The sequence below is a fragment of the Chelonoidis abingdonii genome, chromosome 3, assembly GCF_003597395.2.
Source record: "Chelonoidis abingdonii isolate Lonesome George chromosome 3, CheloAbing_2.0, whole genome shotgun sequence".
NCBI lineage: Eukaryota > Metazoa > Chordata > Testudines > Testudinidae > Chelonoidis > Chelonoidis abingdonii.
Genome location: NC_133771.1, coordinates 162,367,918 through 162,512,096, shown reverse-complemented (window position 1 = coordinate 162,512,096; position 144,179 = coordinate 162,367,918). Strand labels below are relative to the sequence as shown.

General features: G+C 44.7%; 3 protein-coding genes across 6 annotated transcripts; all 3 read right to left on the bottom strand.

The window, feature by feature from the left end:
* Nucleotides 1-3,756: 3,756 nt before the first annotated feature.
* LBH (LBH regulator of Wnt signaling pathway) lies at nt 3,757-20,333 on the bottom strand. Its single transcript, XM_032775611.2, has 3 exons — nt 20,115-20,333; nt 17,004-17,106; nt 3,757-6,431 (listed from the first exon to the last, which is right to left on the bottom strand). Exons 1-3 carry the CDS (start codon nt 20,138-20,140, stop codon nt 6,243-6,245), a joined length of 318 nt encoding a protein of 105 aa, XP_032631502.1. The 5' UTR covers nt 20,141-20,333; the 3' UTR covers nt 3,757-6,242.
* Nucleotides 20,334-55,019: 34,686 nt separating this feature from the next.
* Nucleotides 55,020-78,860, bottom strand: LOC116822041 (NACHT, LRR and PYD domains-containing protein 3-like). 2 transcript variants are annotated; one of them, XM_032775603.2, is made up of 13 exons: nt 78,706-78,860; nt 73,870-74,169; nt 73,163-73,204; nt 70,957-72,640; nt 69,668-69,820; nt 65,339-65,512; nt 64,951-65,109; nt 62,291-62,413; nt 60,509-60,679; nt 59,629-59,796; nt 58,776-58,946; nt 58,357-58,585; nt 55,020-55,082 (listed from the first exon to the last, which is right to left on the bottom strand). In XM_032775603.2, exons 2-12 carry the CDS (start codon nt 74,144-74,146, stop codon nt 58,405-58,407), a joined length of 3,303 nt encoding a protein of 1,100 aa, XP_032631494.1. In that variant the 5' UTR covers nt 74,147-74,169; nt 78,706-78,860; the 3' UTR covers nt 55,020-55,082; nt 58,357-58,404. The 2 variants fall into 2 exon arrangements, with proteins under 2 accessions (XP_032631494.1, XP_032631495.1); XM_032775604.2 differs by lacking the exon at nt 55,020-55,082 and having other exon boundaries at nt 57,793-58,585.
* A 10,776-nt stretch (nt 78,861-89,636) lies between these two features.
* On the bottom strand, nt 89,637-117,362 carry YPEL5 (yippee like 5). Of its 3 annotated transcripts, XM_075064284.1 has the most exons (5): nt 117,258-117,353; nt 107,303-107,360; nt 106,148-106,226; nt 93,603-93,774; nt 89,637-91,262 (listed from the first exon to the last, which is right to left on the bottom strand). In XM_075064284.1, the coding sequence occupies exons 4-5, from the start codon at nt 93,741-93,743 to the stop codon at nt 91,038-91,040; spliced, it is 366 nt and encodes a 121-aa protein (XP_074920385.1). In that variant the 5' UTR covers nt 93,744-93,774; nt 106,148-106,226; nt 107,303-107,360; nt 117,258-117,353; the 3' UTR covers nt 89,637-91,037. The 3 variants fall into 3 exon arrangements, with proteins under 3 accessions (XP_074920385.1, XP_032631498.1, XP_032631497.1); XM_032775607.2 differs by lacking the exon at nt 106,148-106,226; XM_032775606.2 differs by lacking the exons at nt 106,148-106,226; nt 107,303-107,360 and having other exon boundaries at nt 117,258-117,362.
* Between the last annotated feature and the right edge of the window lie 26,817 nt (nt 117,363-144,179).

Below are 144,179 nucleotides of genomic sequence, written 5' to 3'. Positions count from 1 at the left end.
CCCACACTGCAACGTTACAGCCCTGCAGCCCAAATCCCCTGAGCCTGAGTCAGCTGACGTGGATGTTTAAGTGCTAGGTAGACCCACCCATTGTTTCCCCTTCCCTCCAGTAGGAATTAAATCTTTAAACAAAAGGGAAGAGGGAGAAGTAATTACTGGACTAACTTTAGAACCTGCACTCTATTTGTAAGAAAACACCAGCATGACAAGAACTCAGGGCCACTCATTTGACAGCAGGCCGATTCCATTTGGTGGTGCTCGCATAAGGTGGACAATGACCACACTAGCTAAAACCAAGCACCATGTAACAGACTTCCTCCCCCACAACATAGTTCTACTAGGACCATTTTAGTTTTGACTTCAGCCAGGTCAGTTCTTCTACTCCAAATGATGTTCATCTGATCAGAGATTGAGAGGCTACCTTTTTGGTGCTGGCAAAGAACTACATGTACAAAACACAATCAGGGGTGTTCTAATCTGAGCCAGAGAACAATTTCAGCTCACATGTGCTGAGGTGGCAAGCAAGCACATTCATTTGCTCCCAGCTCCTTCCCCCCTCATTTCTAAGCCTTACCAGCTCTGTGCTTTGCCATAAGAGAACCAATATTCTGGTGCAGAAAACACAGTATCCCAAGTGATGTCACAGATTTGTATCCTAGCTTGACAGATTGTTGCAACATTGCTATAATGGAGAGAATTTGAAGGCTAAAGAGAGGTGAAAAACTAATTAAAGGGGCACTTTGGAAAGAGGCTTAAACCACAGTCTCATCAGGAAAGAGCAAACTTGACATTTTTCCACTAGAAGTACTAATGCAAATATCCACATCACAGGAGCAAGAAAGCATTAAGCATCTCTAAGCTGGGGCTTAGTGCTAGGTGTGTCCTTAATTCCCAAGCATTTAATTTTAGTGTCAGGTCCCAAGTTAGTATCGTTAAGCCAGTCTAGTGTAAAGTTAATGCTCCAGTAACAGGCCAATTAATCTGAGTAGATATGGTTGTAGTCCATTATATACCCAGCCATAAAACTACAAATTCCCTCCTTTTGGAGGAAGAATACAGACTTCAGAAGGGGTTTGGCCCTTAACACCTGGATTTCCTAGTGCAAAGTTTATCCCCATTAAGCATAGAGGACCTTCTCAGTTAATTGAGCCTGGCATTCTGGTTGTAACCTACCTGCAATTCAAACGTTCTGATACAAGAAAAGCTGTCCAAAAGAGAGATTCCATTTAAGGGTCCTAGCTACACAAGTCAGACAGCTAACATTTTTGGACACGACCAAGGCTTTAGTCTGGTCACAAAATGATTAAGATCAGGGCCGACTCTAGCCATTTCGCCGTCCCAAGCACGGTGGCACGCCGCGGGGGGCACTCTGCCGCTCGCTGGTCCCGCGGCTCTGGTGGATCTCTCGCAGGTGTCCCTGCGGAGGGTCCGCCGGTCCCGCGGCTCTGGTGGACTTCCCGCAGGCATGCCTGTGGATGCTCCACTGGAGCTGCGGGACCGGCTGACCCTCCGCAGGGATACCTGCAGGAGGTCCACCGGAGCCACCTGCCGCCCTCCCAGCAGAGCACCCCCACGGCATGCCACCCCAAGCACACGCTTGGCATGCTGGGGCCTGGAGTTGGCCCTGATTAAGATGCAGTCTGTGCTACACATTTTAACTGTGTTGCAGCTGGGTCACTAACAACCATATAGTAACATAGCAGGCCTGTTGAATTTGAAGGGCCAGCACAGTTGACAGCCCTAGTCTTCATCCAATACCTTCCTTGATTACTGTCTCTGTAGTCAATGTTTGTGTTCGGTAGCCTTAGTTCAGAGCACAGCAACTTACCCTAAGCCAGTGTTTCCCAAACTTGGGATACCACTTGTGTAGGTAAAGCCCCTGGTGGGCCAGGCCAGTTTGCTTCCCTGCCACATCTGCAGGTCTGGCCGATCGTAGGTCCCAGTGTCCGTGGTTTGCCACTCCAGGCCAATGGGAGCTGCTGGAAGCAGTGTGGGCCGAGGAATTTACTGTCCACCGCTTCCAGAAGCCAGGGCTGGCTTTAAGCTGATTCCCCTGATGCCAGGGAATTGGGACCCATGCCTTAGGCATCTTTTAAAAAAAAACAAAAAAAAAAAACTCACCTGGCAGCAGTGGGGGTCTACTCCAGGTCTTCAGCGGCATTTCAGCAGAGGTGGCAGGGGTTGTCTGCTCTGGGGATTTGGTGGCATTTTGGCAGCAGGGATCCTTCAGTGCAGCAGAAGACCTGGAGCAGACTCCCACCACCAAAGCCCCAGACCACCACCAGCTATTCAGATCAGGCCCTGCCCTTCATAAAGCCAGTCCTGTCAGCAGCCCCCCTTTGACCCAGAGCAGTGAACCACAGCCAGTGGGAGCCATGATCAGCCGGACCTGCAGATGCAGCAGGTAAACAAGCCAGCCTGGCCTGTCAGGGGCTTTCCCTATTATACAAGAGGCATCCCAAGTTCGGGAAACACACCTTCACCTCCGCTGCTTAGGCCAGTAACATACAGGTGTCAGGACAGACTTGGGTAAGGAGATGATTTGGGTTTTATACTTAAAAGCAATTTGTTAGTCAGTAAGATCTCTTCAGATTGTGCCCAGTTCTTGACTCGCACTACTTCAGGGTTGATGTCCAGAGAGTTTGGGGTTCAATTCAAGACCTTCAAGTGCAATTTGTGCCTCTGAAAAAGAAAATCTAGGCTAGAATCCACAAAACTACTTAGGCACCTAAGCCCCTAGCAGGTTTGACATGAGTTGTGGATTGCAGCGAAGGACTCAAGTTCCCGCAGGCCAGCACCCGTGTTTGACTCAGCACACATGCATTGCTGCCTCACTCTAAACACCCAGACACCCATCTCTCCACCTCCACAAGCCCAAGCATGATCCATAAACCCTGGGGAAGAGTGGGCAAGTTAAGGGGATGAACACCTAACAGCCCAATCCAGTAGGTACTCTGAGCATGCCTACCAGACTGGGTCCCATTCAAAAGCCAGGAGAAGGCTGGTGGTGCCCCCCCAGTAACTTTTAGCCCAGATGGGTGCCTTGATCAAGGACTGCAGTGTGTCTCCCATGTGCACACTTGTTTACCCACAGTGGAACAGTCATTGGGAGGTGTGGGGGGTGGGGGGGGACAGGACAGGACTGTAGTTGAGTGGTTAGGACACCACTATGCTAAAGTTAAGGTGGACCAGGATGACCACTACCACCTCCTCCTTGCTCCCACAAGAAACCACACCCCCATTCATGGATAGCTAGGCATCTCCCATTGGTTAACTTAGACAGGGAGATCCTAGCATGCTGGCTTCTAGACTGTGGATCATGTTCTTAAGCTGTCTCCCTTTTTGACAGCTTTTTTTGTTGGATTGGGAGCCTAGGTGCCCAATTTAGTTTTGTAGATTGCAGTGTTGTGCAAGCTAGGCACCTAGGAAACCCCAGGAACTTCAAGTCCCTTTGCAGATTCCCCCACCCATTAGTTCTTTGCAGAGGTGCAAGGTGATGAAGAGTCAGGCCCCTTGATTTCATCCTTTCAAGTGATTTACGTGCTAGCTCAGCAAGTCCCTTAAGAATTATAATTAAATCTAAACATATGCTTAAATTACATCAGCTTTACTGGGACACATGCCATGCCAAAGTGCTTTGCATAATATGGCCTTGCTTTTAAAGTGAAAGGTTGCTTCCAGTACAGATTAAAGCTCTGGGAAATGTGAAATCCCAACCTGCTTTTCTGTAAGCAGAGTTTAAAAAAAGCCACCAAGTTGGAAAGCATTTTCAAACTTTATTTACAACTGTCACAGTGACAAGAAAGTAGTTTGAGAAAAAAAAAGCTAGCTTCTCCCTGAGGCTCAAAAAGAATTACAGAAATAGAATGTACATCAGACGACAGGAGTTTTACTGGAGTGCTTTGTTCTTTATACATTTGACAAATAGAAATATACACAATACCTTAAAAAAAAAAAAAAGGATGCAGACAAGAATATACCAATCTTTACGGCAGACATTTCTCCTCAGATCTGGAGGAGAAAGATTTCCATCCTTTTGCTACCCACATCTCCTCTATTAACAAGCCTCAACATGGTGGCACAGATTGAAGACTAGTACCAGTTTAAAACATTGAGACTGGCTGGTATACAGGTGTACAAGCTCATTCCATTAGACAGCAAGACTAGAACAGATGCTCAGATACAAACAGCTGGATCCATAAGTTTAAAAATGATATCACTAGATCATGAGAGGTCAGTGATGACAAAATCCATCAAACCTGGGAGTGAGCACAAGACTGGTTCTTTGCTGCTAAAAAGAAAAGAGACAAGCTGCATTCTACATTGCTACTAGTCAGAACAATACAAAAGTCAGTCTCCAATCCCTCAGGTCTGTCTGAAATAGTAACAGAGCTGATAAGTTATTGCCATTATGTTTAAACCACAAGCAAGACAAAGACTAAAACAATTCTGCTGATATGTTAAAAGCAATCCCCCAACCCCTACCAGCGTTTAAACTACTCATGAGGTATTAGATACAAATATATATACACACACAAAGTCCAAAACAGATTTTTTTTTAATTGAACCAGTTATTAGCAGACAAGATGCACTGGATTTTATCATAAGGGCTGGTTAAGGCCTTAACATTTGTCTTTCTTCCTTTAGTGTCTACAGACTTGTTTTAATGTGGAAACTACCAGCATTTATTCTTAGACCTGTCAGCTCCAAAACAGATGCCTTGGGCCTCCCTGGGGCTTTTCCATAAAGTTGCTCGATTGCCACTTTCCATGAAAGTGGCAAGTCAACCTGCCTTGCAACCAGTTCCCCTTGTAGGCAAAAGTTAGGTAGGACAGAGACACTCAGCACTGAACAAGTTGCATGGGATACCTTAGACCTTACAAACCATCTTGCCTTTTATTAAACCCTACTACTGTGTTACAATCAGAAGCACATCTTCTTCCCCAGAACACTCAAAAGCCATGAAATACTGTCTGAAAAGAGGCATCATTTCCCTGCCCCCATCCTTATCCTTTCAAGTCAGCCATTTGATTTCAGACTGCCTCTGATTTCAGTTTTGGCAACATTCTTTGACTTTGTGGCATGTGGGAACTTTCAATTTCATCCATTCTTAAGCAGATGATTTCTGCAAGCATCTTGGTCTGCCAGCACTGCTAGGTCTTGGAGCTCTGTTAAGCAATACTACTAACAAAGAAAACCCAAATCTAACAGTTCCCTGCAGATTCTCCCCATGCCCCTCTACTAAGCCAGTTTTGATCAGACAGTCGACCCAGCATGTTTGAGATGGAAACCATGCAGCCCCAGAATCATCTAGAAGGCAGGTGGCCCCTTCACCTTGCAAGCTTTATGCACTGTAATGAGTTCTTACTACAGCAGTCTCAGCTAGCAGGAGAGAAACATCCTAACCACTTCTAGAACAAGATCTCAGGTAGATTTAGACATTACATGAAATTTCTTTGTTACCTCCAGATAAACGAGGACCTTGCAGAATAGATGGAGAGTAGCAGCAGAACACACTGACCCTACCAACTGAGCTGTTCAGCATTATAAGGTTTAAAAGCAGACAAAGAAGGCAAGAAAATGTCTTCCGGGCAAAGACTGGGAACAGGTTTGATAGTTAACGCAAGAAATCCATTACTTCTACACATGCTTGTGTAACTTCAGGAGATGTGCAATTGGGGAAAGACTACAAGCCCCTTTGCCTCTCTATGCCACCCAGCAATTATGTCAGCAGAGCATCCATTTGTGATATGTCACCACACATTTCCCCTCTACTCCAGATACATAAACAGAAGCTTATAAGAAAGGAAACAGATGAAGACTTTAGTCTCATGCTTTTGTAGCCAGAGGCAGTTCCTTGCTCAACACTGCTTATATTTCTTTATTCCCACCCTCCCCACAACTCATTAAACAGCTTTGCTTGTTCACCATCCACCAAGGGTCTTAGAATTTCTCTGCTGTCTCTGAGTCTTAAAAAAATAAAAAAAAAAATAGAAGTCAGATAGTGATCTTGAGAACAGCAAACATTTTTCTCTGCACGGACTTCCTTCTTTAGAAGGTCTGGAGAGTCGGTCACATCAAGGGCTTCAGTTCTCAATACAGAGAATACAAAAAAACCTAAGATCTTGCAGGTGCAAAATTGAACTTGTCTGTCTTTTTTCTTAAGAAAAAAAGACCTTCAGAAAAGGTGTGGCTCTTCCCTCAAGACAATACAATCCCTTGTATTTTCTTCAGTTGCCATTTTATTGCTCTTTGTTCTCTTTCTTTGCTTCTTCATGGTTTTCTTCCTCCTCCTCCTGGACGAGGAATTCCTCAGGTGGCCATCTCAGCTCCCCGCTCTCCACATCCCCCTCTGTTGGCTCCACCACAATGGAAGGCAGGCGGTCCTTCAGCTTACAGTAACGGTCAAAGTCTGAGGGGTCAGGAAAAATCTGAAACAAAAGAAAGAGTACCTCCATTAGAAAGAATATTTTAGTGTTTTGATATTGGCTAGCAGCTTACAGAGCATCACAACTATCAAGAGCCAAATCTCAAGAGGTCTGGTTCCAAGGGACAGAGTTAACCATAGATGAAATTCTGCAAGTTCAGGAGTTTTCAGGTTAGCTTCTCAGGAAAACTCATGAACCAGGCTGGGACCTGAAGCACCAGAATGCTGTCAAAAAAAATAAAACTAAAAAAAGTGGGTGGGGGCAGCTGTCTGAAGGATTCCAAAACTGACAGGCTGCTGGAATAAAGTTCAAGATGGACATCTCTATGCTTTCAGACACATCAACTAAGCCTCCCAGACATTCACTGCTTACCACCAATGCTCATGAATTTGCAGACAGAGTTAAAAATCTTGCTATGAGAATCTGATGTCTGCATTTCCTGCTTTTGGTCAGGCCAGAAATATTGTGAAAACAGGCTCACTATTTTAGCTCTCCAGCTTCTTGGTCTTTTTGCCTCAAGGGTTTGGACTGGCTATCTAAGACGGTTTTCTTGTTCTGAGTCAACATGGAGAAAGTGGCTCTTTACATGGTTACCTTTAAATTTCAGTCAGAACATTTCTAAAATTAGGGGACAGTATGCAGAAGTCATGAGGATGACATTTAAAGGCTAGAGTGCAGTGATATGCAAATGAGTAATAAACTATTTCTGAAAATAGTTATGGGTTTTTTTCAGATTATCCTATAAGGCCAGTATTTTCTATTGCACTGAAAGTTCCTGTGATGCATTTCCCAGTCCTAAAGTGGATTTGGACTGCCTGCCATCTTCCATCTGGATGCCACCCTTTGATAGCCCCAGCAGACCATTCAAGCCCAAACACTGGTGCCATTTTGGTAGGATAATGCTGAACATGGGAGAGCACCTGGACGGTTCTCTAGAGCGGACTACACTGTTAGTGCTAGATGTCAAGGCAGAAACTCAATCCAGGAAAAGCACCTTGCTTTTGTAGTAGTATATTGCAGGAGTACTTGTAGGTATGTGCCCTAGAATAAGACCAAATGCCACGTTTACTGAACCTTCGAAGCAGGAGAGGCAAGAAAGTACTATTGCTCGTGAGCAATGCAGTGCAATTATTGTGGGTTACCGATGGACAGTCTTTAATAAACCCATTCACACAGACAAGAATTTGTAGTAGGGGAAAAAAGGGACAACTGCCAACTCGGATTATCCAGTGATAATTAAGCAATCAACCATTTATCAAAAGTTCCTGTCCTGTTTACAAGACTAAGCATTTATCTGGGCATCATTAAATATAAAACAGTCTTCAAAATACGAGAAGGCAGTCACGACAGCTACTCCATTTTCCTGAAGCTAGCAGAGGAGACGAGTAGCGCCTCATTTAGACAGTAGTGTCTACATTTTCAGAAGCATCCACTAGTTTGGAATGCCTCATTTTTTTGAGAGGCAAGGCCTGTTTAAAAAAACAAATAGGCGCTGAGCACTTGCAGTTCCAGTTGTAGTAGCAGATGCTCAAGTCAGAAGCCTGAGGTGTTTCATGTGAGTTTGGGAACAGCCTTCCAGGAGGAGCAAACAACCTACCTAATTTTAAGATGGAGCTTGATATATTTATGAAAAGGATTATATGACGATGTTGCCTGCAATGGAAGGAGACTGGACAAAATGATCCAACAAGTCCTCTTCCAGTCCTATGCTGGGCACCCACACCCAGTAGACACTCTTGGAAAATTTGGCCTAACCTCAACGGAGCTACTAGAGATATGCTGTAATATGGTAGTCAATTAACTAGCTCTGCAGATCAGTTTTCAGTGAGGGTTCTGTGATTCACTGCCAGGACTCAATACCCAAAGGAAAGCATAGTTCAGACGTACCTATGAATACTCAGGGTTTCACAGGCTTTAGCAGTGTTGTTCTTTAGATAATGGAAGACTTTTTGGGACATAATCCCAAGTTCCTGCCAGTTTAGTAGCAGTTAAATGACTACTAAAGAAGAGAGGGAGAGGAGAGACTAAGTTGGGAGACGATACTGCAGTAACAGCCTCAGTATGGCCATTAGAGACTCTCAGTCAGGGATGGCTCAAAACAAAAAGCCACATTTCAGACAGGCAGCCTAGGCTAGTAGTAGGCAGCAAGGCAGGGAGATGTCTAATTCCAGCTCTCTCACACTGCTCCAGGGCACCTTAGCCAGGTCCTGCAGCTGGACTGCTAGGAAGCTAAGAGGAGGATGGTATGGACAAGGCCTATGAATGCTGTGACATTAACATGGGTGTTACTGTATGGCTTGTTCTGGGAATGAGTAATAGCAAGTACCACAAACTGTAACTGCGTCTCATACGATTTAGTGGCTTCAGCCAGACCAATCCCAGACACCCAGCCCATTGCTTAAGAGCTGCAGCCAGAACTGAACTTTCAGTATTAACTCCCCAGACTTGGGATACAGATAACCTTGACACTGTATTGTTTAGAGGGCTGCAATGGAAAGAAAGCATATTATAGTAGGTTATATATGCTGATAATGCCACTAAAATAGCCTACACTGTAGGAAAAAAGTTTAATTATTATACTGCTAACCTTTGGCTGCTACCATTTTAGCTGCATTAGGTCAAGTGGAGTAGTTTTGAAAATAGACTGACAGATTGGTTCTCTCAGAAACCAAGGACCTAGTCATTTCCTCACAAACAAATATCCCCAAATGTGGTGTTCAGCTTTATTTTTTACTAGCACAATCTTATCTTGAACAGCTGCACGAGAGGCTGAACCCAAGGAGGTCAAGCTTTTTTTCCACTAAGTCATGTTTTTTAATCATAGAGGCAGCATTAAAAAAAAAAAAAAAAAAAAAAAAAAAAAAAAGAGGAGGAGATGTTGCAATTACCCTTTCCAAGGGTGTGGACAGTCGATGGAAAAAAGTATATGAAGCCAGATTTCCTAGCATGTGACAGATAGCCTTGCTTGTTGCCCTTATTGTGGCAACCAAGGAAAAGTTTGTCATAATAAGACTGCCATTTACATTCAGGGAACAGATCAGGCAAATTATCCCATGCAATCTGACCGCTAGCCACTCCAAAACAAGAGGCAGATTCCCATTCACTATAGAGAAGAAACTAATCTCTCCTTTACCCACCCTCCTCAGACTGATTTCTCTGTATAATCTGAAATGCAGCATAGATGGAAATACCTTGAGGGACATCCCCCTCCAGAGCAGGAATTGGAAACAAAAAGGGAAATCTGCACCCACATAACCCACTGCAGGTTTTACATGGAGCTCATGGCACTCAAAATCCTGTCCTGGAATGCAGCATGAATACTCATACAATGTAGATATTAAAGCTTGTAGTTACATGCTTCACTAGAGTCTTGGAGTTAAAGAGCTAAGATCATCGTAGGACAGGAGCTTTTGGCACCTTCCAACAGCCAAGAACGCTACAGAAGAGCGTTTATGATGGGCTAACTTTCCCCTGCCATCTACATATGACTGCATACAACTTTGAATATGTAATCACAGCAACTGCGGTCACTGAATCACAGCTTTAGAAGCCAAGGCCTGTCTCTAAGCTTTATGCGAAGAGCTCTGTGACACATCTTTGCAGGCTGCAGAGGGCAAGGAATAGGTTTGCTGCCCTAACTATGACATGCAGCACACTTAGCCTGAATTTGAGAAGGCAGTGGTTGACAAGCTTTGTTCAGAGGTCTTCTGGCAATCCCATTCTGTTCCGCAGTAGATTCAGTTCCAGCTCAGGTATATGCAAACCTGAGTTCTCAACTTTCGCCTAGAAGGTGAACTGAAAGGTGATACCAGAAATTGAAGCCCCAAACTTAAGGTCATCCACATACATCTCCATGCCAGGTGACCCAAAAGTGACTTCTAGATTGAGAGCTTGGCACCGAGAATGGAAAATATTTAACACCCCTAGAAAGGCAGATGGTGCCAGAGCCCTTTCCCAGTACCCCAGAGCAGAGGAGCTTTGCCATAATTAAACTAACCTTTGGCTGCCAGCTTCATGCAGGAGGACTGCAAGAAGCTGAGAAATGCTAATAAGGAAACCAGATACTACTGGACAGTAAGATGCAGTGTACTTAACTGTACATGATGGGCTAATTATTGTCAATACAAAACGAGACAGCAGTAGCACGAACATCCTGCTTTCTGGAAGGGAGGAATGGGAGACTTGGAAGGATCACAACATTAGATACAGAGGACTGTATTCCAGTCAAAGTTACACTGGTGTAAATTCAGAGCAACATCCATTGACTTAAAGGAAGTTAACTTCAAATTGACACTGGCATAACAGATCTGATTCCAGCCCTGGGGTCTTTTCTTCCAGACACCCAGAAAATTGCTGTTAGTAGGAGCACACTGGTGGGAGAATACAGCTCCCTCCAGATACAAAAGATATTCCCAAATGAAGCCAGTTGCTGCCTTGGACAGAGCCCTACATTCCTAACCACTTAGGTCATTGTATCAGTATTGACAAGTTCTAGGAAACTTATGTTCTGACACTAGTACTTTAGACTGGGTTCTCTGCTCTGACAGTAATACAGGACAACCCCCTGGATGCAGACTGATGGAATTCAAGGGTGCTTTAGCCTCTTTAGTGCCCCAAACGTACCTGTATAGAGACAGCATACAGATACTACCATCCTTAGAGGTAGAACCATGATACTAGAAGCTAGATGTTCTTGAAAAAATCCGAGACCAACTACATCTCATTTCAGACCTGAATGGAGGGTTGTCAAGGGAAAAAAAGTTAACAACCCACTCCCACCCGCAGAAGCAGAACACAATACCCTTCCAAGAGGCAGGATGAAAGTTCACATTAAAGAGAAAGATAATCCAGAGGGGCATGTCAGTGGTAAGAAATGCTGGGGCACCAGTTACTACTATGACTACTCAGGATAGCATAGACAAGTGCTCATACTGATGAAAAGTGGTAAGGAAAGTTGTGTTTGTGTGCGACGTTTGCAATCAGGATAACGGATCTTCCCTTGCAAAAGCTGCATAGGGGAGGGCAAGAAATTCTACATGGAGGTCTTGTGATCAGATGGTCCCTTTATCATCCTGGGTTTCAGTTTAATGCTGTTCCTTGGTTTACAATAAAGACAGTTATCTGTAGCCCTAATAATTCCATCTCCATCCTTTTTAGGTCTGATCAGATTCATCAACATTTGAAGCACTATTGTGCTCCTAGGCTAAATGTTTAGCCTGATCTATGCACTAGACATGTGTTAGCACATGTCAGTGCAACTTCCTGAGCCACTGTCTGTACTGTGCACATCTGGATTTGAGTAACTGGTGAAGTTATTTCTTCCAGGCTCTCATTTTGTACAGTGGAATCATTTCAGAGGACAGTTTTACACAGTGCATAGATGTCAGTTCCAATGCAGGACTGCCTCAGTACAGATATGGCCTTCCTTACTTAAGTTAATATAAAGGCATCTTACAAGATACAAGAGGTGAATATGAAGGCATACTAAGTTCCCCATTAGCCATCAGGTTGGCAATACATGTGTCTTTGTCCATGGGTACAACCTCTCATGTCTGACTCCTTACACATCTGGTTTCAGCAACATCAGTTCAATTCCACTGAAGTCAGTGGACTTACTCTGGATTTACACTAGTGTTACAGATTGGCATGTGACTCCCTATATGGAATTAGTTAGCAACACCTAATATTGTCTTTTCCTATTGAAAATCAACTTTGCTCCAGCAGAACAAAAGAGGAGCTGGCTTCATGGGCAGACGATGCTGCAAAGAGTCCTAGTCTCAATGAGGGGAGGAAACCTCCAGGTTTCTGTCATGTGCATGAGGGTTACACGTCAGATAGATCAGATCCCTAGCCAGTGCTAGGATCCCAGCATGAAAATACCATGACTTAGAGTTTGAGCTTCCCAGGCCCACCAGAGCAGGGTGGATGTGACTAAGCCAGCTCAGTCATTGCATGCCTACCCCATTCAGAAATAAGTCAGTCACCTGTCTAGGGCAGTTAGTCCACCGGAAAGAACTCTTGGCTTAGAGTTTGGCATACACTGCTTGCTCAGTACAGCTGCCTCAGGCATCAAGATGTTTTCACTGTGCTCAACCCCAGCTACCATTCCAAGAACTTAAGAGCGATTCAGGTCAAGGGACTGTTTTGACAACACTGCAGCAAAAATGATTAATTTAGTCTTGAGAGCCTTGTTCTCACCCACAACATTTGTGCTGCTGTGGAATGACATTAGAAGAAGGTGAGCCAGCAGAGAAGTGGCTAGGCGTTTTCAGATAATGGGCCTCTCTCGGGGTGGGGGGAGAGAGAGAGAGAGAACTAAGGGGTCACCATATATTAGCTCCAACTGGCTATAAAGAGACAGGACTCGCACAAGGCTGACGGACTGGAAATGAATGGAACTTTTCATGTGCATATTTGTCTCTGTAGGAGGGGCATCTTGCTCCATCAGCTGCATTTGAACGAGTTACTGTATTAATGTTCCCATAGGAATTATGGGACAGCCATTAGATATCCAAAAATAGCTCTTCACTGCAGTCACAAGACCCAGTCTGACTTCATTTTTTTCAGATATATTTTGTCCAGGCTTCCCATAGGATACACTTGTATTGTGTCAGACTCCTGCTCTGCTTTCCACCATCTGCTTCTATTTTGGCCCTTCAAACCTGGCAGCTGAGTCATCCTCCTGGGAGCTAACAGAGCAGCCTTGGTTGTAGGTACTGTATTAATAAAAGCTTTGTCCAACAAGGAAAGAGTTAAGTGCATTAGCTTAAACTCTCCAAGACTGTCTATTGGTTGCATTTAAGTATAGTTCCATGCTAGCTATCATTAAAGCCAAATGAACAGAAAGTTGAGGGTTGAGATGTGCTTATGTACATAAAATTGCATACAAATTGAGAATTTAGGCCAAAGTAGGTACAGTATATAGACTTCTACAAAAAGAATATGCTTGCCTCAGCCTTCTGGAAGTCAAGCCTTCCTATTGCTACTTTAAGAGCAAACTTACTGTGATATGTTCATTCTCCTGACATGCACTGGACTCATGAGCTACATGAGTTCAGTTGTATATCTAGACAGAACTGATAGTCTGTTGCCAGGAGTAGGAAGACAGTGTTTTAAGTTTATGGAGCACAACAGCTGGTGGGGGGACAGAGGCAGGAATCTTACAATAAATTTAGAAATCACTGGTTAATCTTTCCTGCAAAGTTCTGCTGAACTCCATGTTTACATTCTCTTAGCACAGAGCCTTTTATAGCTGGATATCCAGTCTGTTTTCCTGTGATCATGAGAGAATTTCAAAACAGAGCTGAGTACCAAATCTATGCTCATTTCTTTAGGACAGAGGTTTTGATTTAAGGGCACTAAAATCTTGCAAGTTAGTTCATGAGCTTTCCACAATGAAGGGCCACCTTCTGAAGAACAGTCCCCTTCCAGGAGGAGGATCCAACTAGGGACCAGTTCGAATACTCAGGGATCTAGAGACCCATGGTTAGATTTAACATTTCATGTCAAGCTCATCACCACCACAATCCAAAATTAAGTTGAACATTGCTACAGAAGAGTCATGCTGAAATTAAGGGACTGCCTGTCCACTGTCCAAGGAAATACTAACAAAGCAACCAAGTTCCAATTCTGGTTTTACAAGTCCTTGCCTCTTATGTCCAAGTGCTGTGGTTCTTATAATTGGAATTCAACTCTGCAGGACAGGTAGACGATTTTGTAGCTTAGAACAATGTGGCTTATATTGCAGGAGCATTCATGCTTCATTAGCCCTGTCCACTTGTAAAATACTAAACTCGGACACTCAATAGACTAGTGTACAATTTCTCATATAGAAAATCTTTCACAATCAGCAGAAGGGATGGGTCAGCAGTGCCAGTCACAGAAAGCAGTGAGCTAGTGGTTTTGTTTGCATCCTGTTAGGTGGGTTTCCTCTTTCACTCTCAGTGTTTGGTTTTACCTTAAACTGTATAAGCCAGTTTAATTTTCTATTGCTGTTCATATTTAGTAACCCATACCACAATACGACAAACAGTTTCCATCCCAGTGCATTAGTGGGAGGACTACAGTCTAGACCGTCATTCCCCACTGTAGCCCAATTTACAGGCAATGTAAACGAGTGTCCTTTTTTGTACGTTGTTCATATAACAATTTGCTTGTGGAGATTGCCAGCATGTGGCATGGGCCCTACTAAAAGGTGACCACCCACTTTTCACTCCACCCAGCCATCCAAAGATTGTATGCTAACAGAGGGAGAAAGTAGCTTCTTACAGTCAACTAGGCTGTCAGTTAGGCGAAGCAAGTGTAGGCATCATAAGAAGCCTGCAGGTATTTGACTAGGACCAGACCACTACAGAGAAGCAAGAGCTCCGAGAGCCAACAACACTTTGCAGATACAGTAATTTGCAATACTTAGTACTAAATGCAACTTGCAAACATTAATGGAACTCCCAGCAACTTGAATGCTGCAACCAAGCAGTTTGCTCCCCAGTGTTAGGGTCTAAACAAACAAATTTACTGCAGGTCTACACTACAAACTTGCATTGGCCGATGCAGCGCTGCTGATGAAGGCGCTCGAAGTTGACAGGAGATTGCTCTCCAGTCAGCTTAATGCCAACTCCATGAGAGGCGGTAGCTATGTTGATGGGAGAAGCTCTCCTGCTGAGACAGTCCTGTCTACATGGAAGTTAGGTCAGTATAAAGGACATCTCTCAAGGGAGTGGGTTTTTTCACACTCTGGAGCCACAGTTGTATTGAAGTAAGTGTGGAGTGGAGACCTGGTCCTAGTATCGCGAATGCTGGAAAAACCTAGCTCACACAATATAGTTAGGACAAGCAGGGTGCCTAGATTCTGACTGGTTATCCCGAAATCTCCAGACCTGTCTGGACAGTTTAAGAGGAGCCTAGAGGAAGAGAGTTATTGGCCTGACTGGATGCGGTGACCTATTAACACCGTTACTGCAGTGGCTGTTTATGTGCTGTCATGATGAAGCAGGGTTTGAGGACTCTTGTTGAAGTATGCCCACTCTCTGGAAGCTCCAACTCACTCATGAGCCGTGAGCATCCTTACAATCCTTAGAGCCACTCAAACAGTTATTTCACATACAAACGTGTAACCAGAGCACAGCACGTGGAACCAGAGTTTTTTGGATCAAATACACCACATTTTCCCTATCCAGGTTGGATCTAACAGGTTGATGCACTCTTTACGCTAGTGCTTTTAAGGCCCTTTTAAAGAGCAAGGCGTGCAATGGTGCACCAATTTGCATGCATACTTAAAACCTACACATACAGTTGCTGTAATAGCATCTGCAAGTGGGAAGTAATTATATATACACAATAAAAATAAAAACTGCCCTGTTATGCACAGATCCGGCATACACATAAATCAGCCACTTGCATGCACAAGCTCTCATATCAAACTTTAATAGTAAGTCTCCACAAGGTAGTTAAAGAGTGGAAATCGCCATTTGAGAGAACTGGGAAGGTACAATTACTCAAATGCTCATTCTTTGCACATCTCAGGTTATGTAGAAAATAGACTGAGACAAGCATTGAAATGTTGGTCAATCAATAGGCTAATATCAAAAGACATACAACAGCTCTCCACACCTAGCAATAATGTATTAATAGCCCATATATCAGAGCTAGTCCCTAGAGCAGGTTGAAAGTTTTGTCAAAAAGTTTTGCATCTGAAGATGCTGCTTAAGCTGAACCAAAACATTTTTCAAAATTGTATCATTCTTGATGAAACTTTGTTATGAAAAAACATTGAAAAGTTTTCAGAAATGGTAAAACAGGATGTTGATCTTTTTGGAAAGAAAGTTCAAATTTTCCATAACGAAGTTTCATTTTTTAAATTTGCTTTATTTTCAAAAAAATTTAGAACCCTGTCATTTGGAGGGTGTTAACCTTCCCCCCCCCCACACACACAAATACTTTACTATTTTAAGTTTTGCAATTTTTGTGGGATGGAAAAAATATCCAGTTTCTAGCTAATTCCACTAATCAGTCATTTTATGCTATATCCTCCTACCAAAGGTTCTTCAGCTGCCAGGAGCTTATACCACTGAGTATTAAGATTAAGGTTTTGTGAGAAGAATGGGAAAATAGACTGTCTCATACAGCACATGGCAAACAGTTTAAAATAGCCTTATCTGCTCAGCATAAACAAAAGAATTATCTTAAAAGACTGAAGTGCCACAAACAACTCCTCCCATCTGCTCTAGGCAGACTGCTTGTAGACCAAGTTGCAGATCTGTCAAAGAAACTCCAGGGTCCACGAGGGCTAACTTCCCCCTGGCATAGCCCCTCCCCAAGAATACTACATGATCAGATTTATGTAAAAAGGTACTTGGTTAATACAATCCGATATTAAGATAGAAATTAAATTTAAACAAATTGCTCCTGCCAAGCAAACATTCTAGACCATTGACTTGTTCTCACTACAGCGAGATTTATTAGCTCAGATTATGGAAAGGTACATTAGGCTAGAAGTTTGCAACCTAGCTTGGACAGTTCCATAGTTGACTATTATGTAACCAGCCAATAATGCTATCCAGTCAACAGAAAGCTTACCTGATATGATAGGCCATCCTTGCGGGGGCTTAGCCCGATTTCATCCATAGATGTAGCACTCATCATCACCTCAGTCATTTCAGCTGATCTCAGATAATCAGGGCTGGAAACAAAGTTAAAGATACTTTTTCAGCTCTCATGAAGCCATTCAATCACTGTCGTCCTTGAACAAGATTATGTGGTATCTAAAAACTAAAGCTTTATACTGCTGCAGAATTAGTCACAGATAAGAACTGAAATGCTAAACCACTAAATCCTATTTCTGTTCTCCCCCGCCCTATCCCCTTCTTTGTAAGGGAATAAAAAATTATTCACCTAAAGAATCAGTACACAATATCATGCACCCAAAAAGTAGTTTGCAGGATCTCTCACTTCGAGCAATACAAGACTTCACCAAGACAGATTAAAGTTTAACTCCACTTCCTCCAACTTTGCTCTCAAGTGTAGGTTAAAAAACCCCACACCAAGCACTAGCACTTACCATTTTCCCCCCCTAGCTTTAAAAACTAATCAGTTTTAACTCCTACTGACTTATTTTACTTCCTCAGGGATTTCCACACCAGTTGAGTAGGAGATATGCCAATTGCAGCGTTGCTTTTGCAGTCATGATGAAGTTTCCAGCTCAACAATTTGAGAAAGTGAAGTTGATTTTCACAGCTTGTAGTTCCTCTATTTTACTATGCTATTACTTAAGCCTATTTATAACCGCAGTACTTTGCATTTGCACACACAGGTCAACTCACATTTGTCACCAAAATATTGGCCATCTGTTGCACCTTGCTCCCACAAAGTGACTTCAGACAAGTTTACATTGCCTTCCCAATGCCACTCCATCTTACTATGCATGAACCAGCACAAGGGCTTTCAAAAGCATCCCAAAGCACAAGATACACAGATAACACATATAAAACAAGCACAAAGGCTTTGTTTACAGTGGCAAAGTGAGACCATATGATGCACCAGCTCTTATGAGTAGCAGCAGCAGAAGTTGTAGCATTAAAGTTGACGCATGTTTCATTAAGTCAGATACCCCACTCAGGCATGACAACTTGTGGAGCCGCATCGTTGTCAGTGTCACCTATCAAGTAACTGGTAGAGAGCTAAGTGTGTTCTTTTCCAAGCTCTCACTAAGTGGTACATCAAGAATCTTGTGATAGGAGATCTCTGCAAACTCCCTAGCCTAAGCTAAATAGTAGCTTGTGTACTTCCTATCCTCTGCTGCAAAATACCAGTCCTGGGAGTGAGAGAAGTTGCACAGAGCCATTTGTTTGATGAGCTGGAGCTCTCTATTTTCCAACTCTAGATGGGTTAAAAGGATACTAGTAGGTCAGCACAGGATTAGTAGAACAAGGGTTTTTGCAAAAGCCAGTATCTACATGCATGTTTCTAGGACTGTCTTAAACTGAACTAAAAAAAATCTGCTTGCAACCATGCCCCCCCAAAGCATTTGCAGTCCAAACTACTGCATGAGCTACAGAGTCTATTTTCATCAAGGGAATCGAAAGAAAGGAAGTGAACAAGATTGTTGTTGAAATGCAGTCAGATGTTTAGATCGCTCAGCTCCAACAATACAAGGGGAGGAATGCTGCTTAATCCAGTGTCCTTTTACAACTCCCAGAAGCAACATTAAGGATATTAAACAGGGTCATTTTTAATTTGGAAAGAAAGGTTGGAGGTGCAGCGTAAGTTCCAGTGTTATAACCGGAGCAACTCCTCTATAATTCAGCCCACATGGAAGATTAGCAAGAAAGTCATAAGCAACTGAAAAAAAAAAAAAGAAAAAAAAAAGAGGTTTTAGGACCTCAGCTTTAGCGGCCCCGTGGCTACCTGGCAATAGTAAGATGAAGGTGACAAGCTCACCGAAGTTCCCAAGCAATCTGCTTTAGCAGGTAGCTCTAATCCAGGGCTATTAGGATTTCAGCCCTCAGATGGACTTGCACACTGATTGTTCAAAGGATGCACTTGAAAAGGCACGTACAGACAATAAGGGAGCTTGGCCCAGCCTGTGCCCACCCTTACATAGGTGTAAATCCAGAGGAACGGGCAGTGATGTCAATGGGCTAAATTCATCCCAGGAGTAACTGCTGATTTCAGTTGCTTACTCGGATATAACAGAGCACAGTCTGGCCTTCTGAATTTATTGGGGGGAAGAGTGGGGGGAGGATGCAGGGCAACGGGAAGGCGGCTACACCGTCTCCCTGGAGAAGGAAACTGGGGTTAGGATGAGCAGCTGCAGCGAGCTGTTTGCCTTGTCAGTTTCCCCAGCTGACCTGACCGCCTCTGCCTTCGTTGCTGGTCCCAGCCCCTGACGTTGCCCAGGCTCAGCGCAAGAAGGATGGTAACCGGGTGCGGGACTGCAAGCCGCCTAGCAAGTTCCAGCTGCTCGGCAAACACACACCCGGAAAGCATTTCCGCCTGCCTTCCCCGGCATGATCCTTGCACAGTCCTGCCCGCTCTCTTCTCCCAAGCCAGGGAGACGATAAAGAGGCGCTTGCGAGTCACCGCAAGGAGAAGGAGGGCAGAATAGGTGAAAGGATGGGAGACTGCAGCCACTACAGCATGCGATCAACGGCAGCCAGATCGCTTCTGAAACACCCCTTCCAACTCCCCAGCGGGGCTCAGGCCACTGCTGGCGCCTGTTACGGCTTCCCCTGGACAGCCTCACAGACTCCCAAGGTGAATAAAACCCCTCTCTCCGGCACAAGGCTTTGCAGCCCTGGCAGCAGCTCACGCATCCACTCTCAAGTGGGCTTCCGAATCAGCCCACCCGCCCCTCAAGCACAATCTCCAAGCCCCCCTAGATTTTCGCAACTGGGGCTAATAGGTGAAAGTCTGGGCACGTTTTCTAGCAAGCCTCCCACAGCCCTTCTGCACGCTTTACTACAGCCTCCACGCTCACTTCCTTTGTTTCCATTCCCTCACACCTCCCCCCTCTCCCGTCACAACCTTGACTGTGACTTCTGCCTGCAAACCCATTGCAGGACAAATATCCCCCTCTCTCAAAAGCATCACCCTCCCTCCCCTTCAAAAGTTACCCCGGGCACAGTCAAAGCTTTAGCCAGCTCCTAACCCACCAACCGCCCCCGGGGAACCCGCCAAGAACGTACTCACCAGTGAATGGGGAAAAATACAGACATGAAGTCCTACCACAAAGGCTGACAAGCGTCTTTGGGATGCGAAAACAGGGAGCGCGTAGCAAAGGAGCCTAGCGGCTTCCCTTGTTAGCACTGCGAGATGGCCAGGGGCACAGCAGCCCAGGAAGAGGCTACGCACTGATCGGCTTTTAACCCTAAAGACACTTTATCAGCTGCCACTACAGCGCTAAACCACGCCAGCGCCCCGGGAAGGCGCTTATATAGAGGAAGGGGCGTGGCTTTGCTCAGAGTGCCCGCCCCTCCCTTGGATGACGTCACCAAAATCATGAATGGTTTCGTGCTTCCAGCCCGCGGCGAGCAGCAGCTCTGGGAGTCGGGCTGGCGAGCGCTGATTGGCCGCAGCTGGGCTTCGCTGCCATGGCGTCAGCGGGGCTCGGGCTACTGCATGTTGTTACCCAGCCCAGCTCTCGCTCGGGGCGCGACCGAACCCCTCTCCCCTGGGCTGCGTTTCCAAGCGGGCAGTGGGTGTTTGGGTGTGAAACCGCGCCGCTCTCGCGGTGCACGCTTTGCGCAGAAATGAGAGATCGGGGTGGCTCCGCATTTGGTAAGTACTCTGGTAGTGAGTCCGCTTGAGACGTTTACACGCTCACTCCGTTTTTTTAAATCCCATTCATTGAAACTTTGACTAGCAGCACAGGCCCACGAGCTAGTCAAGCACAGCTCCCTTATCTCTATCATATCTATCCCCAGAATGAGCCGTTAGTACCAATCACAGCAGCCACTCCTCCCCCTTTCAGATTTCTGCCTTACTCCCCTGCTTTCTTTACCTTGCTGCCTCCAAGAGTACGCTCAAGAGAAGAGAGCACTATTGGTTTCTATTTTGGGCTGCCTAATCAGGATAGGAGCAAGGTTTACAATAATCCATGGGAAGGTGGGAGGAGGAAGAGCTGCATGATCACAAGTTGCCTTGCTGAGGTTTTGTTTTTTTCACCCTTGCTGTTTATGTTGATCTTATTTTTAATGCGTTATGCTTCTTTGTTGGAGGAAGGAATAGTTTCTGGTGCTGGGTTTTTTCCACTCAACATCAATGGCACTCCCTCTGTCATAAAGCATAAGTCCCAATTCTGAACCTTAGCGTCCAAAATGTGGGTGCCTGCATGAAACCTCCAAGCTTAATTACCAGCTTAGATTGATAGACTGCACAGCAGGAACTCTCAGTGCCTGGCTCACCTGGTCTCCCAAAACACTTCCCTGGGACCCAAGACTCCGATGCGTGAATCTTACAAACAAGGAAATAACCCTCCTGATACCTGAAATCACCTGCTTCAATTCCTTGAAACACAACAAGAGATCAGGTTCTCTTACCCTCACTCAGAGTCCCTGCAAATGCAAGCTTTGTAACTCTAACACAAAGAGATTCCTCTTCCCCTGCTCTTCTTCCCACCAATTTCCTGGTGAGCTGCAGACGTCAATCCCGTGAGCCCTAACTAAAAAAAATTCCAACAGGTTAAAAAGAAAGCTTTATAAAAAGAAAGAAAAAGACATCATGGTGCTCTGTTCAAGGGACGAAACAGGGTATTGGCTTAAAAGAAAAAAATGAATAAACAGCCTTATCCAAAAAGAAATACAATTTAAAATATTCCAGCAAACTACACACATGTAAATACAAAAAAAACAATATTGTCTTTCTACCTTTGTACTCACAACTTGGAAACAGAAGATTAGAAAGCCCGGAGATAGAGAGATCACTCTCAGAGCCGAGAGAGCAACAGACAGAGCACAAAAAACGCACACCCAAAAACTTCCCTCCCTTGAGATTTGAAAAATCTTGTTTCCTGATTGGTCCTCTGGTCAGATGTCAGTTCTCTGCTTGTAAGCCCTTTGCAGGTGAAAGAACATTAACCCTTAACTATCTGTTTATGACACCCTCACTCATACACATGCAAACACAAAGGTTGGGCCAGACTCAGCTCTCAGTTACCTGGGTATAAATCCACAGATGCTAATAGAGTTACTCTGCATTTACACCAGTGGGCTGAGAGTAGCATCTGCCCACTAGTTTCCAGTAACAACGACTGTTTTTAGGTAACAGAAGTAACAAAAGTCTAAGGTAGAGCTGGCACTCTGTCCTTAACACCTCATCTCACTTTAGGTGAAATTCACCCCCAAACAGAAGGCCATCGTATTGCCTGTGCAACACTTAATCTCCCTCGAACCATAAATGGGGGAATTAAATGGGATTGAAGTGGCTTTACACAGGGATGAATTTTACCCCGAGTGCCTAGACACCACTATTTACCTTATGTAAAACCACATATTGCTGGAGACATCTGGGATGCTTAGGCAAATTGGGAATACCGTGTGAGCCCTAACTTTGAATTTCCTTGCCGCTTTCAGGTTAAGTTAGAGAGATGCTACCATTGATCCATTGGGTTTCTCCCAGCTCCATTGACACTGCCTTCCCCACACCTCCCAAAAAGAGAGAGAGAGAGAGAGAGAGAAACGATCTCTAACTGATCTTTCAAATCCTGTTGGGGAGGATTCTCTTGTTGGTGGATTACCTACAAGATAGACAAGGTATGCATGAGTTTCTGCTGCAGGCAAAGATTGATTTGTGAAACTTTTAACAGGAGGACATTGAGCAGGAAACCGCACAATGTTCTCAAAACTCCCAAATGAGGCAAATAATGCCAAGCCATATTTAACAAACAAGAATACAACCATAGCAAAATACAGGAGGAGGGGGAAAATACATTGCCTGCCTGGGAAAATTATAGAACCATTAGAACAAGGTAACAGATAGTTTAGGCAAACAGGTAAATTTCCCCAACTTTTCTCTTAAAATTAAATCACTGAGGATGAAAATCATCCCTGGGCAGAGTGCCCCAAAAGGCCTGTGCATCTTAAAAATTTAATTTAAACCCTAAACTGTGTGCATAAACTAATCCCACACACTACGAATCTTTAGGAAATAGCTGAGCAAAAATAAATCACAAAGGATACAGAGTAGCAGCTACTATGTGGGTGAAATCAGACGTAGATGCCTGCAAAGTACTACCGTCAGTCATTGGTCAGGCTGGGCTGCTGAGACTACTGACTTATGCAACACGTTCTTACTGTTACCTTCCCTTCCTATCTTCCATCTCCCTGCCCATCTGCTTCAGGCTTTTTTATGTCTTCTTGTAATCCTGGAGCTCATAACCTAGGACAGGGACTGTCTTTATTTTACCTACTTGTACAACACCTCGGACTCGACTCTGATCCTCGAGTTGGTGCATTAGTTGCTACCATAATACAAATAAGAAAGAAAGACAAAAAGAAAGTTGGTTCCTAAACAGCACTCACAAATATCACCTGTGGAACTGTTTTACCTGCAACAGGCACACAGATACTGTGCTGACAACACCAGCGTGGTATAAATCCTCAGACAGGCAGCCAGCTTTGTGCCAGCAAAATGGGTAATTGTGCATATAAATATGAATGGTGCTTGTAGTAGTTACCGATATTGCTCCTTCAGATACATGTTATGCAGGAAAAACAGCTGCTTATACAAGAGCTGAAGTGGGTATGTGTTAGACTCTAATCTTTGAAAGCTAGGTTTAAAACCAAATGTTGCCCCACCCATTCAACCCCAAAACCATAGGTGTGTGTGTGTTGTCCACTGAGCCTGTTGGACAGCTGAATCACCTAGTTTAATATTATATAATGAGGAGGTGGTCTTTTTGCATCAGGAGCCATCAGTCTCTCCTTTGTGCCAGGTTAAAGTAAATGACAAGAAACTGATCAAACCATCCGAAACAGATTTAAGTTCCGGTGGGTGAAAAAAGGGTAGCACTAGGCTTAACTCGATTAAATGGGATTTAAGCAGTGCATAGGCCTCATGCTACCTGTCTCCACACAGGTTAATTTCACCCTGAAGTGAATATAATCAGTTTAACCTCCATCACCCCCCACAGAACACATAGGCACCGGTGAAGGCCAGCAATAGGACTCTGACTGATTTCATGAACAATGAATAAGACTTTGGGCCTTGTTTGTTTCTTAAATGTTGGAGCCGGTGAGTTGAGCAGATAAATAAAAAGGCAACCCAGTTCTCTCCAGCAGAGCTAAAACAATCAAAAGGTCTGATTATGCAATCCGTGCAGGTTAGCAATTCCCATTCAAATCAGTGGTGCTCAGGATCAGGCCCATGCTTCAGTTGCTCCTAACCAAGTAGTCTGATAGACAGATGCAATTCTATAGTCACTGACTTTGTTCACCCAGGACCCAATCCTGTGAGATTCTAAGGGCCCATTTTTAAAGGCAGTAAGTACTTAAAGGTTCAGGGAGGTGACCTAGTGGGATTTTCAAAAGTACTGAGGTGACTACAATAAGAGTTAGGTGCCTAGGTGCTTTAGAAAATCCCATTGGGTGCCTGACTTTTTAGGCATCTAAATACCTCCAAAAATCAGGCCCTAACTGCCCTGATCTCCCCTTGCCTCCAGCAGGAGTTGAGGACTCTCTATATCTCTTCAGATGGGGCCCTTTCTCAATTGCCTCTAATGGATTGTCAGAAATTTCTCCCTGCCCCTCTCATGGACACATGTAGAGTCTGGACTTGTCCATTTGTATGGAGTTGTCCATACATAACAAAAGAAGAAAGGAAAAAAAGAAGAAAAAGAAAGTGTCTCATTTAAACCAGACACACAATTTTCTGTATCAAAAATGCTTCTTTAGTTAGCAGCACTTCAATTCTATGGCTTCCCCCTAATCTTTTTGGGCCTCGCTCCCATGACAGCATCTGACTGAGGTCTTTTGTTCTTGATTTCTCAAGTACCAAACTGACTGAGGGCTGTTTTGTGATTAATTTGACTGATTGACTCTAGACAGAGGACAAGGCTGGAACAAACAATTCAATCCAGCCCTGACTTTTTAGAAAGCAGTTTCTCTTCTCACTGGCTGGGCTTTTTTTTTGTTTTTTTGTTTTTTTTAAAAAAAGCAGAGCAGAGAACCCCAGGGTTTAAATCAGGTTAGACTTGGCCTGTTCCACCCCATAGGTACAGGGATCTTTAGGTAGTATTTGGTTCTAAGGAGGTGGTCAGGGGCTGGATCTAAGAGAGCATACACCATTAAAAATATATTTGAGGTGCATGATGAAAACAGATACCTAAAACTTCATGTCAACACATGAAGTTATTCAGGAATAGCCATTGCACATTAAATTCACCCCCTACCTTAATCTGCGTAAATTTCCAACTGTAGATAAGCTCTTGCACTGATACCAACAGGAGTTTTGTCTGAGTAAAGAGTGAATAAATGCTGAGTACTGACTTCGGGATTTGGCCCCATATACTCAGTAGGTAGAAAAATCCTGCATAGATTTTAAAAGCCGTGTATGTCCTTAGGGTTCCTCTACATGGAACCTCTCAGGAAAATCCAAATTAACTAATGGGGTGAATTTAAAGCAAATTCATTAAACCTCTGTGTGAACACTCTCATGCTGCATTAAAGTGGCCTACCTTCAGTTTAGTTTTAATTCACTTGAATTAAACTAAACTATATTAAGGCCACTGTAATTCTGAATGAAAGTTAAAGTGAATTAAACTAATTCCACAATAACTCCCTGTGTAGACATGCCCTAACAGATCAATTAAAAAAAGAAAGGCCTTTAACCCTTCCATTGCTCAGTAATTTCCTCACTTTTTATTACATCCTTGAATGTGATTCTCCTCCCACTTACACTAGTGGGAAATAGGAGGCACTGCAGTGAATCCCATGCAATTGCACCAGAGTAAAATAGTATTCAGGGAGAGAAGAACCAGGCTCAAAGAATTTTAATTTAAATGAAAATGAGAACTAAACACATTCCGCCTCCCATGTCCCAGTGATGAACACAGGAGACACCTTAAAAGTTCCATGATTTGACTTTGGTACACAGGCAGTTCAAGTAAAGGGAGCCTGACATAGAAACTTTCAGTTCTTTATTCTTTGTCTAATGGGCTCCCCAGATTCCTTCATCTCATTGTTGCATTTCTTAAACTCACGGGGCCAGATCCTTATCCAGTGTAAATCAATGTGGCTCAAATCTGCAGTCACGTAAATTGATTGTTAATGTAACTCTGATTTATACTAGTTGAAGCTCTAGTCCCTATTGTTGCTGCTTTGATAATTTAATTTAATTTTATCAATCTTTACAATATTTTGTTTTTCAGGAGAATATAATGCAACAAGACACAAGCAAATACAAACAGGACTTCCCTGTGATGTTACAAATCAGTAACAATCAGCCAATAAAAGGATCACAAGAAACATGCCAGAAAACAAATGGCTAATGGTATTCCTGTGTAGAGCATTTGCAGGTAACTAGAGCGGAGAAATAAAAGGGGCATGGTCAGGTAGTTTATTCAGACTTCACATTTAGGGTTTGTTAAAATAAGATCCAAAACTTTATCATACCTTATATTAATCCAAATATTTTCATGACATTTACTGTTAAAATGTTAATGGAAACAGACTTTTTGGATTTAACCTTTCTCCTATTGCAGCAATATGCAAGTCCCTGGTAGCCAGAAAGTGCATTGACCAGGAAATGACAAATGATCGTAATGAATATATTACTGGGAAATCAAACATTAATGCTGAGCCTGCAAACGCTTTATGAAGGTACACTTTACAAGCTCCAATTTAGAGATGGGGTGAACAAGGCCCAGAGGCTCACCAGACTTGGGAATGGAACTTGGCATTCCTGTCTCCCAGTCAGGGTTCCAAATACTGCAGGAAAAATTTCTTAGTGAAAAAATAAACCCCTCAGTGGAGTTCAGAAACAAAATCATGGAAATATTGCTCTGGGTCTTTTGTTCAAAGTTATTTTAAAAAATTTAAATTTGAGGCCAGATTTGACTTGCCAATGTCCTTCTAAATAGTTCAATTGAGGCCACAGAAAGGGGGCACATCAGGCTGGGATTAGAACTCAAGAGGAGTTCCTAACTCCCACTCTTGTGTTCAGACTGTAAGATCTTTTCTGATCAGACCGTGGATCATCTGCTTCTCTTTTACTCATCTCCCTAGTATCATGGGAGAAGATAACCATAATCCTGTCATGCAAGTTGCAACTGGCACTTAATAATCATGCTATATTCTTTCTTCAGTCTCAGCACATCAGAATATTCATGGTTTGCTCTACCTGAGTTTGTCCCAAGGCAAATGTTCCTCTTCTTGTAAAGCTCCTCAACTGCACAGTGCATCAAGCTATATATTTCACTGGAAAAGGGGTCTTGTGGCTTGATTTCACAACGACTTCCAGATTTTGCTTGAGTTTCACTGCAGCCTGCAGAAACTTAAAACAAGATCAACATTTGGACATCCTTGTTGCATTTCAGCCGGTGATCATGCGGGAACAGAATAAAAAGGTGGCTAGGGAGAGTGTTATTTCATGGCCCGGGTGAGGAAGAAGGCAAGGAACGTAATTCCGGCAAACCAGAGTGCCTTGGTGCTATTTGATGGCAGCACCTATAGTACCTAGAGATGCTACCAAGGGGACAGAAATAAGAGCCACTTTTGTAACCAACACTTTTGCTTTGTTTTATACCAGTAAGTGAAGAATACAAGGCTGGAGGCTGATTCTGTAGCCCTTGCACATGTGATTAGTACCACTGGTTGTGCAGACCAATAAAGTCCCATACAACAAAACCCTGATTCAGCGAAGCACTTAATCAATGTAATGTTGAAAGTTAGACATGTGTAGAAGTGCTTTGCTGAACTGAGGCCATACATACCACAGCAATAGTTGCTATATAAAACCCAAGAGAGATGATGGATAGATATATGTGCAGGATCAGGCCCCTCATCTTGAAACCTAAAATAACCCCATGCTATTCAATTTTTTTAATTGATTTTTCTTTTGTTCCATCTTGATTGTCAAACAAGTTTAAACATGTTCGTTTTGCTCCCTGTGGGAAGCTCTATCCCCTCCAGTGTTTCAAAGAGAGCTGAAACCAAACACGGCTCTTTTGATTTGTTCCCTTGCAAGTACCAGACCGTTACCGAGAAAGTCAGCAGCACAGATCCCCAGCAAGGCTGTGTGTTACTTACCTGCTGCTTTCAGACCCAGTGGAGGAGGCATAAGAGAAACACATGGATTTATTTTCTACACTATAAAATAACTGTTGCTTGGGGGTTTATTGATTTCTTGGAGGCCAAGAAGTGGTGGATTGAAACACAAAGAGCCTGATTCCCGGTTGCCCGGAAAATACTGTGGTCATCTGCACCAGCACACTGGAAAGGCACAGGGCCACATCAGAATGACAGCATTTCACACCCACATTTCACTAGTGCAAATGATGACACATGGTGCGAGAATCAGGCCTGGAGCACAAGGAATATTACACACTCTTTGACTGGGACTTTATGTACTCATGCTTAGCGTTAACTCAATATATACTATCCGCCTACATTTGTGTGTGTGTATGTGTTACCAGGCTTGCTCAAGCATGCATCATCACATCACTTTTCCGTGTGTTTAAGTGTGTCTACGCAGGATACACTGCTGACATATCTATACTGTGTGGGATTGCATCACTCTCTAGTGGCTGCAGCATCCAGAAGGGTTAAGCCCCCAAAGTGCTGCAGCAGTGTGTCTCTCTAGTCATCTTATGTTTTACTTACTATAGCATTGTAAGTGTAAAAACTGCTTTATAATGGAGCCAACCCACTTCTCTGCTCCCTGCGCGCCTCTCAGCTGGTAGAAAGGGAGAAGAAACCACCTTCTCCCCAGCTGGAAATTGCCGGGCACAGAGGAGTCCCCAGCAGGGTTCAGAGCCTGCATAGCTGTCTGCTATGCCACTCCTTCTGTGCTGCACCAGGGAAGAGTGTGGGGCAGGGGAGTGAGTTGCACCTGGGCTACCCCCAGCGGCAGTCCTTTGGGAACATTGCCAGGCACCAAAGCAGCCTGGAAGCTGGTGCTGGAGCAGGACTGAGCAGAGAGCTCTTCATAGATCTATAGAGTCTCAGGCCAGAAGGGACCACGTGATCATCTACTCTGACCTCCTGTTTAGCACAGCCCAGAGAACTTCCCCAAAATAATTCCTAGAGCAGATCTATTAGAAAAACATCCTGTCTTGATTTAAAACCTGTCAGTGAGAGAGAATCCACCACGACCCTTGGTAAATTGTTCTAGTTGGTATAATTGGCTCCCTGAGGTCCCCCACTCCTCTGCTGCCCCAGACACTCTTGACCACAGCTGCATAATGGAGAATGAACCAAAGATCAGCATCTTTGTCCCTTAAAGTTTACAGTTTAAAGTCCCAGTCCGTATCCCACTGAAATAAATGGAAGTTTTGCTGTTGATTTCAGCGAGAGCAGAACTGGTTTTTAATGGTCCGCTGCTGAGATGTACAGAGCATCCACAGATACCACGAAAGTCAATGGGAGACACAAGTCCTCAACACAGATCAGGATTGGGCCCTAACCATGGAAGGAGATCTGATACAGAAGGGCACACTAAGAACAAACACAGTGTCTCTGTTAATATCTGTATTCTATTGCTGTAAGCGAAATGCATTTTGGCTGGCATCTATACATGGAAAATGTTTTCATTTACCAGATTGAATCCTTTATTGGATCATTGCGTTTCACCTTTTTACTGCAGTCGGATTTATTTATTAACCAGTTTGTTCCTTTCGCAGGGGGTTGATGTAAAAGGGTGTTGTAGGGCTTTTCATTTTCTTCTGGTTAGACAAGTGAGTCACTGAAAACAGACCTGTTAATCATAGAGGCAACATCAGTCTTTAACGCTTGATTGTAGGTCACATAATACTTAGCACTTGTACAGCACCAATAGTACAATGAAAGCTTGAGAGATAATAAGGAAAGGTTCCAATCCCTGAGCTAACAGGAGGTCAGTTCTAGCCAGATGGGGCCCTAAATGACACACAAAATATAAGGAGAGATGATAGTCAGTCATGGAGGAGGGCAAACCAGGGGAAAGGAGAAGTGGCTCTGGGGGGTTGCAGCACACAAAGAATTCAGACCATTGAATTCAAGAATTCAGACCACATTTCCTGGTCTCAATTTATTAATTAGGAGGAGGAAAGAGGAGAGAGCGAGCACCGGAGCTGAGAGCAGGGAGGGGAGAGTGCAGAAAGAAATGGTCCCAAGGAGGGACCTGAAGAAGGAGACAGAGATCACTGAGGAAACTGGAGGAAAGAAGCTTTTTCAGGACTAGGGAACAATGGAAATGAAGTGCCGAGTTGCCAGTAGCAGCAGAAGAAGCCAAAGGGCATGTTATACAGAGAGGAGAAGGCAGAGTGTAGAGTCCTTGAGGGAGGGTTGGAAGAAAACAAAAGCTGAGAAGCAGGCAAGGCGCATGTGGCAGCTCCAGTTACCTGTTTTCAATATGTATATTTTTCCTTTGTGACCCATTGGTTGGGATGATGTAGAATAAAACAGTCCCATCAGTGGACAAATTTTGTCGTCTGTGGATGAGCACATGACACAAACAATGTTTGCAGCAGCACGGCTCTGACGCTGGGGGTGATGTTAGTCAGCTGCTTCCACATAGCCAGAGAGTAGCAGAGATGATTCTAGGCTGGGAAATTTGGATCCAAATCTGGACTCAAATTCCTCCAGAGTTTTGGTGTCTTTAGATTTCGAGGGTTTTGTTCAGCCCGTTATAGGAATAGGGACCAGATGCGAAGACTGGATCCCAGAGTTTGGGATCCTGGGGTTCGGTGGGGTCCCACCTTGTGCATGTGTGTTCATGCATGCACTGGTAATGAGGCCAGTAGTGACAGAGGCTAAAATCCCCTCCACACTCAGTGAAAGGTTCTTGCTGGGGTCCATTAATGTGAACTATGATGCCCAAAAGTGACCTTCAACCTAATGAAGGGATCTCCCTTTATCAGGGAGGCAAGAAGTAATCCAGTAAAATCCTCAGCTTCCTGCTTAAAAGAATAGGCCAGTTAGCTGCATACCGAGCTGGGAGAAGTGTGCTCTGATACCATAGTGATGATGACTGTGACATAAATACCTATTCTGCCTGTCCAGAATAGATGAGAAAGGCATGTTCCATATGTAACATCTTTACCAAAGATAGAAGTGCACCAAAACCCTGGCTCTGGATCACCTTCCTCTTGCAGGTTTGGATTTGTATGTTGTGACTTGGGCCATTCTCTAACCTTGATTCAGTTGTACCAACCACAGCTAACTCAGGGCTTGTCTGCACTTGGAAGGCTACCATGGCACAGCTGGAGCGATTCAATATAGACCTTACCTACACAACAGAAATGATTCTCCTGTTGGCTTAGGTAATCCACCTGCCCAACAGATGGTAGCAAGGTTGACAGAAGTTAGGTCAGTTTAACTACATTGCTTAGGGCTGGGGATTTTTCACACCTCTAAGTGATATAGCTGGATCTACTTAACTTTTTAGTGTAGACCAGGCCTCACCCTTACTTCCATGCTCGGGTCAGCTCTTTCACACCCACAGTCTTCAAGTCCCAGAAACTAGGGAGCAGCTCATGAGTTTCATCAACATAATGGCTATCAGAACATCACCAGCCCCTCTGACTGTCTGGATAATGGAGCCCTGGAAATTCTACACCCCTCATTCTGGGGATTGCTGTTTTTCCTTCTCCCTCCCCCAGCAAATTGTCTCTCTTGGTGTGTAAAGTGCAATGATGAGTATCATAAAGTACTATAATATAAAGAGAACCAGTGCTGCTTCGGCTGACATGAGGGTTTGAACCTGGAATCACCAGTATTAAATACGTGCATGTCAACTACTTGAGCTAACAAATTATCTTCTCTAAGGAGGGAGTGGGGGCAGGAGGGCTATTCAGAACATGTAAAACCTCGTGTGTACACCAGCCACTATGCAATGCAACACCCACAGCAGTTGACCTGGGCTCATGGGGCTCAGGCTTCAGGACTATAAAATCACAGTGCGGATGTTTGGGCTCAGGCTGGAGCTCTAGCTCTGGGGCCCTCCCCCTTCGTGGGATCTCAGAGCCAAGGCTCTAGTTCGAGCTCAAACATCTGTACTGAAATTCTATAGCCACACAACCCAAGGCCTGCGAGGCCCAGTCAGCTAGCCTGGGGCAGCTGTGGGTGTTTTACTGCAGTGTAGACACAGGACTGGCTCTACTGTTTTTGCTGCCCCAAGCAGGGCGCCGAATTGCCACCGCTGACGGCGGAGGCAGTCTGTGTGCCATTAGGGTGGCTCATGCGTTTCCATGGTGGCAGCAATTCAGTGGCAGCTTCTGTCTTCAGCCAGAAGACAAAAGCTGCACCGCCATGGACAGATGAACGTAGAAACTGCTTCCAAATTGCCTCCTCTGCGGAAATGTGTGAGCCCCGCCGTCTGCGGCGGCAATTCGGTGCTCTGCTTGGGGCCAAAAACGCACGGACTGCCGCCCCTTGCAGATTGCTGCCCCACGCACCTGCTTGGGATGCTGGTGTCTGGAGCCAGCCCTGTGTTGACTTAACCTACGTGGATTATGTAAGTACAAAATCTCCCTCTAGTCATGAGAACATTTCATTATCTGTGCTGTTAGTTGTGGTGGTATATGTTTGAATCCTTATACCACCACAACACATGGTTCTTCCCTTGAAGTACAGCTTTGGGGGGCTGCCTCTTGTCCCATTTACACTAACTGGACAGAAAATTAACGTCACTGAAAGCAAACAAGTTTTCCCTTGATTAGTTTGGTGTAAGTAAGATCAGAATCAGGCCGTTAGATCTATAACTGCTGTTGAGAAATTCTGCTTAAGATAGACCAATCAAGCTTTCCCCTTTGTACATATAATGGGTCAAATTCTCTACTAACATAATTCCACTGACTCCAATGGAATTATGCCAGTATGAAATTTGGCCCTTTTATCAATTTATCTCCTCCCTGCATACATTGGTGCATTCTAACATTTTGCTGCTGCAGCCTTGGATGGCAAATGTGTGCCCCCTCCTGGGGAAAATGTGGCTTTGCAACAACTAGGATGGTTGGTTCAAACATTAAGAGTCTCTCTATACAATTAATATGCCAGGTCTCCTGCTTTGTTTTTTTCAATCTAGAGGCCAGACCAATTGCATTTTGGTGCTATAGTAGAAGTGCGCTAAGCACCTGACCAACAGAGCAGGTTGGCGATTTTGCAGCCATGGACAAGCTGAGAGTATCATTTTGTACAAAAGACACACATTTTTGACCAAATGGGGAACAGAAGGATTGTGGTTGCGGGAAGGTGTCTGCAGCTGTGGCTCAAGGTCCGTTTTCAGTGGTGTCTTAGAACTAAAGTAGATAAATTTTAGGCTAAAAAGAAAACCATCTGCATTCTTCTCCCCCTGAAAAGAGCATTTGGGGCTGGAAGTTGAAGAAGTGGGCTGTGGATGTAGTAATAACAATTAACATGGATATAAACGCCGTTCATCCCACAGGATGCATTGTAAAAGTGCTGTAGGGACTGGGTACATGCTCATTTCTCACCCACCAATGAAATGAAGCCACCTCTGAGAAGAAATTTTATAGGAGGGGGGCGTAGTTCTTCCAACTGAAACTGTTAAAGGAATTTAGGGAAGCTGAATAAATAGTAATGATCTACATTGACATTTGGAAAAGCCACCAGGCCCACCATCCCTACTCTTGTGAAAATTGTCATTGGATCTTTACAAGACCTTAGTTTTACATCTCACCTGAAAATTGGTCCCTTTGTCAGCATACTGACCCCTGACACCATGCTGAGACACTGGGTTCTGTACTGACTCAGAGGGGAGAGTGCCAGCATCACCACTATTTCTTGTAGAACCTGGTGTTCCCTGAGGGCATTTGATGCCGTGACCTGGCCTGACCATGCTCAGCTTGTGAGATTTGAGTAGATCACAGCACTATGTGACATGAAGACAAAGAGTGTGTCTAATACACGTAAGTGGAATTCCCATGTCAGTTGGGGGCAGGGGAGGAGGAAGGAGGCAGAGAGAAGAGGAAATGGGTGGCCATTCCTTATAAAGAAAACAGTATGGTATAGTAAGATGAGGCCCTGAAACATAAACTCTTGTATCAAAGGCCCAGTCTGAGGCCTGAAGCCTGAACCAAAGTACTTCCAGGCATTGCTAAGCAAAAGCTGGGCTGTGAGCCAGAGGCAGGTCTCACTCAGAGAAGTTGGCAAGAAGAGTGCTGCTAAAAGCAGGTGCATCCACATATAAGTGCTAATAAGAGGAACTTGTGCCAAGATGGTACCTGGACATCCCGATATGAGGACACTCCACAGAGATAATGAGGAACAGGCAGGTGCATCTTAAAGACAGGGTCAAAAGCACAGCATGATGGCTACATCTGTTTGTTTGAAATAACATGATCAAAGGGGGAGACAGCACCCTAATGAGTCAAGGGACTGTACCTCAATATGTCAGTACAGATGAGTAATCTGTCCTGTAACTGTATAAAAATAGGTCCTGGAGTGCACTTCTTTGTCTGGACTAGGGGGCAATGGAAAGTCCCACCACTGAGTGAGCCGGTCCATTGCCAGGGGGCACAAATTCATAGTATGTCTTGTAGAGTCTATGAGAAACTATTACTAGGCTTCATTCGACAATAAACCTGGCTCAGGTTCTTTCATACCTTATCAGAGTCTGTGGTCTTTGGGGGTTCCCTCAGGGTTTGCTGTGTCAGCGATCTGCGCAGGGCTGGGGGAGCACACAGAGGGAACACACACGCAGCCAACTTATCATCATCGAACAAGAGCAGAGCACCACACTGGTAGCTACTGACAACATATGTGAAAACCTCTCATCAAGGGCTGCAAAAATCTGGCTGCTGATCCTAGAGGGCCAACACAGGGAGACCTAAGATAAGCAACATCTGTGCATCCACAAATAGGAAGTTAAAAATCAGGATATGAGAGCTTTTCGTAGGTGGACCAGCTGTTTGGTGTGGTTCCTCCTTTGGGCCCACTTAGACATAGGGAATGGCACAAAATGATCTATTCTAAAGGCCTTTAAATGGTGCCCAGGTTTTCAGTGTGTCCTGATATGGGCTACCAAGGACGGATGGGAAAAGGAAGCCACAGTGTGCAGATGGCTATTGGGTAGGTCAACCATATGGCCTGTTTTGGGCAGGACAGTCCCTTTTTTAAGCCTTGTCCCGGCCATCCTGACTTTTTTTCCCAAAAGGAGGTATTTGTGCAGTTTGCTCTTGTTGACATGATCAGTTGGCAAGAGCCAGGGGCGGCTCTAGACATTTTGCCGCCCCAAGCACAGCGGCATGCCGCGGGGGGCGCTCTGCCAGTCGCCAGTCCCACAACTCCAGTGGACCTCCTGCAGGCGTGCCTGTGGAGGGTTCACTGGTCCCGCGGCTTCGGTGGAGCCGCAGGACCAGCGGACCCTCCGCAGGCATGCCTGCGGGAGGTCCACCGGAGCCGCAGGACCAGTAGATCCTCTGCAGGCGTGCCACTAAAGGCGGCCTGCCTGCCGCCATCCTGGCAACCGGCAGAGCACCCCCCGCGGCATGCCGTCTCAAGCACGTGCTTGGCGTGCTGAAGCCTGGAGCCACCTCTGGCAAGAGCAAACAGGACAAATGCCCACTCTTGTCAAAAAAGTGGGGGGGCGGTGTGGAGGAACGAGATGCCAGCCCCCTGCAGCACGGGAGGCAAAACTGGGGAGGGGAGGCAATGTTACAGTAACAGCCTCCAGAGGGCGTCCCCCACAGGGTTCTTGCCACAGGCAATGGGGGAAGCAGGGTTTCAGCCATGGGCAACAGCCTCACCTGGGGCGGGAGGCGGCCTTGGGCAAGCAACCGAGGGGTGTCCCATTTTGTCTTTGGGAAATAGGGTCAGCCTACTATTAGAGGGTCACCTGTGTTTAGTGTGCTCATAAAAAATGGAACAGGAAGCTTTGTCAGTTGCCACATGTTTAAAAGAGGAAACTGGATGTGATATTACCCCTCGCATCCCCTGCCCTCCTCTGAACCCAATGCATTGTTGTGGCTTCCTGTGGGGTAGAAATAAAAAGGTGCCACAGTCCATATAAAGATTTTAAAATGGACACAGAGAGTTGTCCCCTTTGTCTCTTTAATGGGTTTCTTATGGTGAGATGAATGAACACTATGTTTTCATCACAGCTGGGTGAAAGACTAGGCAGCTTTAGGCTTTCTGTCCCTCTTTCTCTCATGTAGATCTTTACACTGGAGATGGACCCAGTCATAGGGTGAACATCCGGAGCGGAACTTCTGTAAATTTCAAGGGTGTTTGACAGTAGAGATGGACCCAAACCAAAACACTCCTTCTCCAAACCCTCAATCCAGGACTCGATCCATGTCAAAATATATTAGCTGACTCCTGTCTATATAATGAGAAGAATCAAAACTTCTGATCTGAAACTCAAACTGAGCTTAATTTGTAGAAGTCATAGGCACAAGATGTTGTGTATGAATCCTGTTCAGATCTGCACTTCCATGTAATGTAAGAGTCTTAAGCACTATGAAAGTTGAGTTCCAATCTGCATCTACACATATCTTGTGGCAGAGAGTTCTGTAGATTAGCCTCAGTGCTATCCCACTTCAATGAGCACCATAGGTTAACCTCAGTAATATCCTGCATCAGTGAGTGCCACAAGTTAACCTGAGTAATATGTTGTTGCAATGAATTCCACAAGGTAACTTCAAAACATCCTGCAACAGTGAGTTCACCTGCACATCTACCAATGTGATATATGCCATCATGTGCCAGCAATGCCTCTTTGCCATGTACATTGGCCAAACTGGATAGTCTCTACGCAAAAGAATAAATGGACACAAATCTGACATCAGGAATTGTAACATTAAAAAAACAGTAGGAGAACACTTCAGCCTCGCCAGTCACTCAGTAACAGAACTAAAAGTGGCAATTCTTCAACCAAACAAACCTTCAAAAACAGACTCCAACGTGAAATTGCAGAACTGGAATTAATTTGCAAACTGGACACCATCAAATTAGGCCTGAATAAAGACTGGGAGTGGTTGGGTCATTACAATACCTAAACCTAATTTCCCCCATACTAATTTCCCCCTAACGTTACTCATACCTGCTTGTCAACTGCTTGAAATGGGCCACTCTCATTACCATTACAAAAGTGATTTTTCCTCCCTTGGTATCCTACTGTTAATTGAATTGTCTCATTAGATTGACCTCACACTTGGTAAGGCAACTCCCATCTTTTCATGTGCTGTGAATTTATACCTACTACTGTATTTTTCACTCCATGCATCTGATGAAGTGAGTTCTAGCCCATAAAAGCTTGTGCCCAAATAAATTTGTTAGTCTGTAAGGTGCCACAAGGACTCCTCATAGTTTTTGCTGATACAGACTAACACAGCTACCACTCTGAAACCTGAGTTCTATGGGTTAATCTCAGTAATATCCTTTACTATGAGCCCTCATGGTCTGTAACAGTGTGTTCCATGGGCGAATTTCATTAGTATCCTACAGCAGGGTATTCTATACGTTGACTCGGATAAATTCCTATGGCAGTGAGTTCCATGGGATAATTCAAGAACATTATATAAAATGTTTTTGTGATTGAAAAATAGGCTTAAAATGCTGCTATCTTCCCTCCAGTCACTCTGTGCTGATCAGAGTCATGTCACTGTGGGGCGAGTAGACAAGAAGTGGTGAATAGACAGCTGACCCTATGCAGGTAGCTGGGATTGAAGAGCCACTCTGGTCACTTCTGCTAACCAATTGTCTAACAGCAAATGGGGAGCCAAAAACTCCCCTCCTCCCCAACAGTGAGCTCAACTAACAAATGGTGGACACACCTGCTCAGTTAAAAGGGCAGATATAGTCTTCACCGCATCTTCCAGCTACTTTCCCCATCCTACAGTAGGGGCATCTTATCCAGAATGGGCTGCAGCCATGCTCCTCTTGCCTCACACTGTCCACTACCATTCCTCAACTGCTTGCTTGTTAGGTAAATAGCTGGGTTCACATACAAATTACAGAAGGCTGTCAGAGTGGGGGGCAGGGAAGGGGAAGGATGAGAGCAGATAGGAGGCTGATATGTGGAGAAATGTGACAAGCACCTGCTTCTTACTTCATACAAGGGCCTGCAAAAACCTAATGCCAGCCTTGCCACTGATGTCAAGCAAAGACCTTGTATGGTGGGTGGCAGTTTTGTCTAGTGGTTAAAGCCCATCACTGGAAGACAGTGCTTTTGGTTGTATTGCTAGCATTGTTCATTGTGCCACCTGCGCCAAACCCCTTGGACTCCTGAGCTCTAAAATGGAGGTGATAATACTTATGCACTGGTGTAAAATTATGTTGAGATCTTCAGCTGGAAAGGGCAAAGCTTCCTTATTACTACACAGGGAGAATAGGCCCATCTCTAAACATTCACTGCCACAGCATAGATGGCAAACTGTGCTATAGCAAGCAGGTTCAAACAGGTATTAGTTACACAACTCTCCCATCTCTATAGCTGAGAGTACAGTACCTTGGAGACTTGTGTGTGCTCAAACCTACCCAGTGCAGGAACCAGTGAGGAACAAAGTGGCTGGTCCTGTGGGGAGCTGAGAGTTAATAAGCAGTTTCAGTAGCACGCTCAGCTTTAGTGCACAGCTTTTTACTGACTCTAGTGCTAATTACTAAGTGGGGAGATGAAGTGTTTCCAAAGCAGCTGCTCATCTCTGCATGTATGCCAGGGAAACTTCATTAAAGTGACACTGGCCTGGTTTGCAGGCTACCATTTGACTTACCCTTGGAGATCATGTGGATGGCTTCTCCCCTTCTCCCTGGGGAAGCAGGGAGATCTCTGCTCTCATTCTTAGGGGATAGGGAGTTTTCTCTGGGAAGAAGCAGGATAATTCCTCTCCATATGAGGGGCAGCAAGGGAGGGCCAATCACATGAGCAGCTACCCGGCTCAGTATGCAGTGAGCTCAATTCATTCTATGATTGGAGCTGGCAGTCCTAGTCTAGCAGAAACTTGATTCCAGAATCAGGAAGAAGGAATCTGAGCTGGCCAGTTGTCTTGGATTTGGCAGACAAGAAATCAAAGCCACGAAGGCTTGGAACAGTGCTGGATTTGTGCCTGTCACCAGTTAGGACTAGCTAGGAGTGCAAATCAGGTGTCATGATCTGAAACCTCCCTGAAGCTTTGAAGAAATTTGACTCAGGATCCTAACTACACAGGATGGGCCCATCTCTATAATGGGCTTAACTGGAACCCTAAATCCAAACTCCTCCCCAGGCTGGAGAAGCATGGGCTTGGCTCTGGATCCTAGCTTCAATGCTTGGGTTCACCTCTATGAGGTACTGAACTTGCAACTTTGAGCTGAGCTACTAGGGGAGTTTGATTTGGAGTTGCTGCTAGCTTGAGTGAGTCTATGTGGCCTAGTGACTTGCACACTGGACTAACCAGTAGGAGGCCTGGTGCTATTCTTGGCTCTGTCAATGGGTGACCTTAGTTAAGTCACTTCACCTCCCTGTGCTTTGCTTTCCCAAGTCTGTAAACCGGAGATAATGATACTGATCCCCTTTGTAAAGGGGTTTGAGACCTACAGATATATAGATGCTGAGAATATTAATAATTATTATTGAAATTTCACAGCTCAACCTACTCTCCAGACCTACGGGAGTTACTATATTTCTGATGTGGCAGCTCCTCAGACATTTTGTGTTCTTTGCTTCTTTACATTTCTTTTCTTGTTCACTTCAACTATTTTATCCTAGTGAAGTTTGTCTTCAGGCAGAAGGCTCAGGTTCAGATCAGTTGACCAGAAGACGCTCCAAGCTCCTGCCCCCATGAGATCAGAACAGCTTTAGCCACAGCAGCATGTCAACATGGCTGTTGTTAGCTGGCAGGGTGCTGGCATGCTTTCCCTGGTCAGTTTGGAGAGAGTTATTGTTTGGAGAACCATGTTGTAAAACAGTCATATGTGGCAGGATCTATGCAGGACAGTCTACCTAGCATAGGTCTGACTGGTCAAGAGAAACAAGCTGGATAATATTGCAGAGACCTTCATATTCTCAAACCACTAGGCAACCTAAACTAATGAATCCAGATAGGACTCAGCACAGAGAGATTAAGCAGCTTGACCAAGAACACATGGTGAGTCAGTGGCAAAGCTGATTAGAACTGAGTGGTTCCTGGCACCTGAGCCTTGGTCCAGTCCACATTGCCTTTTGGATACCAGTTAAATCCTACAGATCATTTAAACATGACTGTAGCTAGCAAGGTTGTATTCCCACTGTGGACATGGGCAGAATCTCTCCTCTGTCCTGCAACACCAACCATCTTTAAACATGGCTGCAGGCTAAGTGATTTATTAAAACAAGGGAATATTTTGTTCTTGCCTGTGTGGACTGAAAAATGCATGTGATTGGAACAGTGATTGGTTCTGGTAGATATTTAGGCTAAAACATGGTCCTTCAACATAGTTATAACAGAGGTTTTTCTGGTTGCATAAGAAAAAAAAAGGCCATGTTATAACAGTCGGGCTGTAAGCGTGTTTCACAACCATGTTCAAGCACAGTTAATTCTGTAATGTAGACAGGGTCTTTAGAGCCTAGTGAGAAATCAGAGGTACGTGATGGGAGAGTTGGGAACTCCTTCACCAAGCCTGGTGTTCCCACATCTGACAGCTCCATGCAAGAAATCTTGGGATAGGAAATTCCAGTATATTGTACATATAGCCCAGAAGAGAGACTGTAAACACAGTACTTGGGGGCATGTGTGTAATGCAGAGATACCTCTTAAGTTGTCTGCTGCCCCCTGAGGTGTAGATAAGACTAGCATATGTTCAGTATATACAACAGGGGCTGCTTCCTTGTAAGATGATGAACAGGACAATTAACTGATTCTTCTTCAAAAGACCTCCCATAAAACAGTATCTGGCCTTCTCCTTGGAGATCTCTCTTCTAAATCCAGCCAGCAGCAGTGTGAGCTCACATAATCTTCTTTGTGGGAGTGGTTTATGTAGAGCACAGCTTTCTGCAGCCTATTTAAAGGTAAAGTCCCTCCAGTTAGGGAAGGCTCATGACAAGCTGTTCAACAAATAGAGTTAGAAATCCAGTCATCAAAAGCTGCAGAGTTATCAGGTTTGGGGACATTGCATGTCAATCTGGAACAGTGGGCCAAGTTCATCCTGAGCATAACAATCTTGGCTTCAGTAGTTAAATGCAGAGATGAATTTGACCCTGAGTGTCTTAGTGACATATCTTGGGAGACTTAGACTGATCCAAGCTTGCAGAGGCGTGACCCCCTTGTTGGATTTAACATAGTCCCCTGCCAGCTAGCATTGTGTGTGTTGCCAGCCAGATCCCAGTCGCACAACACATGAGCTCACTATTGCAGGAATCAACTCAACAGAACAGAGAGAGAAAAAGTGGAAGAAAAGTTAGCCCTTATCTTATCAGCCCTTCACCTTTGCAAAGGCCTTTGTCACCAGACTGGTTTGTATTCAAAAGTCCAGGGGCCAGATCCTGCCTGCAATGAAGTCAATGGTAAATTTCCCATTGATTACAGTACGACCAGAGTTTGGCCCAGCAACACTTCATGTCACAGTCTTCTCCCAAGGGTTGGAACAGAAAGGTTTTTTTCAGTATCTGTCGCTGTACTAGTTTGGGAGTGGGTAGAACCAAGATTTGTGAGTGCTGGCTCCTAACCAGCCCCCTAACAGCCTGAATTACAGTGTAAGACATTTTCAGTGGCTCGGCAGTGTCACTAGAACATTATTAGGAACGTGGGCTTCATCTAATTAGTGCTAATGATAATTCATCCCCCAAACCGTTGTGACTCACTATTAGATTTATTTTACACATGGAGAAAGTGATACCGAGAAATTAAGTAACTTGCTCAGGAATATATCTAAAGCCAGTGGCAGAGCTGGGACTAGACCCCAGAACAAACTCCTCACCTCCTATGCTAGCCACAAGACAGTTTTTCTAAAGTGGAGCTAAACAAGTAGCCCCACTGCTTCTTTCAGCAGAAAGATTTGTATCTGCCGAGTCTTAAGGTTAAGGCACAGAGCTGACTTCAGAGATTTAGTTCAGCTGTGATCAAAGTTAAAATAAGGCCACTATAAATTGTACCATAACCTCACATCAACTACTCATTACTAGTAATAACATTTACTCAAAACCACCACATTCCAGGGAGGTTGAAGGACTCTATAACATCTGTCAGTCTGTGATTTCCCCCCCTGTGTTTAAATAATGAGAAACAATCCTGTTAAGCTAAAAATGCTTGCCTTAGAACTGGTCTCCTTAGAGCCTCAAGGGGAAATCCAAAGCCTGCAAAGTGCTAGTAGATGGAGGATTCAGGGGTAATGCGGTTTGGAATGTCCAGCATTTAAACATTACTGGTTCCAGAAGGGAGACAATGGTGCAGTTGGTAGAGGATGTTAAAGAAGTATGGGCTGGATGAATGGACTATAAGGTGGATGGAAAGCTGGCTAGATCATTGGGCTCAGCAGGTAGTGATCAATGGCTTCATGTCTAGCTGGCAGCTGGTATCAAGAGGGTGCCCCAAGGGATGGGCCTGAGGCTGTTTTTGTTTAATATCGTCATTAATGATCTGGAAGATGGTGTGGATTCCCCCTCAGCAAGTTTGCAGAGGACACTAAACTGGGAGGAGTGGTAGATACGCTAGAGGGTAGGGATAGGATACAGAGGGTCCTAGACAAATTAGAAGATTGGGCCAAAAGAAATCTGATGAGGTTCAACAAGGACAAGTGCAGAGTCCTGCACTTAGGACGGAAGAATCCTATGCACTGTTACAGACTAGGACCGAGTGGCTAGGCAGCAAGTTTTGCAGAAAAGGACCTAGCAGTTACAGTGGATGAGAAGCTGGATATGAGTTGACAGTGTGCCCTTGTGGCCAAGAAGGCTAATGGCATTTTGGGGTGTATAAGTAGGAGCATTGCCAGCAGATCGAGTAATGTGATCATTCCCCTCTGTTTGGCATTGCTGAGGCCTCATCTGGAGTACTGTCTAGTGCAGGGGCGGGCAAACTTTTTGGCCTGAGGGCTGCATCAAGTTTTGGAAATTGTGTGGAGGGCTGGTTAGCGGAGGGGGGCGTGGCCTGTCCCCCACCCCGTATCTGTCCCTCCCCAGGACTCCTGCTCCATCCAACCTCCCCCTGTTCCCTGATGCCCCCCACACTCCCTGTCCCCTGATTGCCCCCAGACTCCCGCCGCCCTATCCAACCCCTCCTCTCATTCCTGATGGCCCCCCCAGGACCCCTGCCCCATCCAGCCACCTTTTCTCCCTGTCCCGACTGCCCTGGGGTCCCCTGACTGCCCTGGGGTCACCTGCCCTTGACTGCCCCCGCCAGACGATCCAACCCCCACTCTCCTTCCTGGCTGCCCCCTGGGACCGCTGCCCACCATTCAACCCCCTTGTTCCCCACCCTCTGATTGCCCCAACCCCTGTCCACACCCCCACCCCCTGACCACCACCCTGAACTCCCTTGCCCTCTATCCAACCCCCCTGCTCCCTGCCCCCGTTACCGCACAGCTTGGAGCACCGGTGGCTGGCGGTGCTACAGCCGTGCCACCCAGCTGGAGCCAGCCACAACATTGCCACTGCACAACACAGAGCACCAGGTCAGGCCGGGCTCTGCAACTGCCCCAGAAGCTAGCAGCTCTGCCGTCGGAGCGAGCGGAGGCTGTGAGGGAAGAGGGAACAGCAGGGGAGGGGCAGGGGGCAAGTCTCCCAGGCCAGGAGCTCAGAGACCGGGTAGGAGGGTCCCGTGGACTGGATGTGGCCAGTGGACCATAGTTTGCCCACCTCTGGTCTAGTCTCTAGTTTTGGGCCCCACACTACAAGAAGGATGTGGAAAAATTGGAAAGAGTCCAGTGGAGAGCAACAAAAATGATTAGGGGGCTGGAACACATCACTTATGAGGAGAGGCTGAGGGAACTGAGATTGTTTAGTCTGCAGAAGAGGCGAATGAGGGGGGATTTGATAGCTGCTTTCAACCTGAAAGGGGATTCCAAAGAGGATGGATCTAGACTGTTCTCAGTAGTACCAGATGACAGAACAAGGAGTTATGATCTCAAGTTGCTGTGAGGGAGATTTAGGTTGGATATTAGGAAAAACTATTTCACTAGGAGGGTGGTGAAGCACTGGAATGGGTTACCTAGGGAGGTGGTGGAATCTCCTTCCTTAGAGGTTTTTAAGGCCCAGCTTGACAAAGCCCTGGCTGGGATGATTTAGCTGGGGATTGGTCCTGCTTTGAGCAGGGGGTTGGACTGAGGTCCCTTCCAACCCTGATATTCTATGATGTGTTGAGACACTATGGTGATGTAGAAAGTAAAATTCTTGCAGGGGGAGGAAAGAAAGATTCAGCCTTCAAAGTTAAATTCTCTACATGTGCCAGGGAAGGGGTGATGGGCAGCTAAGAGGAAAACACACAAATATTCAGTCATGTTTACTTCCTAATTCTTGTTCAGTTGTTTTACAGCTATTGCAAAACTGCTGAGCCATATTAGGCAGGCATCTAGTGTAAGTGCTGTTGTGTTAATTTAGATAAATAGAATAAATGGACCTAGCCGGTCAAAGATGTTAACGTGACCCTGTCTCTGTGCAACACTGAACAGTGAAACAGGGTTTCCAGTACAGAGCTCTTAGCCTGCTTATTCCCATGGCAACAACTACCATTACCTTTTTGACAACCTTTTATTAAAGATACAGAAAAAGAAGGGAAAACAGCTGTAGCATTTGAAATGTAAAGCGTTAATTAAGGCTTTTATTTAAACAGTATCCCCTTCCCTTCAACTGGTGAGTTTTTTATAAGGAAAAAACAGTCTTTAAATGGTAAAGATGGCAATACGACCCAGATCTTCGAAGGTATTTAGGCCTCTAACTTCCGTTTTTGGAAAAAAGGGGAAAAATGTAATTGCAATGGGCTGGTGCTGTTGTTGTTAAAGCCTGAGTCCATTTCCTTGATCACAAAATGAGACAACCCCACACAAGGGGGAAGAGGAATGAACAGCAAAGGCAGACAGTGCAACTTGTGTCTCTGGGGTTGACTCTCACTTGCAGCCTCACTGCTGGAGAAACACAGGCACGGCACATAGTCTTCTCAGCCACTCTGAGACCTGGCAAACCTACACCAGTTTCAGGCTGCCTAGTTCCAGTCCACAGCAGTGTTGTGAAAGAGACAGAATCTCAGGCAAACCCTGAGTCTTATTAAACAAGAGGCAAAAAGAGAGAGGGGAGAGGGGTTACAGAAGAAATAAGGTTGGGAAAGAAATGACAGTGAGGAGCAGGGAAGGGGTGGGTGGCGACAGCAGGAACCCAAGTCTCACATTTCAGGTTTGTTCAGGACTTTGCCACTCCATCAGCTTTGGCAATGCCAGTGATTCCCTTTCTCAGAGCATTTCTCAGGATTCGTCTGATGATGTTCCAACCATGTTGTGACGGATCCCAGGAGATATGGGGATGGCAGCCATGAAAGTGAAACTTGCTCCTTTCAGTCCAGCTGTTCCCGTGTTCTGACCTCCCGCCAAAGTCTTTTTTAAAGGACCTCAAAAGGGAGTAGTGAGTAGAATAACTGTTGTGTATTTGGTTGTCATGGTTTTTGTTCCCATGGCAACCGAGTTAGATTATTAGGGGATAGCCTAGATAGCCTAGCCTGTTTCGGCCGGTTAGGTGAGCTCTGTATGTGTAAATAAATGGTAGTTTTGTTAGCTGTCTGCTGTCTGGCCTCAAGTGATTTCTTCCTGAACCGACTGCCTCCAAGGATATAACAAGTGGCGACGATGGATGGGATTCTGGTCCTGCTCCCGTAACAGAAGGAAATAGAAGTCAAGGTAAAAAAACAAACAAAAAAACTGCTTGTTTTCACTGACTGTGAAAGTGAAACTAAAAATCATGGCTACTCTGACCAGGCCACTGGAACCTTTTTGATGAGAATATAGAGCAGTGGCATGTGTATACTGAGCGTTTTCAGCTTTTTGTTATTGCAAATGACATTATAGAAGCGAAAAAGGTGCCAATATTCTTAAGTATTGTAGGGGCTAAAACCTACTCCCTGCTACGCAGCTTACTACACCCTATTAAGCCTGAGACTAAATCTTACAGTGCTGTGGAATCCTAGGGTCCTTTTTCCCCGAAAACCACTGGGTAATTGCCTGAAAGATATAGGTTCACAAAAAGAGCAAAAAGAAATGAAAACAGTTGTACAATTTGTAGCACTTTAAAAAAGCAGCAGAACCTGTGAAATTTAAAGAGTGTTAATGAATGCACCTGTGTGAACAGGTTAGTGTGTGGCCTGTACAGTGAAGCTATACGGAAGCGCCTACTGAAGAGGCTCAGTTTAATTACATGAGGCTGTTGAATATTTGCTGTCCTCCGTGAACTGGCTAAAAGGAGGCGCAATACAATCGGTGCATCCTCTAGGGTGTGCAAAAAAATGTCAAATGAACACTACCCACAAAACTGTTGCAGAGTTCAGGATGTTACCAACTGAGTGGTAAGCCAAGGTCACCAGGCAATCAGAATGCTGGTGTAAGGACCTGGTGTTCGATCCTGGTGGCAAAAAGGGACACATTGAGTGTCCTTAAAGAAAAGAAAAGAGGCCTGTGGTCTGCGACAAAAGGAACTGCTACTTAGAGAAACCAGGATGAGTCAAGGTGCATCATCACATAAGCGAAGTGCACTCATGTTTGTTTTGATGGAGCTCACATAATTACTAGAGTAACCCGTTGTTGGATGCAAACCTATACGCATGGAACTGACACGTCAGCGTCTGCTGGGTCGAGATCGTGTATAGAAAAGAAATCGCTACAGGCATTTCCGATCGTAAAAACTGTTCTGAAGAGTAAAGGAAAAGCTGTGCCCAGTTGGATATTGATTTAAGGTGGGAAGCTCATGGAGTCCAGCTGCTAATATTGCCATGTTTGTGGTGAGAGGATAACGACTCGCTTATGGTAGGGTCGTTGGCTTGGGGAGTATCAGCCTGAAACTGGGCAGAAGTGACTGTACAGAGTAAGAAGAAACAGTCTAACCCTATAGAGAATATGCTGTGTTTTGGATGATTATGGGGAAGTATAGGGAATAACTGTGACTGAACATTAAATCTGACATCCACCAAATATTCTGAAAGCCGAATGTGGTGCATATGCATCAGGGCCAAAATGTTGAAGCAGACGTCGAGGCTGTCACCAATGGAGGTGCCTAATGACCATATACCATAGCTCATAGGGCCTCTCTATCGCCAATAGTGTAGAAAATGTTCTCCGGATTTGTGGTGAATTTAAAGTCATGTAACCAGTGTTGTTGCAGAGGCAAAATACACGTTCCACATCAATGACATCTTTCGCAGCTGGCTGAGGACAAAGTAAGTAAGATTGATCTGAGTCAAGCATATTTACAGATGCACGTGATAGAGAAAGTCTAGACTGATTTGGACTATTGTGCCTCATAAGAGGCTTTATCCATACTGTCGCTACCCTTGTCGGAATATTAACGCTGCTCCGCCTGTTCAGAGGGCTATGGACGCAGATGTGTGGTCTTAGTCAGAGAGTTCAGTGCTATCATGGGATGATGATCTCTGGTCCTGGACAAGGAATAAGAAGATCACTTAAAGAATTTAGAGGCTACTCTAACAAGACTGAAGAGTATGGCTAATGGTTCGACAAGACAGTGTGAATTTTCAAGCTCTGTTGAATAATTTGGATAGCAATCATGGATTCTGCAGGTTCTTATAAGGCCCCTGCAATAATTAAAGTATTGTGGAGGCTCCACTCGAAATGTAAGCCAGCTGGCCTTGTTTTAGGACTCTGAACTTATGGAGAAGTTGATCTCAAGTTAGCCAATGCTAAAACCACTTCAGGCTCCTTGGCAAACAAGGCCTGGAGTGGACTGAAGGCCTGTGATGTTGCAATAACAAAGCTAAGATGCATTGACCAAATTCTGAAGTTCTAATGCTTTGATCCATATTACCCTACATACTGGTGCGATCTCCCTTATGGAGTGGGAGCAGTCGTGTCACACATTATGCCTGGGAGAAGAGAGTATATTGTTGCTTCATGCATTCTAAGCAAAGCAGAAATAACTACGCCCAAATCAAAGTGAGGCATTAGAATTGTTTTTGGAATTCGGAATTTTACAGTACTGCTTGGGGGAAAGTTTATCTTTCTCACAGACCATCGACTCTCTGATTCAATTTTTGGACCTACAACAGGCATTCCGCCACTAGCTGCTAGTCGTATGCCCGTTGGGCATTGTTACTTTCAGCACACACATATGAAATAATTCGGAAATCCACTCTGCACGGCAATGCAGATGGCCTCTCAAGGTTGCTTGCGATAAACATCAGAGAGTGCCCTAAAGGAATTTCTACTTTGAAAGGTAGAGAATACACCCTCACTGCTACTTCATAAGAGAAGTAAACTCGCGTTGACCTATTTGTCCCAAGTTATGGACTGGTGATGCATGGAAATTCTCGACAACTCTCCGGTTCACCCGACCTTGTTATTACACGTCAGGAGGACGGAGTTCGGTCCAATTGGTTGTTTGTTGTGGGGGAGACGTTCATTGTTCACATCACTGAGATCACAGATGTTAGCACAGCTACATTTGGTCACTGGTGGAATAGTGCGCATGAAGGAAATTGCACAAAGCTATTTGGTGGCCTGGATTGGACAGTGCTATGAAGAGAAGGCAAAGTTGTATGTCATGTCAGGGTGTGAGGAATGCACCCCAGTGGGCGCCCCTAAACCATGGACTGGCCTGAAAACCCATGGCAACGTATTCACATTGACTTCACTGGCCCCTGAAGGAAGCATGTTCTTGTGGCAGTAGATGCCCATTCTAAATGGAGAAGTCTCTATAATGCAGTCCACTACTGGAGAGAGACTACAAAAACTACGGGGACTCTTGAGTCATTTCGGTCTGCCAGAACAACTGTGAGCGACAACGAACGCAGTTCATCTCTCAGGTTTAAAAATTTTGAAGGCAAATGGGATACACACATCACGTTAGCACCATATCATCCATCCACCAATGGATTAGCTGACAGATTTGTGCAGATAATGAAACACGCTTTGAAATCAGCAAGGGGACAACACTCCATTCAAAAGCATCTGGATACCTTCTTACTTTCCTACAGAAACACACCTCATGCTACGACCCAGGCATCCTCGCCTTTCTAATGATGGGATGACAGCTGCGCACTTGCTTTGATCTGCTGAACCCTTCTGAATCCCGACAAATTGTGCAACATCAGCAGCAACATCATGTCATCAGATGGGCACCCAGAGCAAAAGACTGAACTAACGTCATTATTTTGTCCACCAATTAGGTCTAATTTCCAGCACACCCATTAGGGTTCATTATCCTCTCATTTACCTTACCACAATTGTTGGGCGGCATCAGCAGCCTTTTTCATTTGGACCAATCCCATCTTCCTCTTTCTCTTTTGTACTGTTTTCTGAACAATTTTATGCAACAGTTTGAGCTGGTTTTTATTACCCTGGGCAGAGTTCAGCCCTCTGCACAACAGTGCTCTCCACTCTACTTGGGCTGGCTGGCAAAAGAGATGTTTACACCAATCCAAGGGGCTCTGAACCATTTGTAATAAAGCAGCCTCTTGTAGCACATGCAGCAACATGCTCTACATATAGCACAGCAGGGACTATGCTGTCCTTGGGTCTGATAACCTGTATCCTGTAGGTGGGAGAAATACCCAGAATCTCAGAGAGGATGCTAGTCCCTGGTATTTGGTTAAAGGGTTTGAACCTGATCCTACTGAAATCAATAGGAATGCTGGTATCCTGTAGAGCAGTGGTTCTCACTTTTTTTCCTCCCCGCAGACCACTTGAAAATCGCCGAGGGTCTTGGCGGATCACTTAATGATCTTTCCAAATGTTGTTTATACTGTTAGCTAACTATTGTAAAGCACTTTGGATAAAGGCGCTATATTAAAAAAAACAACAATAATAAACTTTTTTTGTTCTACAAATAAAAGCACACAACTCATATTTTAATTTTAATATGAGTAGTCTTACCTTTCTAATGCGATGGATGTGCCCTCTCTCCCCCACTACAGCAGCCCCCGAGCTGGGGCTGGGAAGAAGTGGGGTCTCTCCACTGCCACAGCAGCCACAGAGCTGAGGCTGGGAAGGAGGGGAGTCTTTCCCCTGCCACAGCAGCCAATAACGCAATGCAAAACCAGCTCGAGCTCCCACTCAGTGACCTGGGACAATTACATACCACCCCACCCCGGGCACTTCTAGGAGGCAATACTTCCCCTCTCGCAAGCACAGATTCTGAGCATAGTAAAATCCTTTTAATAAAGGAGTGATACAATGTGGTATCGTATTAGGGAAACACCACAAACCGGATTCATAACATAAACCATGAGCAAAAGACCCACCAAGTAGGTTTTGGCAATGTCCTTTTCTCCTTAGGGTCTTAAGTCCAGTCACTCCAAAGTCCAACAACCCAAAAGTCTCTGTCCCTGGTCAGTGCTGCCCCAGAGTTCAAAAGTTTATCTGCAGAGTTTTACCCCTCCAGCCTGGGTGGAAATGGGGGGAGGGGGGCACACAGGATGTTGAGGGGCACCTTACGTGGGCCAGGGCCGACTGCCCTGCCTCTCCGTGAAGTTCTTCTTCAGCCTTCACCACAATTGGAGCAGCCTTTGCTCGCTATTCCGTGGGCTGCTCCAACCATCCCACAAACTGCTTCGCTCTGCTCACTGTTCCATGGGCCATTCCAACCGTCCCACAAACTGCTCAGCTCTACTCTGCTCCACTCACTGTTCCGTGGGCTGCCCCAACCATGCTGCAAACTGCTCTGCTCTGCTCTGCCAGCCACTTAGCAATAGATCTTCAGCCTCCCCCACTAGTTAACACAGCATTCAGCTCAGTAAGTTTAGTTCTTTTAGTGATACCAACTTGTAGTAGGGGAGCCCCAGTACTGATGCACCATTAGCCCAAAGTGAATTCAGCTTAGCAGCCTCTAGATGGAATCAAAATTAGCTTTGCTCTTCAACAATGAAGTGAGGAGTCAGTGCAATTGGTGTTCCAGGCCCTCAAAAGGGGGCCATATCATCAGGTACACATACCAGTCCCCAACCTCTCTCCCTTCACTCTCTCCCATATCCCTTGTCTAGCAAGTGCTACACAGTTGATAGTGAGACCCTCTGTCATAAAACAGTTTCATAGTCCTTCATTCACATAATCAGGGTAACACCACATTATTCCTCCTGCCCCAATAACAGAGAAATTGGGGATCCCACAGCTGTCAAAGTGACCATTTTGGCCTGCCGTGGACTCATGCTAGGCAGGGTGGGTGTGCCTATGCAAACAAGATCAGCCCCTGAAATCCTTTTCCATACTCGCCATATTTCGCCACCAGATGTCAGGATAGAGCTCATCCTGACTCTGCTTAGACATAGATGAAATTGTTAATGGAGAGGAACCTCCATTTTGGGAAGAGGAGAGGGAGGGGACAAAGTTTTCACTAATGAATGGTAGCTCTGCCTTTTAGAGGGTAAAGCCATCGCTGGCTCAGTGCTTGTGTGAAATGAGTTGATTGGGTCTCAGTCCTGTTCCTAATGGATAAGTATTCATAGAAACAGAATATCACGCTCCCAGTGGACACTGATTGCCCTGCCTGCTGTTGGCAAGTTCAGCAGAAAGGCTCATCTCAGTAATTACTGACAAGGCCAGATTCTCACCCGTGCTGCACCCCTTTTGCTCCGCTCTTAACAGGGGCTGGAAATCTGCCTGGCAGTTGAAATTTTCTCCAACGTTTCCCTAGTGCAGAGCGGGTATAAATGGCTTTAAACCACCCTCTCCCAGCCTCCCTGAAGTAGAAGTGTGGTGCTAGGGTTGGAAGAGGGCATGGCAGTAGCATTTAGTAATTGCTTGCTGGTGTAACCACCCTTTGTGGGGGCTTACTTGCTATTGAAGGTTAGAGCTGCCTTGTATGTGGGGGCTGAACTGGCCAAGGGCAGCCACTCGGATTGGAGGAAGGTGAAGCTGTCATATGGCAACTCTTATCTCACCCAGAGTCCAGCGCTGAGCAGAGCTAGGCCAGACCCAAAGATCTGCCCAACCATCAGAAGGTTGTTCAGGGGCCTACACATCAGAATTTGGTGGTATCACTATGTTACAGAGAGTCTATTCCAAGAGCCTACACATAACCTAAACAATCCCAGTTGGCACCGGTTGGCACCTTCCTCAGCAAAGAGCAAGGACTGAAGAATGGAGTTGGCAGAAAAATGGAAAAAAAGAAGCACAAATGTTTTTCAACATTTTTTCTTCTTTTTCAGAAGGTGTTGCTTAATTCTTGCTAGAATGATATTATCCACAAGTGTCTAATTTTTTTTTCTAATTTAATCTTATTTCAGAATGTATTTCCAAGGTGTTACAAGTGATAGTGAGACAGCTGCATTTAAAAAGGCATATGGATGAAAAGTGCCCCTTTTAAAGCCAGATATATTGCATGAAAAAAAAACCTGGCATGACTCCATGAGATATTGGGTATGAGCAGCAGAGGGAGCAGTTGGGCTTCTTTCACCCACCTTTGCTTTTGGTATGACATTCCCATGCAAAAGCAAAGCTATCATGTCTGTGAGCTGTTTACCTCAAGAGTTTACCTCACTCTGGCTCATGAAGGCCTTCAATCCCCCCTATTTTAAGAGCTCGCTGCCATTGCTCCCCTAGGGAATCTACAACTTACAGTACTGATGCTAGAAAAGTCTCAAATGTGGGAGCTGAGGTTGCTGCAGAAGCCACCAAGTAGCAGTGCACATGGGCTCGTTCTCATTGCCTGCAGGTTTGTGTCATGGTTTGGTGTGTCTAATAGACATGGGGGCTCAATGTGGATGCCCCCCAGTCTGGTAGGTGGAGATGGGATTTGATGCCTTCCTGAATCAATCACTCCTTTCTCCCTTCTTCCCTGTCACCCACCCAGTTCAGCAGCCCTCTTACTGTCATTTTCTCAGTTCTAAAGGGATCCCCTCACTGCTTGGGTACAGTGGGTGTTTTTAACGCCCAGAGTCCTTTGCAATATCTGCAGTGGTACTCAAAGGAGGTGCCATAGTAGTTCAAGCCCAAGGATTCTACAGTGTATTTAATACTCAAAAAGCACCAGTCACAGATGATTTGATTGCCTACACTGGCACAGCCACATCTGCTATTGGCAAATATCTCTAACGGCTGGAAAGGAGACACTACATGGAGAGGGCTCTGGGTTATTGGAATTCTTTACCAGGTGGCTGGCTTGTGGGTCTCCCCCACATGCTAACTGATCACCGTATTTGGGGTTAACCAGGAATTTTACCTCAAGTCAGATTGCCAGAGACCCTGGAGGGTTTTCACCTTCCTCTGCAGCCTGGAACATAGGTCACTTGCTGGTTTGAACAAGAGTAAATGGTGGCATCTCTGTAACTTGAAGTCTCTAAACCATGATTTGAAGAGTTCAGTAACTCAGCCAGAGATTAGCTTGGGCTTTGGCTTGGCCCTCCTTCCCCCCTGCTCTGGCCCTCCCTGACCCTCCTAGGGTCCTGTAGTAATTTTTGTTGTCAGAAGGGGGTCACGGTGCAATGAAGTTTGAGAAGTGCTGGTCTAGAGCAGCAAGTGACCATGGAAAGAACACCCTCATTGCCCTGCTGGCTATTGGCAGAAGAGAACACACAGCATTGTTTAAAAACTTCCACTGCAGGAGGGCTTTAGCTGATAGAGGTTACTCACATCACAGCAAACAGCTCCCAAGGGAGACTCGTGTCCCTATCTGATTTAATGCAAAGTGACACATGCATGATTAGCAAGTGCTGGTCCCGAGGGTGGAAGGAACCACCTGCATATGCTGTAGGAGGAGGGGGGATAGAAGCCCACCATGGAGTAATCTGATAGGAAACACTGTGAGGGAACTCTTGCCAAGAATTCCTCCCACCTGGTTTTCCTGGAAGAGAGAAGGAGCTGACCCTGGCATTGTTACAGAGATGCATTAATTTGCTGCTCTCATTAGAAGTCAATGGCAAAATACCCATTGACCTCAGTGGGTGCAGGATTGGACCTCTTGCCTGAACATTACTCTGGTGAGAGGAGGAAGATCTTTCTCCAGGATGGAGCTTGGTGGTCTCAGCATCTGTCATAAACAGATAGCTAAGGGTTAATGTTTCTTTTACCTGTAAAGGGTTAACAAAGGGAACCAAACACCTGACCAGAGGACCAATCAGGAAAACGGATTTTTCAAAGCTCAGGGAGGGAATTTTTGGTGTTGGCTTCTTTCTGCAGTCTCTAGTATGCTCTCTCGGCTCTTGAGAAGTAAGCTCTCTATCTCCAGGCTTACAATCTTCTGTTTCCAGTTGTAAAGTACAGTATAAAGACAATATAGATTTTTTATATTTTTTTGTATTTCATGTTGTGTAGTTTGCTGGAATGTTTTAAATTGATTTCTTTTTGAATAAGGCTGTTTATTCAGTTTTCTTTTTTAAGCCAATAACCCTGTATTTTGTCACCTTGATACAGAGCCCTTTAATGTCTTTTTCTTTCTTTTGATATTAAAGGCTTCTTTTAAAACTGGTTGGATTTTTCTTTTCTAGTGAGGCTCAAGGGGTAGGAATCTCTGTGCCAGGATTTACTTGTCCTCTCTCAGGAAGGCTGGGAGGGCAAAAAGAAGGAGAGGAAGGTGAATTGTCCCTCCCCTCGGTTTTGTCATCAAAGGAGTTTAAGTACAGTAATTCTTCCAGGGCTAACCCAGCGAGGGGAAGTCTGGGAGGAGGGTTAAAGAGGTGGGGAAGGGAAGGGGTTATTTCCCTTTTGTTGTGAGCTAAGGCATTCTGAGTCTTTGGGGTCCCCCAGGAAGGTTTTGGCAGGAGACCAGATTGAGTCAGACACTGGAATTTCTGGCTGGTGGCAGCGCTATAAGATCTAAACTGGTAATTAAGCTTGGAGGTTTCATGCTAGCATCTTATTTTCTGGACTCTAAGGTTCAGATCTGAGTAGGAAAGCTATGACAGCATGGATTCCTAGACTCCATGAAACCTTAGGCACCAACCATGGTAGGGGGACTCAGCCCGTTTCCAGCCTGAAGTAGATACAGTAAGTTGAGTGCATGCTGTATGGATTTTTCAGATGGGATATTTAAAAATATCAAGTCTTGTCTCCTCTACCTGGATGGCAAAGGCCTGATTTTCAAAGCTTAGGTGCCTTGGAATATGTGCAACTGCAGGCACACTTACTGCTACAGCATCTTCAAATCTCCAAATCTATACAGGCAGTCACAGTAATTACACATAGATTAGGTCTTCGCTTGCTGCTCTTAGTGCTGAAAAACAGACCCTCAAGATCTCATTACATATTTTGGAATGGGGCATCCCTGGTTCTCCATGGTCACAACTGTCTCTCCCTGCCCTGTTGTGCAATGCTCTGTGTGCTGTTTGATACCCTGTCTTGCATCCCCCTCTACCCTGAGATGGCTCCATTTCAGTGATACTGTGTATAGCATCTGTTTCAGAGGATGGCACGCCCATCCTGCTCTTAATACAGCAATCGCCCTGGGTATTGTCCAAACATACTCCTTTCCTCGGCTTTGTCTTTATTGTTCGTTTAACTAACAATATACTCTCAAGATGAGCTTGGCTGATCTTGTCTCTGCAGAACCACTTTGTTCCTATCCTTGTTTCTCTTCTGCCTCAGAGATACTCTGGAACTACAGTATTTATGCTCCTTAGTTGGTGCTAATGGGACCCCACCTGGTCTGGTTGCCAGCATCAGCTAGCAAACAGCTCTGCATCTTTAAGTGGGGTTCTAGAACAGGACACCAGAGTAAGACAGCTGAACACTTTATATCTCTCTGCCTGCCCCAGCATCCTGTCCAGCTCTGCAGCCTCTATTCACATGATTAGTTCCATTGAGGTCAGTGGAACTAACGGGAAGAGGGGGATGAGCAGGACTCATGGTGCATTGTGTGTAACTGCTTTGGCATCCTTGGGATGAAGGCTGCTCCATGAACATGAATTATTATTCTAATGGCATGTACTTCAGATCATTCACTGAAATTATAATCATAATTATTACACTGGCTAGAAGATCTGAATATTGCTATAGTGCTATTGGAGAAGATTATTTATTGGTCACTCCCCCCCAACACCCAATGTTTAACGCTGTTTAATGGCGCTTCTACTAATCATAATTCTGCCTTGTATAGCTTGCACTTTTGTAATTCTATTATAAAAGTTTATATCAGGATAGAATAAAGAGAAATTAAGAAAAAGAACAAAAATCAACGTAATTTCCTAAGAAGAACTTTGTGAACCTCTGGCTCAAAATTAAGATCAGATTTTTTAAAAAACAAAAACCTGAAGCAAAATTAAATTGATCTTGACTTTAAACAAACAAAAACCTTTTAACATTTTTCAAGCTCTAAAAGCACAGGGTAGGTGCTGTATAACAGAATTATGTTTCTGAGATGAAGCGATTTAATAATTAAACAGCATATATGAAATATAAATGAGATATTAATAAATTAAATTAAATGAAGGCTGCTGAAAGCCAATTGCCTTGTAAAATATCTGTGATAGCTATACTAATGAGATGTATAAAGATTAATTCAGATCCCTGTTACAGAAGGTGATTATAAATTGCTAAAATGCCACATCAGGTTACTAGGTTGTTATTGAAACTTGTGAAGTATATTTAGAAGAGCCTGTAAATATTAATAGTGAATGAAAAATTAGCTGCCTTGGTACATTTTAGTCCTAATCCCATTACATGTTCCAGTTTACAAGGCATTAGAGGTCTCACACTGTATTGAGCTGCAGAGATTACAGACTATGATGTTTTATGAGCTGTGATAGTTACAGTCAAAAGCAAAACATTAAGGAATTTATTTTTATTGTCAATATTCTTGGGTTTGATTCTTTGTAGGACTGTCTTTGGGCCAGGAACTACTGGGTGAAATTCTATGGCCTGTGTTATATGGGATGTCAGACTAGATGATCACAGTGGTCTCTTCTGGCCTTGGAATCTATAATTCTCATTGTAGCAACTCACATGGACCATGAAGGGAGGAGAATAGGTTGCATGCGACAAGAGTTTGGAGGAGAAACTGGGAAGTCAGTCTGTGGGAACATGGCTGGGAACGTTAAGGTGTGGCTGGAGTAGTTCTATAAACAGTTGCTTTAATGAAGAAGCAGATTCGTTTAATAAGAACAGAATCCTCCTGTTATTATCCAGCACATAGCACATGAAATGCTCACACAGTATAGATTCCCAGGGAATCTAAAAATGACCTTAGATATACCAATTTTCAAGGCATTTTTTTCTAACTTGCATAACTGACAAAAAATCCAGGCCTAGGCCAGGCCATACTGAGAAAATAGAACTACCAGGCCACACATAGTGAGAAAGACCCGCAACCATGCTGGTCACAGAATTTATTCTGCATCATGAGTTCAAGGTGAGGCACCTTCAGAGTGGCCGTCTTATCATATGGATGTACTATGATTTGCAGAGAAATCCCATTGGTTTCTGGGCAGCCTTGGAAATTGAGGCCCTGATCCCTATGGCAGCATGGATATGTAAAGGGCCTGACTGCATGTTCCTGGCTCAGTGCCCTCATGGAGACATGGGGGCACAGCCAAAGTACAGACCAGGGGTTTGCATGAACTAACCCTAAGAGTGGCAGAATTAACTGTCTGTGGGAAATCTCCATGGGCTTCTAAGGAACAAAGCTGCAAAGAGTCCTCAACTCACATCTCAGCTCACAGTCTGGAAACTGGACATGAAACAGGTGATGTCTTGCATTATCCTTTAATTTTGAAACTATTTATACTACACTGTATTGCTCAGTAATGGACAAGAACAAGTAAACATTTACTCACAAGCAAGAGTTATTTGCCCTAGTTTCTTTTAGTGTAATGAACAACCAGCAGCTTGCAACTCTGAGGTGTCTGTAGTTTGCAAAGTTGCCGTCTATAAATGTCAGGTCACTTGATAAGGTCATTTCTGAAACTCAGATTTCAACTTCTGGGTCTGTATAAGTGGGTTTCCTCTTGCCCCCTTTGTTCTCTCTGCCATCGCCTCTGCTTGGCACCTTTTATGCCAGTCACATCCGAAAAGCCAAGAGTTGGGTTAGCATGGAGACTGTAATCATCTCATCCTTAGAAATGCTCCATCCATGCCAGGGTTGAGGCTCATGGGAAGAGCAGTATAGGAAATGATTGCACTGCTGCATCCCGTGTTGCACTTTCTTCTGTGTGTAAAGAATTTACTATAAAAATCCCAGTGGTTTCATTCTGGTACCTTTCCTTAGCACCATGTTTGTGTAATATACTGAAGTTCCCGAGATCTGCACCTACCTATACAGCCAAGAAAGGAGAACTGAGCGCAGTGCCTGCGATTCACAGTCAGTCTTCCTCCACCTCCTCCTCATCATCATGATACTTGTCCCATACACCATAGATGCGGGCTCTGGAGGTGGATGTAAACTTATTATCATCCAAACACAGGTATTTCAGAGACAGGGTGTTTTCAATGAGTTGGATGAGTTCCTGCTCACAGTTGTTAGTGATGCCATTGTCTTCAAGGCTACACAATAGGGAGAAAGAGGAAAGACTCAGAATCAGAGCGCTTGAAAACCTAATTGCTGCCTGAAATCACTGAAACCATGATGAAAATGAAGAATTACGGAGTGCATTACAGTTTTGTAAACAACCCACCCAGGACTCTTTATGGTATAAACAAAATGAAAAGAAAAAAGAATAGAGCTTGGACGTACATTAGCTTCTCAAGACGGCTCTCCTTATCTTTCAGGGCAGAGCACAAGGCTTTCACTCCACCATCTCTGAGGTTATTAAAGCTCAGGTCAAGACAAATCAGAGTGTTCTTCTGGGAAAACAGAGAGGTGATGGCAGGGACACAGTCTTCTGTGAGATCAGCACTTGATAAGCTGAAATAACCACAGAAGAAAAATTGAATTGATGCGTGTCTTCTGCTCAGGTCTCAGAGGACTGGGTGCAGAAGGGCTCCACTCTGCCCTGCCTCCCCAACCCTATCCCACCCGTGCCCTATCCCAAGAACCTTCTGCCAGTCTGAGGGAGGCAGCCATGGCCAGCAAAAGAGCTCCTTGCACATAGCAAATTCTCTGCTGGCCATCTTCCGACGCTTCGTTTCTTAGACTGTGGCCCCAGTCCTGCCAACACTCAGAGAAGATACTACCTAAGCCCACAGGAGGGATTCTCCTGTTGCTGTAGTTAATCCACCTCCCTGATAGGCGGTAGTGAGGTTGATGGAAAAATTCTTCCATTGCTCTAGTGCTGTCTACACTGGGGGTTAGGTCGGCTTAACTATATTGCTTGGGGTGGAGGGGAATTTTTCTCACCGCTGAGAGATGTAGTTAACGCGACAATTTTCTAGTGCAGACCAAGCCACAGGCACATGCTTACCTTGCCTACCAAAAGCAGTCCCATTTAAATGGATTGTAAAGTTAAGCACATGAATAAATATTTGCAGGACCAGGGCCTATGTCAGTAACTATGCTCTGAAGCTAGTGGATACCACCCTAAGTGCTTGTTGCAGTGATCAGTTTTTTATATCAATGGTTCCACCAGAGCATCTGTCTCCGACTGTACCTCAGTTTTTCTAGGCAGCAACTTTTACTCTTCAGGCACGCCGCAAGTATTTTAACTCCTTCATCCCCCACAGGGTTGCTCTGCAGGTCCAAGGAGACTGCCGTGTTGCAGAGGAATAGCGAGCAGATATTAGTCATGCTCTCGTGGGTTATGCTGCAAGAGCTAAGGCTTTAAAAAGAAAGGAGAAAAGATTAAACAAGCCCTGGACTGAAAGACAGCAATAGACGGAGATAGTCCAGACTTCAAACTGGAGAGGGACGACCGCTGTAGCAAATGTTTTGAACTTACATGGACATGTATTTTTTAGAGCCCCTACCAATCCCTGGCTTTCTCATTACAAACAACTCAGAGTAATTCCCACTGGTGAGTATTCACTGTGTAAGACCTTAAAGAAAATCAAACAGGGGGCTAGATCCTCAGCTGGTGTAAATTTCATCCCTCAGAAGCATCGAGTATGGGTCACTGTCAGAGACAGGACACTGAATCAAATGGTGGCAGGTTTCAGAGCAGTAGCTGTGTTCGTTCTACCTTCCAGACTAACAAATTTATTTGGGCATAAGCTTTCATGGGACTTGCCTTACCCTCCACCTTAACTCAATTGGCTAGTTAGCACTGACCATCCACTTTGTAAGGCAATTCCCATCTTTTCATGTGCTAGAATATATATTCTGCTTACTGTATTTTTCACTCCGTGCATCCAATGAAGTGGGTTTTAGCCCACGAACGCTTATGCCCAAATAAATATGTTAGTCTCTAAGATGCCACAAGGACTCCTAATTGTTTGAACCAAATGGAGAACTGGTCTGGTCCTGGCAATTCTGGCAGATTCCTATTTTCCTATCCTGGATATCAGGAAGACGCCTTAGAAGATTCTGTTCACCTCAGTGACTGAAGCTGATAATCAGGACTGTTCAGATTTTCGCATATTGTTCTCATCTGCTCATCATTGATTGAATTTTCATCCAGGCATAAGATTAGTGGAATGAACGTGGAGGTGACCCACTTGATGAGCTCAAGAAAATACTCTTCAGGGAGACAGGAGAGAACAGCACTAATGGAAAAAGCAGATTTTAACAATAAAAGAAATAACAATAAATAAAAACAGCAACTCTTTTCCCACCGGTAGCGCTTCCCACCTGAGTATCTCTAAGCACTCTGCCAAAGTAGCTGGGGAAACGGAGGCACAAAGCAGTTAAGGCCAAAATATTCAAAATTGACCGTTTGTTTTGGATGCCCAACTTGGAACACTTAGAGCCGGATTTTCAGAGCAGCCAAGCACCCACAGCTCTCATTCACGTCAACTGGAGCTATAGGCACTTGGCTTCTCTGAAAATCAGGCCCAGAGGGAGTCTCAATCTGAGCACCGAAAAACTGAGCATCTAAAAATTACAGAACAATTCAGAAAATCTGGGCATAAGTGAAAGCCCATAGTCACACCGATAGCATAGCAGAGTCAGGAAGAGAACCCATAGAGGAAGAGCTGACATGATACATGATCCTCCTTCAAGGTTCTGTATTAAGCAGCCCGCCCTTGTCAAGATATGCATCTTCTCTTTTCCCTCCACTTCCACAGTTAAACTCCCTTTGTTCACCCACCTCAAACAATCATCTCCATGCCATTCAGTTCTCCTGAACTCATGCTAGGCCCCTGCCCTCTCCATTTTCAAGTCCCTCTTAAAACACACCAGCCATGCTGCTTTTAGCAAATCTTATTGATTTGTATAGAAAAATCTATTTTGTTGCCCCTCTTCCCTGACCTCTGTCTATTTGTTTGTCTGCCCTTAGTCTGTGAGGGCCTTGGGACTGAGGCTGTCCCTTTTGTATGTCTAGAAAGCACCTAGCACAAGAGGTGGGAGAATAATGGATTTTCTGGTTCACTGGCATTTCCAAAAAAATGGAAAAAAAATTAGTTTAAATAGAGTCAAAATAAAATTTTTAGCCCATTGAAAAGCTGGAAAAATTATTTCAGACTGAACAATTATTTTTGGGTTTCATTCAACCCAAAATGAAACATTTTGTTTCATTTTTGAGCATTTCACATATTTTAAAAAATATATTAAAAGGAAATTTGAATTAAAAAGTTGTTTTAAACCAAAACATTTAAACATTTTGTTTAGAAACTGTTGAAACAAAATACATCAAAATGAATTGATGAAATGTCTCTGTATCCCCAAATCTGTATTTTCTGCCAAAAAAAACAGTTTTGTACAAACAATTTCTCGCAGCTCTGCCTAGCACATTATGGGCACTGTTGCAAACAAATAATAATAATAATCTGGTCAAGGAAAATAACTAAAGAAACATTTTTTCTTTCTTCTCTGCCATTATTTCAGAGACGGGACTGAACTGCAAAATTTGGATCTAGATGTTCCCAAACTTTGTGGGATTGCAGATCCTGGATTTAGGTTTACTTAAGATAGCGATGGGCACAAATCATGAAGTTTGGAACCAGGTCTGAAATTCCCTGAAATTCATGCATAGGTTTTGATTCAAGTTCTTCTGCAGTTTATTTTTTCCTTACAACAGTATATCATTTAATCTCATTTGGATCTGGTATCTGTCCCTTTGTGGGTAAATATATTCAGGGACTTCTATCTTATTACACTGAACTATTGAAAATATTTCAAGAAAGACCCATGAAAAAGGGGAAGAGAATAGTTACATGCAGTCCTTTTTCTTTTCCTTTTTCTCTCTTGTTTTCCTTATTAAACATGGCCAGGGAAAACACTTTTTCGGTGCCTCATTCTTTCTCTTTCTCTTTTGAGTCTTCTTTTTCTTTTGGAGTCTGGATAAAAGAGAGTGAAAAAGATTACATGATAACTATAGAAAAGAGGTGCTAAAAGAATTACTGCATGGCTTTTCCATTTCTTGTTCCACAGCTGTTTCCATATCTGGAGAAAATCTGGTGAAAGGAGCAATAGAAATGTCATTATTTTAATCAACGATTATTCATAACAATAACCTTACAGTGACTCAAATTACAAATTTAAAGAAGCTCAGTGTCTGAAAATCCTAGGGTATGATGCCTCTATGTGCGCAGCCCCCAAAATTGCACTGCCCTTTTCTATCATACCATACTGCAAACTCATGTCTAAATTGCTCTCCTTTCTCTCTCAAGTCTCTTTTAGCATTACCATTTCCCAACCATTGAACATCTCTGTTTCAGATTATTTCCCCCAGATGTATTCATTTGCATGTTTTCAAACAGAATCTCACTTGGTTATGTTTTGCCCATGTTTCTAGTATTTCCACATCTATATTTACGTATTCTTGACCAAAAACCAACCAACCAACCCACCCAATATTGCTCAGATGAAGTTAAGGTTGAAAGTAAAAATAAATTCCTGGGTAGGTGTGCCAATGCCTGAAATGCTTTAGGAACCTAATCTGCACTGCTGGTATGTGGGTCAGTCACCACTAAAAGGGGACAAAGCACTACACTGAGTGGGCGTGGGTTACATACTGCCTTAGGGGACATGCTAATGCTACAGAAGGGCCACTGGAAGGGAGTCGGTTCATGAAGAATTTACTTTGCACGGTTTGGTGGTTGTTTTGGGGTACTGTCTGGCGAAGCTCATCAGCACTCCGTTGAACTAAGGTTCATTATTTAGACCCTCTGAGGAACCTAAAGAAGATCACTGCAGACCAATCATGCTGGTCAGGCATTTTTACTTTAATGTTAAACAACCTTTCAGATGAGACTATAAGTCTAGAAATCTGGTTCTATTCACAACATCTCAACTAGATGACTCCAAAAAATGTAACTGTTTTCCACTTGATGTTCTCAAGCTAGAGGCATGCATACTACAATGCTACTTTTGGCAGCAAAACTCCCATTTGGCGACAAAATAAAACCACCTAATGGCATAGAGCGTTTGGTGGCAAAGTTAGGACAACAAAGCATCAGTGTAGACACTGAATTTGTTAAGTCACTGTAAATGACCTCCAGGAAGTATCCCACAATACCCGCTGTGACCACTCTGCTCACTGTTTTGAATGCCACTGCCCTGTATCCAGCTACACAGGCATGCACCCCTCCCCTTTCAAAACCCTAGGGAAGTGTTGACATTCCTCAGCATGGAGAGCTCACATAGCTACTGTCCAGTTGAGTACGCTGGCTCCTGGCAGCAGACACACTCATCCCTGGACTACAGGGCAGGGGTAGATCATCTTGCTCTGTGGGAAGAGGAAGTTGTGGGAGAACTTGGAGGGAATCACAGAGTCATTATTGTGGAATCCTGCTCTCCCCAGCACTAGGAACACTGCAACAAGGAAGGTAGGACAGGCCACTGCTGTGGGGGGTGGAGGGAATACTGCTGCGCAGAGCCAGGGAAGGAGGTGGAGACTGATGGGGGTGTGTTTGTACAAACCCTTCCCAAAGCATCCTACGGTCAGACGCACAGTGGGATAGCTACCCACAGTGCGCTGCTTTCTGTGTCGATGCAAGAGCTACTAGTGTGGATGCACTCCACCAACATAAGGAGCATAGTGCGAACATGCAACAGCAGTTTAATTAAAGCAGTGGTTTTATGTCGGCATAACTTGCATAAAAAAACTGCATAGTGTCGACAAGGCCTAAGTAAATGGATACAAATGGAGTTTGAGAGACTGTCTTCTCTCTCTCTCCCTCATCCCGTTCTTTATGTCTATTTATTCTGCAGCATTTTCCTGTGCTAGTTCCTTTTTCCCTTTCTCTGGGAATTAAATTAGTTCCAGAGTCTCAGAGTGCTGAGATCTGGAAATAAGTGGGAGGTTGCCATGACAACAATTAGCCACAAAAAGCAGGAATTAATTGCCCTGATTTGATCTTGAAAAAAATATGCGAGGCATGGTGAGGAAAGTGGAGTCTGGGCCAGGGCAGGGGGATGTTGTATTCTGAAACAGGGGTGCCTTATGTATGCTGGTCAGGCTGAAGTCTATCAAATGGGACTGCTACCTTATGAACTAAAATCAGGATAATCAAACCAGGAAGTTGAGAGCAGGATATTGGAACTTTTAGGCAGTCCATTTACATGCTGAATGCTACAGGCACTCTGAATCTGGATGCTGGGACTGTTCACCCTCATATGCTGAGACCAAACCTGAGAAGACTGAAATTTCACAGCCAGAGGTTTCAGTGTGCAATCTCTCCATTTTTTAAGGCTTTGACTATGTTCTGTCTTAGTTCAGGGAAGGATGAAAATATATGTAAACCCCCTATAAAGAAAGCTCCTGTGATGTTATTTTATTAAAGCTAAATCCACTTCTTGAGGTCCCAGTGACATCCCCATCCTCCTATTATTTCAACAAGAGACAAAGGAAGAAGAATAAATTAAAATGTACCTGTTGCCACTCTTATCCTCATCCTTTGCCTTATATCCAAAGTGTATTTCATCCTCCTCATACCTTCGGAATAAGAGGAATTTTCTCGGGCTACGGCAAGTAGCAAGATGTTGGCAGATATCCTGGAAAGCCTGGAGTCTGGGATTCTCAATGTTGAAGCTTGGCAGAAGATAAAATTGAATCAAACCATCTGTAAATACCTTCCTGACCCTCACAAGATAACCTGCTTCTGTGCTGAAGTATGCAATTGAAATAAGTGGATGCTTATCATCAGGAAGAACCTGGCTCAGTTTCTATGAGATTCCTCTCATAGATATGAGGGATATGGCAGGTCCCCTGAGAACTGCTGAGTCTGTCTGATAACTTGAAATGACAAATATCCATTTACCCCACTGATTCCAGTCTGCAGTCCGAGTCCAGAAGACTGTTCTTCAGGCTATTTACAAATTCCTTGCTTCCCCGAATCCCGTTCACATCAAGGGTGACAATGCCAGGGTGAGCTGGAATAACGTAGTCACAAATCGCAATGGCAGTGTCTTCAGGAAGGTTATCTAAAGTTATTCTGTAAGCAGAATGATATCACTTTACTTAGAGGTTTTGACAGAGTAGGAAAATAAAATGAGAAATGTCAGGGCAAAAACAGTGTGGTCTCCACTTGGCTAATATGAAATTGAATGGTTTTACTGCTCCGAGGTGACCAGCAAAGGAATAGGAAGTGGGGAAGAGGGGCAATTGGGCTAGTGGTCTTTTAAAAGAAATAATTTTATATATGAAGGAGACCCACATGGTGTTCTGAAATGAACGATGTTTTTTTCTGTTATGACATTGAAATTTAGATCTTGTCTACCCAATTCTTCCTCTAAGATTCTATAGTCAACTGGAGAATTGTTAGCCTTACGCCATTAAAGATACCATGCAAGTGAAAACTCATTGTGAGAGGAAGTGACTTTTTTAAAAATTCAGGTTAATAAAAGTACAGGACTTTTACCTAACAGCTATTTAACTCAAATGCAGAGACACATGTTCAAGCAAACTTCTCTTTGTTAATATCCCAGGCCCACCAAGTAAGGGCTGAAAGGAATCACTATCAATATCTCTGAGACCTCCAATGGGTCTTCCACTGAAACCTGAGAAAAACTAGATTTGATATTTGGATATTTCCAAAATAAATGCAAGCACAGGGAAAAAATCTAAGTGCACTTTTTTTTTTTTTAAACTGGGTAAAAAAAAAAAAGTCCAATTTTTCTTTTCCTTTTCAAGAAGGTCACTTCTAACACCATCATCTGCATTCACTACAAAGACAATTAAAACAAAATGATGATTTAGGATACCACTTCTTTGAGACACAACAAATCCTGCATCTTGGCAGGCAGCTGGACTAGATGACCCTTGAGGTCCCTTCTAACTCTACAGTTCTATGATTCTTTACATTGCTCCGCTATTCAAAACAGCTCTGTGATCTTGATGAGACCAACACTAGCTAGGCATGAAATTCACCCATGCCGAGGAACAAGGAAGTGCACAGGATTCGTGCTGGCTCCTTGCATGGGGTGGGAATTTCACTGACTGAGTGAACATGCAGCAAGCTATGACACAGCAGCTCTTCCCCACCAAGGCACCTTGCATTTGAGGAAGGCCATTAGAAACACTGAGCTGTATCAAGTTGTGATGCATTGGCAGAATTAAGATGGGGCTGTCAACTGGGACTACTGCGTGATAAACTTTGTCATGAACTAGGTATCTCATTAAAATACAGAGATGATGATAACATGTAGCACTTACATATATGGAGCTTTCCATCATTAATGCACTTCACAGACATTCATCTTCATGACAGATCCATCTCATGTTACAGATAAATCAAAATGGAGACAGCGAGGTTAAGCAACTTGCCCAGAGCCCCTCGCAGTGATTCAGCAGCAGCGCTGGGATTAGAATGCAGGAGTTCACTGGGTGAAATTCTCCCCTGTGCAGAGGGCCAGCATAAGTTCTACATCTCAAGTAAATCCTGTTTAAACCCACCAAAATAAGGCTTAAGTGGAATTACACGGTGCATTAATCTAGGGCTGTCCTTTTGCATACAGATGTGATTTTATCATAGAAACATAGGACAGGAAGGGACCTCAACAGGTCATCTAGCCCAGTCTCCTGCACTGAGGTAGAACTAAGTCTTATCTAGACCATCCATGACAAGTGTTTGTCAAACCTGTTCTTAAAAACCTCCAATGATGTAAATTCCACATCCTCCCTAGGCAATTTATTCCAGAGCTCAACTACCTGTACAGTTAGCAAGTTTCTCTTAATGTTTAACCTAAATCTCCCTTGCTGAAATTTAAGCCCATTACTTCTTGTCCTGTCCTGAGTGATTAAGGAGAACAATTTATCACCCTCCTCTTTATACCATCTTTACAAACTTGAAGACTGTTATGTCGCCCCCTCAGTCCTCTCTTCTTCAGACTAAACAAACCCATTTTTTTTTTCAATCTTTCCTCATAGGCCATATTTTCTAGACCCTGAATAATTTTTGTTGCTCTCCTCTGGACTGTCTCCAATTTGTCCACATCAAATATGGTGCCCAGAACTGGACACAATACTACAATTGAGGCTTTATCAATGCTGAGTCGAGTGGAAGAATTATTTCTTGTGTCTTGCTTACCACAGTCCTGCAAATACATCCCAGAATTATGTTCACTTTTTTTGCAGCAGTATTACATTGTTGACCCATATTTAGCTTATGATCCACTATAACCCCCAGATCCTTTTTTTGCAGTCTTCCTTCCTGGGCAATCATTTCCCCTATATTTGTGCAACTGATTATTCCTGCCTAAGTAGAGTACTTTGCATTTTTCCTTATTGAATTTCATCCTATTTATTTCAGACCATTACTCCAGTTTGTCAAGATCAGTTTGAATTCTAAACCTGTCCTCCAAAGCACTTGCACCCCTCACAGATTGGAATCATCCATAAACTTTATAAGTGTGCTCCGTTATCCAAATAAATTATGAAGATATTGAATAGAATCAGACCTAGGACAATTCCCTGCAGGACCCCACTTGATATGCCCTTCCAGCTTGATTGTGAACCATTGATAACTACTCTTTGAACACACTTTTCCAACCAGTTGTGCGTCCACCTTGTAGCTCCATCTAGGCTGTATTTCCCTAGTTTGTTTATGAGAAAGTCATGTGAGATATACCACATCTACTGCTTTCCCCTATCCATAAGGCTTGTTACCCTCTCAAAGAAGGATATTAGATTAGTTTGACATGATTTGCTCTTGACAAATCCATGTTGACTGCTACTTATCAACTTATTATTTTCTAGGTGTTTGCAAATTGATTGATTATTTGCTCATCTTTGAAGTTAAGATGACTGGTCTGTCCTTATTCCCCTTTTCATGGAGTAGCACTATATTTGCCCTTTTCCAGTCCTCTGGGATCTATCCTGTCTTCCACAAATTCTCAAAGATAATCGCTAATGGCTCAGATATCTCTTTAGTGCTGTAGGCCATATTTCATCAGGCCCTTTCAATCTGAAGCCATTTAAGGGCCTGTCTTCACATACTGTGCTACAGCAGTGCAGCTGCACCGATGTAGCATTTTAGTGAAGATGCTGCTATGCCAACAGGAGAGCTTCTCCCACTGGTGTCGTTAACGCATCTCCCGAGAGGCAGTAGCTATGTCAACAGGAGAAACTGACATAGTGCTGTCTACACGGGGCGTTCGGTTTGTATAACTGCGTTGCTCAGGAATGTAGATTTTTCACACTCTGAGCAATGTAATTATACTGATATAGGCCTGTAGTGTAGACTTGGCCTAACTTGTCTAAGTAATTCTTAACGTGTTCATTCCTATTTTAGACTCAGATTCTACCCCATTTACATTCATGTTCTTTAGGTTAATCATCCAATCACTGCTAACTTTTTTTGTTGAAAACTGAAACAAAACAAAACAAAGCAAAAAAGGCATTTAACACTGAGGCCATTGCTGTATTTTCTGTTATTATCTTTCCGTCCTCATTGAGTAATGAACCTACTCTGTCCTTGGTCTTCCTCTGGCTTCTCATGTACTTACACTAGTTTAATCTTGTTTTTCGCCTTGGTCTTTCTAATTTTGTCCCTACATACTTGTGTTTTAATTTTATATTCATCTTTCATAATTGACCAAGTTTCCACTTTTTATATAACTCTTTTGAGTTCCAGGTTGTTGAAGATCTGGTTAAGCCAGAGCAGCCTCTTATCTTACTTCCTATCTTCTTTATGCACTGGGATAGTTTGCTCTTGTGTCCTTAATAATGTCTCTTCAAAAAACCGCCAACTCTCCTGTACTTTTTTCCCATGGGATCTCACCTACCAATTCTCTGAGTTTTCTAAAGTCCATTGTCTTTATTCTACTGTTTGCTCTCCTGCCATTCCTTAGAATCATGAATTTAATTTCGTGATCACTTTTCTCCCATATGAGTGTGAAAGGGACTACAGATGGAAAGGTCAGGTCCTACTATCCACTGGAAAGTACACTATTGCTAGCTTCTCTTTCAACTCTCTTGCCATCAGATATCAAAGGAGCGCAACTATTCTGCTCTGGCTGCCTTTCATAGAAATAGCATATGATTCTACAGTCACTCTCCAAAGCCATAGGAGCCATACTGCAGTGTTTGCTGCTAAGGTTCTCTCTCTGGATTGTCTCTAGGAGTGAGTGAGACAAATAGTTGTATTTACGTGCAAGGGCCCCTTTCACAGCTCGCTTCCACTGTAAAATACATTTCATCTTCTGCTTCATGCTCCACATGCAGTCTGGTCATTCTAAGCTTTTGTAAAAGGTGAGCACACACCTTGAGTACTGTAGACAATGAGATTCCAGAGGCGTTAAAACTACAGGGAGAAAAACAGATTTAGCAGTGTTAATATCTGTATAGGAGGCTACATGAGTAGATGCTCTGCTAATCCAGAAGACCGTTCAACACGGAGACAGATGTTATCACAGGAATGATTGCAATGGACTCCCATGGAGTTTTGGTCTAGTGTACAATATGTAGTAGTTTTATATCAGATACAGAAAATATCAGAGTGAAGGAGCACTACACAGTATGTAGTTTATGAATTAACAATTGGATCTGGGCTGAGTAGAGAGACTGAGGAGCTGATGATATCCCATGATGGGACCAGAAGAGGCAGGTGTCCTGGTCGGGGTGAGGGAATGGGAGGGGAAGGATGTGGAACTTAAGGGTTACAGAAAAGGAGCAGGAGGCTACGCATTGGAGATGCAGTGCTATTTGGGAAGAGAGAAGGGTAAGGGTGGGAAGGAAAGGACAAGGATTCGGTTGGGCTGGGATGAAGGATGAGCACTGGAGACAAGTGAAGAGAAGAAGAGGGCAGATACCTGAATATGTTTTGATAAGGGTCTTAATATGAAGCTTTCTGAAGAGTGACTAAAAATGACACTGAGGCTTTCCATGCTTACTGTCTCTCAATGGATATGTCTACACTGCAGTTGGGAGTGTGTCTCTCAGCCCAGGCAGACAGACACATGCTAGCTTTTCTAGAGCTAACATGCCAAAAATAGCAATGTGGACATTGGGACATACGTGGCGGCATGGACCAGTACCCCAAGTATGGACCCAAAGGGGCGGCAGGCTTGGATACTTTGCTAATATTAGCGCACGAGCACGAGCGGAGCTGGCATGTTGTCTGGATGTTTCCAGCTCCGAAGTGGACATATCCAAGGAGTCCAGATGTGGGGAGGTGCTGTTTAACTGCAAACCCTGAAAACTCAATTTATTCTGTGAGGTTCCTTGCTGGCTCATATAGAACCACAAGTAACAAGGATTTTTCAGGCAAAATTTTGCCCTGGGTTTCACCTTATTAACATTATTGGGCCCTATTCTGACCTCACTAATAGCAGTGTAACTCCACTGGCTTCTGTGAAGTTACTCCTTGTTCACACTGAGACAGGTGAGATCAGAATATTGTGAACTCTGCTGAAGTTTGGTCACATTGATAGTACTTACTGGATCTGTTTGCATTTCCCTAGCAATGGAACTAGTTTGATCATATCTCTCTCTTTCAGACTGCCCAATTTCAGCTGACTGAATTCCTTGGCGTGCTGCAGACTGTACAGGATCACCTGTTGGTCATCCTGCCCTAGACTGTTCTCCAGGAAGACCACTTCCTTCATCTCCTCCAAAGCACTTCTGACAAATTCCTCATCCTGAATCTCAAACAAACAATGCAACAGCTCCAGGAGGAGACGGCTCTCCTCGCCCTGTTCCTGGCAAATAAGCAATGCCTTCTTAGTGCATTTCAGCAGCTCATCCTTTGAGATGCCCATGCTGGTTTCATAGTACCTTTTCAAAGGCTTTAATGACTTGTCATTGTTCAGTCCAAACAGAAAGCGAACAGTTAAGATCAAATGGCTTTTGTTCTCCACAAAGGCTTCTTTCAAGAGCTCAGAAGCTTTCTCCTTGTTCCAGAAGGTGAACAAGGCAGCAAACAGTTCCTGCACAGTCAAATGCACAAAGCTATAGATAGTTTCCACAAAAATGTCTGCCTGCAGCAATTCCGTGAGGAAAGTTGATGGACCTTTTGACACCTCCAAGTTACACTTTCTCAGCATACTCTCATCAAACAGCACTTTCTGGTCCCTCACACCACCATAGGCCAATGATCCAAGGTTGTGAAAAAGGTCTTGTGTGGATGTCTGTGCGCGACCATGGGACTGCAATAAAGTGGCCACAAAATAGGTAAATATTTCAGTGGTTGTGCTCACCTTCTGATCGAGCTCTTCGCTATACCTCAATTGAAGGTTCAGGGTTGTACAGACAATCCAGCAGATGAGGGGGACGAAACACATGGTGAACACTACATCATTTTCTTGAATATAACTGTAGGCAAAAGCTGCTTTCTCTTCATCTTTGAAGAACTTCTTGAAAAACTCCTTTCTGTCTTCCTCCAAGAAGCCCACAATCTCTGCCCAGAGGTCAGCTTTCATATGGGTCTCCAGCATTCCTACGGCTAAGGGTCTCGTTGTGACAAGAAGGCATGCTTCTGAAAGGCTCTGGCTGCTGAGGAGACTTTCCACCACAGCCACTGCTGTTGAGTGAGGTATGTCCAAATCACAGGATAAGCTTTTACTTTTATCATAATCCTCAGGAAACCTGAGTTCATCAAAGCCGTCGATGATGAACAAGACTTTTTCTGGGTAAGACAAAATTTCCCCTATCTCTGGCTTTGGATGTCCCCAGTTTTGTAAAATTAATTGAGCTAGGCTCAGTTTTTCTGTTCTTTGGTTTAGCTCCCTGCAGCTCCAATGAAAAACATAATCAAATCTGCCCTGGTAAAGCCTCCCAGATGACCAATCATACATAATTTTGCCAACTGTAGCGGTCTTTCCAATCCCTGCTATTCCTTGTAAGATCACTTTTCTGGTTATTGTGCCATCTGATAATGTGTCAAAAAGATGTTCCACATTAACATGGGAGTCCGCAAAGCTGCTTGGCTTCCTCATGATATCCATATGTCTTTTTCCTCTAGACAGTAGCTCATGTTCTTTATCTTCTGCTTGATGGTGTTTTTTTACTATAAAGAGCTTTGTGTAGCGGTCATCCAAAGACACCCATTCTCCTGGCCTGGAATTATAATCCTTCACTCTTCTAAATTTTTCCTTCACAGAGGCCACATAGTTCGCTCTGTGGTCTGGAAAAGAGAAGAGAACTGTTTACCAGAATTCTAGTCCATTGAAGAACATATCTTTAAATATATCAATATGACAGAAACAGTCATTTTTAGAGGACATTTTACAGTAAAGATGACTTGAACTGCAAAGCTCAGATGTGGATCCAATTTTCTTACAGTTCAGAGATCTTCTCAAAATCCATTTCAGATTTACACCTAAACAAACTGTATTGTGCAAATACCTGGCACATCCAGGTCCAGTGGAACTCTCTTAGAGCAAAGCCATTTTGTTTCCACTGAACCACTTCAGTCTAAGAGGAAGTTTCAGTATAAGCAGACTTGGGAGCTGAACATTTTGATGCATTCTGACCTTCCATTTTACTTTACTGTAAATGGAGTTGCACTGAATTCAAGCACATTCATGCATGTGCCACTGTATTGCATATCACTTTGCTAGTCCTCAGTGTTAAAAGAAAAATAGGCTTTTAAGAAGATTGATAACCATGTAGTTTTTCAACAGTATGAACTAGTGCACAAACTTACCAATGTCAGCGGGCTTTACAGAAACAGGTCTGGTTTTCCATACTGAAAGAAAAGACACACTTCATCATGTCTTGATTCCCAGACGTGCTATCAACAGAGTATATATGTCATATCTATGACAACTTTATAATGATACAGACATATAGGCCCAGATCTGGAGCTATGTCTCAAAAATTCACAGTGCAATCCAGCAAGAAGTTTGAAGATGGCCTTAAGAGCTAGTATGACAATTAGGGATTGTTAGGGTACAAGGAAGCCCCTTCCATTAGCAGCCAGGAGCAGAAGTAGCCTAGTAGCCACTAATGCCTTCTGACTACATTCTGATACCTCCCTCGTCATCACAGCACCAGAACACCTCCCAGTAGTGCATTGAGATTACTAACATCTCCCATGTGTGGTTTGTTCTCTCTCTCAGCCTTTCTCCAGGGGGGAAGTTGGATGTGCCATGGAGTGTTTTGTTTTGGGGGAATTTGTTTTTTAAACATAGACATTGCTATGTGTTTATATTGGAGAAGGCAAGGATCTGTGCCACTGAAGGATCACCCTACACCAGGACAATCTCCTGTGGCTTTAGGGCCACCTTGCACCAGGACTGCAATGCCACGGGACTGCACCAAAACACAGAATCCAGCTCCGACCTTTCATCTCTCTCTATACTTACAGACAGGGGTTAGGAAAGGACGAGGATCATCCTAATCACCACCCACCTTCAGCTGACTTTCTTCTCAACCTTTCAGCCAGATCCTTATCATTGATTTGATCCAGCACATTTATCACCACTTCCACAGCATATTCCTGTTGGTAGTATCTAATCAGCAGATCAACCATGTCCGTTACATCAGCTTTCTCCAGATGTCCCTTGGGAATGTTTGCATAGCCTTTCCTCAGTTCAGTGTCACTGAGTTTCAATTTAAACTTCTTTCTCTGTCCCTCTACCAGCTCCTCCAAGATCGTCAGCAGGATGTCTTGGCACGTTTCCGTCATTGCACCCAATGAAGGTCAGTTGCCTTAAAGAAAATAAAGTAATTTAAAAAAAAAAAACAACCCACATGACAGTGTTGACCTAGCAAGCTAATGAAGACTACAGCCATCTTGATGGGTCACTTTAGAAATAAACAGGCACCAGCACAGATGAACTGAATGTTTGAGGCCAGATCCTCAGCTCAGCCTAAATCTCTGTAGGTCTATGGATTTTAGTGTAGCTATGCCTATTTACACCAGTCAGGGACTGTCCCTTCCATGCGATGAGATGTATTCAAACATGTGTAATGAAGGGCTATAAGAAGCTTTTTTTTTTTTTTAAGTGTTTGATATCAGGGGTGAAGTGGCCCAGGATATGTGGTCTGTTTGGGAAATGGCCTCTCTCTCTCTGCCTCGGTCGACATGACTGAAAAAGTATTCTCCTCATTTAAAATGAAAAGTTGTGTCCAGCCAATGAGAAATGGAGGCCTTTTGAGTGATAAGGCCAGTGGAGGCGTTCTGCTAGAGGACAAGGTGACTGAGAGCCTGGGTGCAAATGGTGGGTGGAATCTGCACTAGAGATGGGGGTGCCCACTGGAGAATTTGGAGGCTCAGTGGTATGTCACATACCCTGGAGCACAACAAAATGGGGTAGCCCAGGAACATTAAAAAGGGAGCAAAAGCATGATATGGAATCTCCACCCTTGGAGATTTTTAAGGCCTGGCTTGACAAAGCCCAGGCTGGGATGATTTAGTTGGGGATTGGTCTGCTTTGAGGGGGGAGTGAGGGGGAGGGTGGACTAGATGACCTGAAGTCCTTCCAACCCTAATCTTCTATGAGTCTATGATCCAACCATACCTGCTAGGCCCCAGCCTGCAAAAGGAGTCAAGCCTGCAGGGGACTGTTTCAAAGGGAGAACTGATTTAGTGCACCAGGGTCAGCAAGTTCTCATACTATCCAGATCAATTGGCTTATATCTCCTTTTGGGGATGGCAGTGTGATCTAATGGTTAGAGGATGGGTCTGGGAGTCAGGAGACCTGACTTTTAGTTGAGATTCTGCTACTGGTTTACATGGAAGCCTGGGCCAGTCAGCTAAACTCTCTATACCTCCATCTGTAAAATGGGGATAATAATCCTTACCTACTTTTGTAAAATGCTAAGGATATGATTCTGGGATCTCCAGGACTTCTTCTGGGGCAGGGCTGGAGCAGCTGTCAGCCCCAGGACTGGTGGAGCAGTGGCCCAAGGGCTGAAGCAGTGGCCGGGAGTGGGTCAGCCCCCAAAGTGCTGGACCAGCGGCTGTCAGCCCCTGCCACAAGAGCAGCTGGCCAGTAGTCAGCCCCAGGGCCAGCAGAACAGCGACCCTTGAACCGCCGGAGCAGCTGACTGGCCCCAGGCCCCTGGAGCAGTGGCCCCAGGGCTAATGCAGTGGCCGGAGTTAAGTCAGCCTCCCTTGGGCTGGAGTATCAGTGGGGTAAGAGAGATTTAGGTCAGCTATTAGGAAGAACTTTCTAACAATAATGATAGTAAATTCTGGAATATGCTTCCAAGGGAAGCTGTGGAATTAACTTCCTTGGAGATTTTTAAGAACAAGTCGGACAAACACCTGTGAGGGATGGTCTAAGGTTTACTTGGTCCTGCTCTCAGCACAGGGGGGCTAGGCTTGAGGGCCTCTTGAGGTCCCTTCCAGCTCTTCATTTGTATGACTCTATGGTCAGAGTGAGCAGAGAAGCCTGGTTTTCCTTTGGGTAGTCTGCCCAAAAAATAAATCTTGAGTGCTTTGGGTTCAGGATTTATTTTATCTGAACCACCAGTCCTGTGGCCTCAGATCAGATTCTGATTTTATCCCAATTCTATAAGAAGGAAAAGAGGCTGTGCTGAATTCTTATAATCTGTGGGAAACCTTGGTCACTCCTTTAAAAATCTGATTGGGGCTGGAGGGGAGGAAAAATTACAGCTGAGATAATACAGCGAGATTCACACACAACTCACTGGAGAGAACCAGCATGTGCATCCAAGAAACAGCCACTTAACATACAGGTCACGAGATGCGTGCTTTCAGCACTGGAAAGAACGTCAAAGGAAAATGAAATTTGCCAGCTCAGCAACCGCAGAGTTTTATTTCCTCAAAATAACAAAGCTGAAGACACATTCTCCTCACATGCTGCTGGTAACCAGGAATAATTCCACTGAAGTCAATGGGCTACATTAGTGTAAAACCTGTGAGGGGTGAGAAAAGAGTCAGGCCCAAAGTGTTTCAGACACTAACTTCCCTGCAGCTGACTCTGCTGGGAAAGGTCAAAAGTCAGTTTATCATATTTCCATGGCAAAACAACAAATCCTTAATTCTACAGAGTTGTTAAAAGCTGGATAAACATGATCCTTTCCTAGATTCCATATGTTTAGCAGAATTAATGCAAGTAGCAGTAAGAATAATTATATTCATTTATACTGAAAAGGGATCTGAATACAGAGTAAATGAAAGAATAAAAATATTAACGAAATCACTTTGTTTTCCATCCATCCACCCCCTCTGATGTGTCCCTCAGCAGCCAAGCTGTATCTTTGTACTTGTATTCGAGAAAAGTATGCAGAGCACGCTCTATTACAGGGCCTAGCAGCTAGGGCACAGCTGTGCACAGGCCTCCAAAGCAGATCCGAGGGTAGGGAGGGTGGAGAAGGATATATTGGCCAAAACCCACCTGAGGTAGTTTAACAGACCAAGGACACTACAGCAAAGGCCCTGCCTCCGGGTTAAAGGTGATACCTGCATCATCCTGCACAGCTCCTCTGCACAATCCCATTTGTTTGGGCTATGCACAGGGACCAAGATATGGCCGTGAACCATAACATTCTCCTTCCTCCCCTTCCCTCTGCACTCTCCTTCTGGGGTGGCCCTAAGCTTCTGCTTGGAATACAATCTTCAGACTCTTGAAAGAATTAGAATAGGTCATCCCCAAGCTCATTTCAGTGTAAGTGCTACAGTCAGTCACCAGGATAGATTAGTGCTTGCTGTTGTGCTGTATAGTCTCTGAACAGGAAAGGAGCAGCCCTCTTCAGTGTTACATACCTGCTGCGATATTTATCATGAGATCAGAAGAACTGTGACATCCAATCTGTACAGCGAAAGCCAAGAAACTGAACAGACTTACTGCATTCGAGACTTAACAAATTTTACATTATTTAATGCAGAGGCTAGAGATGGTCCCAGAGCAAAACCCCAGATCTAAACACCCCCGTAGCTGAATGTCATGACAGGGCTCTTGTCTCTACCCTGGACTGAACCAAAATCCTGTACTGAACTTTGTAGCACAAACCCATCTTCAGTTTTTGCCTTCTCTTACGCAAGTTACTGATGCACAGCAGAAAGCACAGCACATTTTGAAGCACAAATGCACTCCAGCTAGGGAAATGCACCAAAGCCAGAAAGAGTGGCCCATGGTAATTTCCCCCCCTACTGTTACTCACACCTTCTTGTCAACTGTTGGAAATGGGTAATCCTGATTATCACTACAAACGTTTTTTTTTTCTCCTGCTGCTAATAGCCCACCTTAATTGATTAGTTTTGTTATAGCTGGTACGGCAACACCCATTTTTTCATGTTCTCTGTTTATATATATCTTCCTACTGTATTTTCCACTGCATGCATCCGATGAAGTGGGTTTTAGCCCATGAAAGCTTATGCCCAAATAAATTTGTTAGTCTCTAAAATGCCACAAGTACTCTTCATTCTCAAAGCCAGAAACTTAGTTCTATATCTACATTCCCCACCTTCTCAATGGATGAGGATTCTAACCAGAACTGGAAATGATCATGCTCTGCTTCTCTAAAGCAGAGGTGGGCAAACTACGGCTGGCAGGACCCTCCTGCCCAGCCCCTGAGCTCCTGACCTGGGGGATACCCCCAGTCCCTTCTCTGCTGTTCCCCCTCCCCCGCAGCCTCAGCGTGCGACACTGCCGGCGCAATGCTCTGGGCGGCCGAGCAGAGCAGCTGCAGAGCCCGGCCTGACTCAGTGCTGCGCTGTGGCATGGCTGGCTCCAGCCAGATGGTGCGGCTGTAGTGCTGCCAGACACCAGTGCTCCAGTTAGCACAGTAAGGGGGCAGGGAGCAGGGGGGACTGGATAGAGGGCAGGGGAGTTTGGGGTGTGGATAGGGGTCGGGGCGGTCAGAGGGCAAGGAACAGGGGAGTTAAATGGGGGCAAGGATCCCAGGGGGCAGTCAGGAAGCGGGGGTTGGATGGGGTGGCAGGGGGCAGTCAGGGGACAGGGAGCAGGGTGTGTGTGGATGGGACAGGAGTCCTGTGGGGGGTCATCAGGGGGTGAGAAGCAGGGTGGGGGGAATAGGGGCAGGGGCCGGGCTATGCCTGGCTGTTTGAGGAGGCACAGCCTCCCCTAACCGGTCCTCCATACAATTTCCAAAACCTGATGTGGCCCTCAGGCCAAAAAGTTTGCCCGCCCCTGCTCTAAAGGATCTTAAGCCTGTTAGGAGCATTTTAAGAAAAAGACGAGATCTCAGACCCCTTGCTTTGCTTGGATCTAATCTCACTTCTGCACAAGCCAGACAGAAAATTTACACATTTACCTTTAGAACTTTCTTCAGCATGGAAAGTGCAAGTGACTTGTGTGTGAAATCCTCCCGGCGCCAAACAAAGATTTCCCTGGCAGTCTGTCTACATAAGTAAGTTTTTCGCCCACTGCTGTCTCGGAACGTGTTTTCCTTTCTCTTCCAGGTCACTTTCGCTTTCAAGCTCTGCACCATCTGCTGGCTGGTTTCTGCCTCATTCCAGAGTCACTTCTCAGCCGAACACCAGGAAGTCTGTTTATTTCAAATGTTTTTTATGGCTGGCTACAAATTTTAGCTACTTTGGACCAAGGGGGAAAGTGAATGTAAAAGCTGAAGGGCCCATGTAGAAACTGCTGTGCCAGCAGTCACCTCTCTTTCAAAATTCAGGGTCTGCAGGCAGCCTGGGAGCCCCTGCTGATCAGCACTACATGGGAAGTTTCAGAGTAGCAGCCGTGTTAGTCTGTATCCACAAAAAGAACAGGAGTACACTTGTGGCACCTTAGATGTGCAGGTGAACGAGTCATATCTGCCAATATGATATATGCCATCATGTGCCAGCAATGCCCCCTGCCCATTTCAACTGTCTTATCACTATAAAAGCTTTTTACTCCTACTAATAATAGCTCATCTTAATTAATTAACCTCGTAGACTAACACAGCTGCTACTCTGAAACCTGTCATTTTACCATAATATCTGAGTTCTTCTGCAACAACCCTGCAGCGTAACATTGGGGCTTGGGTCTAGTACACTTCCCTGAAGATCCTACAGTTTAATAGACTGGGGGTGGGATACCAGGAAATACCCTCCTCTTGAAGATCCTGGGAGGGAAGGTGTCAGGTAAGGCTATGAGCAATCTTACTTGCAAATAGCAAAAGGTAGGTAGGCAAGCAAGGTTAGAGTATGTGTAGTCTCCCCCTGGGAAACCCTGTGTGACAGGATGAGGGAGAGGGGTGAGGTCACGAACAGCTTCACCTGAGGTTGTGGTGAAGGCTAGACCAATCAGCAACCTTGGTTATATTACATAGGTTCCCTAAATAACAACTGTACCTCAGAGCTGTACCAATTATAAATAATGAACCATCAAATGAATATGGCATCTGGAACCCAAGAGGGACTCAGAGCATATTTATGGGTGGGCTACTGTCACAGAGCAGCAGTGAGTAAGAGTAGCTCACTGAACAAACAAAACAAAGTTATTTTCTTTTGCCAGGATTTAAGTTTTTTGTAAATGAGCACAAGACACAGTGGCCCCTCTCCATTCTCATCTTCACAGGGTGCAGTTAGAAAAACACCACATTATGGTTTTCTGTCCAGGAGGGCTGACTATCCAGTCATTGTTTCCTCAGGTCAAAGCCACCCTTTAGCCAGCCACACACAGACTCTCACTCTTCCTCCTCATCTCATCTTGCAACTGTGCCCTGAAATTGAAATGAACAGCACCTGCATTGATTCCTCAGCTGTTTAATCCATGCTGATCTTGCCTTGGTTTGCTCAGGAAGCACTCAACTGGTTCACCCGAGCTCAAAGAGCAAGGTCCTTTTTCAGCAGCAGCTTCTAAGACCTCTCTTTGTTTCCCTTTTCTGCTGGGAAATTTCCCATGCTTCTCCAACCCCAACTCTCTGCAAGTGTAGCAACACAAACTGCAACTGTCACATGAGAAAATTCTGCCAGGGAGCAGTTTATGCTACTACACAGGCAACCTGAGCAGAACCAGCGTCCGTTAGCTGGGCCAGTCTCTTTAGCATATACATTGTTCTGCCATGGCAAAGTCATTCAATGTTAACTATGCTTTTAATTGATCTGGGGCCAATCTGACTCAGTACGCTGAGGAATACAGTTATACATAAAGTTCATTAATCAGAATTCATCAGCTGTACACAGATGCCCCAAACCATCACAATACCCATATAAGCTAGGGCACTACTGATACAAAATGGGCACAAACAGGAAAACTAGCTGCAGGCTCCTGGCTTGTTTCTAGGAGAAAAGTTAATGGTCTTAGCCCAATTCCCATTGAACAGGTATCAAGATTACAAAACTCCTTACTAGGGCAGTGTCACCAAGAAAGCTGAGACAAAGAAGCACAGAAATGGTTACTCATGCTGTGCAGTAACTACAGTTCTTTGAGATGTACCCCCCATCCCCCAACCCCATGGGTGCATCATTCTAGGTGCACTTGTGCAACTTGTGCCTTTGATCAGAGATTTCTCATAGCAGTGTCTGTTCGGCCCATGCATGTTACTCAGTTTTTTGCCTCAGAGTTGCTATATAGCACTGCATGGGTTAACTGCCCTCACTTCCTTCTCTACAGCAAAGCCCTATAGCAGAGACATCCGAAGGAGAGTGGTTAGAGGAGCATCGATGGGGATTCATCAAAGAACCATAATTACCACACGGGGTGAGTAACTCCTTCTTCGAGTAGTGTCCCTGTGAGTGCTCCACTCGAGGTGACTACTGATCAGTTCCCTCTAAGGTGGAGGGGGCTTTGGAGTTGAGTCCAGTGTGGAAGAAAGTACAGCCAAGTTGAACACAGTATTGGAAGCAGAGTCATGAGTTACTGCATAATGTTCAAATGTGTGTACAGAAGCCCAAGTTGCAGCTGTACATATTTCAATGCTGGGAACACTTCTGAGAAAGGCTGTAGAGATGAAAATGGACCTCACAGAATGAGTTCATAAGTCCTAAATGTGCTTGAATGTTACAAGCAGAGGCAACCTGGACAGTGGACGTGGGGGAGGCGGGGGGAGAGACAGGGTGGAGTGAGGACAGAGGCTTCAGCAGTGTTACTGAGCATGCTCAGTACAAGCCAAGCAGCAAATCTGGGGGGAGAGCCAACCCTGCCCGCTCCCCAACGTGTCCCCTCTGATTACAAGATTTGTAGCAAAAACTAAGGCAGTCGGACAGTGACTTGGAAAGTCTTTGTTTAGAGATTGCCGAACTTTATGTTCTATTTGCGAGCAAAAGAAACAATTTGGAAGTCTTTCTGAAGAGTTTAGTCCTATCAAGATAGAAAATGGGGATCTCCTGATGTCAAGGGTGTGTAATAGTGCCTCTTCTCTATAGAGGTGAGATTCAGGATGCAAAATTGGTAGGTGAATGGATTGGTTAATATAGAATTCTTAGGAAATTTTTGTTAGAAATTTGGGGCGCGATCATAATGTGACCTTATCCTTAAAAAATACTGCAAAAAGGGAATATGCCATAAGGGTCCCTATTTCCCCAACCCGTCACACCAATGTGATGGCTATCAGGAATGCTGTTTTCATGGATAAAGGGAGCAAACTGTGGTCTTGTAAGACATTTAACAACCAGATTGAGGTCCACAATTGGCATATGACACTTCATTGGCAGAAAGAGATTTCCAAGCCCCCTTGAAGAACCTCGTTGTTGTTGGGTGAGCAAAAACAGAATAACTACTGGAGCATGGAAAGCCATGATGGCTGCTACATGGACTCTAATGGAGTTCAACAACAGCCCTGAGCTTTAGAGTGATAGAATACAGTCCAGTATATCTGACAGCGATGAGGTTGTCAGTAGAGTATGTTTGAGATCACACCAACAGACAAATCTTGTCCATTTTTGAGAGTATGTATAGTGAAAAGATGATTACTAACCTTCTTGTAACTGTTGTTCTTCAAGATGTGTTCCTTATGTCCATTCCAGTCAGGTGTGTGCACACGTTGCGTGCACGACATCCAGAAAAGTTTTCCCCTAGCAGCTACCCATTGGGTAGGTCTGGGCACCCTCTGAGGTTGTGCCTTCATGGTGTTCAATATAGGGTCCTGCTGACCCAACACTCCCTCAGTTCCTTCTTGCTGGCTACTCCGACAGAGGGGTAAGGAGGGTGGGTATTGGAATGCACATGAGAACACATCTTGAAGAACAACACTTACAAGGTTAGTAACCATTTTTTCTTGAAGTGATTGCTCATTTCAATTCCAATCAGGTGATTCTCAAGCCTAAGCTTTGGAGATGGGGTCAGAATTTAAATGTTCACTGTCTGGAGCACTGCTCTACCAAAGGCTGCATCATCTCTGGCCTGCTGGGTAATTGCATAATGTGATGTGAAAGTATGAATGGAGGACCACGTTGCTGCTCTGCATATTTCCTGGGTTGGAACATGTGCCAGGAATGCTGTTGATGAAGCCTCGGTTTTTCGGGGAGGGCCCCTGGTAGTCCTGGTGCTTGTGTTGGTTGGCTACATCCACGACTAGGGAGTCTGGCGGGGGGTAGGTATACAAATGTTCATACCCTTTGGAAGGTATGAAGTACCATCTCTCTTTCCTCTTTGCCGTGGGGGGAAAGGAGGCCGGGGTCTGCCATGAAGTCTTGGCGGTATCACTGATGGTCTTGATCGATGGCAAGGCATTGCAGGCAGGCCCCTGGAGGGGGTGAGGATGTCCACTTTGAGGTCGACATCCTCTACCACTTCCTTCGCCTGGATGCCCAGGTTCTGTGCCACCTGTTGCAGCAAGACCCTGCTATCTTCCAAGGCCGGGGCCATTGTTGTGCCTGCCACCACCTTGTCCGGGGAGGACAAAGATGAGAACCCCGCAGGTAGTAGGCTCTGCTCACTACCCTTGGTCCAAGACAGTCTCGCGGTGCCCGATACCCTCGTGTTGTGAGCACCAGGAGGAATGGTGCAGACACTGCAGATGGAGTCGGAGCCGCCGGTACAGTGGATATTGCAGACTTCAGTGCCAAGAATATCACAGACATCGGTGCCGAAAGCATCGGTGCTGAGGGTGCCACTGGTGCCAATGCCACAGGTGTTGGAGCCCCAACTGCAGACTGGGTCGTTGCTAACGCTGATACTTTTGGGGCTGCCACTGTTTGTGGTTGCACAAAGGACGCCGAGGCCACCGATGCTGATCTGGAGTGCAACCCCTGGCTCTGTCCCTGGGTCTGGTGAAATGACCAGGGCATCCAGAAGGGCTACTGGGTCTGAGCCTGCCACTGACCCAGTCATGGCGTGGGGTAGGGCTGGCAGTCACAAGGAGCTGGACTTCCTGCTGCTGCTTGGAGAATACAAGTCCTCCTCCGATGACTCCAAATAGGATGACCATGGAGGAGGGGTGCTCAGAGGCGCTGGTGATCAGTGCTGTGGGTGGGGCACCAGTGCAGCTCCCCCACGTGGGCAGCCCGTGCTGGGGAATGATGCGCAGGTGACGAGGAGTGCCGCGCCATCATTGCTGGCTTGCCCCTTGATGGTACCAGTGGAGGAATCAGCACCGGAGACTTGTCATGTCTCGGGCAGGAAGATGGCAGTGTGAGCTCCAGCAAGTCCTGAGCAGCCTCAAATGCCTCTGGCATGGAGGGCAGCTGCAGCTCTTGGCTCTGTTGGGCCAGAGAGCGGTGGGGGTCCGGACTCCACTGAGCCTCCAAGGGGGCAGGAGTCGACACGACCCTGGTAGGTAGTGGGGCAGAGGCATGGCCCGACTCGGGTCTCACGGCAACAGGCTCTTTAGGATTGGCCGGGGGATAGTAGCCCCTCTCCAGCCTCTTTTTCTTCTGGGGCACCGGAGATTGAGACTGGTGCCTCTCTGTGGCCTGCATCTTGTTGGCAGAGCTGTGGCGGTGCCGAGGATCTGTAGAGGAGTCCTTCTCGGCACCGGCTCATGTGCCGCTGGTGCACTTCACACCAAGGAGGAGGTGCTCAGAGTCGGCTCTGTCGAGCCAGGGTCCAATTGCAGACAGCTTGTGGCCTCCTCAGGAGGATCTTAAGGTGCTGCTCCTGGTCTTTAAGGGTTCTCCAGCAAAACCCCCTGCAGATCCTGCGGCACTCCTTCAGGTGGCTCTCCCCCAAACGCTTCAGACACAAAGTGTGCCGTTTCGCTCCTGGGCATACACTTGCCACAGTCCTTGCAGGCTTTAAACCCAGGGGATCGCGGCATACCCTGCTGCTGGGAGAGCATTGTAGGGAGTGGGGGGGGGGACCCCAAAGAAAATTTATAGAACTAATCTACCACTAAATAACTACTACAGCTACAGCTCACTATTTAACAACTATATACACATAGATAAGACACTGCCAAAACATGCTTGCTGAGGCAAGAGCCAAAGGCGTTCTGGCTAACCGTTACTGGCGGAAAGAAAGAACCAAGGGAGTGGCAGGTCAGTAGGCCCTATACTGAGTGCCATGAACGTGTGCCCCAGAGGACGCCCAGGCCAACCCGACGGATTCTACAAGGGGAAAAATTTTCCCACTGCCGTGCATGTTGCACGTGCATACCTGATTGGAACTGACATGAGCAATCACTCCAAGAAGAACAGACCATTTTCTGCTGTGTAACAATATTCTTTTTACTCTGCTGAGCAGATTGTTTCTCATCCCATGAGCCATCGACCAGCCACGATTTGAGAAAAAGAACTCTGAGATTGGGGTGAAGAATCTTCCTGCCTTCCTGGGACAGTAGATATGGAATGGCCTGGAGAGTGATCAGTGAATAAACAGCCAGCTGTATCAGCTAAGGAAACCATGTTTATCTGGGCCAGGTCAGAAGTATTAGGATGACTCCAGCTTTGTCCTTCAGAGACTCCTGAAAAGGGCCTCTAGTTTATAGGATAAAGAGGAGAACCCTGTACTAATATTTGGAAGACTGAGGCAAGGTTTTCATCAGAATCCTCTTCCTCCAATTCACTGTGAAATGGTGAAGCACAAGAAGAAAATGGAGGTGAAGTTGTCGGTCCTGGGCAAATTTCCAGAGATCTTAATATTTCCATTACTGAAAATACATTGGAGCCAAGCAGTGGTGAGCCGGACTTCTCAGGTATAGTCAGGTCTCAGGGAAAACAAAACTCTTGCAGTACTGAGCATGCTGTCAGTACCAAGTCCATGCCATGCACCAAAGTGATAGTGGTTGAGGGAGCTGATAGTATCGTGACTCTTGGCTGTTCTGAGGTAAGTGTGGTTGGAGCCTGAGTGGGCTTCTTCAGTACCAAGTGAACAGAGGAAGAGCTCTTCTTGTCTCCTTCGTCCACCGATATTATCAACGATCCCCCAGGTCTCAGACTTTGCAGTCTTTCAGTTTAGTGGTGCCCTCATGGGTACTGGATTGGAGAACAGAAGGTGCTGAAGTTGCTGGGGTTACTGGAGACCGCAATTTTTTTTTTTTTTAAGATAGATTCTCTATCTCGAGCACTCGAGGGGCCATCTTTGGAAGTTTTATGAAAGGAATCTTGGCTCTCCCTCTTGGACCTTCGAAGAGTGCATCTTGGAGACAGTGGAAGCAGCAGACTTACTCAGAGACCAATGTACTGGGGTGGGTCCCCTGGGCTGGGTCAGAAGCTGGGTGCAGCGAACTCTCTATCATGAATGGACAAAATCTGATCTCCCTGTTTTTTGGCTCTCGATTTCAACACCAGACAGAAGTTACACTTCGAGGCAACGTGAGACTCCCTGAAGCAATGGATGCACCGGCAGTATCCATTGCTCACCAGGATTGCCTCCCAGCACAACAGACAATGTTTGAAACCAGGAGAACCGAGCATAAGATAGTTCTAGTTCACTGGGAGGTTATCATAGCTATCACACACAATTTTATTTTTTCCCCAAAAAAGTAGGAATCTAAAGACTGCTATTACTTACTAATTACTGGCTAATGCTAAGAACTACTATAAAAAGTACTAGAATAAAGACTAGGGCACAGTTGAGGTAAAACAACATGGACAAATGCCAGAGGTCCACTTCAGGCTGAGGCACTTGAAAAGAACTGAGGGAAGTTTGCCCATGCAGCGCTACATAACAATGGCATGAGGCACATGACTGAGTAACATGCATGCACAGGCTAAATGGACACTGCAATGAGAAATCTCCAATCAAAGGCACAGGTGGCTCAAGCACACTAGAGTGGAGCTCCCCTGGGGAGCCTACTTGAAGAATACAAGAGCTAATCACTCCCTCTTTGTAGCTGCTTTCTCATTCAAGGCTGAACCAGCACACTGTGTTTGAGAGCCAAAAGGCATAGGCCAGCTGCTCAGAGTTTCAGAGTAGTAAACACACTCATTTCCTGGTATCCCTGAGAATCACAGCAGTTGTGGTAAATCACCCAACAGAAGAGAGACCCTGTACATTAGTGGCCTTAAATAGATCCTACATTGGATTGGGAGCCAGTGCAGGCATAGGAACCATCAGGTTGAGGCGGTCTCACGTTTCCCTGTTAGTAGTGAATACCTCTTTGGTGTCAACCCTACTTACTGTATAGAGAACATTGTTACCTCCAGGCATGGATGATTGCAAATATGCATCCACTCTCTACAACACATTCAAAATTCCACTGGCCTAGAAAGTTAAGAACCAACCAGCTTGAACTGTAATTTAGCCACCTGAGGGAAGCTTCATTAACAGAGCTTTTGAGTATGAATTACATGAAAAAAGTGAGCATACTGATTTTTGCATTCCACAGTGTGAAGGCTGGTATAGACTAGGCAGAAACTTCTGAATTAACAGCCACTATTTCTCTACCCGATCCTGTTTCCATGTTACTCAGGGCAACTTACTTTTCATAGCTTCCCCTAAATCAGCAAGTTTAAACAGAGTTAAAAAAAAATTTTTCCCTCCTGCAATTCAAAGAGAGAAGCAAAAGCTATTCCCAGTACAAGCTCTGTTTTAAAGGCATATTGTAGTCTGACTTACTCTTACAGTTCCAGATTTGCAGGTAGTTATCTTAGACTTACTGGGAGTTCTCTCATAGGACAGAAAGGCTGTTATGTGGGATTATGGATACAGTGTAAAGTATCTGCTCCAATTCTTTCCCTTAAAGGAATCAGGTGCATATGAACCTCTTTCCTTTCTGTCTCCTATGTTAATTTTCAATGCTTAGAGGAACAAAAAACACTGGCTTGTAAGTAATTCTTGGTGAGCTGTAAATTCCTTATCTTTTTTGAGCAGATATTGAAAACTTAATTGAATTAAAATGCCATGATTTTCCATCCATAGATCTATAGCATGCTGTTTCCTAACCCTCCCAGATAAGACAGTCATGTTTTGACAAAGATGAAGCTTAGTTGTTGTTGTAGTCCCAGACCTGAAGAGCTCCCTGTGAGCTTGTCTCTCTCACCAACAGAAGTTGGTCCAGAAAAAAGGTATTACCTCACGCTCCTTGGTGCTCTAAAGATGAATCTTTGCCATTCTAATTAAGATACATAATAAAGTTTTAGCTTGGGATTCAAAGAACAATACAAAATATTTTGTTGGTCATTAACGTTTAAAATCAAGTGGCAAATTCTTGTCTTTGTTAATCACTGATGAGTTGTAGAAGTAAGATTTTCCATTCAATCTACTGGGACAGGGACAAAATGCTAATCATATATTGTCCCCTACAGGCTGCAGACACACAATACATATATACTACCTGTATATCTACAAAAGAAGAGTGTAGGGGGAGGGACAGCTCAGTGGTTTGAGCATTGGCCTACTAAACCCAGGGTTGTGAGTTCAATCGTTGAGAGGGCCACCTAGAGATCTGGGGCAAAATCAGTACTGGATCCTGCTAGTGACAGCAGGGGACTGGATTCAGTGAGATAGGTATATCTCCATTTATTATTATTATAGGTTTAGTATTTGTTATATGACAGCAATATGATTCAAATCAATATAGTACTTTTCACTTCCACAGGGCAAATGTCTACCAAAAGCATTTTAAACTAGCAAAATAAGTCAAAAACATTATAAAAAAATTTTTGTCAGGGTGGCATGGCCTGGTGAATTGCCACCCTCACTGAGCTGTGGCTGGGCTGAGTACCTGGAGAGCATGGCTGCAGAGGCTGCCTGCAAAGATGGGCAGCCCTGCCCAGTGCAGCATGCATTCCCAACTCAGGACTGCCCCCCATGCACCGTCCCCCACCTAGGTACTACCCCTCAGCAACTTCACCCAGCACCCCAAAGGACTACCCCCACAGGATTCAACCCCTCCATCTAAGGACTGCCCCCAGCTACCAGTCCCCCCCACATAGAATCTCTCCCCCGTGCACTGCCTGCACCCTGCAGTGCCTCCCCGTGCTCATTAGTCTCCTACCTTGGCTGCAGGAAGTTCAACAATACAGCATGTCCTGCCCACCACAGTCCTAGTGCCAGGGAGCCTGCTCCAGCTCGGATCACTGGACCTGCAATCCTGCACGGTGGGGCGCTAAGCACCTTGCCCACCTCCTGATGCTGCTAGGCCCAATCCTGCTGGGGGGCACTGATGCTGCTGGGACTGATGCCATGGGCCAGCCCTGATCCTGTACTGCCCCATGCCCCCACCACACCGCATCCTGGGCCGGTGCCCCTCCCACTCCATCCTAGTTACAGCCCTGAGGATGTCACATGGGCCATACACGTGTGCTGACTGGGCTGCAAGCAGCATGTACATTGAGAACCACTGTGCTAAACCATGAGTAATCCTTGGCTGTGCTCTTATTGAGATGTTGAACCATTTCTTGTTATCTCATATTGTGGAACCGCAGTCATTTGCTAAACTGAATTTTGCAAATAATCAAAAAGTAAAAAAACAAACAAACAAGAGACTGGTGGGAGACAATTCAGGATCACGCACATTTTATTGTACTGTAACACCAAAAGGACACAAAGAGTACTGCAGAGAATCACTCCAACGGTGATTTTTGGGCTCATGAAGAGCTGACTCACTTGAGGCACAAGTTACACTACTTTTATGTACCTTGATTCAAAATAGTTCTGGTATGTGAATCTACATTCTGTTCCCGCTAAGCGACGTAGTTCTATAGTAAAGCGACTTTTAAGTTAATAGGTGACAGATTTAAGTCACGGGGTGGCCAAAGCACAGCCCAGTGGCCAAAGGAACCCTCAGGAATATGACCCCCCCACCCTCCTGTCTGCTGTTTCAGATACAGAGATAGGGCCTATGGATGCCTTGTTTTGTTGACACTGCTTGTTAGTGGAGTTAAACATTAGTTGCTGATTAACAAAAATTGAAATTCAGGCAGAAACTATATCTATGCATATTTATTTCTGATAAAGAACAGTACATAACTAACATTCAAATTAGGTGCAGCCATTGGGCTCTTAGCAAGTTGTCAGTGTGGTTCCAAGTCACAATGTTTGGGCACCCTTAAGAAAGATAATGGAAAACACTTTTGCCAAGAAGTAAGTAACATTTCAATATCTTAAAATAGTTGACTTCTACAGGAAGGAAGCAGGAATCAAGTCAGTAATTACAACCAGGCAAGCCTGTTCTGCTCATCAGAAAGACAAAAGGTGTAACATCACAATAGAAAGATGCAACAACATTTTGGAGATAGATAAGAGTTTCAATACCAGAAGCAGCATTTGAAAACAAGCAGTTTAAAAAAGTTGCAGGTTGTATGCTGTATGCATAAATGCACATGCTAGCATTCTCCTCCTCCTCCCCTGTAGCTGTGTTTTAAACACAAAGTTTTGGGTTAAAAAAGAAAGCCATTTGAACAAGAATTAAGATTTGCAATAGCTTTGTCTACTTAATGAGGTTAGTAAAGAGATGAAAAGAAAAAAAAACACACATTCACTACTGCAATAGTAGTTACTCAGTAAACCCCTGCATTACAAACAGCTTCTGATTTTTAAGCAACACAAGACTAAACAGATAATTATTACTTTAGATTATTACTATGCTTATAAGTTACATCAGTTAAAAGAAAAAAAGCCAAGCAGTTTTGCCCCATTTCAAAAATAGCTTCTAATCGCAATTATATGGTGAAAGGGACTATACAAATATATGAGGACTGGTGACATCTTTGGGTCAAGAATGACAAGAAAGAATGGGCTCTGTGCTACCGATCAACCTCAACAAGAATATGGCACAATGGCCAGCACAAGCCGTACCAACACTGAACCTTTTGCACTCGTCACAAATTCAGATCTCTTTTCTTAAACTAGTATATCTGGTGAAAGGACTGGGTAAAAAAAGTTAAAAACTTAGATCAAAAATTGGAAAGTAAATTAAAAAACACCTTTCGACTTAAAATAATTTTCTATTGATATATCAGTTTATATGAACTAAAAATCAATGATTTCTCTAACAAAAAGATATATCCAGATTATTTTCCATTCAGCCCACTGTTAGCTGTAGATACAATCTCAGATCTAAGAGATGTAAATGCAAAGGAGAAAAAAAAATTACAGCATCTGTTCAACATTCTCTACAAACAGCTGTTGGGAGAAAAGTAAAAATTAAATGAAGAAAGGAAGTTTCCATCTGAAATTCTCTCACAATCTTTCCCAGTCCATAGTTCAATGAATCCAACTCTGATGCTAAGGTGACAGTGTATACAAGTAGAATTTTTTTGTTTTTTTATTTTATTTTTTATTTTTTGAGTTTCACTGAAGAAAACCAGAAAAGATGCTGACATCTCTTCAGGAATTATCGGATGGAACGTGCTCTTCAAATCCCTCACTCTCTCGTACCAAAGCTCTTTCCAGGATAACACGGCCTTCCTTGTAGCGCTGGCTGTCTTCAGTGGCAAATTCATAGATCCAACCCAGTTTGCTGTTGCAGTTCTTGCAGCTCACATCTCGAACCATGTGGCGGCCAGTGAGCATGACCCGATCTTGAACTTCACTATATTGCAGATTTACCACCTGAGAAAAATAAAAGAGGGATGAGGAGAAGAAGGGTTAAGCCTACCGAAGGCAAGGCTCTTAAAGCCATTTTCCAGTTACTAGGAAATCCAAGGCACCTCTGTCAAAGTACAAAACGTCTAAGTGAAGAGCCTGTGGCACTGTGCATATTGGGCACAGAAACATAACAGGTGAAATTACCAAAGTTCTGCTGCCCATGAAGGCAGAGCTTTCAGAGATCTACCTCACAAGAGTGTCTTGAGCCTACACTGTTTGTGAAGCACAGCGAGATCCTGCTACAAAAAGCCTAAGAGTGGAGTATTATTTAGTTTGCCCAACTAAGGCATAGCAATTAGATAAAGCTACTCACAATGGAACAGTTTAGTACAGGGGTTGGCAACCTTTCAGAAGTGGGGTGCCGAGTCTTCATTTATTCACTCTAGTTTAAGGTTTCGTGTGCCAATAATACATTTTAATGTTTTTAGAAGGTCTCTTTCTAAAAGTCTAATATATATAACTAAACTATTGTTGTATGTAAAGTAAATAACATTTTAAAAATGTTTAAGAAGCTTAATTTAAAATTAAATTAAAATGCAGAGCCCCCCAGACTGGTGGCCAGGACCCGGGCAGCGTGAGTGCCACTGAAAATCAGCTCATGTGCCGCCTTTGGCACGCGTACCATAGGTTGCCTACCCCCGGTTTAGTAACCCCTTGATGTCAGAAGTAATTTCTTGATACCAAACCCATTATTAGCAATGGGTGTGATCACAGGAATGGATCAGCCAGTTTAGTCACTGGAATATTAGAGTTAAAAACTGTTTTCAGGAAAAAAAATTTAGATGATATTTAGAGGCATAAGTCCCACTGACTTTCAACAAAAGTCAATGGGACATGTGCTCTTAAATCCCTTTAGTGCTTTTGAAAAATCTCACCTCGAGAAAGATAAACTGAGTGAGCTGACAAGTGTATGCCTTCCTTTCCTTAATCCTAGCAGTTAAAAACATCCACCTGTACCTTGTTTAGGTAACTAAACATGTGGAACTAGTATAAATAACTTGCTGAAAAGTAACAATGTCTATGACAATTGTAATGGAGATTCTATTTAAATAATCTGATACTTTATAGTGATGCAAGTTGGGGTTGCAAAGATCAACAATCATAAAACTTTAGCCAAAACTCAACTGTTTCTCACAAACACAATTTGGACCCAAAAATCCAACACTTTTTAGGCTAGTATGAAGACAGATGTACTGCTGTCTTTCCTTACACACTTGCAGTATACCAGGGGTTCTCAAACTGGGGGTTGGGACCCCTCAGGGAGACACAAGGTTATTACATGGGGGGTCCCGGGCTGTCCCAGCCTCCACTCCAAACCTCACTTTGTATCCAGCATTTATAATGGTATTAAATACATAAAAAAGTGTTTTTAATGTATAAGGGGAGGTTGTGCTGAGAGGCTTGCTGTGTGAAAGGGGTCACCAGTACAATAGTCTGAGAACCCCTGCAGTATACGGAAGAAGACTTGCACATATGTGCTACTGACAGAACTCAGCACACATTACAGCAGTGCTTTCTGAAACCACGTATAACTAACTGAAGACACTTCTTGCCTGTACCTGGGAGGACTATGCTAACAAAAAAAGTGTTACCAACGTCTGGTTGCTGATGGTCAATTTCAAGAAAATACACCCGATTACCTGGCCGTATTTGTTGAGAAAGCACAGAAAATCTGTGTTATTAAACCAGACACAGCCTAAAAAACCTGGTCTCAACATAAATATTTACCAACACCGCCCCCCACACCCAACTGGGAGCCATATTCTATTCTCAATCCCAACTCTGCAATCTTAGTCAAGATACCAACTTGTACATCGCTATACCTGCATGTAAAATGGGCACAGTATTTATCTACACACTTGCAATAGTGTTGTGAAGTTTAAAGCTATTATAGCAATAGGCATGGTATAAAAATCTGGAATAGATTAGACAAAAAATGAATGTAAATCTCTTTGGAACCCTGCATAAAAAGTATTATTACAACCTGAACTTTACATTATAGAATCCAGAATACTTCAAGTTTAACTGCATGCACTTTGGCAAGATACTAAATTCACAATCCTCCCTGTAGCCTTTCAAGCATTAACTCCAATAGTTTAGGCATTTTATGGTGAAATTTCAAGGACCTAAAGAGCAAGTTAGAAAGAAAAAAACACAACACTCTTTAAACAAAAATCACAACAGCAGGATGTCAACTGAATCCAAGATTTAACCATTAGTGTGATGATCGATTCTTAGCCCTCCCACAAACCTGATTTTCAAAAGCAGGAAGCTCTCTCTCGTGTTATCTAATTTCTTACTAACCTTATTAAAAAGGAAGGCTCTTCCTGTGGCCCCTGTAAAGCGAGTTGATATGAGCTCAGAGCGATTGGTCAGGATTGTATCACAGTTTGCACAGGAGAACAGACGAGTGCCACCAATATGGTCCAGGAAAATTCTGCCCATTTTTATAAGTTCTTAAAATTAGACTCAAGACCTGAAAGCAAACAGAGATATTTCATCCATACAGCAAATTCACATAAGACTTCCTCTGACACATGGCCAGAGCACATTGCAGGGCAATTCAGCTGACAAATATATAAACTCTTTATGATCTATTAAATACTGAACTTACAGTTTGTGTTGATCCTTTATTCCTTAACCCTGATGGAAATAGAGAATAAGAACCTAATCAAAATCAGGAGGCTCTCTCCTAAATGTTCTTCTTTGTCCCATCAGGAATGCATTATGAAGAAATCAGTAAATATACAGCTGGCAGATCAGAACTCTGTAAAATTTCCAAATGGTGGGCAGCTTTTAACTAAATCTCTCAGTTTGACTTAAATCAACATTGTGCAGCTTATACCCCGACACAATATTTGAAGGGGGAGGGGAGAAGCACAGAAACCCAGAACAACCTCATCTTGTAATTTCCTTGCTTGTATGTGGCTCAAGCTGAATCCTTAACCCTTAATTTTAAATCAGATTTTTAAATCTCATTTCCTTCAGATTTTTGGTAGAACAAAAATTAAGAGTTTGTTTTTAAAAAGGTGACCATCACAGTGACACTTCTGTTGTCACAGCTCACCATCATGTTAGTACAGGTATTTGACACTTCCATTATAAAAAAAAGTATTTCTCTGAGTTTGATCAGACTTGATACATGGCTAATTCAACTGATATGATAACTGAATTGTCTATGCACTGGGTATGAAAATCCTACCCAGTCAATTGCCTGAAACACTTCAAGGAGGACCAAGATGGTGTCAATACAAGAATGTGTGCATAATATAGTGTTTAACATAGTAGGCTGAAGCTGAATTCAAGCAAGATTGAGGTTATGCTGATAGGGAGAGGGAGATGCTCAAAAGGATTTGCCACATCCGTACCATCCTCCTCTAGTAAAAGAACCAGCTCTCCAGTCATTAAGACAGTTAAGTCTTGGGGTCCTTCTGGACTCCTTGATACTCCAAATAACCAAATTGCTAAGAGTGCCATCTTGCACCTATGGGTAGCCTGAAGACTGCACCCTTGTCTATTAGACTGATTTGGCCACAGTGATACATGCATTCGTTATCTCCTGATTACTGCAATTTATCATACCTATCAGTGGCGCTTTGTCAGGATCAACAGCTTCAGTCAGTTGAGAACACAGCAGCTACTTAGCAATACACAGTACTGGACAGCATATCATACTCAACTCTCTACATTTGCTACCCATGGAAAAAAATCAAATTCAAGGCCTTGATCATGAGCATGGGAGGACACAGTTTTCGCAGCAGCTGGCCTACAATAGTGAAACTCTCTTTGAGCTCATTAGAAAGACAATAAATCTCATTGCATGTTATTTTGAAGTTAAAAACTTCATATAACTTAGTGTGTATTTATTTTATTCATTTAGTAAGGAAATGTTACATGGCAGAGTAACTTCAGATACCCAAGATAATTGGGGAAAATGTTTAAACTTGTAAGACACTCCAATAACATGATGTAAGAACTTAAAGTAAAGGTTTTCATTTTATTCACTGAAAGGTACCATGACCTATCAAAAAATAAAGATGTTTGCCTGAACCTTAGAAAGTTGCAAGGATATATTTGTTTCAAGTCCAAAGAAAAATTATCAGTACCTCAAGTATAGATAAAAGCATTTATTTGATTTTAAGATTCTCTTCTGGTACATGTAAATTCATTATATAATATGGGCTATCTTAATGTAAATAGCATATCAAAGGGTATTGACCTCTGATATAGACCACTATCATGCTGACCAATATTATCTCACTGTTTCTCTGTACTCGCCCATAGGTCTGTCTGTATCCATCTGTTGTCCTGTCTCATATTTGAGGCAGGGACTGTTTTTCTGTTCTGTGTTTGTACAGCACCTAGCACGATGGGGTCCTGGTCCATGACTAGAGCTCCTAGGTGCTATGGTAATACAATTAAATAAGAAGTTGAGATATTTATCATAATATTGAAGTTATTTTCTCATTAACTTTTATAAATCTCCTTGAAAGCCTACAACAAATCTGTTTATTGAAAAAGAAAAAATGCCCTTCACTGCACTTGTATACTGATTTGTTATTATACAACTTTATTATACAACTGCCGACACAGTTTTGTTGCATTTTGATCACTGACGCAGTTATGTTTTAAAAGCAAATACGCTTTCTTCCTTAAAAATAAGGAATTGACAGGAAAAGGCAGCATTAAATAGAAAATTTCCCTGACTATCCAACCATACATGTTTATTATATTAAGAAAATCGTGTGTGCAGTTAGTGAACAAAACTGGAAAAAAAAGTCATGGGTTTTCAAACAAACATTTTCATAGCATGAAAGGTAATGTAAGATTGTCTCAGACACCTCACCTCCCATTCAGTACATGATTGGCATTAATATGGAAAGAAGTGGTCAGCCCATGGATATATGCTATGATCATCTATAGCGATTATTTATATAGAACAGTAATATTAGGAAAGAAATGCATTTTTAGCTGTATTTTAGAGCAATTTAGCAGCAGAAGTAAAGAATTAGCACCATATGACAGCACTGCGCAGCCTATCAATGCTTCAGACGCCACTGTTTGAGAACCTCTTCTCTAAAATGCCCTTGTAGTGCAAAGCATGTGAGCCTTGTTTGTTTAAATGTCTGCTTAAGTCTGTTGCATGCAAGTCAAGAAATTGCTTTTGAAAATGAGATCTGTGCATTTTCATAGATTTTTAACTTTGTTTCCAGACTCCAAATCTAGGTCAGCCAATACTGCATTTGTGAGATGGTAAAGTACACTGGATAATAATGTATGTAAGGACCCAATCTAACTTCCACTGAAATCACTACCAAAACCTCCATTTTCTTCACTATGAGCTGGATAGAGCTCTAGTTAATTTTACAACGTTGTTTTGCTTTTAGGAATCCTATATCTAATACTGCTGCAACTATTGTCTTTTGAAATGGACTAGTCTCTAGACAAGTCAGATCAAATGTGGGAGTATATGATCAATTCTATAGCAAAACAGTGAATGCCTACTGTGACCCTAAGAACCCCTATATTCACACCCTACACACTACTGTAATACTCTGCACAAAATATGCTTTGTAGGTATCATCTGAAAACTAATAACTCATTGATCATTAATATTCTTAGAAGATGCCATATACACAGTGTGTATTAAGAGTTATGAACATATGCTAGGATTATGACTGAAGTGTGATTAAACCAGGCATGTTTAAAATGTATTTAAACCAGGGAGCTGGGAAACGGGTCTGCCTTAGACAAAGGAACGTGTGTTTGATTCTCTGACTAGCCCGGTCTTCATGCAAAAAAAATAAAGGTCCATTTTTACTTATTAGGTAAACAAAGCTATTAAGCTACCAAGTGGGTGAAGAAACAGCAGAGAGCTTTCTTCCTTAACAGACTCCATGTCACTTTCCTCACATCTTGAATAAACTTTACTTAGAGGGATTACCCAAGCCCAAATATCTACATTGCAATGTTATAGCTCCGCAGCCTGAGTCAGCTGACCCAGACCAGGTGTGGGTGTTTTATTGCTGTGTAGACGTGTGACTTGCCCAAGGTCACACAGATCAAGCACTAAGCACTGGACTAGTCTCTCTTTCTATTGATTTCAACAGTACTACTCACAATTGTAAGGTTAACTAAATCATAACTATTTACAAGATCAGGGTCCTGAGCAGTTAAGGCCAAACAAAGCTGTGAAGCTCCATTCAGACACTGCAAGAGAAAAGAGGAACTACCTCAGGGTAGAGACTGTCCTTCTACTGGGTGTTTATACAGCACCTTATAGAGTGAAGCCCCGATCTGATCACAGTAGGGCTATGGACCCTACTTTAATACAAATAAGAGTCATCACAACATGCCCTCCAACACTTGTACAGTCCTGGAAAAGTACTCAATACTGTAACAGACATTTCCACAGTGGCAGTCTTCTGCAAAAGAGCTATTCCACAGCATAGCCCCTCTACACACAATTGCCTGTGGCCATTTCCTCCTTTTCTTGCCATATGTTAGTAGGACAAGGGTAGGAGCTGAGCACAGCAGGACATATTGGAGTGCTCTGAACAAGGAAGGAATGAATAGAAGTACAATCAGATGTACTCACCCAAGTTACTGAGCCTGCAAAGAACAGTAACTCACATCTGCGAACCACAGCCTCAGGCTGTAATGATTGTGGCTATTTTATTCAAAACCCTATGCTCCCTCCCCATCTAAGAATTTATTCTCTCTACTGAAGCCCTGATATGCCATTCCAATAAAACTCATTCATCTTAGGGTTTGGCTACACTTGCAGGTGTGCAGCGCTGGGAGTTAAAGCTGTCTTCGTACAGCTGTGTAGGGAAAGTGCTGGACTGTGGCCACACTGACAGCTACCAGTGCCGCAGTGTGGCCACATTTGCAGTGGTGTTGGGAGTGGTGCATTATGGGCAGCTATCCCACAGAGCACCTCATCCCATTTTGGCACCGTGGGTTGTGGGAAGGGGGCAGAGGGTGCAGGTCATTCTGCTTCCTGTCCCAACGCCCCGTGATGCATCGCTTCACATCCCAGCAATCCCTGTTTTTCCATCCACGTTTGGCGCCATCTTGACTCTCTCAATGGTTTCTGTGCAGCGCGATTTCTGTGGGAAATGGAGCCCGAACCGCTGGGGAGTATGCTGACGAGTGTTGCCAGCACATCACATCTGGCAGTTGAGGTATTCCTTAAGATACAAAGCAATGAGGAGTCGGATGATAGCGAGTCGCCTGACGTGTATGACGCTAAATTGCTTCTGGCATTCACGAAAATGCTCAGTACCGTGGAACGCCGCTTTTGGGCTCAGGATACAAGCACTGAGTGGTGGGATCACATCATTATGGAAGTCTGGGATGATGAGCAGTGACTGCAGAACTTTCAGATGAGAAAAGCCACTTTCATGGGACTTAGTACTGAGCTCGCTCCCACCCTGTGGTGCAAGGACACGAGATTGAGAGCTGCTCTGACGGTGGAGAAGCGGGTGGCTATTGCAATCTGGAAGCTGGCAACTCCAGACAGCTACCAATCGGTCGGGAACCAGTTTGGAGTGGGAAAGTCGACCGTTGGAATCGTGTTGATGCAAGTTTGCAGGGCCATTAATCGCATCCTGCTAAGAAGAACCGTGACTCTGGGGAATGTGCAGGACATTCTGGATGGCTTTGCACAAATGGGTTTCCCTAACTGTGGAGGGGCAATAGATGGGATGCATATTCCTATTCTGGCACCACCCCACCTGGCATCCGAGTACGTTAATCGGAAGGGGTATTTCTCAATGGTTCTCCAGGCGCTTGTGGATCACCGTGGGCGTTTCACTGACATTTACACAGGATGGCCTGGAAAGGTGCATGATGCACGCATCTTTCGGAACAGTGGCCTGTTCAGGAAGCTGCAGGCAGGGACTTTTTTCCCAGACCGGAAGATCACAGTGGGGGACGTCGAAATGCCCATTGTGATCCTTGGAGACCCCGCTTACCCGTTAATGCCTTGGCTCATGAAACCGTATACAGGGAAGCTTGACAGGAGCAAGGACCGGTTCAACTACAGGCTGAGCTGGTGCCGAATGACTGTGGAGTGTGCTTTTGGCCATTTAAAGGGGTTCTGGAATTCTCTGTATGGGAAGCTAGACTTGGGGGAAAGCAGCATCCCTGCGGTTACATCCGCGTGCTGTACCCTCCATAATATTTGTGAAGGGAAGGGTGAAACATTCAGTCAGGAATGGACCTCCGAGGTTCAACGCCTGGAGGCTGAATTTGCACAGCCAGAGAGCAGGACTACTAGAGAGGCCCAGCACAGGGCTACAAGGATTAGGGATGCCTTGAGGGAGGAATTTGAGGCTGAAAACCAACAGTAATGTTTGGTGCCTTGCATGGGAGTGAAATGCAGTGGTTACAATGTTAGTAGGAATCTGTTTTTCCTAAGCTGATTTGCAGTCCTGTTTCTTTCCTGGGCTAAGGTATCTTTGACTTTCTGCATTAATAAAGACTGTTTCCAAAGCCAGGAATTCATTTATTGAAAAGAAAATAACTTTATTGACAGACATACAACATTTTGGGAACCTAAAAGGGCAGGGAGGTGGGCTGGGGAACAGTACAGTCACAGGTTTGAATATGTCCTGTCTGGAGTGCTGTGCAATGACTGCTGCACTTCAGGATGCCTAGACTGCATGGTGATGGGGGTTGAGTGCAGAGGGTAAGGGTGGTAGTTCTCAGGGCTGGTTGGTGAACGTACAGGTGCTGGAGGCAGCTGGTGGTGGTAAGAACCTGGATGCTGGGGAAGGGGGTTTTGAGCTGACATTGGGGCACAAAGGAAAGAGTTTTGGGATGGGGGGCGGGGGGTTGGCACGGTAGTGCTCTGCCTGCATGGCTACAAGCGCCTGGACAGAGTCCGCTTGGCACACCAGGATGCTTATCAACTGCTTTGTGCTTTTCTTCCTGGCCGCTGCATTTTTCTGGCGGATCCTACTTTCCCTTTCCCTCCAGTCCTGCACTTTTTGATTCTCTGTGACAGAGTGATCCATAACCCCTTGCAGCAGGTCTTCTTTGCTTTTTCACAGCTTCTTCCGGTGGTTTTGGAGTCTTTGAGCTGTTGATAACACAGGCAGCCCAGAACACAAGGTTGCTTGTGGAAAGGCGAAAAAGGCAACACTTAACAGAGGCAGCATTGTTTATATCTCAGACAGTTATTCCCACACAGTGAAGGAGTAACATTCACAATGGCATAATTTTCCCATACCAAAGAGAGCACACACAACCCACAGGAGCCCCGAAATGGTGAGTAAGGGGGACTAATTGCTTCAGGGCTGTACTGTCCTCAGGGTTTCTGTGCGTTGGGGAAAGCAAACAGCTGCAGGGGGCACCTACACTGAACACTCTCCGAACATTTTCCACAGGAGTTGATCCTGGAAGATATCTCGCTGCTGTGGGTCACCTGGGAAGAGCAAGAGGGTCTTCAACAACAAAAGGGATTCTGCCCTGGCCCCTATGCAGCTTGTCTGTGTGCAGCAAATGGTTCCCCCCCCACCCCACCCCTCGCTATTCCACATCATGCATGCAGAAGCCTCCCTCCTCTCCTGAAAAATTTCCATCCTAAAAATAAAAGCTGCTTACCAGGAACCCACTCCTCTGTTTGTCCTCCACCAATTACCGGCTGCTGCGACTGGCTACCTTCCTCCTAGCTTGAGAAGAGTTCCTGGCTGCATGCCTCCAGGGACTCCGGGGTGTCTCCCCCCACCCCAGTACCCTCACTCTTGGTTTCCTCCTCCCTCCTCCTCCCTTTTCCCCCCCACCTCCGCTCTGAAGTGTCCATCGGGGTCCTCGGATTGGTGGTGGGGTCACCCCCAAGTATTGCGTCCAGCTCTTTGTAAAAACGCCAGGTTGTGGGAGCAGCGCCGGAGCGGTGGTTTCCCTCGGGGGCTTTGCAATAGGCACTCCACAGCTCCTTCACTTTAACCCTGCACTGCAGCGCGTCCCAGTCATGGCCCCTTTCCAGCATGGCCCTTGATACCTGCCCAAAGGTATCGTAATTCCTACGGGTGGAGCGCAGCTGTGACTGCACAGCTTCCTCCCCCCAAACACTGATGAGGTCCAGCAACTCGCCATTGCTCCATGCTGGGGCTCGTTTGCCGCATGGAGGTATGGTCACCTGGAAACATTCACGATTGCACTCCATACCTGGCTGAGCAAACAAGAAGGGAATTTTTAAAATTCCCGGGGCATTTAAAGGGCAGGTCACCTGAGGCCAGGGCAGTAGAGTTTGAACTGATGAGCAGAGTGGCTGAACAGGCATTCTGGGATACCTCTGAATACCTCTGGAGGCCAACAACAGCGCTTTTGGTGGCCACAATGGCAGAGCAGTGCTGTATGTGCCTTGCAAGCGTGGACGGTGAGCGAGTTGCAGCGCTGTAAAGACACCACCAGCACTGTAATTCTCCAGTGTAGCCAAGCCCTTAGTCAATACTTGGATAAGTCACTTAGTATTACCTCTGTGGTAATACTGTGAATCAGCAGGATGGTTACAGATTAATTTTTCTGAGTCACTTTAATACTTATTTTGTCATGTCCCAAGCGTGTCACAATTTGTCATATGCAATCATGTAGTTATGCTTCACTATTATACACAATGCTAAAAATCATCCAGGATGCTTTAGTTCCGCTAGTAAAGCAGACTGGGCCTCAATACTTTGCTGCCTGTTGCAGAACCTGGCAACACTATAGCTTCACGTACATAATAGTGCAGTTAAGCTTCAGATGCTATTTCACGTAACAACCAACCCACTTTCCAGAGGCTTTGGAAGTAGACAGCTTGTATATAAACATTTTCTATTTTTAAAAAATGGATAGCTTAAAATGTCTTTTTGTCTACCTGGGTATTTCTAGGCACCATCAACAAAGTAGCTGAGCAATTCTCCTAACCTGCGAAAAGGAACTGAAGTAAGTTAGTTGTGTTGAAGTTGCCAAGATATTGAAAATTAGCCATTAAGTATGCACAGAAGATACCCAAACAGCAAAAGGAGATAATGAAGGATAACACTGTATCAAACAGAGGAATATGTTTTAAAGTGGATTGTTACTGAATCATTTATCTTATTTCCATTTCTCTGTCTCTCAAAGAAGCTTTACAACCAAACAACTTTTGTTTATACAAGCTTAGTTAAAGTACTACTTTTTTTATGTTTCAGGTCAAGAACCAGTTACCAAGAGGAATCACAAGAGAATATCTTCCTTCTCTTCCCCTACTACTGCATCGCACAATTAGTTTGGTGCATTATGTGTGAGAGGAAGGGTGTTTGGTTTTCTTGTGAAGATCAGATATCGGACAACCAGAGACAGGACACACCACTTGGACACTTGGTCTGATCTGATATGGTGAATCTTAAGATAAATATTTTCCCACTTCAGATTTCTGTTTCTAGAGGTTCTCTCTCCTAAACAGAAATAAGTTCCTTCACAGGCATGAAAAACTAATTAACACAGAACTCTCACAACCAATCTAAAACATACTTTTAAAGTAGATGGCAATGATTTTCTTGTATTTCTGTGTTGCCACTTTGTATGGTAACGTGGTTTGTTTGGTAATGAAATAAGCAGCCTATTACTGAACAGAAGTATTTTACCACAGGTTTTGTGTATTAAAATGTTTGAATTACATGTTTCTCAAAAACCTTATTCACTGTTTAAGTATATACAACTTCAAGGCAGCAGTGTTAAGAGTCTGCATCTCCTTTTCAATCAGCATGTACTGTGCTTCTTTTAAACAGTAAATAAAGCAAGTCTCTCTACTTGATAAAACAATTTCAGCATTACAGTTGAATTTTAAGTGGCAAGATATCCCCTTCTAGCATGGTTTTATCTTACTTGATAAAGGAAGGGAAGTAAAAGCAGCAATAAAAAAGTTTAAAAATTTTGTAACAAATGGAAAAACGGTGAAGCTGATAGCGAAGAGTAGAAGGCAGTATACCGGAAATGAAAACAACTGATAAAGCAAACTAAAGGAAGCTGTGAAAAAATCCATAGCCAGTAAGCTTAAAATGACAACAAGAAGGAATTCTTTAAATATAACCAGGAACAAATGAAATCCCAGCAATGGTATAGGCCTGACACTGAAGAAAAATGATAAAATCATCATGAAAAGGCAGAAGTATTCAATAAATATTCTTCTTCTGTATTTGGAAAGAAGCTGGATGGCGTATTCATAATTTACAATGATAATGAAATGCTGTATTCTTATAGTAACTAAAGAACATGTAAAACAGCAACTATTAATGTTAAACATTTTTAAGTCTGCAAAAATGGATAACTTGCATCCAAGAGTATTAAAAGAATTGGCCAATGAGCTCTCTGAACCATTAATGTTGATCATTAACATATCCTGCAATACTGAGGACGTTCCAGAGGTCTTGAAAAAAAGCTAATGCTGTGCTAATATTTTTATAAGGGCAAATGGGATATCCTGGGAAGCTACAGGCCAGTTAACCTGACATTGATTCTGGTCAAAGGCATGGAAAGGTGGATACAGGATGCAATCAGTAAAGAATTCAAGGATGGTAGCATAACAAATACCAATCAACATGGCTTTATGGAAAACAAGTCTTGTAAAAAAAAAGGATATATCTGATGAGATCGCAAGTATGGATGATGATAAACTGTGGACATAACCAACTTAGACTTTGGTAAGGTATTAGACTTAGTCCCTCATGGCACTGTAGTAAAAAAAAAAGCGCTATACAACTGCGGTGAACTGGGAATGTTCTTAATGTTTTCTCTGAATACTGTGTTGGTGCCTCAGTGTCCTCTATGCAATTCTTAAGTATCTAGCAGAGCAAAGGGCCAGTGTACCTAAATGCCTGACACTGTCTCCTAGGAAGTGATGGCCTGGGTCCCTCCCCTGCAAGGTGCCAATTGAAGGTGTTGGAGACAAAGAGGTCAGGTGACCTCCTGGCCCGGGAAAGGAACTGAGCAGAGGAGGAGGGGCTGGAGAGGTTTCCTGTCTGGAGCTGGCTGGGGGCGAGGAGTGAAGTGCAGATGTGGGGTCTGGTTCACTGCCCCCCAGAATGGACCCGGTCAAGGGGTCCCATTCGCGGTACCTACAAGCTCTCCTTTAGACTGTGTCCCTGTCATTGAATAAAACTCTGTTTTACTGGCTGGCTGAGAGTCACGTCTGACTGCAAAGTAGGGGTGCAGGACCCTGTGGCTTCCCCAGGACCCCGCCGGGGCGGGCTCACTGTGAGAAGCGCACAGAGGGGCAGAGGATGCTGAATGCTCCAAAGACAGACCCAGAAGGTGAAGACATGTGAGCTTCTTGCCCTGAAAACAGTCTGCTCCAAGAGAGAGGAGCCTCCCCAAAGTCCTTACTGGCTTTGCGGGGAGCAGTTCCAGAGCATCGCCCAGGGACTCCGTGACAACAACATCAATGTCACACATATTAAATGGATTAAAAATTGGTTAACTGATAGATCACAAAAAAATTAACTGGGGAATCATCATTTAATGGTGTTGTTTCTACTGGGGTGCCACATGTATCTCAGTTCTATTCTATTCAGTATATTTATCAATGATCTGAAAGAAAATATAAAATCATCGCTGGGAACATTTGCAGATGGCAAAATTAGCGGAGTTTTAAATAACTGGGATAGGTCAGTTATACAGACTAAGCTGGATCACTTGGAAAGGAGGGCTCATTTGAACATCTGTTTTAACATAGCACAATGCAAGATTATACCTCTACCAACAAAAAAAAAATTATATATGAGGGATTGCCTCCTGAAAACAGACACTGAAAAGGACTTGGCAGAGACACCCAACTAAACAGGAAACTCCAGTGCAATTCTTAGCTAATAGGGTGAATGTAATCCCTGGAAATATAAGCAGAAAATATCAGCTAGTGTAGGGAGTTCATATTACTACAGCATTAGTGAGAAAGACACTATGCTCTAGCATCTAAGGATGTTGAATAATTGGAAAGGGCTCAGAAGAGAATTACAAGAATGATTTGAGCTCTAGAAAACATGCTGTATAGTTAGAAACTTAACCTATTTAAGTTTATCCAAAAGAAGGTTCAGAAGTGACTTATTCATGTTGTAGAAGTACTTACATGGGGAAGAGATTTCTGACAAACTACTTTTTAATCTAATAGGAAAAAGGCACAATGATATACAACAGTTGGAAGCTAAAGTTAGGCAAATTCAGACTAGAAATAAGGCACTCAGCAAAGGTAATTAAACCAAAAGAACAAATTTACCTAGAGATGTGATTCTCCATCACTAAGTTTCAATCAAGACAGGATGTCTTTCTTGAAGATATGCTAAACTCAAACAAAAGTTTTGGACTTCATGCTAAAATTAGTGGGTGAGGCTTTATGGCCTGTTATGCAAGAGGTCAGACTAGATAACCATGAGGGTCTCTAAAAATCTATGACTAGCAATTAATGTATTCCTTACTAAAGTTTCTGACTACCATTTTAAAAATCCACACACTTATCTTCCCCATTATAAATTTTAGCCTTACTCCAAGAATAAAGATCTGGAATACTTATCTGGGCTCTGGATTTATAACTACTAGATAAAAATCCAATTTCAGTAAGTAAATGAGAGCCTAGCTGGACTGCTCTGAAGTTTCTCATGCACAGCTCTTTAGGTTATTATATATAAATCTAGAAATTAAGGTGAAATACAGAATTACCAAATGAATGCTAAAAGAAAGGCCTTAAAAAGATGATTTGATCTTGAGTATCCTGGACAAGCTGTATTGCTAACAAGGAGCAGGAAAACCCTAGGAAAACTCTGAACTTGCATTTGAGATGCTTCCTTGACATTTTTCAGGTAAGCACCAGTTTAGCACTAACTTACCTGCAGAACACACAAGTTGAGGGGATATTTTGCTGTGGACAAAGGCTGGCTGCCCTTTCATACATACTGATGCTGAGCCCTGCAGAGGAATTTGTTTGGAGTATAGTCAAGTATGTCTTGAAACCACACAGCAGAGACAAAAAGCTGCCTTTGGGCCTTCCTGACTAGCATCCAGTGTCCCTAAATGCAAGGTACAATATCATCCAACATAAGTGGTCTAATTTCATTTTTTTCAGATTTCACATCCCATGTAAGAGGTATGGGGTGTATATTTATTCAGTGTCTCATGCTCACAGTGGGAGTGTGAAGTCTCTCTCCAGTGACTATTAGAGACTAAGGCCTTAATTCTGCAGAAACTAATGTCTTCACTGAAAAAAGTTTAGACCTCCAGTTACAAAAAACAAGGTTCCAATGAAAGAAGAACCAGTCCAGCTGCAATGGACTTCTCATAGCAGTTCAAGTTCTCTGCTGATATTCATAACCCTGGAGGCAGCAGCAGAGCTATCAAGAATCATGCCAGTTCCATGCTGTTCTTGAGGAAGCTAGCACCAGAATCAGGTATCAGACACATTTACAGGGAAGGACTCCAAAGGAGTCTGAGGAATAGGTAGAGACTTCTTGTACCCCAGCCCTTTCTCAAAGGAGCTATGCAGCCTCCAGTTGTTCCTCACCCTCTAATAAATGTGTGCAAGTATGCAATGTCCTAATGGAAAAGTTTACAGATTTTAACAGAACAAACATTAAATTAGCTGCCCAATATTCAAGTGAATATCAATATTCTGAATCAAGTGATTCAAAGTCAGTAATAAAATATGAAACTTTTAACCTCTTGGTCAAAGTAACAGTTCACAGCAATTGTTATGAAGTGAATTGCAAGTGTCAGCTCAGGGCAAATAGCTGTCACTCATCAAGCTATTCACCTAGTGGTCGCATACTGACTCGAGAGTACCTAACGGGGTACTTCACTGATGTTTGCTCTACCCATTCCACTCGCACAAGCAACAGATGACAGAAAAAGATAATGCAAAATAAAACTTTATTAACCTTTTAAAAGCATGGTAACAATTGAGACATTTTTAGTCCCACAGAGATTCACCTAAAAATACACCAAGTGCTGATGTCTATTTTGACAGACACCTGAACACAGAAACTCACTTTACCAGAGATTGTTCCAGCAGTCTGGATACTGTCTCAGCACCATTTCCAACCACTCCTGAAATGTAAGAGAGAAACTAAAAAACATTGCTAATAGAGAAGATGCAGCAGTACCAGATCTTCTGTCTTCATATTCCCAAGTAAATTCATTTACTTTCCCATGGCCCTCCAGCACTCATTGTCATTCCCAGGAGGAGAAGTGGTACATACCACAGGAGCCACATTCCCTTAGGTGGGGGAGAAACTCAGTGAGCCACAGAGAGGCTCAAAAGATGTATTCACTCTGGATTCAAGTCCAGATCATTTCACCTCTCTATCCTGGAGAGGGGCTTGAATGTGCCCAAGCAGCTGTAAAAACTGCCAACACTGCCAGGCATTAATTAAATGTGTCAAGTTTCTTTTCTCACAGGTAAAAGAAGCATTACCCAAAGAAACTAGTGGCCCTGCCATTTATTGAAACCAGGAGACTGAGTCTACATAAGATCCATCAAAGAAAGACTGCTCTGGCTCCACACTGGAAAGGCCCTTACCAAGTCCTGCTAACTACCAGCACCACTGTTAAGTGTCAAGAACTGACTGCCTGGAGCCATGCTTCTGACTGCAAGAAGGCCCCTCTGCCTTGAGATAATTCCACTCCTATAAATGATCAGCCTGTCTCTTCTTTTGGTATTTCTTTCCTCCTTCTGGACAGCAGGAGAAAAAGACAAGATGATGTGCTGGTAACCTCTCCCTGGTCCACTTATAGAGCTAACCTGCATTCAGTATTTGCTACAGAAACCAAAGTATTACACGGTGATGTCCTAGTAACCTCTCCCCACATGATGCTGAGCCACGATTGCATCAGGAAAGAAGAAAATACTCGTTCCGCTGAAATTGCCAAAGTCCAGGAATTCCTAACTACAAAAGACATTAAGAACTGATCCTGGTGAAGAACAAAGAATTATACACTGGCAGGAAGAAACTTGTGGGACCGATGCTTGGGAATGTGGTATTGATTGAATTTTGGGGTTTATTCTACAGGCTGTGGCCTGTGTTTTTGGATGAGTAACTTCAGCATATATTGCCCTCCCTAACTGAATTTTAAATGACAAATACCAAAGGCACCTTGTTGCCACTACCCTGCCATTTCCTCCTTTACACTATTACCCGTATAACACATCAAAATACAGACAATGTCATATATCTGATAAAACCCAACGGCCAAGGCCTTCACACTTTAGTGATTTATTTAAATATTGTTTGGAAAAAATATTTTTAAGGTTCAGAATATTCCATATAAGCGATCAATTGAGTGGAAAAAGACTAGTCAGCAGAGATAGAAGTATAACATCATTACAATTGAGCTTCAAGAATTTGACATTAAGGTTTTATAATAGGATTGATGTAATAGCCATTACAGGGGTCTGTAGTATGTCAGGAGAAAGGAGTCCTTATTGTTTTGGCTACCCAATTAGTAAATAATCAGACTCCGTGTTCTGCCACTGGATATTTTACTTGTACTGAAATGACCCAGAAGCTATTGGCAGAGATGGTACTGAATATCACTGAGGATGGGAAGGTATTGCAGTGGGATTGGCATGTTCAGAAATTCAAGAATGACTAGCTAATGGCCATTCGGAGTGATCTAGAGTACCAGGCGTGGCCCACTGCCCTTACAGACACTTCAGGAATGTCATCTGATCTGTGGCGATGGAGATGTACTTGGAGATTTTCTGGGTGGAGAAGCGGAAGTTCACAGTGCTCCTTCCAAGCATATGGACAGGTTGGAGGGGTGTGGGCTCCCACATACCAAATCCTGCCAGGTCCGTGGGGAGGATGCATGTGAGATTGGTTAATTCACCAAGACATTTGGGAAATTAGACTACCTGGTATGCCTAATCAATTTCTAGTCTGGTGTTATCCCAGGAGCACAGACATTTGGATGGGGTTAAGGAGTCAATGGATATTTTAGCCGTTAGAACCTCCACAGCTTCAGTGTATATGTAAACTGAAGCCAGGAGAAGTTGTCACTGTTCATGACAACGTTTGCTGGGAGGATAGGGAACAAGGAACTACCCTGACAGGACACTTACAGCTATTATTAGTTTGAAAAAGTGTGTATGTTGAAGCCACCACGTTGCATGATATACATTTTAATCTCACTACTTCTGCAGGCAGTCATATTATTTACTGGCCTGCAGATAAAGCTTTATGAGTAGCCCTTAGTTTTCAGATACCCTTTAACTGGACTAGCTTAGTACCTGACTGGTTTCAAAATTTGCTTTCACTGTCACCAGAGATTCAAAGAATCTCTGAATTACAACGGCAAATTCATATGCTTCAAAATATGTATCAAGTTGAAAAGAATGTCTTTCATACAGCTTATAGTGTCGACTTTATGTACTAAGTATGATGCATTGTACTTTGTGACTAAAATTGTACAACAACCCCATCATATTACCATGGGAATGTTAATGTTTGTATTGTTATTTAGTTTAGGATTATGTTGTTGTTGTAAAGGACGTGATAATAGTAATATCTCTCATGTCCATGCTAATCATGCATTGTCATTGCATCCAGTCAAAACCCCTAAGGTGGAAGCATTTGATGTAGAATCTGAAATCCAAGGCTTGATGCAAACAGAGGTTTAAAGATGTTAGTTGTGCTAGAACCTCATCCCCCGCTTTTGTGCAAGTAGAGAAAGATCTGACAGGGATTTGAAGGGAATTTCAATGCAAACAGTCCCCTCTGTGAGCAATTGTCAGGCTAAGCTGTAACCCTAATAATGCGAGATTTGTAGAAGCAAGGATTGTGTGAGGTGAGTGGGAAAGAACTGTGTGAGAAGTTGTTGCAACCTTGAGTCAGATAAGTATGGAATGTAGACTATAGTTTAAATTGGTGAGAAAAATAAGATATCAGGATGACCAATGTATAAACGTAATGCAGCTCTTACACATTATTGTTTGTAACAAAAAGTATAAATGCTTGCTGTAATTGTGTCAGAGAGAGACCTGTTTAGCTCTCCCTCCATGCAATTGCTAGAGATAATAAAGTAGCTGACTTAGCTGCACACAACCAGAGAGTGAGAACTCTTTCTCTGACACGTGGAACTCCTTGCCAGAGGACGTTCTGAAGGTCAAGACTATAACAGGGTTAAAAAAAAAAAACTAGGTAAGTTCATGGAGGATAGGTCTAGCAATGGCTATTAGCCAGGATGGGCAGGGATGTGTCCCTAGCTTCTGTTTGCCAGAAGCTGGGAATGGGCAACAGGGGATGGATCACTTGATGATTACCTGTTCTGTTTATTCCCTCTAGGGCACCTGGCATTGGCCACTGGAGAGGTTACTGGGCTAGATGGACCTTTGGTCTGACCCAGTATGGCTGTTCTTATATTCTTATGACATATTGATTAATCATATCACACAATAAATGGATAATCAACTAAAAAAATTGGCTACAGCTAGCAGGGTATAAATCTGCCCCTCATGATGCATGCATCCTTATGCTGGACAGAGCAAGCTGAAGCAGGCAATGGAACAAAAGTGAATAGGTATAATACATTATAACAGACTTATTAGATATTATGCATGTGCTCTAGAAAGCTGAGCCAGGAATTTTAAGGTAGATGCCATGACCAGACCTGCTAAATCAGGGATCGGCAACCTTTGGCGGGGGGTTTACCCTTGGTGGGCTGCATGCCAAAGGCTGCCGATCCCTGCGCTAAATCAACACCCGCCGCATCAATTGCAGCAGTGCCAATCTACTAGCATGTGTAGACATGGCCCTAGTGAGTCAATATAGTGTTTGATGTTGCAAACAAACAAGACAGCCTGTATCAAAGAACTTGGAAGATAGCACAGCTGACTTGTATTATTATCTGTATTACCACGTTCTCGATCGCCCCTCACATCAGCACAGCATCACAGACATTAACATATGTGCCCTCACAATATCCCGGCAGGGTAGAGATATTTCTTCCTTTTTACAGATGTGCAAAGGAGACACAGAGATGAAGTGACTTTCCCAATGTGACACAGGAAGTCCATAGCCAGAAATTACATAAGTCTCAACACATTTAACCACAAGATCACCTTTCCTCCCTGATTTTTCCAAGTACCTTTGATGAGCAAAAATTAAGGGCACATACATTACTATTTTGTATTCAGTTTGAAAATTATTTTAAGGGAAAAGAATAGTGAATTTTAGTCTCCAGAATCAGCCCCTCAGCAACTTTCACAAAGTATTACACATTTTAAATAAAAATAGGCATCTGAATGATATTTAATCAACTTCAGTGTCCAAACAGTACTAATCTTCACTCTGAAAACACCAATGTTTTATTAGACGTTTAAAATAAGCCTTCAGTTAAAACGGTAAAAAGATGAACAACTGTATTCACATATAAACATGCAGAAATGATGTCTACTGGCAGGAAGGGGACTTAGATATTTCAACAGTGTATCGCCACTAAAAATTCGCTTATACACTGGAAGATTTTAAGGTAGATAAAAGCCCTAAAATTTAAGGGAGTCATGTCATCAAAACTTCATAGTGTAATATTTCATCTATATACCTAATAAGTCATTTTTAAATACCACCATACTAACTAGGTACCCAATGCAAGAAAAAAAACAAACACCCGCCCACCCCCCCAAATCACACAAATTGATTATTTTAGAGGGGAAACTTGTCTAACTTTAAAAATACTGCTGTAAAATTGTGGTGGTTCCCAATAATGACTGAAAACGGAAGTACAGTATTTGGCAAGTTTGTCTGAGACTACCAGTAACATTTCTGGTCTTGCTACCCTACCTGCTTGATGGAGCTTTCAGGCACACCCTACATCGCATCCCACACAATGGCTGAAGCCCATTTTTGAAAAAGTTAATCTATGGGGAATTAAATTTGTAGTTTATAATATGTTTAAATACTTTGAAAACTAAAAAAGGGGAAATAATGGGTGACAAGTTTACAAAGGATATTTCTGTAGACACACAACATTAGAAATGATGACTAATGCTTAAAAGTGACATTTTAATTTCTAATAATTACTACTAGAAGACAAACTACAGGGGGAATATCTTGTACATGTTTGTCATTCATACTTAGCATGTTTTTATTTCTTTGTTGTTTCCTTAACCTAATCTTGATATTGCATTTTGCTCTGTGTATGGAAGATGCAACAAAAGTATTTTCCAAATTCTAGCACTATACTGTTTTAAAACAGATCCTTTTTAAAAAAAGAAACAAGCATGCCATATATTACTCAAAACTATATTGGTTCTCTCATACTAATTTAGGCATCATAAATTTTGTGTTTACATACAGACATTACTTTTGATTCCCTCTTCGCCTCAATTAAAATCTCTTCCAGAATTAAAACACTTGGAATAAATATTTTAGTTTCTTGAAAATCCATGTCAGACAAAAGAGATCCAAATCCAAAATTTGTTAAGATAAGACTGTCTGTTAATATGACTGCAGTGAAATTCTTAATAATCAGATGACCAAGATCATTCTAGCACTGAAGAAACCGAATACTTTACATAAAAGAGTCAGCTGTCAAATAAGGACACAGAGTTTACTTAAGGCTGATTCAACATCTCGCATGACAGATGGAATGAGGCTTCGGAAAGGCATAAATAAAAAAAGATGCTTTTAAACAAATAATGTTTTTTATAAAGTGGAGGGGTGGGCGAACAGGAGCAGAAACATAAAGCCACACATCATTAAGGCCCTAATCCTGAAAATGGCTCTGTGTAGGTAAATGCTAGACCGGGGTCTCAAACACGTGGCCTGTGGGGCTATTTCCTGCGGCCCGCCCCCCCACAGCCCACTTCCAGGCTGGGAGTGAGTAAACTACACCTACGGGATTGCCCCCCTCAAGCCCCTCACTGCTCCCTGAAGCAGCTGGCATCCCGTCCCTGCAGCCGGCGGGGGAGAAGAGGGAGAAAAACAGGGAGAAGTCCATGTGTTGCCCTGGTTCTAGGGACCGCCTCCCCCCCCCCCCAGCTCCCATTGGCTGGGAACAGGGAACCGCAGTCAATGGGAGCTTCAGGGGAGGTACCTGGAGGAGCAGCAAGTAGCACATGGAGCCTTGCGGCCCCTGCGGGAGGGAGGACGCAGGGACATGGTTCTAGCTACTTCCTGGAGCGGAGTGGGGCCGGGAGCCTGCCCTGGGCCCGGTGTGCACCACTGCCACCCCGGAGCCCGAAGCTCTTTTGCACCCTGCCCCCCAACTCCCTGCCTGCACCTGAGCCCCCTGCTGCATCCCACACCCCTTCTGCACCCCAACTCCCTACCCTGAGCTCCCACCGCATCCCACACCCCTCCTGCACCCCAACTCCCTACCCTGAGCCCCCACCGCATCCCAAGTCCCTCCTGCACCCCAACTCCCTGCCCTGAGCCCCCACATCCCACACCCCTCCTGTACCCCAACTCCAGGCCCTGAGCCCTCTGCTGCATCCCACATCTTTTCTGCCCCCTGCTGCACCTCAACTCCCTGCCCTGAGCCCCCGCTACACCCATCATACACCCTCTGGGGCAGGGAGGGGGTGGAGTTGGGGCGCGGACTTCAGAAAAGAGGTTGGAATGGGAGCAGGGAAGGGGTGGAAAGAGGCAGGGCCTCATGGAAGGGGTGGAGTGGGGGCAGGACCAGGGGCAGCAGGGGTGTGTGTCAGTAATGCGGCCCTCGGGCAATGAACTAGCCCTCATGTGGCCCTCGTGGTCCTTTGAGTTTGAGACCCCTGCGCTAGACCCACACAGAGCTGTTTTGACTTCAACAGGGGTCTGTGCAGACAACTGGGTCTACCCATGCAGAGCCATTTGCAGGACTGAGGCTTTTTGGATTGTATGAAGCCTCACATAGCCACATATCTGAAGTTTGAAAGGTCAGGAAATAGGTTTGCTTGCAAGACAGCACTTCACTTCAACATGATTGGTGATCACAAAATACTTCCATTACTTCCTGCACGCTGAATGTCTTATCATGAGCGGGCTACACAGGGTCAGATGGTAGGAGGGCAAGGGACATGGGAGGAGAGAAGAAGAGAAAGGAAATCAGCAAGTTTATATCCACATTAGACAATACATGGGGTCACTAACCAAAGAAAATGACTATGTTAATGGTTAAACAGTTGGGAGTATTACCTGAAGCTACAGAAATGATAACAGGCATGATAAGCCCTCCTGAATGCTATAAAAACATTTTTTTCCCCCGTTTGCCATATTTAGTGTCTGCATAAAAGAGATTATTGTTTGACAATCTTCTTAACTAAGTTTCCTTAATCGTGATCCCAATACATAACTCATCAGATCAAAAAATGTTAGAAGTAATTTATTCTTCAACTATTCTACCTTTTGGTATTTTCACTTCATGCATTTTGGACAGTGAAAAAAAGAACAATTTCAGTATTGCTTTCAGTCAGTGCTACTGTCAGGGTCCCACCTTTGGCTTGCAAAGACGGTAGATATTGTTTAAACCTCCCATACGTATTTTTCCTTAAAGAATTTAAACTGTCACTTTGTTTCTGAAAAAGGGCTAAGTTTATCTAAAACGACTTGGGTATTAGCTCAGCTCTACACATTTGTCTGCCTTAATTAACTCATTTCTGTTTGTGAGCTCTCTAGCAAGAGAGAACTTCTTAAAATATCAGTTATGTTCTGGGTCGTAGTCTTTGGGGCAGAGTAAACTGTAACCAGCTACGTTCTGCAGTGTGGCCCAGGGCTGACACATGGAATATGGAATGTACTATTTGCATCAAGATGGACAGTGAATTGCTGGGAATCTGAAGGCTCCAGGAACCTTGATTGCACGTTAGTGATGTACAGCTGCAGTCTGAAACACTTCCTGTTTAGGTACTTGTATAGCTCTCACCATTGTAACATATCAGAGGGGTAGCCGTGTTAATCTGGACGTGTAAAAGCAGCAAAGAGTCCTGTGGTACCTTATAGACTAACAGACGTATTGGAGCATGAGCTTTCGTGGGTGAATACCCACTTTGTCGGATACAGGACTCTTTGCTGCATTGTAATATAGTGATACTCAGACCTCAGTGGTTCAAGAGCCAAATCAGCGATCAACATTACCCAAAAGAGCAACAAAGCTCCAGGAATCTATGTAATCTCCTTGGGAATTACATGTATTTGCACACAGAACCACAATAAAGTTTTCATGATTTAAAAAATTGTAAATTATTTCTATTACCTTTTTTTAAAAAAAAGGAAACCTAAACTGTGGATGTAAACTACCTCAAAATTTTTCCCAATGGTAGAAAATACACACTTGGAAGGGAGTTTTGAAATAAGGAATGTTATATACGCAAGGTTTGCAGTTGCCACAGTAATTTTCAAAAGGAAGTTAAGATTATTCTGTTTCAGTTCTTCCTGTTTCATATACACTTTAATGAATGTGGACTGTTCAAACTCTAGAAGATAAAAAAAGGACACAGAGCCTACTCCCCTCTGATAAATGTTTTTAGTCACTCAGACTGCTGCTATATTTGGCAGTGAGCTATGCTCTGGCTAGAGCAACAGTATCATTACTGCAGCACTAGAATCCTTCTCACGGAGCACCCACTGCAGATTGCAAGAGCACACGCCACTGCTTTTGCTCATAGCCACAAGCCCCAGAACATACAGTGCAGCCTCTATTATCTAAACCTAAACTGTACACAAAGAAAACCAAAAGCGGGGGGGAGGGAGGGGGAAGAGAGAAGTCTAACAGCTGATACTGGTCATGTGGACTGCTGGGAGCCAATCAGTAAAGGTTCAGCCTATGTCTGGTTTGAGAATGAGGCTCTACCAGAAGCACAATTTGACAACAAATAAGAGGAAACAGCTGACATGAAACACAAAAGTCCTGTGGGCCTGAGTCACAGGTACCATACTACCAAGGGGGAGCCAGCAAGAAAAAATCCCTCAGCAGCAACCCCATAGGCAATCCTTCTTCTCCCTACCCATCATTTAGACACTCAGCAGTATTATTGTGTTTGTACAGATCCCAGGTCTGGTGCTCCCTATATTTACCTGATGGGAGGACTGGTCAGGAACGGAGGCAACTGTTGCTGGATGGAAAGATTATTAACCCAAGAGACTATGTAGCTGAACCTATTTACACTGGGGAGGAAATGTATTAATGCTGAGCTGGAGGAACAAAGGGGTAACTAGTCCTAAAGAGTTATCCCTGTACCTCTTAAATTTGGGGCTAGGGAATGATTAATCCAAGGAATGATTCTCCAGGTACTATTTATCTTGCGACGAACAGGAGCTTAGGAGTGATACTTGGTGGCCGGGTAGTTTGTCTGTTTGCGTATGTGTGTGTGTGTGTGGGGGGGGGGAAGAATAGTAATAAAGTTAAACCACATTCACAATAGGAAATGAAACCACCCCCGTGGCGCAAGCCAGCTTCCCCTAATAGCCACAACCAGCCTATGTTTGTGCGGGGTGTATTGCGCTGTAGGGCACCGTACTGCTCTGCAGGGAATGGGGGATAATTGTTTAGCTGTTATGGCTGGTGCAGCCTGGAGAAGGGCACTGTTGTTGGGCGGGGTGCGGTGTTGGTGCTGTGGCGCCGGTTGGGGCAGGGGAGGAAGTTGTGTGGCGCTTTGTGGTGTCGGAGCGATTGTTGAGCGGGGGAGGGGATGTACAGGGGCCAGGTTGCTGTGGTGCTCGGCAGGGGTACGGGGGTCTTGCGGCTGTGGCGGTGCAGGGCGGAGGTACGTGTGGGGGGGGGGGGTTGTGACGGTGCCGCCTCTGGGGATACGGAGGTTGCTAGGGAAGGTCGGGGGGGCTGCGCCGCCTGACGGTGAAAGCCGTTGTGAGGAGGGAAGCGGGGCCCCGCACCCCACACCCGTACCGAGCAAGTCAGGGCCTGGGGCCGCCTCACCCCGGAGCCCACAGCGCTCTCGAGGGGTTGGACGGGCCCCGCAGTCGCCCCCCGGTGTCCAGCCTCGTCCCCCACCCGTAGGGCCATTACCTGGCAGGCGGCGGCCGGAGCGGGTCGGTGTCTAGAGTCTCCTCTCAGCTGAGCTCCACAGCTCGATCTCGGATTGTCTGACTCGGCCCCCAGAGGCCCCGCCCCTTCCCTGTCTGTCACCGCCAGAGACACGCCCACTGCTCTGTGATCGTTTCCCTTTGCCTAGGCCACGCCCCCTTCTGGCCCGGGCCGCTCACAAGGCCGGGTGAGGCCACCTGCAGGGGCGGACCGTTGGAGGCGGGGCGCCCGCTGCCTGCAGCTCTTCGCAGTGCCCGGGTGGGATGGCGAGGGGAGGCCGGTGTTGTCACAGGGACGCGCTCAGGGTTTTCACTCCTCGCTCGTACAATGTATAAAAATCCGCTTGAAAAACTGGGGTAAAAGTCAGTGCGTCACCTATACAGTCACCCACAGCCCTTTTATCCCGTCACCTAAACCCCTCTTACACCTGTCAGAGCCCGAACACCCCCTGTCACCCGCAGTTCTCTTACCCCCGTCACTGCCTGAACACCTCGTCACCACCCAAACACCCCCTTGTCACCCCACCCCTCTTACCCCTGTCACCGCCCAAACACCCTGTCACCCGCAGCTACCTTCCCCCGGTCACTGCCTGAACACCCTCTGTCACTCGCAGCTCTCTTACCCCGTCACCGCCCAAACACCCCCTGTCACCCGCAGTTCTCTTACCTCCGTCATTGCCCGAACACCCCGTGACACCCACACCCCTCTTACCCCCATCACTGCCCGAACACCCACGTCACCAACACCCCTCTAACACCCATCACCGCCTGAACATCCACCATCACCTGCAGTTCTCTTACCCCCGTCACTACCTGAACATCCCCGTCACCCCTACCCCTCTTACCCTGTCACCACCCGAACACCCCATCACCCCTACCCCTCTTACCCCCGTCACCACTCAAACCCCCTGTCACCCACAGCTCTCTTACCCGTCACCCACACCCCTCTTAACCCCCCTCATCACTCAAACACCCCCTGTCACCCCACTCCTCTTACCCCCATCACTGCCTGAACACCCCCCTTGTCACCCCACTCCTCTTACCCCCATCACTGCCTGAACACCCCCCGTCACCCCACTGGTCTTACCCCCATCACCGCCTGAACACCCCTCTTGTCACCCCATTCCTCTTACCCCCATCACCGCCCAAACACCCCGTCACCCCACCTCTCTTACCCTCATCACCGTCCGAACACCCCGTCACCCCTACCCCTCTTATCGCCATCACCGCCCAAACATCCACCATCACCCATACCCCTCTTATACCTGTCATCGCCTAAACACCCCATCACCACCTGAACACTCCATCATCCATACCCCTCTTACCCCACATCACCGCCCGAACACCCTCGTCACTCAGATTCCTCTTACACCTGACCCCTGTACTCCCCCAAATACCCCATCATCCATACCCCTCTTATACCTGACCCCCATTACTGCCCAAACACCCCCGTCACCCATATCCCTCTTACCCCATCACTGCCCGAACACTCCCATCACCCAGACCCCTCTTACATGCGACCCTCATCACTGCCCGAACACCCTGTCACACCCCACCCCTCTTACACCCAACTCGCCCACCCTCCCTGAATCCCTCCCTGTCACCCACACCCCTTGTATCCCCAATCTCTGTCTCTCCAAATTCCTCCCCGTCAGCCACACCTTTTTTACCCCCAACCTCTTATCGCTGCCTGAAATAGGGTTGCCAATTCTCCAGGATTGGCCTGGAGTCTCCCAGAATCAGCATTGATCTCCTGGTGACTACTGAAAGCAATTCAGGAAATTTTAATAGGATATTTTAAGAGAATGACATCATGTCACACTGGGGGAAAAAATCTCTTGGAGTAGTTTCAGTCAGAGTTGGCAGCCCCAGCCTGAACCCCTCCTCGTCACCTGCAACTCTCTTACTCCCAACATCGCCTGAATACTCCCTTGTCATCCACACCCTTTTTACACCCAACTCCCCATCAGCACATGAACGTGTCCCCGTCACCCACACCCCTCGTACACCCAACCCTCAGCCCCGCCTAAATCCCTCTCTGTCACCCACACCCCTCTTACTTCCAACACCACTCGAAGGTTTCCTTATCACCCAAACTTCTCTTACCTCCAATCTCCATCATAGCCTAAACCCCTCTCTGTCACCCACACCTCTTTGTTATCCCTTTCACTGTCTGAACCCCTTCTCATCACCCACACCCCTCTTGTTCCCAATCCTGTCTGAATCCCTCCTCATCACCCAGATCCCTCTTATCCCCATTACCGTCCGAATCCCTTCCCATCACTCACACCTCTTTTACCCCAAACCCTCTGTCACCACCCAAACCCCTCCCTGTCACCCACACCCCTCTCACCCCCAACCCTGTCACCACATGAACCCTTCCTTGTCACCCACATCCCTTTTACCCCCAAATCCCCCAATACAGCCCCCACCATTCTCATCCCCAGCCCTCATCACCCACACCCCTCTTCCCCTAAATCCCCCTGCACCTCCTGAAATCCTCTGATCCAAAATCCCCTCTTGGCTGGAATCTCTCATTGGCCAATATCCCCATCATCTAAGCCTTGATATCTGAAATCTCCCATCATCCAAATTACTTTTATCTGAAAACCCTGGACATCTGAAAATAGGGGTGGTCCTCTCTTTCTCCAATGGTGTCAGTCACCCTAAAAATCCTTTGATTGCCCAAATAAATTGCATGCCTCCCCCCCTCAATTCATTCTCTTTAGATACATGGGTCCCTACTGTAATACAAATGCTATTTCAGAGTTTTTTAGGGTAAACTCTTGATTTTAAAATTAAAACATTTTGGATCTAATCTTTGGAACAAATAGAAATAATTTGTCTTGATTGGGTTGTGAGGGCAGCATGGTCTCCTGGTAGCAGTTAAAGTGCTTGGGCCCATATCCTCTGAGATATTTAGGTGCCTACATATTTTGGAGGATCTAGAACTAGGAGTCAGTCAGTCTGGGTTCAGCTTCCAGCTTTGATTTCTCATGTGACCTTCAGGAAGCAAGTTAAACGATCTGTATCTCAGACTCCTTTCTGTAAAGTGAGCATAATAATACTTTCCTAGCTCATTGTGGGATGGCGGAGGGGTTGACTCTTAATTAATTCATTAACGTTTGTAAAGCACTTCGAAATCCTCCAATGAAAAGCCACGTAGAAAGACAAATTAAAAATTATTAAAATCATTTTGCATTTATTTAGCTATAATGCTGGAACATGCTGACACAAATCAGCAGTTAGACATCTTTTGTACAAGAGCTTCTTATTTCTGCAAAGTAGTCAAGGAGAAAATGTGTTGAGAACAGCATTTTAAATAAAGGAATCAAAGTTGGTAACATTGCTGAGTGAAAGGCACATCAATTCATTTGGCATGAAAATGGCTCGTGTCAGTGTTATAAAACCACATATTACTTTTAAACCAAACTAACAAAGAGTTCTAACTAGGGTGGAGACATTGATATAAATGTCTTAATCTTCCAAATAACTATCAAAACATGAAAGAACTACAAATAACCTACTGTATATTTGTGTGGGAAAGACAGCTCCCAGAATTAAGTAAGTGCAGAGATTTGGCTGAAGACTAGTGTTTCATTGAGTTATGTACTGCTCAGGAAGGATGTACAATTTAGGTGTGAAGTGTCAGTTATTTTCAAAGATTATGTAATTTTTTTAAATGCTAAATTTAGCAGTAGTTGAACTACTGAATTAAAAATAATGAAATTTAGTTTAGTTTCCCAAGGGATAGGAACATGAATGACCATACTGGGTCAGACCAAAGGTCCATCTAGCCTAGTATCCCATCTTCCAAAAGTGGCCAATGCCAGGTGCCCCAGAGGGAATAAACGGAACAGGTAATCATCATGTAGGGGGAGAATTTCTATATTTCTGTTCTGGTTGTTAATACCCACATGCCATCTTGAATTCCTAACAACAACAACAACAGGGAATCCATCTTGGCTGCCTTTCTTCCCCCTCCTTAGGGACACTTTCCCACCCTTTTTGCCAAAAGGCAGGAAACCAAATATCCATGTGACCTATGATCTGCCCAGTAACAGTAGGGCATATAAGGGCTAGCACGTCTGAGGGAGAGGGCTGCCCATCTGAGTGGCAGAGTGCTGTACTCAGGTGTATATGCCAGATCATCATGCGTTAGGATTGTGGGAAGGTTTAACACACTTGCATGGAAGGGTGAGTTGCTAGCTGCCACCCTCTCATCCAGATCTTACATGCACCCATGACACTGCAGGGAAGAAGGAAGAAATACCACAGAGTTACCACCTACCTGTCGCCTTAGGTCCACTTTTCACCCTGCTGAGTCAGCTGGTCAGTTCCAGACCTGATTCGTGCCACGAGGTCAGGAGGCTCCAGACAAGCTGCAAGAAATGGTAGAGACCTTTTAAGTCCTCCATACCCCTTACCTGGGACCCATCTTGGGAAGAGAGTAAAACCCTTTTGGTCACAGTCAATATAGTTATAATTTCACCTTTACCTGTTTGCTTTACTTACCTGTGTTGGGAGTTCTTTATAATATACCCAGTTTAACTACCGTGTTGAACCGTTAGTTTAATAAATGTATCTGAGTTTTACTCCTGCACTTCCTTGTTAGTTTTTATTTTGGTCAATCTTAAACCCCGATGATAGAGGTGGGTAGGGACACAAATCTCTCGACTGGTCTCCGGCCATTCTAAATCCAGTTGCCCATTCCCAGCTTCTGGCAAACAGAGGCTAGGGACACCATCTCTGTCCATCCTGGCTAATAGCCATTGATGGACCTATCCTCCATGAATTTATTTAGTTCTTTTTTGAACCCTGTTATAGTCCTGGCCTTCACAACATCCTCTGGCAAAGAGTTTCACAGACTAACTGGTGTGTTGTGTGAAAAAATACTTCCTTTGTTTGTTTTAAACCTTATGCCTATTAATTTCATTGGGTGATGCCTAGTTCTTATGTTACGAGAAGGAGTAAATAACACTTCCTTATTTACTTTCTCCACACCAGTCATGATTTTATAGACCTCTATCATATCCCCCCTTAGTAGTCTCTTTTCCAAGCTGAAAAGTCCCAGTCTTATTAATTTCTCTTCATATGGAAGTCGTTCCATACCTCTAATAGTTTTTGTTGCCCTTTTCTGAACCTTTTCCAATTCCAATATATCTTTTGAGATGGGGCGACCACATCTGCACACAGTATTCAAGATGTGGGCATACCATGGATTTATATAGCATCAATATGATATTTTCTGTCTTCTTATCTATCATTTTCTTAATGATTCCCAACATTCTGTTAGCTTTGTTCACTGCCACTGCACATTGAATGGATGTTTTCAGAGAACTATCACAATGACTCCAAGATCTCTTTCTTTGAGTGGTAACAACTAATTTAAACCCCATAATTTTATATGTATAGTTGGAATTATGTTTTCCAATGTGCATTACTTTGCATTTATCAACATTGAATTTCATTTGCCATTTTGTTGCCCTGTTGCTCAGTTCTGAGAGATCCTTTTGTAGCTCTTCTCAGTCTGCTTGGGACTTAACTATCCTGAGTAGTTTTGTACCATCTGCAAATTTTGCCACCTCACTGTTTACCCCTTTTTCCAGATCATTTATAAATATGTTGAAAAGAACTGGTCCCAGTACAGACCCCTGGGGGACACCACTATTTACACCTCTCTCCATTCTGAAAACTGACTATTTATTCCTACCCTTTGTTTCCTATCTTTTAACTAGGTACCAATCCATGACAGGACCTTCCCTGTTACCTCATGACAGCTTACTTTGCTTAAGAGCCTTTGGTGATGGACCGTGTTAAAGGTTTTCTGAAAATCTAAGTACATTATATCTACTGGATCCACTTTGTCTGCATGCTTGTTGACCCCCTCAAAGAATTCTAATAGATTGATGAGATATGATTTCCCTTTACAAAAACCATGTTGACTCTTCTCCAACAAATTATGTTCAGCTATGTGTTTGACAATTTTGTTTTTTACTATAATTTCAACCAGTTTGCCAGTACTGAAGTCAGGCTTACTGGCCTGTAATTGCTGTGGTCACGTCTGGAGCCCTTGGCATCAAATTGGCATCATATTAGCTATCCTCCAGTCATTTGATACAGAAGTTGATTTAAATGCTAGGATATAGACTACAGTTAGTAGTTCTGCAATTTCACATTTGAGTTCCTTCATAATTCTTGGGAGAATACCATCTGGTCCTGGTGACTTATTACTGTTTAGTTTATCAATTTGTTCCAAAATCTTCTCTAATGACATCTCAGTCTGGGACAGTTTCTCAGATTTGTCACGTAAAAAGAATGGCTCAGGTTTGGAAATCTCCCTCACATCCTCAGCTGTGAAGACTGATGCAAAGAATTCATTTAGTTTCTTGCCAATGGCCTTATCATCCTTGAGTGCTCTTTCAGCATCTCAATTGTCCAGTGGTTCCACTGATTGTTTAGCAGTCTTTCTGCTTCTGATGTACTTACAGTTGTTTTTGCTATTACTTTTTGACTCTTTGGCTAGCTGTTCTTCAAATTCTTTTTGGCCTTCCTAATTATATTTTTACACTTCATTTGCCAGAGTTTATGCTCCTGTCTATTTTCCTCACTAGGATTTAACTTCCACTTTTTAAAGGATGCCTTTTTGCCTCTCATTGCTTCTTTTACTTTGTTGTTTAGCCACAGTGGCACTTTTTTGGTTCTCGTACTATGTTTTTTAATTTGGGGTATACGTTTAAGTTGCGCCTCTAATATGATGTCTTAAAAAAGTTTCCATGCAGCTTGCAGGGATTCACTTTTGTACCTTTTAATTTCTGTTTAACTAACTTCCTTATTTTTGTGTGGTCCCCCTTTCTGAAATTAAATGCTACAGTGTTGGGCTGCTGTGGTGGTTTCCCCACCACAGGGATGTTAAATTTAATTGTTATGGTCACCATTACCATGCGGTCAAGCTATATTCACCTCTTGGACCAGATCCTGTGCTCCACTTACGACTAAATCAGGAATTGCCTCTCCTCTTTTAGTTCCAGAACTAGCTGCTCCAAGAAGCAGTCATTCAAGGTGTCAAGAAACTTTATCTCTGCATCCCATCCTAAAGTGACGTGTACCTAGTCAATATAGGGATAGTTGAATACCGCATTATGACTGACTTTTTTTATTTTAATAGCCTCTGTAATCTCCCTGACAATTTCACAGTCACTATCACCATGCTGGTCAGGTGGTTGGTAATGTATCCCTACTGCTATATTCTTATTATTAGAGCATGGAATTACTATCCACAGAGATTCTATGGCACAGTTTGGTTCATTTAAGATTTTTATTTAATTTGATTCTATGCATTCTTTCACATGTAGTGTCACTCCCCCATCAGCATGACCTGTTCTGTCCTTGTGATATATTTTGTACCCTGGTATTACTGTGTCCCATTGATTATCTTCATTCCACCACATTTCTGTGATGCCTACTATATCAATATCCTCATTTAATTTGAGGCACTCTAGTTCTCCCATCTTATTATAAGGGATATGCACTGTATTGTGAGATGCATTTCCTGTGTGCTTCCCAACAGGATGTCCTATCTGCTAAATGGCTGATCCTCAGAGCATGTCATCCTACCAGGCACAGATGAAGAGTGTTGCACATAAATTAAACATCTATGCAACACAAGGCATGCATGGCAATCCAATCCACATTATTGAGAGCATTGATCACAGGTTACTCCTGCTGAGTAGCAGAAATGAAGCCTAGGAGGACAGCCTATACAGTGCCTCAGTATAGACAAAGATGATGCTTAAGTCCATGTCTACTCTCATTCTCTCCAGACACTCTGCCCCATTTTACCCAGCAAGCTTGCAAATATGGGAGTGGGTGAGCGAGGGACTTGAGATTTACTACAGTTTGCTGTGGAGGAGAAAGCTTAGTGATGTACTTATGACCTGGCATATCCTCTGCTCACAATTCTGCTGGAGCACTATAAACCTGCATTCCTCGCTGTGCAGGGGCTTGCAGATCAACAGCAGAGAGATGGGGACACCAGCCTCATTCACTGCATATGGAGAGACTGAAACAATGACAGAGCTTTGTAATAATGTTTTAGAAAATACAGATTGAGGTCTAACCCATGTGAGGAGTGGGGCAAAGATGGTTTTTAGCCAGGTAGCCATCTTCGCACTCTCAGAATCCTGGGCTGCTCTGAGGGATCATTTGGCTTCTGGAATAAATTAGGGCAGCCTCCAGAGAACTGCTTATGGACTGTTCCAGATTTATGGAACAGAATCTCCCATAGTGATCCATTCTACAGCATCACCCACTCCCCTCCCTGGCTCTGCCCATGGTACAGAAGGGAGGTCAGTATAGTACAGAAGCCTGCCTCTGCACCCTGGGTGCGCTGCTGACCGGGAGCTGCTAGAGGTAAGTCTGCACCCCAACTCTGTGCTCCAATCCCCTGCCCCAGCCCTGAGCCCCTCCTAAACCCGGAACCCCTTGTTGCACCCAAAACCCCTCATCCTTGGCCCCGCCCGAGAGCCTGCATCCCAAGTCCCTGCCCCAGCCCTGAGCCCCCCCCAAACCTGTAGCCCCTCCTGCACCCCAAACCCCTCATCCCCAGCCCCACCCCAGACTTTGCACTCCCAGCCCAGAGCCCTGACCCCCTCCTGCACCCCAACCCCATACCCCAGCCCAGAGCCACCCTGAACTCCTCTTTCCCAGCCCCACCCTGCAGCCCTCACCCCTGCACCCCAACCCTCTACCCTGAGCCCCTCCCAAACCCCTCACCCCCAGCTCCGTTGGGTTGCGGGCATCAACAATTTTCTTCAACTGGGTCCCCAGGAAAAAAAGTTTGAAAACAACTGCACTAGACCTTGCTGCCTCAGTTACAACAGTTCATACAGAAGTTGTTCCAAGTCCTTTCCCTCCCCAGCTCTGCTATGAATTTAGCCACATTATTGCAGCATCCATTATTTCTCTGCCAGTTCTAAGGCCTTATCTACTCAAAGATTTTGTGCAGGTATAACTATTTTGGCTAGGGGTGTGATTTTTTTTTTAACTGAAATTGTTATACTAGTACAGTCTCTACTGTGGACACTGTTATAAAGGTGCGTTATACAGGTATAGTTTATTCCTCTTCCCACATGGAAAGAAGTTTTAGCAATACAAGCACTCATATGGTATAACTGCTTCCACACTAGGGCATGTGTCACTTTAACTACATGGTATAAATAAAGCAGTCCAACTTTTTGTGTAGATAAGGCCTAGGTCTCCAACATTCCCAAGATACTCAAGGGAGAAAGATAATTTTAAATCTTGTGATTTACATTCATTGGTTTTGCACTGTACTCTGCTGTGTATGTTGATTATATACGGCTGAACAACAGTAGGCATTAAACATAGCTTCTGTGCATGTAACTTATTAGGTCTGCCCATGTTGTGTCATCAGCTCTCAGGGATAGCTGGAGCAGTGGAAAGAAGAAATGACTTTGCAGTATTCTTCCTTCATTTCATATAAAAGGAGTTTAAATAATTGTGACTGTACAGTGTGGAATTATGGGATCAGCTGATTTTCAGATTGTCTCTTCTTGCATGGCCTTTACCTTTTACCGCTAGAAATGACTCTGCAGTGAGTATACATGCTGCATATGTTTGTAGATGGAAGGGTAAACAACCAGTGAAGAGAGAACATCAGCATGTTCAGGGTTACAGTTTGATTTGGACAGCCAGTCATAAATGCACATGTTTATTCAAGAGTGAAAGTAAAACAGGACTTACTGGTACGGGGGCCAGCGCCTCGGGCAGAAGGGGCGGGGTTGGAGGTCAGCATCCCCCAACCAACCCATCTGCATTGTCTGGCCCGTGCTGCTCGGGGCTCCAGCAGCTGTTTAAAGGGCTCAGGGCTGCAGTAGCGGCAGCGGTGGCCAGAGCCCTGGGCCCTTTTAAATCACCAGCTCTGGGGCAACTGTTGCTTTGGCGCCCCCCTCCCCGGGCCACAGGCAACGATGTTAAAGCACTGCCGTGGCAGCACTTTAAGGAGGCAGTGCTTTAACATTGTTGTCCCTTTTGCGCCCCCCTTGCTGGTAGCCCTGCTGGTAGGAACGTGGCAGGACCACTGATGGGGGGCACAAAAGGGGCAGAGACATTAAAGCGCTTTAAAGTCAGCTGCATATGGGCCAGTTCTGGCAGCCACTTTTTACCAGTACGCCGTACCGGCCCGTGCTGCCTTACTTTCACCCCTGGGTTTATTCAAACCTTTAGAGTCTGGACAACTTCATCCTGATACAGAAGGGTGTTGAGCACATGCAGCTATCTGTTTACCTGTCTGTTCTTTGCACTACTTAGATTATATAAGCAGGGCGAGGGAGTGGATCAAGCTGTCAAAATTGTCCAGCTAGTGGTATGCAGACAACAAAAATGCTGATACAGTTATAAATTTTCTCCCTTTTGGTGTCCCTTTATTAAGAGGCTGCAAGGGGTCCCCTTTACCTAATGCATCTGGAGAAAATAATTGGTCTAAGCTCCCTTGTTAATTAATTGAATGGATATGAGCTTTGTATCTGGGGTTTTGTTCCAGATTATCACAGGGATGGAGACTGGAGCTATATTAAGTCCAATGACTTAATCATAAAAAAAGTCTCTCCTTCCTCTGACAAAAAAAACCCCTAGCTGATGCTGCACAGTCTTGGAAAGCTGCCACGGAAATCAATGTAAACAAAGAAAAGAGCTGGCATGGGAAAGTGAGAGGCTGTAGCCCACGAAAGCTTATGCTCAAATAAATTTGTTAGTCTCTAAGGTGCCACAAGTACTCCTGTTCTTTTTGTGTGATCTAGTGTTTTAAAGCTGATGACTCAGCTCTGCTACTTACTCACTGTATGTCTTTGGGCAAGTCATTTGATATTGCTGTGCCTCATTTACCCATCTGTAAAATGGGGTTACTAAAGCTAGCCTGCCTCACAGTTCTGTTATAGGGTTTAATTAATTAATGCTCAGTAAAATTCTTTGACACCTGCAGATGAAAAGCATCTCTAAGAACAATGTAACATTTATAATTATTACATTATTTTATGAGAATTGAAGTATCAACCCACGAATGGTACTGCAAGTAAATTCCTTGTGTTCAGTAACAAAGGATTGCCGCGTCAGTCAGAGATGAGCCAAAGTGACCATGAGACGAGCAGAGGACAGATTAGTGTAGCTTGACAGATACATCAGGGGCTGGGGTTTTTACATTGCCTTGGAAAGGAGCTTAGAAAGAAAGGTGGATATGGGGAGGATGGAAGAAGGGAGCATTTCTTAGAATGAAGCTGTGTGCTGCAGTGCAGAGGTGCTGACTTTGATAGTTCCCAAGCGGTGCTCGACCACCCTCTGGCCAGGTCCCATCCCACCCCTTCCCCCAAGCCCTCACCCTGCCTCTTCCTGCCCCTGCTCCACTCCTGACCAACCCCACCCCACCCCTTCCCCCAAACCTCCACCCAGGGGCGGCTCTATGTATTTTGCCACCCCAAACACAGCAGTCAAGCGGCTTTCAGCAGCATGCCTGCAGGAGGTCCGCCGGTCCTGTGCCTTTGGCATACCTGCCACTGAAACCGCGGGACCTGCGGACCTCCCGCAGGCATGCCATCGAAGGCAGCCTGACTGCTGCCCTTATGACAACCGGCAGGCCGCCCTCCATGGCTTATCGCCCCAGGCACGTGCTTGGTGCACTGGTGCCTGGAGCCGCCCCTGCCTCCACCCCACCTCTTACTGCCCCTGTTCCATCCCTGCCTCACCCCCACTCCACTCCTTCCCCCATACCCTCACCTCCAGGGCCGTCCTTAGGCATATGCAGCATGCAAGGCTGCATAGGGCACCCAAAAATTTGGGGCATTCCTGGGTCTTAGTGTCCACCTTTCCGCCTCTTCCTATCCCTCTTTTGACCCTTCCTGCAGGCTCCCACAGCTAGCTGCTGCAGCCTGGTGTGTCTTCCTCCATAGGGAATCTAGTACTTAAAAGCGAAAAAGCCTTCCAACCTGTTAGCACAACATTAAATCTAGTGGTAATAAAGCCATTTAACAGGCATTTGCCAATCCCCACTTATATACTGTCAGTTTCTGAATTTACTGACAAAAACAGTTGTGCATTGCTATAATTACTCAGAACATGTTAGTCTACAGGATCTTAGTTTAAAATTTGCTTTAAAAATATTTCATTTGTGTGTTGCTGAAGATGTTATGTAGATTTTTAGATGTACAATCTGATAATTCATCTTTAGCCTTAAATGCTTGGATCTTCAGACATATAGTGTTTTAAATAAATCCTTCAAAAGACCACCCTTATCTAAAATACACATTTTAATTTTAATTACTAGTGCAAAAAACTTGCTTCCCAAGTCTTCCTATCCTTTCTGTCCATCCCTTTCTCCCTTCACCCCCTGTTGAAGAGAGCTCTTAAAGGGACAACACCCCTTTCCTGACAGATAGCTCAGTAGTTCTCAAACTTTTGTATTGGTGACCCCTTTCACACAGAAAGCCTCTGAGTGTGACTCCCCTTATAAATTAAAAACACTTAAATATATTAAACACCATTATAAATGCTGGAGGCAAAGCGGGGTTTGGGGTGGACACTGACAGCTCACGACCCCCCATGTAATAATCTCGTGACCTCCGATGGGTCGCAACCCCCAGTTTGAGAACCCCTGAGACAGCTGGGCAAATGAGTTTCCCTTTCTTTACTTCTGTCTCTTTGATTAACTAGTTTTAAGAGAACCCTCTAGCAAAATCGGTACCTTAGTAAGATATAAAATCCTTTGTTATGCCTAACGTCTTTGGAAACATTTTTTAAAGTTGGTAAAATTTCATAAACATATCTATTGTTATGGAATCACAAAGTAAATTAATGTTTCCTTTTTCTAAATGCAATGAACATTGTTATGAACAGACTAAACCTCTGTGACTGATTAATTTAAAATAATGTCTTTGTTTCAGTGAGTTAAATATGTAGTAATCTGGAATGATTACTTTATGAAGGCTTAAGAGTACATTTAAAATATAAAATCAGCTTAGAAATACTAATTAAGAAAATGTAAAACAGAAGAGCTGCATCATGTATCCATAATATTTAATGTTGTATTCATCAGGGCAGCTGACTTGCCCTTACTAGAAAGGCTTTGCAAATAAATCTCTGACAAGTTTCAGGGTATAACATTTTTTATTCCCAAATTTAGTGCTTTTAATTAGGCAACTTCTACATGTCCAGTCTTCACCTTCTGGCATGCAGTGGAAAAATATGCTCCATTTTCTTTAGAAAGAAATTGCAGAAGAGTGGTTTTTTCAAATGTCATTTGCTTCATTTGGATTCAGGGATTTGGCTGGAATGGGGTTCCTTCTGTGTTGCCTAGTCTCATGCATAGGGGACTAGGACAGGGTTTCTCAAACAGGGGTCACCACTTGTGTAGGGAAAACCCCTGGCAAGCTGGGCTGCTGTGTTTACCTGCCCTGTCGGCAGGTCCGGCCGATGGCGGCTCCCACTGGCGGCAGATCACTGTTCCAGGCCAATGGGAGCTGCAGGAAGCAATGTGGGCCGAGGGACTTTTTGTCCAATTGAAATAACTGTCAAACTTCCATAGAATTGACCCAGACCTGGATTTGGCCCACTGATTCACTATCAGAACTCAGGCGCTACCTCACCTCTGTAACTCTGAATGCTCTAGCTGTAATTAAAAACTGGTATGGACCCAGACACCCAGTTTACAGTTAGAGCTGTGTGAATAACTGATTTTTTCAGTTGGACTGAAAAATCGGGGGGAAAAAACATTTTAGACTGATCCAAACTATTTTTTTTTCAAATTTCTCCTTAAATTGAAAAACTCAAAATTTTAATTTCAGATCAAACTAAACTGGTCAGGCCTCAGCTGTTTCTTTTGACCCAAAATGTATTTTAGATGACGTGAAAAAGTGAAGTTAGTTATGATAGAAGTAAAGAAAGATTATATGATCTTCTATTGGATCAACATTTGAATATAAAAAGTTGTAGGGACAAAAAAAATCCCTTATTCATGGATTGCATTATAACCAAGACAAGAGAAAGAGGAGGGAAGCAATAGTGACAGAGATATACTGTTCAGAAATTGTTTTGAATCAGGGGATGTCTAAAGTGCTGGATAAAAAGGGATGGACAAATTACTGTATGACACTGTCAGGATAACAATTCTGATAAGGATGGGAGGAAGACAGAAAATAGAGGCGATGTAATGTTTTCCACTGAACAGTGTTTATGGTGTCAATGCTGGAAATACTGTAATTCAGGGGAGGAATACAATGAAAGGGAAGTATTTTGTTTAATTAAATATTGATTATGATTATTTAATTAATAATACTTAACATGTCTGTAGATCTTATCATCCACCAATCTCAATGTATTTTATAAAGAAAGGTAAGTATATCCCCATTTTACAGATGGGGGAAACTGAGGCAGAGAGCAGCACTGACTAACATTTTCAAATGTCTCACCTAATTCTGGATGCTTCCAATTTGTGGGGTTCCAACTGACACTCTGGGCCCAATTTTCAGAGGTGCTAAGTGCCTACATCTCCAGATTAAATTGGTTGCTAGTTGCTAGGTAGATAGTACCACTGAAAATCAGGCCCTAGGGGTGTTGAGTTAAAGCTTGTCAAAGGTGACCCTATCCAGCAAGGACAGGATTGCTTGGTTCATTCTGTAGCTTAAGTGCAGGGTCAACTAGTCCTTTAAGGAAGTCCTGGCTTTTCAGCCTCACTGTGTCTAGTTTATCTTTCAGTCCAGAGGTCATGTAGTGGATACATGTGACTAGGAACCAAGCCTGCAAGGGCATATAAGGGCGTCCTGAGCATAGTCAAGGAATAGATATGCACAAAGTGGGCCCCTGCAGGAGAGCAAAGTTTAGAACAGGGGAAGGAGCTATGCCATGCTAGCCAGATGGAAAGGTCTGAGTGGAGCTACCTGCTCTGAGGGACACAGAGTATAAAGGCAACAAGGGGAGATTCAGTAGGACTCTGTATAAAGTCCTGCACCTGGCAGACAAAATGGCATGCATGCATGCTGGGGAACAGTGAACCATTGCATTAAGTGAATTTACCTTTGTCTGATTAATAATGTCCTCACAGCACTTTTTCAAGCATTATAGTCATGGCAGGGAAGGCACGGGAATACTAGTGCCCATAATCAGAATCAACCAATAGAATGAAAAAGCTTGGCAGCCCGAGCCCCCATCGCCCCCTTCTGTTCTCTAACCAGCCACAATCAAATCCCAGTGGGACCATCTTCTTTAAACAGTAATTAATTTCAAAATGGAGGCTGCAGAAATCCAGTGAGAAGTCTTCAGCTAGTGATAGAAAATGTTTAACACACACTTGGTTGCTGTGATTTTAATCCTTTTTGCAGGCTGGATTTTGGCTGTATGAGCAGCACTAAGATTTGTCAGCCTACGTGACAAAGTAATAGTGATGATAAACTGCAAAAAGCTGATCACCACAAGGGATCTGGAAGGAATTTTTTCCAGGTATGATAAGCTGAAACGAGACAGACAACTTCCTCCAACTGAAATGAGTTATAATAATAATACTTTGCACTTGCATAGCACTTTTCATTTGAAGACCTCAAAGCACTTTACAAAGCAGGGTTAGCATTATCCCCACCTTCATGAAGAAATTAGGCAAGTCACTGTGCCTCTCTTATGCTTACGAGTTGACCACTGAGCCAGTGGAAGAGTTAGGATCATATGTCTGGGTCAGGGGGTTGATACTGGGACTTTCATTTATGGAGATCTCCAAGCTCAAATTTGGCAGATGTGCCAAAGGAAATGTGGGTGGTGAGTTCAGTTTAACCTCCAGTGTGTTTAAAAGTGTCTGTAGCACAAAGAATAGGACATAGCATCATTAAGCATGTGCGATTGGCTATATTCAGGACAGGTCCTGAGCTGGTTTAGCAGGGATGTGGCAGTTCAAGTTTGAGTCATGTGATAGCTTGGAACCGGAACAGCAGGGAGCGTTACAGGTTTAAATTGAGGTGTACTGGTGAGGAGCTTGCATAGCATGAGCTCATGTTAGGGCTGACTCACTTCTCTTATTTCACAGTGGCTCTGTGCCTAGGATGCTCGTGTAACCCTCCTTTCTTCCCCGGGTTATTCAGGAGTAGGCAACTCTTACCTGTGTGCCTGGGCGCCTGATGTTATTGACATTAAACGAGATCCTGAGTATCCCAGAGGTGATGTGGGATAAGTGGGGAATCCTCTATCCACCACACTGCTGCAGTCCCTTTACTCCTAAGGGAAGTTAAAATTGGTGGTGCTTCCACCTGGCTGGCCCCATAAACACTCAATAGCATGCCTTAGGAACCTGCAGGATGGGAACAAACCTAATAATAATAACGTGTGGCATGGGTCTAACTCAGACATACCAATTATAAATAATATTCATCCAAGATAAGCAAATGACTGTTAGCTCTAATTTAAGTAACAACTTAAAGAAACAGGGTATAATAGACTAAGATTAAATGTTACTGCTAATTTAAATCCACAGGGGCAGTTGAATAAAATCAATTAACAAATATCATATACAGTAATAAATGAAACTTATGTAACTGGCATTTACACTGCCACCATTTACCCCATCCCGAAGTGGGGTAAATTTTTTATCTCTGAGGTGTAGGGATAGGAAGGAGGACATAAATATTAAAAAAAAAATCAGCACAAGAATTCCTTTGATCAATATTTCCCTTCAGCGAATCCGTCACTACTGATATTACATCAGTGTTAGTCACTTTCCTGGACATCTGTTGTTGTGAATAGATTTAAAAAATTGCTAGTTATTTATCAGTAGTATAGTGTTGCATTAGTGCCTATAGGTCCAAATCACAATCAGAGCCCTGTTGTGCCTAGGCACTCCATACACAGACCTTGTCCAGACTAGGATGTAAATGTGATGTTAGATGGAGTTACCTACCTAGATCTTTTAACACCTTCCAAACCTCTAGTCAGAACAAAGCAATTGTACTTTAGCCTGTACTAAACTGGTCCACTTAAAATCTAGGGTGGTCTGAAGAGAGTTAATTAGAGTGAGCTGGATCTAAGACTTCACATTAAATCCTTGTTTGGACAAAGGCACCCAGAATATGGGATGATCTCTACACCAAAGGATTTACAATCTATACAGACAAACAGTAATATACTGGCAAAATTATGCTGTGCCTCCCATGCTCCCTGTTGCAACATTAATTGTGTATTGCTGCAATAAAAGAAAATACCAATACAGATCTATAGGCATTTGATCTAATGGAAAATTATAACTCCACAGTCTGAGTACCTTGAATACACTTCTGACTGAGGGTACTGGAGAAAGTTCTAATTCTTTATTAGCACGATAGCCATTCTTGACTGTAGTGGCTAGAGCAAGTCAATGAGAGATGCAGGTGCTCTGCATCTCTCAGGATCAGACCCATATTAAGCAGGCACATTTTGCCACCCCGCGCGCCGCTTCCACGGCTCCAGTGGAGCTGCCACAGCCGTGCCTGCGGGAGGTCCACCGGAGCCGCGTGGGACCAGCAGACCGTCCGCAGGCACGACTGCGGCAGGTCCACCGGAGCCGCCTGCTACCCCCCCCCCCCGGCAAAATGCCACCCCCCGAAAATCCTGGCGCCCTAGGCAATTGCGTAGTTCGCCTCAATGGAAGCGCCAGCCCTGCGTGTTTGAAAAGTTTACCTCTAGCAGTGCCTTCTGGGATTGGTGGGGAAGGACCTATGAGCAGCAGTGGGGTTTCCCCATGCAGAAAGTGGGAATATATTTTTCTGTGGTTGCCGGGAGTAGTTAGATGCTGGACTGGATAATACTATTTGGTAGCAAGGTCTGCTTTATTAGAGATTCCTTTCTAGAGGAGAAATAAGTTTTTGATCTTCTTTTACTATAACTACCTAGCTGCATTGTTAGATTAGCAATGTACTGTGAAGTACATGTGGTATGAAAGACATGCAAAGAAAAGGCTATTTTGTTAACAACATTAATCATTAGAATCTCCATTTCAGAGGCATTGCACACAGGCATCATTAGGAAACTGCTAAACCTGCACATGATGGGGCTACCTGCAGCAGGACCAGAATGACTTCACTGCACAAGGTGGAGGGATCAGATGTGAGGATCCTGCCTAGGTGGGGTATGCACTTCCTGCAGATCACAGAGCTCAATGCTGAGTGGACCCCCTGGTACCACTTCACGTTGTGTCTTTGGTGTCAGGGCAGAGCTAGTGGATTCACCACTGCACATATTCTCTCCTCCTGAAGCAGCATAGGGTGCGCAGGCTTGGCAGAAGGTACTCAAGCCATTTCACTAGCCTTTCCCCCAGTCCCTGAATAATTTACCAGTGCACGGCACTGGAGGAACCTGAGTGCACAGCTCTGGTGCTTGAACTGTGCCCTGCATGCGCCAATAGGGGCACAATATATCAGAATCATCAAGCCGCCTGTTGATATTAGCTGCCATTGTACATCACAAGAAGAGATTGTGCTAATACTTAGCACATCTGTAGTGCTTACATGTTCAAAGTGCCATTCAAACTTTGACCAACTAACCAAGCAGCAATTCAAAGCTAACCCCATGAGGATAGATCCCACCTGGACCTAGAAAGGCTCTAAAGAAATCTTAGTTAACAACCGATAAACAAATCTCACTCAAACCTAGCCTTAAAATGAAGAACTGACTCACCCATTGGAACCATTTCCCAAAGTCAGGGGAAATAACCATACATGGGAAAGCATGAAGTGAAATGACACGGAAACATCTGGCACTTGCGATGGGTGCTACCCAGAGCTATTTCCATGGAGGCCTCTCTTCTGGAACATCAGCCTGACATGACAAAAAACACGCTGAAGCAATTGGGAGTGCTAGGAGAATTGCGCAGTACTTCACAGGGGATGAGCAATGTAGCCTAATTCATTGGAAACTTAACTGAACAATAGTGGTTGGTTTACCAACAGTGGGGACTTGGAGCAAAATAAGGTCTGATCCTACTTGTATAGAAGTTAATGCCAAAGCTAATGTCCAGGATTGAATCAAACTTTAGGGAGCAATGTAATTAAAATATCATCACTATACTAACAGATAGATGAGCTTTGATTGAATGTTTCCCAATGAAGGACTCGAAGAATTGAATATGACTTTAAATTGAGATTCCTCAATAGTCATTTAATTCCATTTTAATGGGAGTTCTGTGAGGGGAGCAAATGCATTGGCTTTTCAGCTTTAGGAAACCTGGATTTATATCTGAGTTGGCTAACAAGTGAATTTAGTTTGACTGATCTCATTCAAATCCCTTGTCCCCTAAAAGGGCAAGTAAGTAGGTTAAATCCAGATGTGCACAGCAGAACAGGAGAGTAAGGAACAAACAGAACAGACCGTGATGTGTTGACCAACAGATGGCGTGGATTAAAAAATGCCTCCTAACCCGAACCTATCTGAAACCATGTCAAAAAGGTGTGCTAGTGCACCATCCAGCACCACATCTGTTAATGAAAGTAAAGACTGGCCATATATTAAGCAGGTGAGTTCCACAGAGTCCTTAATTAGCTCCCAGTTACGTGAGGGTGCCATTAAAGCCTACTGATAATGCATGAGACATCACATTACTTCCTACATACCTAACTTTTAGGACAGTGATGCATACACAAGTCATGGAAATTTGCCATACAGTCCTCCACAAGCAACCCACATACACAGATCCCTGTTACTAATAGTTGTCATCATCCTCTCTGCTGATTTATTAGGGTGGATCTCAGAAGGGGGCTGTGTGCAGTGACTCACTGTACATGCCTGTAAAGGTCCGGTGCTGGGGCTCGTCCCTCTCAGGCGTGGCGGGGAGCTAGGGCGCCGCCCTACAGGCAGCAGTCCATGCAGGGCCCAGACCCGTCAGCAGGGGCTGAGCAAATGAATAGTCTCTAAGCAATTCAGAGTCCTAGCCCTTCAGCAGGGGCTAAGCTGACACAGGGTTTATAAGCCCAGCCCTGGAGCAGGGGCGGGGCAACAAGCAGTTCAGGCTCAGGGCCCTTCAGCAAGGGCTGAGCAAGTACGGAGTCTATAAGCAGTTCGGGCTCAGACCTTTCCGCAGGGCTGAGCAACACAGTACATAAGCCTGGCCCTTGGGTGAGACAGGGCAGTAAGCAGCTCACAGCTCAGGCCTTCCAGCAGGGCTGAGCGAATAAAGAGTCTATCGCCCAGGCCCTTGGGTAAGGCGAGGCAGCACGCAGTTCAAGCTCAGGCCTTTCAGCAGGGGCTGAGCAACAAGTGAACAGTAGATCAGTCTGTAAAGCCCAAGCCCTGGCTCAAACCCAGGTAAGGGTCAGACCCTCAAGCAGGGGCTGAACAGCAAATTAAACAGCACAAGAGGCCTCCTCAGGCCAGGGGGAGGGGGGGAGTCTGGCACCCTTGGAAGGGAGGCAGGGGGGACACAGGCCTTCCCACTCCACTGCATCCCAGCCCGGGGCCCTAGCAGCGACAAGGGTTCGCTGCAGTCAGTGGGGAATCCTGGCCACAACACACTGACATGGGTTCAGGGTCCCCCGGGCCACTTCCAATCTCCCCCTCTCTAGATACCTGTCCTTCGCCGGCGTCATCCAGCAGGTCCCAGACCATGGGTTCCTCAGGATACCGGGCATAGGGAAGTTCAGGCCAGCGTTCCTCCAGGTACCGGGCATGAGGCAGGCTGGGCCCAGCAGGAGCTCAGGCACCAACATCTGTCCTCTCCAGCAGTCTGCAGCCAACTGAGCACTGAGGCCGGGCTTTTATACTTCCTGTCCTGCCCCTTGACTTCCAGGGGCGGGGACAGGCAGCGGTGGCTCCGCCCATGGAGGCACCTGTTCTGGCTTGTCCCTCTCAGGCGTGGCAGGGAGCCAGGGCGCCTCCCTACAATGCCCATGAGCAAACATTCAGCAAACACAGTTGTGTTATAGCCAGTATGTGTTGCTAAATCAATTCAGGTTATAGGGCTTTGTAACGAGGTGTCGCTGGGGCTCGACCCTCCCTGGGGAGGAGGGGAGCCACACCGGCCTCGACCCGTCCTTTGAGGGCCTCTGTTCTCGGGACTGGTGTCAACAGTTCGGGTAGTTTGGGCCCTGTGGGCGGGACCGAACAGCAGCACAGTCAACAGGGGCCCAGCCCTAGGTTCGGGCGGGGCACCAAACCCACAATTATACTAGCTCCGACCCTCCTGGTTCAGGGTTGAGCGGTCAAGAGTTCGGATAGCTCGGGCCCTTTGGGGCAGGACCGAACAGCAGCACAGTCAACAGGGGCCCAGCCCTAGGTTCGGGCGGGGCACCAAACCCACAATTATACTAGCTCCGACCCTCCTGGTTCAGGGCTGGAGCTGTCAATAGTTTGGGTTGTCGGGCTCTTTGGGGCAGGGCCGAGCAGATGGCACAGTCAAAGGGGGGGGGGCAGCCCTTGGTTCGGGCAGGGCACCAAACCCACAGTTATATCAGCTTCACTTAAATGGCTCCTTAGGCCGGGAGAGGGGGATTCTGCCACCCGGGTATGGGTGCAGGGCAACGCAGGCCCACCCACTCCACTGCGTTCCAGCCCGGGGCCCTAGTAGCGGCTGTCACCGCTGAAGGTGGTCAGTGGGGATCCTGACCGCAACACACTGCCATTGGTATCGGTACATCTGCAGCCTGACTAGAGTCGGCTGCCCCCGGGCTACTTCTACTATCCCCCTCCGTGCCTACCTGATCCGTGGTGTCCGCTCCTGGGAAGTCCAGCATCATAGGTTCCTCTCAGCCAGGGCTGGGCGGCAGGTCCGGCAGCTCCCCCGGGAAGTCCGGCCAGGCTTGCTCCGGGGGCTCCTCAGGGTAGCAGCAGGGACGGGGCAACTCTGGCAGCTCCTTGTCGTAGCGAGCGCGGGGAAGCTCTGGCCAGTCAGGGCACCGGCCTCGGGCCTCAGCAACTTCCCAGTCATGAGCACCTACTGGCAGGTCTGCTCCTGATGGCGGCCGGGCTCCAGCTGAGGGCTGGCTTTTATGCTTCCGGGTCGCCGCTTGACCCTCTGAGGGGCGGGACTACTGCTCAGTGGCCCCGCCCCTATGGGTGACTGACGGGGCTCGACCCTCCCTGGGGAGGAGGGGAGCCACACCGCCTCGTTACAGGCTTCCTTAATTATGGTCCCTTATTCCTATTTTTCTTTGGGGTAGCATAACTCTTTCCATCTTGATTATCACACTTGAATAAATCATCCCTAGCTCCCTATTTTGTGGCCCTGGGCTAATCCTACACAACTTCTTAGTGCTATCTATTTCTCGGTTCTTTGGCCTAATGTATGATTCTGCCTTCAGATGCAAGCAGTCTTGTGTTCCAAGCTTCAGTTAGTTTGTTAACAGAGGAGGTCCGGATATTGCTGGGATGCACTTTGGAAATATGTATGCCAATAAAATATAGAGAAACTTTTCTTACACAACTGCTCAAAGGATTGACAAAAGATGGCCTCCTACTAAAGATGAAGCAGAACCATACTAAGTCCATTTGAAGGTCCATTTGAAGGTAATTTGGGACACTTTTCTAAGGGTATGTCTACACTACTGGATTATTCCGATTTTACATAAACCGGTTTTGTAAAACAGATTGTATAAAGTCGAGTGCACGCAGCCACACTAAGCATATTAATTCGGTGGTGTGCGTCCATATACCGAGGCTAGCATCGATTTCCAGAGCGTTGCACTGTGGGTAGCTATCCCATAGCTATCCCATAGTTCCCTCAGTCTCCCCTGCCCACTGGAATTCTGGGTTGAGATCCCAATGCATTATGGGGCAAAAACAGTGTCGCGAGTGATTCTGGGTAAATGTCGTCACTCAATCCTTCCTCCGTGAAAGCAATGACAGACAATCATTTCAAACCCTTTTTCCCTGGATTACCCTGGCAGATGCCATAGCATGGCAACCATGGAGCCCGTTTTGCCTTTTGTCACTGTCACCATATGTGTACTGGATGCTACTGACAGACGTGGTACTGCAGTGCTACACAGTAGCATTCATTTGCCTTTGCAAGGTAGCAGAGACGATTACCATCCCTATTGCACCGCCTGCCATTGTAAATTGGCAATGAGATGACGGTTATCGGTCGTTCTGTACCGTCTGCTGCTGTCATGGGTGCTCCTGGCAGGCCTCGCTGAGGTCAGCCAGGGACGCATGGACAAAAATGAGAGTGACTCCCAGGGTCATTCCCTACTTTATGTTTTGTCTAAAAATAGAGTCAGTCCTGCCTAGAATATGGGGCAAGGGTACTAGAGAACCAGAGAGCACAGCCGATCTGTGTCAGAGCACCAGAGATCCTGCAAAAATGGTGAGCTGCATGCCATTTTAGGGGGTGCCCCTGCAACAACCCCACCCATTGCTTCTTTCCTCCCCAAACCCTCCTGGGCTACCGTGGCAGTGTCCCTCCATTTGTGTGATGAAGTAATAAAGAATGCAAGAATGAGAAACACTGACTTTTCAGTGAGATAAAATGAGGGGGAGGAAGCCTCCAGCTGCTATGATAGTCCAGGCAGGACATTAAAGGGTGAGGGAGAGGAGCCCAGCCTCCCGCTGCTATGATAGTCCAGGCAGTACAGAATCTTTTCTTTAGACATGAAAGGGGGAGGCTGATTGAGCTCTGCCTCCAGTTGCTACGATGAAGATGGTTACCAGCCATTCTGTACCATCTGCTGGGGATGACCAGGAGTCATTCCCATTTTTACCCAGGCGCCCACGGCCAACCCTCACTGAGGCCAGCCAGGAGCAGCTCAGAGGCTGATGAATGAAACGGATAGCAGCCATATTGGTACATCTGCCATTGGGAAGGGGATGCGGTGTTCAGCGCTGCAGCACCCCGTCTACCAGCAGGGCATGCAGTAAGACATAGGGTACATTGAAAAAAAGCAAGAAACGTTTTTTTTCCCTTTTCTTTCGGGGGGGAAGGGTGTAAATTGACGACATAATACTTCTGAAACACCCTTGGAAAATGGTTTTTGACCCTTAAGTCACTGGAGCTCAGCCAAGAATGCAAATGCCTTTTCCGGAAATGCGGGCTGTGGGATATGCTGGAGTCCTCATTCCCCTCTCCGTCCATGAGCTGCGCATCTGATTCTTTGGCTTTCCATAATGCTTGTCACCAAGCCATTTTCTGTGGTGTGGCCTTGTCTTAATCATAGCCTGGAGATTTTTTCAAATGCTTTGTCATTTCGTCTTCGTCAAAGGAGCCTCTGATAGAAACAGATTTGTTTTCCCCATACAGCGCAATCAGATCGGCAGTATCTCCGTATGGTCATGCTGGGCTCTTGTTTGGGATTTTGGGAATGCAGTCATAGTTCCACACCTGTGCAAACAGGAAATCAAATTCAAAGTTAAGCGAGGGGGCTTTTCCTGTCTATCTGGCCAGTGCATCCGAGTTCAGATTGCTTTCCAGAGTGGTCACAATGGTGCTCTGTGGGATACCGCCTGGAGGCCAGTACCGTCGATTTGCGGCCACACTAACCCTAATCCGACATGGCAATACCGATTTCAGCGCTACTCCTCTCGTCGGGGAGGAGTACAGAAACCGATTTAAAAAGCCCTTTATATCGATATAAAGGGCCTCGTTGTGTGGACGGGTGCAGGGTTAAATCGGTTTAACATTGCTAAATTCGGTTTAAACGCGTAGTGTAGACCAGACCTAAGATAGGAAGTTGCCTAATAAGAAAGATCTCTTGTACAGATTTCACTATAAAATAGCATCATAGCCCATTGACTTTGTTCCCTCAAACTAAGGTGACCAGCTGTCCCGATTTTATAGGGACAGTCCCGATATTTGGGGCTTTTTCTTATATAGGCTCCTATAACCCCCCATCCCCATCCCGATTTTTCACACTTGCTGTCTGCTCACCCTCTCTCAAACAAGGTATGGGAGTTTTTATGCAAGATGAACCCTCACTATATATCCTGATTCTCCAGTGCTTTGCACTTTGTACAATCATGGTGTGAAATGAGTGTAAAATGCTACCTCTCTGATCTAGTAGCATTTCACACTCACTTTGCATGGAGTAAATGACTGTTTAAGATGCAGCAGTTAGGAGGCTTACCCAGGATGTGGGAAACTGCTACATCTGCTTGATGAGGAGAAGGGGTTCACATAGGTATCTAAAGTGAGTTCAATGCTCTCTGGTCAACTAATATTTAATTATTTAAAGTGAAACAACTTTGACTGGAGAGACCAGGAAGGCCCTGTAGTAAGATGAGGCCCTGAAACATAAACCCTTATCAGAGGCCCAGTATGAGGCCTAAGGCCTGAACTAAAGTAATGGTCAAAACTTTGCTAACATAAAGCAAAGTTAAGCCTTTAGCCAGAGGCAGGCCCTGCTCACAGAAACTGGCAAGGAAAGGGCTGATGCTGCAAAAAGAGACATACCTAAAAGGTACTGGACACTAGATATCAGAACATTCACAAACTTGTACACTCCACACAGATAACAAGGAACAGGCTGACCCATCCCAATGACAGGGCTAAAAGGACAATATGACGGATACAGTTGTTTTGTTCGAACCAACATATACAAGGTGATAGGCGGCACCTTACTACGTGGAGGGGTTGCACCTCAATGTCAGGAGTGATGTGTAACTTTTTTGTACCTCTGTATAAGAATGCACTCCTGAATGGATGTCTTTGTCCAGCCTAGGGGGCAGGGGAAAATCCCGGCACTGACTGAGCTGAGTCCAATTGTCAGGGAGCACATATGTACTTGCTAGCAGCACTTTAGCAGCATCTTGGACTTCTATGCTGGGGAGCTGGAGACTGTGTCTCTCTTCAACAATAAACCTGGCCTGGGTGCCTTCGTACCTGACTAGAGTCTGTGATCATTGGGGGTTCTCTCAGGATGTGCTGGGTCAGCTATAGCTGGGGCAGCATACAGAGGGAATACACACATGCAGCCGACTGATATCAACATTGGATAGAGCAGAGCACCACACTGGTAGCATCTGATGACAGGCCCTACCTCAGAATATGCTATAGCTTAATGATTAGGGCACTTAACCTAAGAGATGGTAGATCCTAGTTCTCCTGAAGAGGAGAAAGGACTTGAATTGAGGGGTCTTCCACATCCTGAGTGAGTACCCTAGCTAGTAGACTAAAGGTTATGAGGGAAGTGGGCAGTGGTGCCGGAACCTGGGGGGACCAAGGGGCCATTGCCCTCCCACTTTTTGGAAGTGAATGGGCCTAGCCAACCCACTTTTCCCGGGCAGATCTGCCCCCTTCCCCACCTCTTCCCCTGCGAGGCCCCATGCCCCAGCCAGGCCAGCATGGCACTGGAGCCTGGCTAGGGAGCTACGCAGACCCTCTATCTGCCTTCAGTGCTGGGGGGCTGAGAGTAGCCCCTGGCCCACATCCCTGCCCCCAGGCTCTCTGCCTAGGGGGAGGTGGAGGTGGAAGGTCCGCGACTCTGCACTGGGTCCCCACAGTTGCCCGCGCAGCTCTCCCTGACCAGCTCTGGCTGGGGGTGGTGGCCTCTGACCTGCTGTCCGGCAATGGTAAGAATCACATGGTCAGGGGGCCACAGGCTGGGGATTTGGGCCGGGGGCTGCTTGGGCCCCCAGAACTGTGGGCAGGTGGTGGGTCCACCATGGCTCCTCACAGCTGCCTGTGCAGCTCTTACTATGGCCGGGCTGCAGCTCCAAGCCCCACCCCCAGCTGAAGCTGGGTCAGGGCAGTTGTGGGAGAGCCTGGGTCCCTCCACCTGCCCAGGGTGGGAGGCCCTGGGAGAGAGGTGAGGGGGGACACAGGCAGCTCTGGCTTTCAGCTTGACCAGGGACAGGGTCTTGGGTGGGACACAGGGATGAGGCCTGGGGGAGGGAGCCCCTGCCTTCCCCCCACTTTTCAAGTGCTCTTAGAAGTGGGCCTCTGTCTCTTTCCCCCTCCTAGCTA

Bases quoted from the DNA above. Each gene is read 5' to 3' on its own strand.
- LBH (XM_032775611.2), bottom strand. From the start codon at position 20,140: ATGTCTGTATTTTTCCCCATTCACTG. The intron at 17,107-20,114 runs GTGAGTACGTTC...CTTTGTTTCCAG, and splicing joins GTATTTTTCCCCATTCACTG to CCCTGATTATCTGAGATCAG. The intron at 6,432-17,003 runs GTAAGCTTTCTG...CTTTTGTTTCAG, and splicing joins AGGATGGCCTATCATATCAG to ATTTTTCCTGACCCCTCAGA.
- YPEL5 (XM_032775606.2), bottom strand. From the start codon at position 93,743: ATGGGCAGAATTTTCCTGGACCATATTGGTGGCACTCGTCTGTTCTCC. The intron at 91,263-93,602 runs GTTAGTAAGAAA...TATTTTTCTCAG, and splicing joins GAGCCTTCCTTTTTAATAAG to GTGGTAAATCTGCAATATAG.
- LOC116822041 (XM_032775603.2), bottom strand. From the start codon at position 74,146: ATGACGGAAACGTGCCAAGACATCCTGCTGACGATCTTGGAGGAGCTG. The intron at 72,641-73,162 runs GTAAGTTTGTGC...TCTCTTTTCCAG, and splicing joins TGTAAAGCCCGCTGACATTG to ACCACAGAGCGAACTATGTG. The intron at 65,513-69,667 runs GTAAATACAACT...TTCTGCTTACAG, and splicing joins TGTGAAAGGGGCCCTTGCAC to AATAACTTTAGATAACCTTC.